This window comes from Cyanistes caeruleus, chromosome 16, assembly GCF_971803275.1.
Source record: "Cyanistes caeruleus chromosome 16, bCyaCae1.hap1.1, whole genome shotgun sequence".
Taxonomy (NCBI): domain Eukaryota; kingdom Metazoa; phylum Chordata; class Aves; order Passeriformes; family Paridae; genus Cyanistes; species Cyanistes caeruleus.
In genome coordinates this window covers 6,094,384-6,216,279 of record NC_141716.1, presented here as the reverse complement: position 1 = coordinate 6,216,279, position 121,896 = coordinate 6,094,384, and the positions used below count along the sequence as shown (strand labels likewise).

At 46.7% G+C, this 121,896-nt stretch overlaps 2 protein-coding genes across 12 annotated transcripts in view; both read left to right on the top strand.

Moving 5' to 3' along the window:
- The first annotated feature begins 611 nt into the window (after nucleotides 1–611).
- KCNQ2 (potassium voltage-gated channel subfamily Q member 2) lies at nucleotides 612–75,940 on the top strand. Of its 11 annotated transcripts, none has more exons than XM_086852605.1 (17): nucleotides 612–912; nucleotides 24,377–24,467; nucleotides 26,086–26,212; nucleotides 27,325–27,500; nucleotides 28,390–28,515; nucleotides 30,631–30,741; nucleotides 31,637–31,732; nucleotides 32,384–32,478; nucleotides 35,835–35,864; nucleotides 39,814–39,882; nucleotides 41,670–41,699; nucleotides 54,250–54,473; nucleotides 55,226–55,334; nucleotides 55,867–55,998; nucleotides 58,754–58,861; nucleotides 64,551–64,674; nucleotides 65,392–75,940. In XM_086852605.1, the coding sequence occupies exons 1-17, from the start codon at nucleotides 617–619 to the stop codon at nucleotides 66,094–66,096; spliced, it is 2,649 nt and encodes an 882-aa protein (XP_086708731.1). In that variant the 5' UTR covers nucleotides 612–616; the 3' UTR covers nucleotides 66,097–75,940. The 11 variants fall into 11 exon arrangements, with proteins under 11 accessions (XP_086708731.1, XP_086708724.1, XP_086708721.1 ...); XM_086852598.1 differs by lacking the exon at nucleotides 58,754–58,861 and adding an exon at nucleotides 47,139–47,192 and having other exon boundaries at nucleotides 54,286–54,473; XM_086852595.1 differs by lacking the exon at nucleotides 58,754–58,861 and adding an exon at nucleotides 47,139–47,192 and having other exon boundaries at nucleotides 55,229–55,334.
- A 38,853-nt stretch (nucleotides 75,941–114,793) lies between these two features.
- Nucleotides 114,794–121,896, top strand: part of CHRNA4 (cholinergic receptor nicotinic alpha 4 subunit) — a 19,724-nt gene continuing 12,621 nt past the window's right edge. The window contains exons 1-4 of the mRNA XM_023939674.2: nucleotides 114,794–115,480; nucleotides 116,664–116,815; nucleotides 120,118–120,162; nucleotides 120,253–120,362. Coding sequence (XP_023795442.2) covers nucleotides 115,420–115,480; nucleotides 116,664–116,815; nucleotides 120,118–120,162; nucleotides 120,253–120,362 — 368 coding nt within the window. The 5' untranslated portion in view covers nucleotides 114,794–115,419. The remainder of the gene's footprint in view (nucleotides 115,481–116,663; nucleotides 116,816–120,117; nucleotides 120,163–120,252; nucleotides 120,363–121,896) is intronic.

The following is a 121,896-nucleotide window of genomic DNA, read 5'->3' as shown; positions in this document are numbered from 1 at the left end:
AACGGAATGAGTTTGCACACTGGGATTTGTGGAGAGGTTGAGCAGGTCTGTGTCTGAGTGGGCTCATGGAGATGGGGCATGGATTGGGTCCCTCCTGTGAGTGTCTGCACCCATCCCTTGCTGCCAGAGGGATGACAGCGATGGGCATCCCATCGGAGGGTGCTGCCCAGCCCTTCCCGGGGCTCCGTGATGGTTTTGAGGGGGGAGCCAGAGCCTGGTTTGAGGAGCAGACACTGGGTTGGGGGCAGGGGGAAGATGTGTCTTGATCAGAGGGTGGGATGTCGGACCCTGCTTTAGCGGGGACCTACTCTCGGGGCAGCGATGCCAGACCCTGCTCCTCTTGCGGGGCGCGGTCGGAGCCGCTTCCTTTTCAATTTTGGTGGGGTGAGGAATGTCAAACCCGGATTTTTGGGAGTGGGGGGAGTGCGAGAGGCTGCTGCCGGCGGGGGATGCCAAGGGTTAAGGGGGCGGGCGGCGGCGGGGCGGCGCTGGCGGAGCCGATTGCAGCGGCTCCTGCGGCTCGGGCTGCGCCGGGCGCGGAGCAGCGGCGGGGAGCGCGGGCGGAGCCCCCGCCGGAGCCCCCGCCGCCCCCGGCCCCGCCGCCCCCGCCGCCACCATGGTGCAGAAATCCCGCAACGGAGGCGTCTACCCCGGGCCCGCCGCGGAGAAGAAGCTCAAGGTGGGCTTCGTGGGGCTGGACCCGGGAGCCCCGGACTCCAGCCGGGACGGAGCGCTCCTCATCGCCGGTTCCGAGAGCTCCAAGCGGGGCAGCATCCTCAGCAAGCCCCGCTCCGGGGTCTCGGGCAGCGGAAAGCCCCCCAAAAGGAATGCTTTTTACCGCAAGCTGCAGAATTTCCTCTACAATGTGCTGGAGAGACCGCGGGGATGGGCATTCATTTACCACGCATACGTGTGAGTAAAAGGGTGGGGGGCGAACCTGATGGCAGAGACCCCCCCCCGGTTCGGGGTGCCCTCCTCCACCCCCTCAGCCCCCCAGATGCGCCGGAGAGGAAGGATGCTCCAGCTGCAGAGCGTGTGCGGGAAGGGATGCCGGGTGCCAGGGCGGCTTGGGGAGCCCCGGGGGATGCTGCGGGGGGCGGAGGCTGAGCCGCTCCCCCCATCCTCTCCCAGAGCGGTCGGGCCGCCCGGCCGGGCCGCGCAGCATCCCGCATCCCGCATCCCGCATCCCGCATCCCGCATCCCGCATCCCTCGCCCCAGCCCAGGCGGTGCCCGGGGACGGGGCGGTGATGGCCATCCGGGGAAAGGGGCGGGGGGGAAGAAGCTGCCCCTGCAGAGCTGGGGGGTGGCTCCCAGGAGAGGTGCGATGCACCGAGCCCCTGTCTCCCCCTGCCCGCTGCTGCTTGCGGGGGAAGGGGCTGCTCATGCGGTCGGTGCAGGGGGCTGGAGCAGCGGGAGTGATGGGTAGCGACTGTTCCTCCGTCTTGCTTGAAATCACCATAGCAATGCTGTGAGCAGAGGAACAAAAAGCTCTGCTCAGGCACCGTCTCTCCTCCCCCCCACCCCCCAGCATCCTTCCCTCCCCGGCCCCATCTTTGCCTGCTGGGTGGCTGCAGTCGGTTTGGGGCCGGGGTTGGTTCTGGGGCTCTGCTCAGGGTTCTGGAGGTATTTCTTGCCCCCCGTGGGAAGCGTCTGAATGGGAGATGTGTCTAGAAAGAAATGGTAATCAGTGTCTGGGGCTCCCTGCCTGTACAGCCGAGCGGTAAACAAAGGAGCATCCCTGGGTGCACATCTTCCCCTGGGACCGGGTTTTGGGTAGAAATGGCCCAGCTGACCCGCGTTTGGCAGAAGGATTCCCTGAAGCTCTGAAGCATTGCTGCATAGGAGCGCAGATGACTTCCCGTTGTTCCCAGGATTGCAAAGGGAGGGTCAAGATAAATCTCGGTGTTACTGCAACTCCCTTCCCTCTGGGACTTTCCACAGTCCCACCGGGCTCTTCCGCAGGCCTGGGCTCAGGCTGAGGTGTTCCTACCCTTGGTGCCAATGGCTTTTTTTGTTTTGTTTTCGTGGTTTTCCTCATGGCCAGGGCCTCTGTCAACCACGGCAAAAGGATTTTCGGGGCCTTTTCTGATTTTTTTTTCCCCCTCTCCATCCTTTTGCTGTTGTGCTGCTGTAAGATAAGGAGTTGGGATGTGCTCTCTGCTCCTCAGCCATTTTGTACATTGAGGCCTTCCTTGGAGGTGCTGGTGGGACCAGTTGGAGAGGGGAGATGCTGGCTGGGTGGAAGGGGGAGATTTGCTGAGTGCTGCAGCGAGTTGGGGTCCTTGGGGGGGCTCATCTTACCAGGGAAATGAGAGAGGAGAAGGGAGAGCATCTGTGGAGCTCAGCTGAGGCGTGTGAAGTCCAGCACTGGGCATCCTGAGCGCCTTTCATGCTCCCGTCCATCCTCTGGAGTTGTGGGTGGTTTAAGTCACAAAATCTTCCAGAGGGGCCAGGTGTTCCTGTTGTGAGCTGGGCTATTGCCTGTGTGTGCACTGAGGGTGGGGATCTGTGTGCAATGTGCACTGTGTGCTGATAAACACAGGTGAGAGCACAGCTGGGGGACACGGGGGTGACAGTGACAGGGACGGAAGGGGCTGAAAGCCAAATGACAAACAGCAGGGCTAGCGCTGACTGCCAGGGCTCTACAAACATCTTTTGGCTTCCTTGGCTAACTTCTGTCTTAACTTCTGACCTGTTTGGCTCTCTGTGGTGGCATTTGCTTGGGCAGCCAGGAGAGCTCCCAGGGCAGGAGCAGGGTCACCCCAAACTGCCCCATTCCCAGTGCCCCTTGGCTCTCTGCACGTAGCTGCATCCCTCCCATCCCAAGCAGCTGCGTTTATTCTGGGCTTGTGACTCCACTTGTATCTGCTGTGGCACCACAGGGAGCCGTGTAAAACCAGCCTCTGCCCCCAGCCCTCAGGCACCTGCTGGGAAATGGAGGCTGAATTCAGGGCTGAGGTGGTAATTGCACCAATGTCTGTGAAGAGTTGGTGATATCATTATTTCATACGGTGTATTGGGAAGTTCTATGGGCTCCAGTTTTCTGTACTATGCACATGATAGGCTCAGCCTTGGCAGCTAGCTGTTAGAGTGTTTGAAGAGCTGAAGGATATGGGAACCTTCACACAAAGTTACCAGGATAAGCTCATGCATCAGTTATCCCCTCTTTCTGCCTGAGTGAGCCTGGCATGGCCTGTGCCAGGTCTGTGAGTGCTGGAATGGGTTTTGTAACTGGAAATCAGTAATGCAGACAGACAGGACTGATAAAAAGCTTATTCAAAGGTGTGGGAGGATGACAAGACTGTCTCAAGGTCACAAAGTTTGTATGTTAGAGCTGGAGCCATTCCCATGTCCCGAAGGCCAGGGCAGTGCTCCACCTGTGCTATTGGGGTCCCTCTGTCTCCTCGTGCCCCAAACCTCATTTTGTGCCAAAGCCTGGAGCACAAAAGCACCTTTATCCCTCATCCTGAAGGAACAGAAGACTGTGGATGAGGATGCCCTGCCCTGCCACTGTCCTGGGCTCAGTCAGCCCTCTCTACTGCCAGCACCCCAATTTCCCTGCTCCCACAGCTCACGGGGACTTCTTGCATGGAGATTTATTTCCAGTGTGAGTGAGTTTGTGATGCTGCAAGGCTGGGTTTTATCTCGTAGAGATGCTCACAGACCCAGCTGACTTTCCAGGCACAGAGAAGCTCTGGGGCTGCTCAAGCAGCTCTCTGCACCCAAATCCAAGACAAAAACTTGAGATTCTCCCAGCATGGAGATATTTTAATAAATATGAGAGTACTTACTTGGTAAGTACTTCTGCTAAATTCCTGCCTGCAGAGGCCCAGGCTGGTTCTGCACAGGGCCATTGATGCTCTGCCTTCAGATGCCTGTGCAGGTTGCATTTATTTCCAGTGCTGCATCCTAGATCCAATCCATCTGATTTAATTCCCCACCTCTTCCTGCTGTCGATCATTCCCTTTCGCACCATTTCATGCATATGAAATCAGGGAAATTCAAACCAGGGAATCTCTCACTCCCCCATCCCTGGTCTCATCTCTGTTGTTGCCTCTCTAAAAGCGCCGTTACCTCTGTGAGAAAAGCACGGTTTTATATTTCTGTGTTATGATTCATTTTTGTACTTAATAGCTCTTCCTACACTGACACAACTGGGTGACCTGCTCTTGGGAGCTGTGTGTATGATATATATGATATATAATATATATTTTGCACAACCCCATGGACAGCTGAGCCTGGTGGGCCCCATTTTTGGGTGTAGTTAGAAGGGGTCTCTGGCTCCCAGAAGTCTGAGCCTCCTTTATCTCCCACCTTCTCCCAGTATTTCCCTCAACATATTTTTCTATTTTTCTATTCCCCCAACATTTTTTTCTTTTTTTTTTTTGACAGATCCTTACCAATGCAGCACATGGTTTCATTCTGTTCAAGCTGAAACTTGAAAAGTTGAGCTGTGTCTAAATAGCAGGTCAGGCTTTCTGAGGGGTGCAGCAGCACTTTGATCTCAATTTAGTTCTTTGTGCAGCTGGGCATTTGGCATCCAAAATTTTTCCATTCTATTACTCTGGATTATTTTTCATTTCCCTTTTAGTCCTTTTGGCTTGGTTTCCATAACCTGTCCTGTGCTTAGGAAGGGCTGAAATTGCAATATTTGAAAGTGATTTTTTGTCCCTACCTGCCATCTTAATTCAGGAGGGATCACTGTGTTCTGTGCCAGCCTAATCAAGGTGCTCACCCTGGTCTGGGGTGTCTGGAGACACATTTGCTGATCCCTGGGTGAGCTGCTCAGGTTTGGTCCCTGAGCTGAAGAAGGGGCTGCATTTGGAACAGTAGCAAGAAAACAGCCTGGATTCAGGCACTTTTAAAGCTGTGTGCTCAGGAACCAACATAATTCTTGCATTTCCTACTTAGAATTTACAGCCCTAATGCACCTCTTTAACTGTGTTAAAAATAGTTTGGGTGCATTTTTCATCTGCATACTGTGCACCATGCATTTAGTTAATTAAGCAAGTGCATGAACTTAAATTATAATAAGGAGGAACATTTCCTTCCTGTCTAATTCTATTAAAATTTCCTCGTACCATCCCTATCCCATTTGTTCTTCCCTTCTCACCCAGACAAGCCACCTCTCTCTCCAGTGTCCTACCTGCACTGCCTGCATCCTGGCATGGCCATGGCTGGCACAGGGGGAGCAGAGGGAGTGGGTGAGGTGCTTCCCCGGAGTTCCAGGGTTTCTCTTTGCAGAAGTGACCTTTTTTGTGACTTTTTTCACTCCTCAGAAGTGATGAAAGCACAGTTATTTCACATAGATCCATTCTCAGATAATCTCTTACTCCAGAATTTGGGGTAAATGTGGTCTGACAGTCTCGACTGTCCATCCCCAAACCTTGTGGAGTGGTGATTCATGGCAAGCCCTCACCACCCTCAGCCAGGGTTGTCCTGGGCAGGTACGGTGCCACCAAACTCAGCCCATCCACCAGTGACATGCAGGGACCTCTCCTGGATCCTCCTTCACACCTCCAGGCTGAGTGGGATGAAGGGGCCAGTATGGATCTCCCTCCCATGGGTGCTGAGCTTAATGGACCTGCTGAGCTCTGACCTCCAGTGCTTCTGCCCTGAGCTGTGGGGTTGTGTCCACCCCAAGGACCAGGGACCTTCCTGGTGGGATACCTCACCAGCTCCTCTCCAGCTGCTTAGTCAGAGCTTGGTGGGAGCAACCTGATTTCAGTCTCTTTAATGTGTCACGTTCCAGCCATCACATTCACCCCACACTGACATTAAGGTAAGGAAAAACAAGCTGATCCCCTGGGTCACCTCCTTTTTGTGCTGCAACACACCTCAACCAGATGAGTCTCTCTACGGTTCAATGTATTAAAAAAGGAATAACCCAAAATGCAAGCCCCAAATCCTGTGCTAAAGGCAAGATGGGCACAGCTCAAAGAGATATAGTTATAAAAATCAGGTTTCTTGATTTTATATATATTTTTTTTTTGCATTGCAGCAGAAGGAAGGGATGACAGAGTGAGACACTGTCCCGGATGAGCAGGGCACAGGGTTTGCCTGCCTGGCATCAGTGGTGCTCACAAGGATAAAAAGCATGTAAATTTAGTGTTCAGCTTCTGGGAGCTAAGCAGCAAACACTTAGCCCTGCACAACCCTTTTTAAGGTAGCCCAAATGCTCACTGATTTCTTAGTTCCTGAGGAACAGATTGTTCTTCAAATCATGGTGACAGGGAGATGTGCCAGTCCCTTTTCCTGGGGAAAAATCTCATGTAATCATGTAATCTCTTGTGGAACAGATATGGTAGAGCTGAGAAAGGTGGAGAGTGGTTCCTACAAAGGATTAATGGCCTGTCCCTGTTGGTGGGATGTCCCTGTAGATCAAAGAGCGGAATCTCCAGCACTGAGATACACATTTCTCTAAAATAATGCAATGATTTTTATCCCCTGATAGCCCAAAGGGAACCACATTGCAAAACCAGATTGTTGTGGTGGTCTGGACTGTTTCATGAATCTATTTAGAATGCATTTAGAGTGTATTTAGATGTACTTGACTAGTGAACACATGATGGCAAAGCCAGGTAGTGCAGAAGGACAGTGCTGCAGGGTCCTCCACCACCATGTATTTAAATGGCTCCTAATGAGGCTGCAAGACAAAAAGATTTGGGCTATTCTGACAGCCACCTGTGATGAAAGATGATTCTACCAGGACTGCAAGAGTAGATATTTCAATGTAAATTTTGCTTTCCAGTAAGAGCAATCTGTGTGATGAGCAAGTTGTGTGAATTTGCTCAGCTCCCTGAAGCTGTGGTGGCCTCGGCTCCCCACATGGTTCTCGTGGCTCACCCTGGGTCAGCTGCAAACACAGCCTCCTGTGACACTGCCTGGGTGGCCTCGTGGGCATTTATTGTGAAGCACTGAAATAATTACTTGTAGTGTTTGGTGGGGAGTATCTCGCACAAGGCACTGGCTGGGATGGCAAGAGCTGCTTTGTTACAGCCTCGGGGCTGCTTGGCTCTACGACTGCCAATCAAGGAGGGAATGCAGAGAGTTCCTGCAGAGCTCTGGTCTCTCCTTGGCATCACTCCAGCCTTTTAATGTGCTTTTTAGATGTGTGGAAAAGTTTTGGTGTTGGTAAGCATCCATCCAGTGATTTTTTTTTGAGTGGATTGGATGTCAAAGAGCTGACTTTTCCAAGTGAGGAAGCAAGAAGACCTCTGGAACCTTCTCACCTCAGTCCTGCTGGTGATTTAAAGCTACATCAGAGTCACTGGGGTTGCTGGGTGAAAGCTTTTGTGACTGAGCAGTCACTGGACTTGGGACCTGTAATATCCAGATGTTTAAGGTGCAGTGAGCTTTCATTGTGAATTTGGTGATGCTCAGATACCTGCTGGATTCCCTGTGCAAATCCCACAGGAGCCTCAGTGCAGGCTTAGGAGGGCAGGATTGCCTTCTGGAGGTGCCCATTTCTCTCTGTTGATGGCAGAGGGAGCCTAACTTCCCTTGCACACCTCAGTGAGGGCTGGGTGGGATCAGTCCAGGCAAGAAGGGGAGAAGAAAGAGCCTGGCATGATTTCAAACTGAGACAGGAGTGACTGGAGGCATCTCCCATCTCCTGCCACAGCCTGTGGGAACTGGGGTGTTCAAAGCCAGAACTGCACTGTGGACACCCCAGCAGGTAAGGTGGAGAGATGAGGCTGATCCACATTGAAATGGGATGACCTGGATCTGAGACTCACCTTTGAGAAGTGGTTTGGAGAAAGGAATCTTTGTAGCAAACCCTGGTCAACTCTTGTGATCTGCAGCCCAAGACTGGAAAAAATCCGAAGCAATCAAGCCTCATTGATTCTGGTTGTAGCTCCTAAGCAGCTCCAGTTATGTTCCAGAGTGAGGTGCCCAGTTACCATCTTCATTCAGAGATCCTCCTTTTTTTACTGCCTCCCCTGGGAGGGTGGGACAGGGAGAAGAAACAAGAGGACAGGCAAAGGTAGAGGGAATGTCTGGGTTAGGAGGCAACCACTCTCTGTCTGAGCTTCCCGGCAGTCCATCGTGGCTGGTGCTTGGTCTCTTCAGGACAGATTTTGCCTTCCGGAGGGTCTTTCCCAGGCATTCACAAATTCCTCATTTGTAAACAAACCCTGATCTGCCTGGCAGTCCTGCTCTCTCGTTTAGAGCTCTGCCAGCCCTGGGGAGGTGACAGTGTGGGAGCAAATTAGGGCTGGGGTGGCAGCAGAGCTGCTGTCACGCACTGCAAGGGATGAGCACAGCAGGGCAGGCACTCCTAACGCAGCTTCCACAGCGAGACTGTCACTCTCCATGAAGTTATCATGGTGCTCAGGAAAAAAATAAGCTATCAAAAATCCTGACTGAAGAGTGACTTGTGTACACCTCGTGTGTCTCCTGTGTGAGGGAAGTAGGTTGTGCCTGGGTACTTGTCTGTTTCTTGAAGATTTGGCTGATGGTGGAAAAAACTAACATGGGGTGCAAAAGAAAAAGAAAAAACATCAGTCAAAGAGAAGTAAAAAATAATAGAAAGGGAGAAATATTATTCTGTTAATATTACAGCAGCTAATATTATTCTGTTAATATTATAGCATTAGCAGTGCAAGCACCACTAATGGGAGCAGAAATCTACAGGCTTCTGTTCTGCCCATCAAGTCAAAAAAAGCCAGTCCCTGCTGGAAGATTTGGTGTACTGAGCATTCAAGACACAGAAAAGACATAAAGTAGTTGTTGGGGCACTGCTGGTAAATGTTCTTTTTGCTCCACTTTTCTTTTTAACAGTGTTTCCTGTCACCTGATTTGCTTTTGGACTGGTGGTTTGGTTTCTGTCTGTGCTCTTAGGTTTGCAAAGGAAGGTGGGGTTGGCTTTGGCCAACCTATGGTCTGAGAACCTCAGCAGGGCTAAGGTTGGGCTGGGAGCATGAAGGTGGCATCTTCTCCATGACATGGATCACCCACAGAGGGACAATTTTCTGGGATCTCATTGTTCATTACAGATGCAGCATGTAGAGAGGGCTGTGAATGGGTCTTATTGACTTTCTCCTGTTGGAGTGTTTGTTACATGTGGCAGTGAAATGACAGCTCTGGGAGATGCTCTCTGAATGTTTATGGGTTTGTGCTCAACTCAGAGTCTCAAAGTGGCCATCAATTGAGTTTATGCTGGCTGGGAGGTTTGTTACCTTATGTGAAGAATGTAATAAGGGATGTAAGAGCACTCTGTCTTTCACTCAACAGGAGAGCAAAATAGGTAAATATAAATATCTGTATATTATAGCTGGACAGAGAGAGGCTCTGTTTCCTCCTGCCACTTCAAGACATATGGTGGGTAAGCCTGAGTGCTTCCAGGAGTGCCAGTGAAAAACAAAACCTTTTCCCAATAACAAGGACTACTCAATGCTCTTGAGGCAGGTAGACTGCAGGAAGGGCTTAGGCTGGTGTGACCATTGCCTCAATGCTGGACATTGTTATTTTTCACTGGTTACTCTTCCTTCCTCTTCCTTTTTGCCTGGCAAGGCTGGGAATGCCAAGTCTTGCCCAGCTGACCTATTGCTAGGCCTTCCTCCAAGCTTTCTGGAGTTTATTAGCAGTGATTTGTGCTTTAAGGACTAGTGAGATTCCTGAGTCATCCCCCTAGGCAGGGAGCTATTTATTTCAGTGTGTGTGTTACACTCCCTGGGAGTGGGTGTCTCTCTTCCGCTTTTGGATCCTGCCCTGACACTATATAAAGACTCCAGGCTTGAATGAGCAACAAAACCAACCCTCAAGCTGGCTCCATCCTTTGGAAGATCCGTGCTGCTGATCCCATCTCCCCTGGCTGCAGGAGCATGGCTGTTTGGAGCATGGGTAGGAGCTTGCATGGGATGTTTGTCCATCTCGGGGTGGGGAGCAGCTGGGACAGCTCGTGGGGACCTGAGCACACTCTATGTCCTTGAGCAGCAATTCTTGCTCTTCAGTGGCTCATGGCTGATGGGGAGGTGGGATTTGTACCCTCTTTTTTTCCCCAGAGGTTGCTCTGCTGATCCTGTTGGGTTTTTGATTAGTGTGGTTTTCATTATTTGGAAGAGGTGAGGTATTGAGGAGCTGTAAATCTCCACTGGTAACAGAGCAGGGACTGGAGGTGCCATGGGCAAACGTGGCTGGGCTCCTCTGAGACACTGCCAGTGCAGCAGTTTTGTGGTGTCCTTTTCCCCAGGATGGGCCTTTCCAGACACACCCCATGCCTGCAGAAAGCTGCCCTGCAGTGAACTGGGGGGAAAGGAGTAGCACCTCTCTGGGAGTTGCACAGAAGCCAGCGTGTTAATGGCAGTGTTCATCCAAAAGCTGACTTCACACCCAATTAAGCATCACCCTGAGCCAGAGGGACAAGTCCTCATGTCATTATGTCTTGAACTCAATTGCTGGCACTTCATGAGGGCTGTGTTTCTATAGCCTGAGGGAACGGAGCATTTAATCCATATCAGCTCTAAAGGAACTTGGTTAATGTGATCTCTGGTTTGGTTCTTGTGGGTAGGGGATGCACATCTCTGTCATAGTCTGTTCTTAGTTATGGATATTCCTGTAAGGAAGGGAAAAGACTTAGAGAGAAGGAGAATTTCCTGAGCTCTTTGTCTGTAACTTACTGGAATTTTGCATAGATTTTTATTTCTTCTCCACATTTTCTTCTTTTAACATCTAGATGTTTTTAATGCTATTCTTAATTAGCAGCTTCTCGCTTATCATGCCAGCTAATGAGGAATAGGAAGAATTTCTGCACTAACCTCTTGTAGCTGATGATGTTTTTATTTTCTGCAACATAAAACAGATATAATTTGAAACCTTCTCTGAGCTGCCCCTTCAGACCCAGAGCCTGCACCCTCCCCCTCGATGCAGTTGTGGGTGGTGGGAGCACCTCAAGTCATATTAAATGACACAGAGAGAGCTGCTGAGGCTTGGTATGAGGATCAGTAGATTAATGGGATAAATAGAATCATAGAATTGCATTAGAAGAGACCTTAAAACTTATTCCACACCCCTGCTATAAGCAGGAACAGCTTCCACTGTCCCAGGTTGCTCCAAGCTCTGTCCAACCTGGCTTTGAGCACTTCCAGGGATCCAGGGGCAGCCACAGTTTCTCTGGGAAACCTGTGCCAGGGCCTCACCACCCTCACAGGGAAGAATTTCTTCCTAACCTGATTCTGTCCTCTATCTAAACTTAGATAACACCATGTAGGTATGAAACTTGGTTTTAATTTGGCAATGATTTTAAACGATCTTAGTATGCGGAGAATTATTTGGGGTTGTAAATATAGGAAAAGGTAATGGAAGCATCTGAATATGGCAAATGAATAGGACTCTAAAGCTGTTTCTATCTTACTGTTTTTACCAGGAGGTGGAGATGTAAACATCTAAAAGTAGGTGGGGCATATCCCAACCTTGAGTCTCACCCAAACTTTGGAGACCTACTAATAGCTCAGGGCTTGATCTTGCCTGGACTTGGCCCATCCATCTGCAAGAACTTGGGCACCTGGGGAGCACCTCCATCAAACCTGCCATTTTTGCTTCCCCTCTTTGCAGACAGCCTTCTGTGGGTGTATGTTTGGCAGAGAGCACCTGCCCAAACCCCAGCCTGCTGTAGGTAAATGGGCTGAACCTCCAAAAGGACTCAGTCCTTTCTGGCCTTGCTCTTTTCCCCTTGGGAGCTGATGGCTACTGAAAATCACAGAGAAATGATTGAAGGTAATGAGATGTTTCCCCATCTGTTTCTGGGGAAGCCCCTCTACCCTGCATCCCCGTGGGATGTGTTGGGAAGAGTGGCTGGAGTCAGGCCTGACCCTGTGACGGCATTCCCTGCTGGCTGCAGTGGCCTGGTGGGATGTGCATCCCATCTGGGAAACACAAGGGCTGCCAGAGCCCAGGGAAGAAGCACAGGCCTGAGGGGCTTGCTCACTTATTTTCTATTTTCTAAAAGACAGCAGAAATGAAATGAAGATTAATTAAACTTTTTTTTTTTTTCTTTTTTTTTTTTTCCCTCCTTCCTGCTTCCTCTTGCTCTTTGCTGTTTCTAGGGAAGACTGAAAATATGTGCAGGAGAGGAAGCTCAGCTCTGAGCATCCTTTCACAGAGCATATGGCCCTCCTGGGACTGCAGGGAAAGGCCCTCTAATTATGGGGAAAGTCCTGCGAGGCCGGGTTACACAAGCAGGATGGAGCTGCTCCTTGGTTTAGCAGCAGGCTGAGGATGCTGTGACTGCAAATACTACCTGGCTGTTATCCATTCATGGCTCCGTGTGGCTGAGTGACCTGAGCGCGCAGCACAGAGCTCGCAGCGGCTCCGAGCCAAGCAGGGATAGCGGGGATGTGCGGGATCATGAAAGGGCCGCTGGGTATTTACAGTGCCCGCTGACATAATTCCCAGGCAGCCCGAGCAGGTCTCGGGGCCGGCTGACAGTCGCCAGGGAGATGTGGCTGCGATGGCAGCAGTGAAGGTGACTCCTGCCTGGCTCTGGCAGGAGCTGCTGTCCTGCTGGGGACTCGTGCTGCTCATGGGCTCCGGAGCCAAGCCAGCGCCCAGGAACAGGATTTAAGACTGTTGCAAACGCCTTGAGCTGTTACCTAGGGGTGGACTGAACCTTTGGCTGTGGTGCTGGGCATGGCCTGGGGTTGTGTGCTGGAGGACATTGCTCCTGTGAGCTCCCGGGTGGCTTTGTGCTGTGGTTTCAGATGCTGTGCTGGCTCGGGTCCACGTGAGCCCTGGTTGCTGGTGTGCTTTGCAGTTGTTTTGTGCCAGGCTTTGTGCTACTCCACAAGGATTTATCGCTTGCTGAGGGCCATGGACATGTCTTGAGCTAGACCTGGGCTTAGCCTCAGCTGTGCCCCTGTGTGCTGGGGGGAATCATCACCACGTTTTCCAGCTGGGAACTGAGGGATAGAGAAATTCAGTGACACGGGATGCCTGCAGCATAAAAATCCAGCATCCTTGCTCCCCAGGCTGTTTCTCTAGCCTCTCCATCCTCCAGCTGCAATAGCCATTTCCCATACAGACTGGGAGCCTTCAGGATTTGTCTTTGTCCCATCACGCCTTCCTAGGTTTTGCATTATTAAATATTGTCTCTGATCTCCATTATAAATGTTTTTAAGGCATTGTTGCTTATCAGAATAGAAAATGCTCTGGTTTTGGCTTCATCTGCTTATGGGATTTACAATAAATGAGAACAGTTTTTAAAAAGGGGGCTGGAGGTGTTCAAGGCCAGGTTGGATGGGGCATGAAGCAGAGGTCTAGTGAAAGGTGTCCCTGCACATGGCAGGAGGGTGGGGACAAGGTGATCTTTAAGGTCCCCTCCAACCCAAACCATTCCATGATTCCATGATTCTATAAAAAAAAAAATAAAAATAATAAAAAAAAAAATCATGAGGGGCTTCAGTGGCAGGTAAACAGAGCAGTGAAATCTTTCCCAGAGGATGTCCAGTTTTGTTCCAGTGGGCACTGATTTGTGTCTTCTGCTTAAAAGAAAAGCACATTCATCCGTGTTGATAGGCTGAAGAGTATTTGCTGTGACTTCCATGGTGCCAGGTTATAAACTGTGCTCTGGAAGTGCTCGTCCCACGTCCCCACCACCCCCTCCTGCAGCTGACAGTGGCCCCAGCAAACCAGCCTGGCCAGTGTTAGACCCAGGACTGCACCTCTGGCTTAGAGGGAGCAAGGAGAAGGTGCAGATGCAGAGCAGGAGACCCAGGGCCAGCTGCTGAGCTGAGTGCTGGTTTCCTGTGGCTCCTGCAGTCCTGGCTGCAGATTGCCGTGATTCCCAAGGTCAGATTGGTGCTCGCTGCCTGTAAGGAATGGGTGGTACCTGCAGCTCTGCAGGAGATGGCTTGAGCAGCACAAACCCAACCTTGGTCCTGCTGTTGGTCATTCCCTTGCTGCAGCAGGGTCTTGCCCCACAGCTGGGCACATCTGTGTGTGTGTGTGTGTGTACCAGGCACCTGCAGCATCCCCGAGTGCAGCTGCTGGATGTGACCCAGGCAGGTGATTCCCTGTTTTTCCAGAGGAATGAACTGTAGAAGCTGCCTTGGGAGTAAGATGGGAATTTGATGTGTGATCTCACTGCTGTCAGGCTGGCTCTGATTTCCTCTGGACCCCAGGGGAGAACGACCATCTCCTCCTCCTGTTCCCAGGCTAAGCTGCAGCGGCTCTCCCAGGCAACAGTACAGCGATGCTGCAGGGCTGGGGGAGCTGCTGGGGGACTTGGATCATGCCTGAGAAAAGGGGGTTAAAAGCAGGTTTTTGCAAGCCTTTGCCTGCCATTTTAAACGGGAAGGATGTTTCCCTGGCAACGAGATGGATGCTTCCCAGCAGAGCATATGGCTTCCATCGACTTTGATTTACCAGTGTGTTGAAATGGCAGCTAGATAATCTCTCTTCAGCTTTACTGTGTCCATGCCCTGTGTCCCTGTTCCTGAGGAGTTTTTAAAGGGTCCAACCCCTGCAGTGCTGCTCCTGCTCCTGTCCCAGGGCTGCTGGGGTCCCGTGCCAGGGCTGGGTCTGGGGACCTCTGCAAAGAGGGACCTGAACAGAAGACCTGAGCATCACCCAGAGCAAGGAGCTGGAGGGTGGGAAGGAAAACCTTCCCTGCCTTTGCTGCCTTTCCCCAGCCATGCAGCTCCTCCTCCTCCGAGATTATAATCCACTGCTCTCTCTTCCTATTCTCCTCCCTGCTTTAAATCATTTTTAGATGTTTTCCACCTTTCACCACACAATCATCTGCCTCCTGCAGCTTGCTATTTATTGTTGTGTTTACTGGCACAGGGAAATAAGTAAAGGGAACAAAACTGTCATTTGCTGTGCGGGGGAACATGGGGGAGCTGCTCTCTGGGAGCTCATGGCTTTCCCAGGCTGGTTGGTGTGTGCCAGCCCCATGGAGCTCACATGGCAGCCTCGTCTGAGGGGCAAAAACAGAGGGCAAGAGGTTCTTATCCTCACTGCTCCCCATCACTTTGGTGAACTTGATGAAAATTAGCCAACAGGTTCAAATTTTAGGTAGAGACAGGGTGGCAGCCAGACAGGGCAATCATGTGAGGCTCATCCATTGCCTTAGGAGTCAGGAGATGCACAGATCACCTGGTTGGTGCTGTCTGAGCCTGATTCCCTCCGGCCCATGTCTGGGTGCCTCACAGCAATGAGCAGCAGTGGGGGCAGGTGTGGGGTTTGGGAACTGGCTGGGTAATGTACCCTTAGGTGAAGTGTAGAGGTTGTGCTGACTTGGGAACTGCTGCATTGCAGGGACAGCTGGAGGGGGACAGGCATCATTCCTCCCCCTTCCACTGATGGATGTTTGGGGGGAGCTTTGGGTGAGGCAATGCCACCTTTTTTGCAAGTATCCAGGTGAGCACAAAGGCCCTGACCTGAACGTGCTTGCAGCAGGCCCCCAAAACTGCCCAGTTCAAACGAGACTTCCTCATTAACTGAGGTTTCCTTGGTTTCCTGTGCCAGGGCCATGGCTTTCCTCCACTTTCTGGAGGGTTCAGCTCTCTGGGCAGCCTCTCCCTCTGCAAAAGGTTCTCAATGTGTGAGCTGCTCCACACCTGGCCATCCACCTGCAGAATGTGGGTTATGCCAGGGAAGAAGTGAGAGGTGACAGAAGCGAATAATTGTCCTTTGATGCTGGGGATTGATTTATTAGGTGCAAAGAGAGGCTGTGTCCTGGCAGACCTGGCGCTGTCTGTGCAGGTGTCACGAGCCGTGAGCTGAGGAGGTGCCCGTGTGGATGGTGGCAGGATGATGTCCCCATCGCCCCTGGGGAGCACAGACCTGGCTACTGCCCTGGGAAACTTTGCTGATGGAGAGGAAAAGGTGCAAAAGGACTTTTGAATTCAGAGTTGCAGCTCCTGGGAGACTCAGAATAGTTCTGTTAGTGGTGAATTTAAGCAGGGATTGACTGGCAGCTGGTGTGATGTTCTCCCCTCCCTGCGGCATAACTGGGCTGGTTCAGCAATTTTTTAGGGCTAAAGAGCACTGTCTTCTAAATGCTGAGCTCTCCAGAGATCTAAGTTTGCTTTGCATCCTTCACCCTGGGCTGCTCCTCTGGGCTGCCTGTCTGCATGGCCCAGATGCTGCTCCTGGAAAAATGTTCCCATCCTGACAGGAGCAGCTTCACCGGCAGGGAAAGCACCAGGGCCGTGTTCTGCCACCTCTGCCAGGGGAGGATCATGATGTCCTACCAACGTGGGGAGGGGATGCAGAGCTCCAAAACTGACCACTGGCCTTTTATTTCTGGTGCTGCACCTAATCCTGCATTTTCTCTTGTGCCAAACTCGGGTGTCTCTCAGGCATTGTGGGGTTTGGACCCAGCTGAGCTGGAGCCTCTCCTGTGGCAGTGCAGCCCCTTGGCTTTCAGGGGATTCTTCCTGATTTGTGCTGGAGTGGGTGAGAGGGAACATCAATCCTGATTATTTTGGCATTCCTGTTATTCCTTGCGGGTTTCTTTTACCCAGTTTGGAGGTCATAATCTTTTGGGGACTGAAATCAAAAGGCTGTAAACCAATTCTTTTGCACCTTTGCTGTGAGCTCCTGCTCACTGCCTGGGACAAGAGAGGTAAAATTAAACAGATGTTGAAATTACCAACTCTCAGGCATATTATCTGGGCAGTTTGCAAATGCTTCCTTATTTTCCCCAAGACTCTGTTAATTAAACAAATTAATGAACAAATGATATTAGCAGGGCTTTGGTAATCCTTGCATTTTACACTATGGTGTTATCCATTAGCCTCTGGTTCTCAGAAACCACATCCTTGTCTTATAATTATCAAGGAATGAAGCTGGGATGGACCCTGGGAAGTGACTGGGGCATCTGAGTGCCTTCAAAATTGCCTTCAATTGTATCTCAGCTGTTCTCCTTCACTCTTAGCTGGGAGGGAGCCCAAGAGCAACAGCTCTGGGGTCCTGCTTTTACAGGAGCAAAGCCTAAACTCTCACCCGTGGGAAAACTGAGGTTTTTAAAGGCAGCACAAGGATTTTGAGCCATTTAGTTGCCTTCTGTGGGTCTGGGACAGTTCAGGTGGCTGCTGAGAGCTGCCGAGCCCCTGTTGCAGCAGCTCCCTAAGGATGCTCTCAGCAAGGATTTTTGTTACTGAGGTGCTGAAATTCCTGGTGCTGTAGAACTAGTGCAAAGTCAGAGATGGGGAAGTGAAGCTGAAGGAGCTCAGTGGGATGGAGCTCATCCTTCGTGGGCAGGAAACCTCAGGCTCCAGCTGAATCTCTGCTTCTGGGACAGACCTTTGAAAAAGCGGCTACTATTCCTGTCTGCCGCGGGAACCAGCCCGATTGGAGACAATCTTCCTATCTGCAATTAGACCAGAGCCTATTTTTGTATATCACATTCCCTCGAGGAATGTTTAGATGAGATGCAGCATTACATTTTATAGGGACAGCTTTCTTTTAACCCAGTTTTGGAGCTCACTTAAGTCAGATGGAGTGACTTGCCCAGGTCAGTCAGAGGAGTTTGACCTCAGCAAGAGGAATTTTAATTCCTGCATGCTCCAACCATGCAGCATTTCCTTGGCTTCTGAAATTTACTTTTCTTGAGGTGTTGTGGCTTAAGAAACAGAAATAACTTGATCTTCAAACAGGGATAAAGGTTGGATCAGGAAGGTTTGTATTCCTGGGCTCACTAGCATTGATTTCTCCAGGGTGGGGAGGAAGCAGAGGCTCTTTTGGGGGAATACCCTGTGGGATGAAAGAGAGGCAGTGCTCAGATTTCAATCTGAATAATATGGGTATTGCATGAGACAGCAACTTTCCCTCACATTAAAATCAATGAACATGATCTGAATAAATGCCTGCACAGACATTTTAAGAATTACTTAAATGTCCAATATTTTATACTCTTAATTTACCTCCCAATGCACTATAATTGCACCGTGGGCTTTAGGATTCTCTCCCATGAACCATTTCTGCAGCTGCATGAATATATTTCTCCCCACCAATTTTTTTGAAAGAAAGCCTGAGCCCAGCAGAGCTGGATCCCAGCAGGAACAGACTCTTCTGGCAGGTGCACGGGCTTGATTAATACTTTGGGTTTTCCTCCAGACATCTGGCTCCTCTGAGGCTGCGTGTGCAGGGCGAGGAGAATACGCAGACAAGCATTTCCAAGTGATTCATTCTGGGTGAGGACAAAGCGGAACATTGGAGCTAGAACTTTGCATGCAGTCATTATTATTAATAAGGCTTTTATTCAGCCTAAGTTAGATGATTAGAGCCAGCCTGTAAAAAACCCAAGCAATTCCTTACATTTAACTCCTTTTCCCACTGTAAGTGTTCAGATCTTGATCTCCATTCCCTGGCATTTCCAGACGGCTTTTGTTCTTTGAGGCTTCAATCCAGAAAATCTCTTAAGCTCACTCTTGCTCCTAAGTGTGAAGACACACAATCCTTTTCTGGACTAGGGACAAGTTATTTCAAGTCATTTAAATTTCAGCTCAGATTCCTGCAGTCCAAGGGTTTGGATCAGGATTCTGGCACTCCTGTTCCAAGCAAGGACAAAAGGCTGGAGGAGCTTTTGGAGTGGAAACTGATTTCAGAAGTGATGGATATTGAAGGGAAAATTTCTTAAATCCTGCTTTTATTTCTGAGAAATGTCCTAAATAGAAGGAAAGCAGGGCAAGAGGTTTTCCTGTGACTTGGTTGTGCCACTTTGCCATGCTCGTACCGGGGGGTTTCACAGATGTGTAGATGTGGCACTTGGGGACATGCTTTAGTGGTGGCCTTGGCAGTGCTGGGGAAGGGTTGGACTCAAAGATTCCAGAGGGTTTTTTCAACCTAAATCATTCTATGATTTTCCTTCCCATCCCAGGGCCAGTCCTTTAACGTGGATCTGTAAGAGCCATTTCTCTGTAGCCTGATGAATTCTCACCTCCCAGCACACCATCTAAAGCCTCACTGTGCACACCACAGCCTTCCCTGGAACACTGCTTTGGTCCTCTGGAGATGCTCCAGCTCACCTTTCAGACCACCTGCTCCAGTGGAAAGTGTTAGCCCCAAGGCAGGGGCTTGGAATTAGGTGGTTTTTAAGGACCTTTTCAACCCAAACCATTCCACAGTTCACACCACAGTCCTCAGTGCTCTTTATGGCTTTGTACAAGCAAGGAGGTTCTTACCAAGGCTGCTCAGGCATCACCTGAGTGCACTGAGAATGCACAGGAGCTGAAAATGTTGTCCCAGACAGGCCTTTGATAATGATTTATTAAAAAGTTTATAAACCATGACAATCCGTGCCTTGGAGCCAGCTGGTGTGTTCACCACAAACAATGTTTCCTACCCACGTGGATGCTCAGGGATCCTCCAGGCTCATCCAAGGAGCAAAATCTCAGGAAAGAGGATGGGGCTGGGCATGGCCAGACCTGAGGGGACTGAGATGCCATCAGGAGTTATTTTTGGGAAGGAGAGCACCAAAAGGCAGGACTCTCCACTTCTATTTCCAGCTCTTCTAGTGACAGGATTTGCTTTGGGAGATGATTTTGGCTGAGACCAAGGGATGTGGGAACCCAGAGTGAGGTATTTAGGCTTTTATTCAGCCTTGGAAATGAGCAGCCAGGTTGCAAGTCACAGCAGGATTGCTTACATGAATAAAGATGATGGATGCTCCTGGCTAAGGGTAGGTGCCATACAACAAAGTCTTTATTGCTGGAAAAGTCACGGCTTTCTCAGCGTTTTTCTTCTGACTCAATGGAGGTTTGAATTGAGCTGCAAATACTCCCATTCTGATTTCGAGGCTCTCTGAGCACTAAAAGGCATTTGCCAATCTCTGTTTTTCTTAGCTGTGGATGCTCTTTCACCTTCACTTATTGTCATTTCTGTATTTTTCTGGCCTTTGATTTACATCAAAGTTTTAAGTACTTGAACTGCAGCGTTTTACAGAGCCCACAGCAAATGGATTTACTGGGATTGCAGCTGGATTGCACATAAGCATGTCAGTTTTATTTTAGCACAATTATCAATGCCTTGTTTACATCCCCAAAGTAATTTTCAAGTGTTTTAAATGTTTTAAGTTGCTTTTCATTGTGCAGCTCTTGAATGCCTGTAGTGAAATACTCCTTCCTTTCCAGCTTTGCTCCTTCTAATTAAACAAATCATTAAAGTCCCTTCCCAATTCCAGGGAAAGCCATCAAAAGTGGGCAACAAGCACAGTGGCTTATTAAAAGCTTCTGTCACCTCCTTGTGTTGTATCCAGCTCCATCTCCAGGAATCCAGTTGCTAATTAGTGGTGCTCCATCAGAAGAACCCCAACATTTCTGAATGTCAGTGAATGCTATTTGAATATGAGTATTTCAGGAATAAATTTAGAGGCCTTTTAAAATTCTTATGTAAATGGGCATGTAGATTCCAAGGGGGTTTCTTTTGGAAGGCAAATTAGATGATTAACCTGAGCAGCTTTATGATGATTCTATCATGTGCTTTCACTGAGGAAGGAAAGAAAAAAAAAAAAAAAGGACAATCTTTCATGTTTCATGCCATTTTAAGTATTTTTATTTCCAAGGGGGAGTTCAGTCATTCCTTTTTCTGTTGCTAACCTGAAGCACGGTGGATATGAAATCTGGATATGCAGATTTTGGGCTGGGATTTAAAAACTGTAATAAGAAGCTTGCATGGGTGTTTTAAGTCAACATAACCTTTGGATGTAAAGTCAGACTTTGGAGGTCTTTGGATTTACTGGTATTAGCAGCAGTCAGATTTGCACAGCTGAGTCTTGGCTGAGCTTAAAGGTCTCAGCAACAGGTATGAGGGGTGTCAGAGCAGCAGAAGGGGCTGGGGGCCTGCAGGAATGAGGTAGGTGAGAAAATGCAACGAGGTGTCCTTCTCCAACAGGCAGATTTCTCCTTTCTGTCCCTCTAGAGAGGAGACAGTGGTCCCAAACCACCCTGAATCCTGCCCGGAGTTTTGGGGATGCTGGGTGCTGACTCCACAGCAGGACCTGTCTGCTCAGGAGGAGGATATTGTCTTCTCCAATGTTCCAAGCAGAATTGGCATCTTTAATGTAAAAATCATTAGATGGGACCTAATTAATGTTCCTTATTGCACATGAACATTTCCCAGAGTCAGGCTGCAGACGTAATTTGCTTTCATTAGATACGTAGTTTTAAAAATTAGATTCATCCTAACTGCTACACTATTTATTGGCTTGTTTCCCTTTCCTTAGCTATCCATTATTATCTGAAGCCCTTTCCTGATCTGTCTGGGTAGATTAGGTGGAATTAAAGCAGAGTCCAGCTTTCTGTTCCCCACTGCCCTCCCTCTGTGGCAGCTCAGAGGATTCATGCCCTGATGTGCACGTACCTCCCAGCTTCTCTCCTCCACTCTTCTGTCCAAAGGGGATCTGCAGATCCCTCAAAGCCTCCCAGGAGCCAGACAGACCTCAACCCCCCCAGAGCAGTTCCCTTGCAGAAAGGTGCCATTCTCTGAGTCTCCTTTCCCAGCCCCCAGAGGCTGGTGGGCCACAGGGCCGGGCAGAGGAGCTGTGCATCACCGTGGAGCTATTTTGGGATTCGTGTGCAGCTCATCCTGTGCTGATCCAGAGCCTGCATCCCTTGCTGGCAGGACTGCTCCTTACCTGGTGGCTGGGCCAGGGAGATTCCTTACCTGTTGGGACTGAGCCAGGGGGAGGTTTTTGTCCCTGTGGGATTTGGCTGTGGATCTCCCATGCTCTGCTGGAGAAGCTGGTGCATTCCCTGCTGCCTCCTGTGCTCGGCAGAGCTGTAATTAATGCTGGCCCTGCCAGCCTGATCTGCATCAGGTCTCCCTGGCAATGGAAGCTCTGGGGAGCCCAGAGTGGAAATTGCAGCAGCCCTGAGCTGGCCCTGGGGAGCTGAGGAGCATGGGGAGGCTGGGAATGAGGCTGCAGGGATGTGCTGGAAGGGGGAGAAGCAGCAGCCACGTGTCCAACTGCTCCAGCAGCGCCTGGAGCTGCCCCAGCTCTCCCCATAACCACGGCTTGCACAATCTGTCCTTGGGATTTGAAGTGATAAAGCAAATTCTATTCCTGCTTGTTCCCCCTGTCCTATCAATCAATATCTGTCTAGTGACAACTTACCATACAGGAATCCTCTTCTTTTTTTTGTGGTGTGTGTCCCTGCCAGGACTCATGAATTGATAGTGGCTTCATTCTGGATCCATCCAAGGTGATCAACTGAGCAAAAACAGTGTGCAAGCCTGCTCTGATATTGGCACTTTACAGTGATGCTTGGTCACAAAAACAAATACAACTCACAATCTACTTCTCTAATCAGAAAATGTAGAATTCTCTTTCCCTTGATCCCTTTTCATTATCTTATTTTTGTTCAGTTGGTTTTGTTTTGTTTTGTGTTTTTTTTTTGTTTGTTTGTTTTTTGTTTTTTCCCCCCCTCTTTCTTCTCTCATTGATTATTCATTTGTTTCTCACTTCAACATAGCAAAATTGCTATGTTTGTTGTTTGCAGCAAAATCTGGGCCATTCCAGGAGTGCTGCAACCTAGTTGCAGCTCCTTCCCTCCTGGAGTGTGGATTCTGCTCCCCCTGCCACGGTGTGGGCAGCAGTGGGGCCCCTTCTCCAACTCCCAAGGCATGGCCGCAGCAATCTGGAGGATGTTGGGAGGGATGGAGCCCATCTGACTGCAGGGCAGGTTCTGGTGGGATTATTTATGGCAAGTGTTTTAAAAAGACCAGCTTGGGGAGAAAAGAACAATTAAAGTGAGACCTGGATAAGGCATTGAGTGATGTCATGAATGGGATTGCAAGTGAGGTTTTCTTACTCTCCTGAGGTTGTTTCAAGTGTATGCACACTAAATCTGGTGTGAGAAGGAGAAATTTGCAGTGAGAAGTCAGGAAATTATCTGCCTGATACTGGATTCATCTTGTGGCTGATAAAGCTCAGCCTTGGCTGAGATGGCTCTGAAGGTCCCTTACTTCCAGCAGTCCCTACCTCACCACCACGTTTCAGCCTGTGGTTCGAATAAATACTGCAAATCTCCCTATTTTTACTTGTTACTGTGACATTAATGGTCACTGCAAAGCCACAAGCACGACCTGGTGGTGTGAAACTCCTTTCCTTTATTCACCAAAAAGCAGCAGCCCCCACCAGCAGAACCAAACCTTATAAATATTCACAATGCAGTTTGTAGGAATGCGAGACAAAGTCAGACAAATGAATTATTTAATGCTCTTAAAGAATGCAGCTTTTAGTTTCTCCTTGCGCTGGCCTACTTTATTGTATTAGTAAATCGATCCCAAGTAAATTAATTTCCCTGCTTTTGTTGGAGCAAGCAGTGGGCAGGGGTGGAAGCCTCCATCCTTGAGCAGATGCCAGGACACCTCAGCAGCTGCGGATTCAGGCGCTGAGTGTCAGAAGAGAGTCGAGCTCCTGTCACTCATTCGGTGCCCTTTGATTTGCATCAGAACATGCAGCACTGGGCAGCCTGGCTGGGGACAGGCAGTGAGTGACAGCCTGGGGTGGCACTGCCCAGGCTGCTTTTGGGAGGCTGCCCGTGGATGTAGATGTCAATGAGATCTGGGTGCATGCTGGGGTTGGAGCATCTCCCCAGTTCTGTGGTAAATTAGCGACTGAGAGAGCTGATATCAGAGTTGTATCCCCACAGCTTATGGCAGGATGAGGCTTCTTTTGTCCCCGAAGAGCTGGGACAGAGAGCAGCCCAGCTCCCTCCCCAGTGCCAACAGCACCAAAATCACATTCCCTTGGGCTGGATCAACCCCCATGTCTGGCCACAGAAGAGCAGAGTAACAGCCACCCACCACCAGTGATGCTCCAACAAACCCAAAAAGTTGCCAGCCTTTCCGGGCAGCAGGAAGTTAATGTGAAGTACCTGCCTGAGAAAGGAACATTAAATCCACCCAAAATGCCCTAATCTGGCAAGAATTGCAGCACCACTTCTGTGTGAGCTTTTGTAGATGTAAATGTATAAGTAGAGCAGGAGTGGAGCTCACGCTCAGCCTATGCTCCTGCTCCTCAGCCAGCTGCTCCCCTCTTGTCCCAGCTAGAAATTTCCCTGCTCATTTGGATGCTTTTGGATGCATCTGAACCTTGCTGAAAGAGCTGATGCTTCCTTGGGGAAAAAATGTCAGAAGTGACCAGAGCTGCCAGCTGGAAGGGGAACTGGATTGGCACTGGCCAAACTGGGGATAGTCCAGAGGGTCCATCCACACAGAAGCCTTCCAGCTAGCAAAACTGGGCACTTGACTTATCCTTTTTACGTGGTGGTGTAGCAGCTGTGCAGTAAATACTCAGAGAGAAATTTATCCAAAGTTGCTCTCTGAGTTTGTTGGATGAGTATGAAAATTTACTGCCATTAAGACTGACCTTCTCTCTCTCTCTCCCTCTCTCTCTCTCTCCCTCTCCCTTTTTGTGCCCTTTAGTTTTCTACTAGTGTTCTCCTGCCTGGTGCTGTCTGTCTTTTCGACCATTGATGAGTACCAGAACAGCTCAGAAGGGGCCCTTTATATCCTGGTAAGTGGGGGCTGACAGTGAGATATTAAAATCAAATCAAATCCACACAAACCCCTGAGACTGGGCGTGTTTGAGGCAAGAATTTAAGCTGTCCCTTGTGAGAAGGAGACCACTCAGGCCTGTGGGACAGAAATGGGAAAAAACTTTTTAAAAGTCTACAGCTGCTGGCTTCATCTGTCTCTTCTCCTTTTGTCTGATTTCCTCTTCCCCATTCCTGCCCTACATCAAATCAAAGAATGCTGCAGACTAATTGGGGCTTCACTGGGTTTGACACATGAGAAAGGTGTGACAAGATCTGAGAGGGAAGGGAGCATGCATGGGACATTCAGGTGGAAATGATGGAAAGAGCTGGAAAGAGCTGGAAAGAGATGGAAAGAGCTGGAAAGAGCTCACGAGGCTTCAAGGGATGGAGCATCTGCACCAGATCTCCCAGCACACACAGGCAAACTGAGCCAGTTTTATAGGGAAAATGCTGACATCCCTTTTTGTCATCCTCTAGGATTATTCCCATTCAGTGATTCCCATCTCTGCTCTTGCCTCAGCATTAACTGAGTTGAGTCCTGGAGGCTGGTGGCAGGGAGACAACGAGGTGTTCATCGTTCCTGTGCTGGGGGGAACAAGCACAATATGAGAAGGGTAGAACTCCAGTTCATGTCTACAACGTGCAGCACCTCTCACCACCCTGGGGAGGGGGAGGAAAGACACAGAAGCAGAGATCTGATGATCTTTCAAGCCTGGGCTCTCTGTTGAGTGGTGCAGACAGCTCAGTAATGACTTTTCTGAGGTGTATTTTTCTGAGGTTGTGGGTTTTTCCTGGATTTGGGAGCGTGGTCTCTGACTCGATCTTCTCGAGTGTGGCCCGGCTAGCTCAGTGATGAGGTTTCTCTTCACTCGAGTTTCGAGCCAGCATATGTTTGTGGGGTTCACTGATTTTCTTCAAGAATTCAAGTCTATAGAGCGAGTAAAGAAATCAGGGGGGGACTCTCTCTCTGGTTTGCATTCCACAGTTTATTTCTGTGAAGGGGAATCCAAAGGACGAGAGACAAAGGATTTGGGGTCTGGGGGGGGTCTCTTTTAACAGGGTTTCTCAGAGGGAGGGAACATCAGAGAAAGAACCAATTTTTTTTCTCAGTACATCTTACAAACTTTCTACAAATCAAGGTTACACACACCAAGATAAGAAATAACAGACACCAACTCCTTCAAATGCCCACAAAGGTGTAGGCATGTAAGGCCTACATGTAGGTCATGTAAGCATGGCCTCTCAGCTTCCATAGCTCAGAGGCATTCTGGGACAGGAAAAACAAAATTACAAACTTCCGTGTTGGAAAGAAGGGTCTCTCTTCTCCCAACACCATGCTTTCCTGGGCTAAAGAAACTTCAAGCAGCTGGAAATGCCAGCAGGGTCCTCTCTTTACTCTATCCGGCCTCTCGCTGTGGGGCTGAGGAGAGAAACTTCAGTAACCATGGTAACTTGACTCCAGGTAAACAATTAGGAGAAAGAGAAGCTGGGGGGGAAATCACAACTAAAAGAGGGGAAAAGATATGTTTCAAGCTATCAACTACAACAGTCTCCATCGTCCTTTTCTCCCCACTAATGGCACCGTCCTCCTCGCAGGAAATCGTCACCATCGTGGTGTTTGGGGTGGAATACTTTGTGCGGATCTGGGCCGCCGGCTGCTGCTGCCGATACCGGGGCTGGAGGGGACGCTTGAAATTTGCCCGCAAGCCTTTCTGTGTCATCGGTAAGAGCTGAGGCCCTGCATGGGATTTCCCAATCCAGGATGGCCATTCCAATCGCTTGCTTGCATGGTTCCCCAGTGTCTTGCATGTGTTTTGGGGGTTAATCTTCAGCTGCTTCATGGTCACCTTGAGAAGGGGAAAAAAACCCCAAAATGCAGAAGTCCTAATCCATGGCCATGCCTTTTGTTATTCATCACAGGGTTCTCCCTGTTTTCTGCTGACCTGGCAGCCTAACCCTAACCCTAACCCTAACCCTAACCCTACACACCTCAAGCATTACTGACAGCTCACAGAAATAGGGTTTAGCAGGGAGAGGCTGAGCAGAGGAACTGGAATCCTGCAATCCTACGTCCAACCTCCACACCAAATTGTTCTCAAGTCATCGAGACTCTGTGTGTCATCCTGGTGCTGATGAGCTGCCTCTCAAGGGAGTTGTGAGACTTAATTAATTATTGTTTGTAAAGCACTCAGAAAGTCTCCTGTGAGAGGGACCATCTGGGCACAGCAGTGATATTTTCTGGGATTAGAAATGGACAGAGTGGCCGTGCCCTTTGCTATGGAGACTGCCTGTGACTGTCTGGGAGCTGGCAATGGACATATGCAGGATTTCAGTTTATTCCACAGCAAAACACTCCTATAAATCAGGGATGAGGGAGGTTTATGGGATCTTTGATATGTATTGAGCAAGACTTTCTTTTTTTGGCCTATTTCTTGGACTTCCATTGTCCTTAAGCACTTTAGGATTATGGAGATGTATAGATTTTCATTCCCAGTTTAGATGGCGGAGTTCCTTGCTCTGTGTAATAGGCACCTATGACTGATAAAAGACAGGTCCTTTGGCAAGGATTTAATCCCATGTTAACCCTGAATCAGATCAAAATTCAGGCTGTGCAGCATTTGACCCATTTTCTATGGGAATGATGAGCATGGAGAACGAAAAGCTTTCCACAAGGGGTGCAGTGGCTCCTCTCATCCAGTTTCAGGTTAGTTCTGTGCCGTTCCAGCAGGGGACACAGGTGTAGGAGACCCCTGTCACGCACTGTGGCAATGCCATTCCCTTTTGGTGGTGACCTGGCAGCGCTCCCTCACCTTTCCCTGCCCCGTGTTCCCGCAGACATCATGGTGCTGATCGCATCCATCGCCGTGCTGGCGGCGGGGTCCCAAGGGAACGTCTTTGCCACCTCGGCACTCAGGAGTTTGAGGTTCCTGCAGATCCTGCGCATGATCCGCATGGACCGGCGCGGCGGCACGTGGAAGCTCCTGGGCTCTGTGGTCTACGCACACAGCAAGGTGAGCAAGGCCCAGGCAAGGACGTGGAGCTGCTCTTTGTGTTCTCCCCACCAGAGACACTGCTTTGGTTCAGCTCTCCATCCCAAAGGTTCTTCCAGGCCTGGAAGAGGAGATTGGAGGGACAACGTAGGTAATGCAGAGGAGCAACACGGTCGGAGACACAAGGTCTGATGGAGTGCTCCACCAGTCAAGAAGGGAAGGGAGAGAGAGATTCCAGTGATGAGACCAGTCCCTGATGTAGGGGGATCAGTTTGGGAAGAGGTTGTTGTTAAATTGCTGATTCCTGATGCTGTATTTATGATTTTAGCATTTCTTCTGTTTCCTTCACTTTTTTTCCCCCAGAGAAGCTTAGCCAGCTTCTCCAGCACTGTGTAAAAATCATAGGAAAATTTGTGCATCTCCTTTTTCCACCCTTGCACTAACCTAATCCAAAAATAATCACTCCTGTGAATTCTGAAATAAAACTTCCCTGCAACTGGGGGATAGTCCAACAAGACCCCAGCTTCACAGTTCCTCCTTGTTTAGTGGATTGGACTTGTCCTAAGGAGAATATCCAGAGATCTGGGGGTTCCTTTTCAGTTTCAACTCCACTTCCCTGTGTGAACTGGGGAAATATGAGAGTTTTAAAATCTCAGTTCCAGTTCTTGCAATAATGGAGCTCTTAACATCCCCTCCTCCATTTGCTGTGTGTGTTTGGATGATTTGGTCTTCAAACCTGGCAGAGCCACGGTCCCATCTCAGAAAGTGCCATCACTGATCTCCAGCCAAAGCCCCAAAACCTAAACAAGTGCAGGGAAAGTTCAGATCCAGCAGCAAGAGAGAAGCTCAGCGTTTGGAGATGCGCACCAGGACTGCAATTATTCTCCTCTTTCTTTTAATGTTCTCACAGGAGCTGATTACTGCCTGGTATATTGGCTTCCTGTGCCTCATCCTGGCCTCTTTCCTGGTGTACTTGGCCGAGAAGGGAGAAAATGAGCACTTTGATACATACGCAGATGCACTCTGGTGGGGTCTGGTAAGTAATTTCCATAGAGCAGCTGCTGGTTATTAAAATAAAATGTCCATTAACCCTCCATCTTCTATCACTTACGTGAGGTATTGACTTAGAGAGTGCTTAGTTAACATTTTTATTAAATGGCTTCAGGCTGTTCCATTTAGCTCTTTTTCTTACATAAACCTCATAGAAATTGTTGGGGGATCACATTTCTGAGTTAGCTGGAGCTGCAGGGGAACCAAGAACTCATGTGCTCCCAGTCGTGGGATTGAGCTCTGTCGTGACAGAGGTGGGTCAGAGAGAGATCCTGCACCACGGGGTGCTTTGATCATTGTTTTGACAAGTATTGCTGTTCTTTAATTATTCAAATTGCATTTGGGCAAGGCACTGGAATAAATTTCATAAAATTAATAGGGCCTAAGTAGCAGAGAGTCTCCAGCGGGGCGAGCACTCCCTGTCACATCTCTGCTGAAAGGGCAATACTTGTGGTTTGCTGTGCGTGTGCATGTGAATTATTGGATTACCCGATTAACAAAGAGAGAATTAATGACGTTCTAATCTTCTTGTGTTATTGTTCTTCTGCTCCATCACTAGTTTGGCCTTGATTACAAAGCATGTAATGAAAATCCCCGATCTGATCAAATCCCAATAACAGGCTTGGGGAGAAATCGGCTGATCAAGCAGCTCCTCCATTCCAACAAAGGGAAAGAGGCTGTGAATTGCTTTTCAAGCCCTTTAGTTAGGACAGAAAAATAAAAACAAAGCCCAATTTGACATAACAAGAAAATAAACAATGAGGGAAAAGTGACAGCTCAGATTAGAGCTCAGTCTGGGGAGAACCATGGGCAGATTTATCCCTTCTGCTTCTGAGACTGTTTTGCCACTGAGAAGTTCAGAAAATAAATTAAGCTTCATTAAAATGAACAGTTTTTGTCAGAGTCCAGCTCATGGATCCAATATGGGCAGATGTTGAGAGATGGGATAAATCAGATTTCAGGGTCAGAAGCTCATCCCTTGGTTGATCTTAGTGTATCCAACACTTACTGTTGTCTATAGAAATTACAAGAATACTGTAAACCAGATTTGCAGTGATTATGGAGCGAGCCTTGCTCTGACTCTGTTTCAGTAAGGATTAGCCATGTTGATGCATTTTTCAACCACTTGGTCAAAATAGCATCTAATTGATAAGGCTTTTAGTGGGACCAATTAAAAGGCACTTTGGGATCCTACTTCCATTTGTGTAAAAGTGATTTTTTATTCTAAATGGAATGCATGTTTCCAGTGCCACATCAGCATGGTGTCAGCTCCCTTCCCTGGGGCCAGCTCTGTCCATGGAGGCTGTGTGACAGGGACAGCCTTTGGGATCAGAAGTCTCAAAGATGTTTCTAATCAGACCATCCCTCTCTGCCTTGCCCTGCCAGTCCCAGGCTCTCCAAATCCTCTTGGAAGCCTTGGGGGAATAGTCAGCATTTCCCATGTGATGTCCATGGAGTGAAGTGGGAAAAAGTGTCTTCCACTGGAGTTTGAAATTCAGGTGACTGTTTCCAGCAAATCTCTCATGTCCTTCCCCAAAATACAGACAGCAGCTTTCCACCTCTCTCTTGGTGCATTGCAATAGCACAAAACCCATCCCTAGATGAGGTGGTGTGAAGGAGCCATAATTCATCCTCTCAGCCTAACAGGCTGTTTTTAAATAGGGGAGTGGAGACCAGCTGATAGGCGCTGCTGGGAAGATTTGGAATAAACAGCAGATTTTGTGCATGCAAATAGCTTTCCTGAGCTGCCGAAAGGGAGTTTGGGGGAACGGTGCTGGTTCTCTTCCCCTGCCGAAGGCACAGCCCCTCCTGGGGGAGGTTCCGAGCACCGCCAGCCTCTGCACCAGATGGCAGCTCTCTCTGACAGCAAAAGGCACTGAAACACTCCCAAGTGGTGTGAAACCCAGCACGTGAGCAGGGTTTTGGGTGTCTGTGCATCCTGTATCCATCCCTGCTGCTTCCCCAGCTCCTCGAGCTGCGCCTCGGACAGTGCAGGGCATGGTGACCCAGCTCTGTGCCGTGTGCTGTGGGAGCTCTGGATGTGTTGTTTCAGTTTTGAGGCTGTCTGACCAAGGGCTGGGCACTGATCTCCTCCCTGCAGATCACTCTCACCACCATTGGCTACGGGGACAAGTATCCACAGACCTGGAATGGGCGGCTGCTGGCGGCGACCTTCACACTCATCGGCGTCTCCTTCTTCGCCCTTCCTGCCGTAAGTGGGGGGAGCTGAGCTCACCTGGGCCTTGTCCCCAGCCCCTGGAGCTGCTGGCACTCTAACACCTACAACATGATGCACTCAGAGGCCTCCTGACTGTGATGTTCTGTGGCTTGTGAATCAAAAAATGAGGGAGAAAAGGGAAAAGCCTGTTTGAATATCCACAGCTTGGGCATCGCCTGCATGAGCGAATGGGATGGGAGCTTTCAATTTGGCTCTGCACAAATATTTATGGAAAAAATAAAAAGCACTTTTTCCTCCAGAAGGCTGTTCCTTGGGGTAATTAATGGCTTTAAGATGAAAGAGAGTAGATTTAGAGTGGATATTAAGAACAAATCAGTCCCTGTGAGAGTAGTGAGGCCTGGCACGGGCTGTCCAGAGAAGCTGTGACTGCCCCATCCCTGGAGGTGTTCAAGGCCAGGGACTTGGAGCAGCCTGGGATACTGCAAGGTGTCCCTGCCCATGGCAGAGGGTTGGAATGAGATGAGCTTTAAGGTCCCTTACAACCCAATGCAATCTGTTATTCTGCAATTACACCATTTCAGCAAATTCCCCCTGTCCCTCTGGCAGTGCATTTCAGTGTGTTGCAGGATCTGGATTCCTATGGGGATAATCTGCTGAATGCCATCACGCCGGGGTTCTTTTGTATTTTATCAGTTGGCTGGAGGTAGTTTGGGAAAATTTGCAATTCCAGTGAGTGCCAGAAAAGTCTGCTGCCCCTTGGATAGTGTCTGCCATGGCTGCTGGGATGGAGGCTCCTTCCTTCCTCTATGTTTGAATCAGAAAATGAGCCAGGAAAAAAACCTTTGGAGTTTTGGAAAGCTGGCCACAGATTTTAAGAGGAAGGTTAACTAAACCCATCCTAGCAACAAATTGCTGTTCTCTTCCCCAGGGCATCTTGGGTTCGGGATTTGCTTTGAAGGTGCAAGAGCAGCATCGACAAAAACACTTTGAGAAGAGGCGAAACCCAGCAGCGGGCCTGATCCAGGTGAGGGTCACATCCAAGGAACCTTGTGGTTACATCATCCTGGTTTTGGGGAGCTTCATAGACTTTTGGAAGATGGGGAGGAGACAAATGGTGCCGTGTGTGTAAGATGTGAGACAGCAGCTGGTGACTGGTTTTGTCTGGGAATAAATGCCAGGAAATCAACCATGGGAAAACAGCATATGTGGTGGGGAATCTAGAGAGAAAAGGGATGGAATTCAGCAAGCAGCCAGCTCAGCAAGACAAATACATTGGGACAATCTGTTTTCACCCTTTTTTTTCTCCCCAAAGAGAATATTTATCCTGATATAAAGGTACAGTTGGGAGCATTTTCTTCATGAGAGCAGATGTCCTTGCAGAAGGCTGGCCTTGCTGTACATCTTGGAGAATTTAAATGAGTCATTTTACATTTCCCTGCTCCTCTCTCTCCACATTTTTCACTTCTTAATGGGCGACAGCACCCATCCTGACCTCAGCCTGGCAGTGAATGGTCAGGAGGATCATGGTACCACCCCAAGTTTGTCACCTACCAAATCAAGAAGGCAGAATGCTGGATCCATCCCATAGGACTTGGTGTTGGTTGAGGTTTATAAACCCAGGGGTGGTTCTGGTTGTGCCTGGGTGCACAGTCTCACTGAGTTTTCTCCTGCACAGGCGGCTTGGAGATTTTATGCCACCAACCTGTCCCGGACAGACCTGCACTCCACCTGGCAGTACTACGAACGCACCGTCACCGTCCCCATGTACAGGTACCTCCTCCTCCAGCTTCCTCCTCCACTGCCTTCCTCGTAATGCCACTGTCTCCATAGTTACCTGGATATATAATTTTGCTTATTTATTTTTTTTTTTTGGTTGAAAAAGTTGATTTTGAGCTCCTAAGAGCTGGTATATGCTTTTCTTTTGGAGTTTTGTTTGTTTTTTTTTTTGCTTTGTATTTTTTCATTGTTTTTCTTTTTGACTTGATTTTAATTTCTCTGTTGCTTTGTGTTTTTTGTTGTTTTTTTTTTTTCTGCCCATGTCTTTCTGTGTGTACATGCTCTTCTTTTCACCTTTATTTCTCCACGCCTGCTGGTAGTTGCATTGTGTTGTGACAGTTGCCGTGCCCAGGTGTGAAGACCTCCCTCCAAGCTGCCCTGGATCATAGGTAAACACCACCCTCACCCTACCTGCAGCTCCTCGTGCCCTCTCAGGCTCTCCTTGCTGGTCCAACAGATCTCTAATGGTCCTTCTGCCTTTCAGCAAACTTCTCTCCCACCCCTGACCAGCCTGGCACTCTCCCAGGTGCATTTTCCCTGGGTCCTCCTTTCCTTTCTTTTCCATTTTTGTCTCTAAGAGGAGGAAAACTAACTCGGGATTCAGGGAGTGTTTTCCCATTTCTTGTATCTCACTTATCCATCCCAGGGTGTTGACACAAGCAGGGAATGACGTTGGAACCATGATGGATGAGGCTGCTGAACACCAGAGTGTTTTAGCAGCAGCCACCTGCCTTGCCCTGCCTGCAGTAAAACCAGGCAGGTTTTTAAGGTGAAACCACATAGGTTAGGGCAGTACTGTGGAAATTAACAGCCTTCTGGGCTGTGGAGCTTCATGGAGTTGGGGACAGAGTCCTCTGACATGCCTCCAAGCCCTTCAGGACATGGGGAAGCACTGCATCCTTCATGTCTCCCTTTGGCTTTGTGGCTTCCTTAGAAGCTAAAATGCACAACGTTCTATTCATTTTCACCCCACACCTCATCCCTGCATCCTGGGCAGAGCCAGGCACCCCTTCCTGGTGGATTTTTAGAGGTGATCCATGACTCTCTGGGTCTGTAGAATGGTTGGATATGTTTGCTGGATATTCCTGTAGCACCATGTGGTTTTGTTGGGTGTGATGGGGCTCCCTGTGCCCCATCTCCCTGCTCCCATGCAGGGCTGTGCCCAGCACTGGGCTGTGCCACTGCAGGAATAATCCCTTCCTGTTTTCCATATTACTGGTGCCTTCGAGCCCTCAGGCAGACAGCCTGGATGTATTTCCTGGGGTAAGCTTTAGCCTGTATTTCAAACACAGCAGCCAGCCTCTTAACCCATCCTAAAAACCTGTTGGAAGTCCCATTGTTGTGGTCAGTAAGTTCTCATTGGATTCATTCTCAGTGTGTGTCTGATTGGTTGCTTTTCCCCTAGAAATTTAGGAACCAACTTGAAGGTTTTGTCTAAAAAAACAAAACAACAACAGCAACCCAACAGAACAGAACATAGCTGTTTTCCAATAGCATTAAACTCACCCATTAAAACTCTCCCTCCCAGTACCTGACCTTCTGGCTGTAACTTTGCAGCACTGCCTGGGATCAGCTACTGGGGAGGATGAGGACAGAGCTTGGCCCAAAATCCACTGCAAAATGCAGGCACTCAGGGCTTGTTTTCAGTGGACTTTGGCAGATTTTACTGCTCTTTGAAATACTGAACTTACCATGCAGCCAGACATGCAGTGACACCCTTTTGATTACCTGTTACACAACCTCCTTGTTAAAACCTGTATTTCCACAGAGCTAATATGCAGGAAGAAATCTGAGCTAAAGATCTCCAGAAAAGGCTAAATAGAAACTCTGGAGAGGAGAAAGAGAAGAAAAAAAAATTGTTTGGAGAGCCTGCTTATCTTGAGTAAAAGCCAGGACTAATTTATAGCAGGGTTGTAGCAGTTTTGCTGGCTGCTGCTGTGGGTGCTGCTCTGCCCCACACAGAAGTGTCACTCTGGACTTCCTTAGAAATGGATTCTCTGGGCTCTCAGCTTCTCCCTTAAATCCCAGCTCCTGTTTATGCTCAGATCAAGTGAACATCACCCTGGCGAGTGAGCCGTGGGTGCACCAATGGATTCAGCCCTCAGTTAAATTGTTTGGTTTTTTTACCAAAAAAGCAGTGAACCCCTTCTGACTGTATTTTGAATGCTATCAAATAAATTAGGTGGATTATTTATTTTTTTTTTAAAAAAAGGGAGTAACTGTATGTTCTGGCTGCAGCTTGCATCACTCACACTGACCATCTCTCCTTGCCTCCCCACTTTCCCAAGCCAGCTAGCAGGCACTGGCAGCCCTGTGCTGCTGCTGGTGCTGCTGCAGCTGTAGCAGCACGTCAAGCCCAGCAGCCCCTTAAGGCCAAGGCTGCAGTGCACAGCGTGGTTTGGAGGTGGGCTAGAGGAACACAAGATCCCCCTCTCTGGTGCCCGGGGATGATCTGCAGTCACCACTCGGCATCCTTTCTGCTCAACACTGAGCTGCTTATTCCTCACAGCAGGAGCCTGTGCCTTTAGCTCATCTCTCTTCCCAAGGCATCTCTGGAAAGGCTTGGCTGCTTGATATGATAAAAATTGTTACACCTGCCTTGGAGGAGCTCACATGGCTCCAGAGCATCACTCCAAGCAGTGCAGTAGAGCTACTCTGATTTGTTTCAGGGAAAACATGGTGGCCTCTGAGAGAATCCCAGATTTCATCTTTAAATCCAAAATGTGGCAGAACCAAATTCGAAAATATTCACAAGGCCTCTGTGTGTGCAGGTGTGGTTGGAGCTGTAATGCACGAGTTGGCTTGGTGCACCCAGACATCATAAATAACCTGTTCTGCATCAGCCACTGCATTTATTAGAAAAAAGTCTGCTCTTATTGTCACTCATGAGAGCAGGGCCTTGATCTGAACTGCTGTTATATATTGGTTTTCACAAAAAAAGCCAAACCCATGGACACATCCTGCCCATTCAGCAGCCCAGCCCAGGGAGTTCCTGGCTGGTGGGGCCGAGGGCTGTGGATGTCCCATGGAGGGACTCTGGGAGGCCCCCACACTTTCCCTGCCCCGTGGTGCCCATTTGCTCTCGGAGCAAGGTGCCAGCTGCCTGTCCCCAAGGGTGACACGGGCGTGCCGTGGCTCCTGAGCCAGCCACAGCGGGAGCCAGCTCAGTCCATGCTCCTGTGCTCACCTCTGAGCCTGGCCACAGCATCTGCTCCTGGGGACACACTTCGTTCATATGCTAATTTTCTTTATTCTGTTTCTTTCCCCCTCTCCTCCACCCCAACTTCCCCCCCTCCCTGTTTTTCTTTCTCTTACCCCTTTGGTTTTCTTTGGTGAAAACACTTGAAAAGCACGCAAACGCAAACGTATGGTGCCTCCAGGTATGAAGTGCATGTGACTCTGAAAGTGTGTGTCATGTCACTCCTTGTTCTTCATTTGGGACTGTAACATGCAAAGCCTTGAATTAAAAAAAAAAAAAAAACAACAAAACAAACAAACAAAAAACCCAGAAACCTTTGAAGATGAGTTTTTTTCCAAGGAATGAGTGAAAGCCCAAAGCAGACGCGCCCTCCTGCTGCTACAGATTAACCCCCTGCACCCCCATGTACATTTTAGCTATTGGTACACACAAGTGTTGGGAAACTGCCAAAATGATGATGTAAGGAAGGAGAATGGGAGCGTGCTTGATAAGCTTGCTTTGTTAAGGATGATTTCTTGATGGTCTTTCCAACCTCCCCCCACCCCCAATCCATGCAACGCTTAACAAGAAAACATCCCCATTCATCTTCCATTTCCCTCTGCCCTCACTCCTGTGTGTTCCCTCTCTCCAGCCCTCTTCTCCCATCCTTCATTGTGCCATTTATCTGGCTCTGAGCTGCAGGAGTTGTGCCCACCTGGTAATGCTGGCTTTGAGTTTGCTGGTGGGGTGGCACCACAGGGCACATCAGTGGTAGCACAAAATAAAAACTCCAGAGCAGCTGTGCCTGCTTTTGAGGGGAAAACCTGGAGAAGAGAAAGATCTGTGAGGCTAAACTGATACGATCATTCATTTATTTGAGTAATCCAATTTGATTTTTTGGTGAAAGAATGCTTCATCTCAGCAGGACTTTTCCATTTCAGTTTTTAGTTCCAAGACCCACCTAGAGCTAAGCAGTTATTAGGCACAGTTATTCAATCTTGGACTTAACCTTTTGGGATCAATCCAAATGCAAAGTCCTGGATATGGCTGTGTAAGATTTATGATAAATAGTATTATCTCAGGTTCTGCAGAAAGGAATAGATGTGCAAATCACAGGTGTATTTTATATGAGATGGGTATCTGAAGGTGTATTCAAGTTAATATTTTAAGATGAGGAATAAATGACTTGCATTTCAAGACTGCAAGCCAAGCTCTGTTCTTAGAGCAGTTTAAATCCTCACTAGATGCAGTAATTCCACTAGAGCTGATATGATTTAATGTCTGATTTCGAAACCCGGTTCCAGTTTTCACAGATGCAAGTTTTACAGCCTTAGTAAATCACACTTACTGCTCTGTGTGCTTAATTTATAGCAAATTGCATCAATGAACTGCAAGTATAATATTAAGAATATATTTTCCTCTTGTGCTAAACAACAGCCTGTTTTGAGAATTAAGACATTTTTCTACTACTGGGAGAGGAATAAGAATGTGCCACTTCCGTTCCATTTGTTGTAATGAAGTATTTTATAAGCTTCATAAATGTTCTCAGTCATGAAAAATAGCTTCAGCTGGAGACATAAAGTCATGGTTAGGGAGAAAATTGGCTGCCCATAGGAACTCCAGCACTGCATGGAGGCTCATTTAGGTTCTCATTCCATTCCAGCACCCATCTCCCTGTCACCGTCTCCTTAATTGTTCATCCTGGGACTGTTCAAAAAAATCATCGTGGCGTCCGTGTGCGTGTCGTGGTGTGTCCCTGTAGCTCCCACCGTGCCGTGTGCTGCTGCCCTCCTCGTGTTGTGGGGTTCTGGTGGTGTCCTGGCCCGAGGCATGACCTCCCTCCTGTCCCCTAATGCTTGAACAGTTATCTGTGCTCCCAGGAACAGCGGATCCGCCTTTCCCTGCGGATGTGGGAGCCGGCGCCCGGAGTTAGCGTGGCCTTTCTCTGTGCTGTACTGGGAGGGGTGGTGGAGGCAGCTGGGGGGACCTGCAGCAGCTCAGAAGCGTTGCTGTGGTGGGTGGCATGAGCTGTGTGTGTCCCGTGGTGTGCAGATTCCTCAGCCAGCTCCCCCTTAACCGGAACGCGCTTCCCTCGCTAACCAGTGACACACGGACCAGGAGGAGAGAGAGAAAACGTGAGGAGCCCCAGACACAGGTTCCTCCTGCACCTGGCATGGTGGCACCTGTGTCCCCTGTGCCCTGGGCACACACCAGGGCAGGGGGCTGTGCATCCAGCATTCTGCAGCAAAGCTCAGTTCAAGAGCTGTGTGCAGTTCTGCCTTTTTTGGTTTTTAAGGGTTTGGAGAAATGGTGTGGTGCAGTAGCTGTTCCCCAAGCTGCTCTTGCAGTGACAGGTTAGGCTGAGCATTTAGCTGAGATTAAATTTCAGGTCCTGAAATATGTGTAAGTTTTCACCCATTTTCAATAATAATTATTTCAGTAAGATACTGGTGATTTCCACCTCATGCAGCAGGCCCATGAACCAACCACAGAAATGGTGAATTTCTGTGTTTGTTGTGTGTCTGTGCTTCCTCATGGAAGCATCTGTGGTGGCCCAAGAGGTGGCCACCTTCAGCACGCTGCAGACCATGGGCTGATGCAAAAGAAATAGTTCATTTTGGAATCCTGAATCCTCCAGTCTTTTGAGCTAATGAACTCCTCATCTAAGACATGCACCAGTGAGAGCCCAGGATTTGCAATCCCAGCTGGAGAGAGTGGGGCAATTTTCCTGTGCTCTGCTGGGTATGGACCTCCCTGAGGAGTTAATTTACCAAAGAAGAGTTGAGCACCCTTCATTACCTGCTGAGTACACCCTGTGCTGGATTTTATGCACCACCTCTCCCAGCCTGGGATGCATCTCCAAACCCTACGGTGTGTTTGAAGGGAGGTGACAGCCCAGCACTCATGCACAGCTCCACTGCATCAAGGTCAGCTTCTTCCTGGTGTCTGGAATGAAGAGGATCATTAATTCAGCAGATCAGGATGTGCTTTTCTCTGGATGGAAGCGACTGGGGAGCCGAGCCAAAATTTTTCAGGCCTATTTTTATTCTTTTCTCCATACTTAGAATTGGAAAATTTTCTGATTGCCTCAATCTTGTGAACACAAAATCTCTGCTAAACCACTGTGGTTTTGAGGATAAGTTTTTTGCTTGCAGAGAAGAGGCTTTTCCAGTTGAGTTGGTTTTATTTTTTTAGTTAAAGTGTGAAACTGTTGGTCTCATCATGGCTGAAGAAATGTGGGCATGAATATCTCTCCCTTTATTTTCTTAGAAGCCTCATTTCTTACAGTCTCCACCTGACACCTCCAGCCTATCTTTCTCTTGGTTGAAAACCTGGCTGGGAATATCAATATTAAATATTGATGGAACAAGCCCTGGACTTCCAGGGTCTCAAGGAAGAACACAAAAATGGATGTGGAGCTAATTTCATGGCTTTGAAGTACAAAAGCAGGCCACAGGATTTTTGTTCACTGGGCTTTTAATTCTTACCAGAATTCCTGTTGTCAGATTTTTATATTTTTTTTTTATTATTTTTATTTTATTTTTTTTAACTGAGAAGGGAAGGAAGCCCTGTGGTTTTCTGGAAGGCACTGACACAAGATTTTGTCTCATTTTGGGACAAAACCTGACAAGGAGAATAGAGAATTGATTAAACTTGACCCTGGAGCACACTGCTCTTTCTCCTGGGATGCTCTCATCCCCAGGTCCTTATTTTCTCTGCCCCATCCCATGCCCTCCCACATCCTCAAGAGCAGCAGGGTTGAGTTTTCATATTTTCCCCCAAAGCTGGAGTTTCTCTCCATTTAGCAATGCCAACCTGCCAGACTACAGCTCTGCCAAAACACCACCGGGCTGCCCAGGAACCCTGGCAGCTGCTTGGTTTTGGGGAGGTTCAAAATCCAGTGGTGCAGACAAGTTTCTCTCTCTCTCTTGCTGTCACTTTCTCTCTCTTACCCCACTGCTCTGCCTTAGGACACTGTTGGAAGTAGCAGCCAACCCCTCTCCATCCCTCCTGAGCTGTTCCCCAGCTGCAGTTGGTGGCACAAAGCTGGCTCTGGTTGAAAGGATGGGGCAGCAGGGGAAGTTGCCGAGACAGGAGGCTCTGCAATCAGCTCTGTCTGGATATTAATGCTCTTTGTTTTGTCCCTCTAGACTCATCCCTCCTCTGAACCAGCTGGAGCTCCTGAGGAACCTGAAGAGCAAGTCAGGACTGACATTCAGGTTAGCAGCAGAGTTAAGAGAGTTTGGAACTCACACAATTTGCAATTTTTTCTTTTTTTTCTTTTTTTTCTTTTTTTCCTTTTTCCCCTCCTGCACATGGACATCCTTGAAGATGAAAGAGGTTTGACAGCTGGTCCCACATGGGTCACTCAGTGACCTCCTCCCTGCCCCTCTCCTGTGCTCTATATGAATTCCTTCAGCCTAACTTGGCTCTGGAGCAATGTCACGGTGCTTGACTGACAACTCAAAGTCATATTCCCAAAGGGGCTGATGGAGGTAATGATCCCAGTTTTCCTCTGACCTTTCTGCTCCTCCCCACACTCAGAGAACACTCAGGCCTGTGATGTGTTAATTCATTCTCTGTTCCCTCCAGTGACAGCAGGCAAGGTTGCAGCAGTGAGACATTTTTGCTGAATTGGTTGTGGCAAGGTTTACATGAATCCCCTGCACCTTCAGCCTCTGCTTGGGAGGGGTAATTCTTGGGGTTTTTGAGCAGTCAAGGCTGCCCTGTTGGTGAATGGGGAGTGTGCAGACCCTGGGAGGGATGGAGAGGGGCCAGTGGGCATTGGGGCCAGCTGGGAGGTGTGTGATGGGGCCTGCCCTGAGCTGTGTGCCTCCATAAAGAATACACCCCTGGGTCAGCCTGAACATTTTAAAATGTGAGTATTTGAGCTAGTGACTGAGGCTGGGCTTCCAAGCTTTTCTGAGCAAGAAGCAGAGTGGGGGGAAAGAGATTTTTACTAGTCTCTCCATTAGCTGAGGGCTCTGTGCAGGTCTCAGTGGTCGCTGCTGAGCAGTGGCAGGGCCAGGGCTGGTGCAGCATCACACTCAGAGGGCACCTGTGTTAGGGGAGGCAGAGCTGTATCTGCTGAGAAACATGGTCTGCTCCCTCTCTGGGGGGCTGCAGGGGCAGGGCTGGTGGAGGCCCCAGCTAAACACCATTCCCCAGTGGAGTTGTGAATCGGAGCAGCTGAAGGCAGAGCAGGTTTTCCTCATTGCTGGAGGGAAATACCACCCCAATGCCTGGTCAGTGAAGGTGAGGGGTGTTTTTCAGTGTGGCCTTAGCATGGCTTGCAGTGTCCTGGCTGCCCTTTTGAAGGCATCCAGCTCACTTTGTCCCCAGTGATTTTTTGGGGCAATGCAGTTTCAGATCTCAATACGAAACTGCAGACACAGATTGTGGTGCCTTTGCCAGCTGCTTTGGTAAAGTAGCTGCCAAAGGCTCTGGAGGCATAAACCCCACCTGGGGTGCCAGGATGCCAGGGCAGGGGTCCATGCTCCTTCCCACCCATGTCCAACCCCAGCACCTGGCATTAATCCGTGCATTTGGAGATCTGACGTGAGCTCTGTCCCAGTGGCCAGGGAGGAAAAGCGAATGCACCAAGGTCATGGGAGCCATTCAAACCCTTCCCCATGTGCAGAAACATGAGGGCAGTGCATTTCCAAAGGAAGGGGGCCGCTCTCTGAGCCCACAGAAGTCCTCCTGTGCTCACACAAATCACACAACCCTCAGGTGTCTCAGTGGTGCCCAGGCACAAGGATGGGTTGGGGTGAAACCTTCAGCCCTGTGCGTTGTGTGTGTCTTCTCTGAGGTTGTGTGAGTCTCCAGTGATCTTCTGTCCGGGCCAGAAACTTCAGGAATTAAGCACTCCTTTCCCTTCCTTCTGTCCACAACTTCCACTTAGTTGTATTGTTTGGTATTGTCGTTTCGTTATGTTTTAACAGTGAAGCAGCAACATCTTTTGCCACCTGACACCATGCTAATGTACTATTGCTTCTGTTTAAAGGAAAGAGCAGCAGCCAGAACCATCGCCAAGGTCTGTATCACTGCCAACACGCCATCCCCATGCATTCCCTGTAGATTTCTGTGTGTGTGCGTGTGTGTACCATGTCGTGGCACCATCGAGGGAAGCATTCCTAGGTATTACCGTGCTTTTCCTGTGCTGTGCAGTCCAATGTATCTACGTGTGTGCTGGACCTTAAATCATATCTCCCTTCCAGCCTGCCTCGGGCTGGAGCAGCAGGCTAGTGAGGCTGGGGGTGTTCAGAGAGCGGTGGCAGCACAGGCAGAGCTGGCAGGCACTCACGGGGGTGACTGCAGGGCTTTGGTTCACGCTTCTTTGTTTTATTTCGTTGCTGGGGTCGTAGCTGAGTAACTCGGTGTCACACCCAGGGGCAGGTGGCGCTTTGCCCGTGTCTCTGTCACCCTGTGACTGTCTGTGCTGGACAGAGGCGACACGGGGAGCACGAAGCCATCGCCACCTCACCGCGTTAACAACTTCTCCTGAGCTCCTCTGGCTGCAGGGCACGGCGTGGACCGGCTGCTCCGTGGGACACAGGAGGGCTCTCTGGCACGGCACGAGGTGGCATGGCAGAGACACCCTCTGTGCACCCCGTTCCCTGGGGAGGAAGCACCTTCCCTGCTCCATCTTCCCTCCACGCCTCGAGCCCACGGTGCAGAGCGTGCTCTGGATCGTGGCGAGCACCTTCCAAGGGCAGCCGTAAATCTCACTTGTGGTAGAGCTTTTCTCCGTTCACAACTCCCAGGGAAAGCAGCAGGGCTGGTGCTTGGGATACTTTTAGGACACTCTTCATCCACTAAGAAGTATTTAATTCTGGGATTTTTTTGTCCTATATTTTCTAGTTCTTTTTAAAAAAATAATTCTGGAACTGAATCACTTTTTTTTCTTGGCTGATGAGACACAAACTCACTGATGATCAGTGGAGATCATCTGCTCAGCTTTCAGATCTCCCATCTCATTCCTCAAAACACAACTTACAGCCTGAATTTTGTAAACAATGCATACGTTTTTCAGAAGTACAGCTAGAGCCTGGCATTCTGCAGATGTACCTCTCTGCCATGCCTCTTAGCTTATAAGAGGCCAGAAAGTAATTTTTCCTTGGCATAAAAGCCAACCAAAGATATCTGGCTAGATACACTGCTGAAGAAAGGGTGGAAAATTTCATCTTTCCTTCCTTCTCCCTCTCCCCCCCAACCCCTTTCTTTTCCCCTGTCATTCATTTGAGCTTTTCTTTGCAAGCAGAACCTTTGTAGCACTCCATCTACTTTCCTGCCAAATAACCTAAATCTCCAAGATCATGTTTCAACTATCCAGATTTCTTTTTATTTCTTTTATTTTTTATTTTTTGATTAAGGTCTTAAATGTAGCTGGAGTGAAGTCAGCCTCCATCCAGCATTATTAGAGCAGGGAGCATTATTTGGGAACAGCTCTCTGGGAGCAGACCAAGGCTGAAATCTTGTTCACCTGCCTGTGGCATCAGGAGGGTCAGAATTTCATCCCAGGGTCTGGCTGCTCTGCTGTCCTGCCTCATTCAGTGATAAACTTTGGTTGCATCAAAGGGTAAATCCACATTTCTTACAGTGCAATGAGAAGAAATCCCTGTTCAGCCCCATCAGCTCCATAACCAAGGAAATTTGGCATCTGACAGACCCTTATAGGGTTACACCACACATCAACCCTGCAATCTGCTAAGACTAAATAGTCTTATTTCTGATTTTTGAATCTCAATCCTGTCTTACAGGGTTCATATTTATTTTCTTGAAACCTGAAGTTGTGTACAATATTTCTTCATAGAGGTTGCAGGTTTTCCCCTGATCACTTTCTATTTTCTCAACCTTATGTCACAGAAAGAAGTAAAAATAGTCCTTCCCTGTCCTTTTTCAGAGTATTTTTCACTATATATAGATCCTTCATCAGAGTAATTTCCAAGTGCTGTTTCCTGCTCCTGTGGTGCACCTGTCTCTTGTGACACCGATGGGTTTTCTTGCTAAACCCCAGCCCAAGGAGGGCTTAGCTGAGGGTCTGCAGCTGCTGTGCAGAGCTTTGGAGTTTATTTCATATCATTCAGTTCTGCTGCCATGGCAGCACCAAAGCTCCTTCCTTCTTCCTTGTGTGTTAGGACAATAACAAGTCTACCTGTTCCCACTGTCATTTTCCTTCTATCTGATAATATCCCCAGACCTCAGGAAGGAATTTTGTGTTCAGAGGAGCCCAAATTGCCTGTTTTCCCCAATAAAATTTTCTGTGTCTTTTACATTCACATCCCAAATCTTCCACCCACTCGAATTTCCAGCAGCTTCCCAGTGATGCTCAGTGTGTCATCCTGCCCTTAGAAAAGAGAACTCATCCTGTTTCTCTGCCCACCTGACATTTAATCACCCACTTGCTGGTGATGCTTCACTCAGGAAGCTCCTGGGGATGAATGGTCTCTCTCAGCAGACCCCAGCTCCACACTTGCAGTGCTTCAGCTGGAAAAGGATTTTCCACTTTGCATTTCCATCGCTGTAAGGAAACAGTCTTACACCTGGAGGCAGCTGGATCTTCCTCCTGTTTTAGTAATGTGTAGGGAGTGGCTGATTTCCTATCTCCTTCTCTCTGTAACCTATACACCACAAACCCCCTGCAGCAAATGGAACAGAAAGAGCTTTTCCACAATTTTTCACCTTATTTTATTTCAATTTAGAGAAGGCATGCTGGCATGGCACGTGGGATTATGCTGTGCAGGATAAAGTGTCTTGTGAGGTCAGGGAGCATCCCAAGCATTCTGCCAGTGCGCAGGGTGGCTGTTGGGGTCCTGCCCTCTGACCCCAGTGCTGATCTCTGCCCACACAACACTGGGAGAGCTGCTGCCCAGGCTGGGAGGACGTGAGGAGGTGATGGAGTCAGTGTGGCAGAGGCACAGGGTCACCTGGAATTTCTCTTGTGTGGTTCTCTTGGTTCTCTTTTGATTTAGTCTTGGTGTAAAATGGGACAGCTGATCTGAGGGACAGGTTACGTCCTTTCTCTATGGTTTCTGCTTTGTTTTTCCACCATGAGCTTGTCTGCATCCACATCCAAGTGCTGGGAACGCTCTGTGCTGATTTGCCTGGGGGCCAGGAGCCCACCTCTCCCAGAGGTGGAGCTCAGGCTGCGATGAGCAGAAGAGATGCTGGCCTTTTTCTACACGCTATGTACCCCTTCTCCCCTTTTTATTCTCCTCCCTTTAAAAAACAAATGCTTTTCAGAGCCTCCTGGTGCCCATCATTTGGGTGTTGTGTCCACCCTGCCCCTGCCCCTCCCCAGGCTGGCTGGGCTGCCCTGGGACCCATCCCACCTCCAGGACAACACTGCTGCCACGCAGGCTCCAAATGCAAATCCACTCTCCCTCATAGCCCAGGAAAGGGGGCCTGCTCTCTGCTAGGGCTTTTCTCACCCCTCCTGCTGCAGAAAGCCAGTAGATCAGAGTGGTAATGGGGGGTGGTTACTCTTCTGTTTATCAGGCTGAAAATTAGCTGTGGCATCTCATTTCTGTTTGTTTTGCTTTGATTGTAATGTCAAAAAGACAGCACATGGCTCGCCAGGGCTATGGAGGCTCCTGTATGAAATGTGGGCTTCAGATGCTCTTTAACAGATGGCTTGAGAAACATCTGAAGGCATCCACAACCACATTTCTTCCTCTTGCATTTTCCAAAGTACAATTGGGTGAAAAGCTAAAAACTAATGAACCAAACGAACATAATAACAGATTAATATCAGAGAAAAAGAAACAGAAGGATTCCAGGGAAGTGGGAAGCTAAAACTCAGATTACTTTGTCCAGCATGAGTTCAGCGCTGTAGGTAATGAGAGGAACCTCTTTGGAAGGTTGTTCTCAGCTGTGGCTTGTCCTTGACCCCAGTGAGCTCAGCAGGACCTTGGCTGTGCACTGGGTGAATGCTGGGCTGGGTCCCTTGTACCGTGTGTGTATATCTGTGTGTTAATCTCTCAGTGTGTGTATATGTCTGTCTGAGATACACACAACCCCAAGATCTCTCTTCAGGGGTGTGATTAAGGCTTCTGTACGCACTGGAGGATGCCTTTGGTTGACTCAGTGGGCCCCTGCTCATCCAGCCAAGGATGTCCGAGGTGTCCCGAACCTCTGCTGCCCGTCAATCCAGGCTCAATCATAGAAACCCCATGGGCCACATGAGCCTGGGCTGCTGTTTGGCCTTCTAACCAATTTAACTGGTGTCAGAGACTCATGCTGGGACTGACAGTAATCTGGAAATAATCAGTTGCCTTTAGGGGAGCGGATTATTTGCACAGAAGGAACTGCATCTTTCTGGAGGGACTGCAGAGGAGACTGAGAGGAGAGAAACCCACGCATCTCCCTGAGGCTCTGCATGCTCAATATCCCACTCCCACGCCAGCTCCAGGACAGCCCTGGTAGCACCACCAGCCCCTGGGGCTACCTGGGGATGCAGGGTCCCGTTGTGGACGCCTGAGGAGTCCCCAGGATGCCGAGGGTGGTGTCGGCTGAGCTTGCATGGGATGCTGTGCCCGTGAGCTCCTCTGATTACCCAACTCAAGTGTAAAATAAGAGTGGGATTTGATGCCCTTCAGCCTTTCCAATCTGCCCATGAATCTGGCAAGAGCTGCGTGCTGGTGGTTGGTGGCCTGGTGGGGTGATGGGGCCACGTCATTCCCCTTCCACAGGTAGAGGGCTGCTCCATGGCGTGGAGGACCCTGGTCCTGGTGGGGATCTCCTGGCAGGGCAGTGCCTGAGCAGCCGTTTGGGATGGAGCTGTGGTGGTGCCTCCTCAAAGTGAGCAACTCCCCAGAAGTGGTAGGGCCTGTCTGAAAATCTTTACAAAATCCAGATGTGTGAACACAGATGTTCAATTCCCTTCCCATAAAGGGACTGCACCACACCCTGTTTTTATCTATTTTTGGTTTTTTTTAATGCCAGGCTTAATATAATTGTATTTCCCATATGAAAAGTGCAAATAATTCACATATTAACTAACTCTCTTTGTGAGTGTTTTTGTTTGGTTTTTTGGGAAAAAAAATAATTTTGAGCTTTTTGGATAGTATTTGACAAAATAAGTTACAGCTTTCGCTTTCCATGGTCTACACAATTTGAAAAAACCTATGTTTTTTTATATATTTAGAAGAAGAACAGAGTATTTTTTTTGTTTCTAAATCATATGAAAAATCTTCTTGCAGTTAATTGTAGATAAACTGACGCCACCAACTCAATGAGCAGAATGCCTCATGTCTAATAATTAAATTTACTGACCACAGTAAAACAAATTTCAGAAACCCTCTTGATTTTTGATTGACTTTTTTTTTTTTCCTCACTGAACACTCAAGCAGAACAATCCTGTCATGAACCCGGCCCTCAAAACACCTGTCTTTTAAACCTAGAGTCAGTAATCAAAAGTTTCCTGTCTGGCATTTGCTTCCAGGTCTAATTTTTACTCTCCCCTCATTTCCAGTAAGAGCAAACCGTGCAGAGAGTCACTATGCGGATGCTGCTCAGGAAACTCTAGGTACCACGGGAAATGCGTCGCACGAAACTAATCAAAAGCTGCACGGCTCATTCTCCCTCTACCCTGCTACCACCCGTTCTGATCACTTCTCTGCTTAATAGAGGTACTAGATGAGTAAAAAAAGAGGTGGAAGAACCTCCCCAGTGCCCGCCCCGAAATTAGAGCCTTCCCTGGCTGCCAGTTGTGCAGAGCACACGAAGCAAAGGGATGAGGATGGGGAATTTGGGCTGGGCCAAGCCAAAGCCAGTGTTTGCTCAGCAAGGGAGGAGGCCAGGAAATGAAGTTTAACAAATAATGGAAAACTTTAAAAAAAAAAAAAAAAGAAAAAAAAGAGAAAGAAAAATGAAAAATTTTAATTTTTTTAAAAAGACCTTGTCCTCCCTTTCACTCCATCTCTCCTCAATGTCCAGGGAATCCTTGCAAATTGACTTGCACTGTACAGCAATGTCCAGTTAGTAGCATGAGAAATACCAGCTTCCTGCCTCTGCTCAGTCACCATTCCTTTGGCTCTCTGACCATGACAAATTGACCTTTCCTAGCCTGGTGGCCTTTGGAAGCCACAGCTTGCCTATCTAGCACCTCTACTACGCAGCTAGAGAAGGACTAATCTCAGCCTGTCCCACCAGACATAGGGGACACGGGCTCCCCTGAGCGTTGACATTGGCCTTGTGAATGGTTCTGTTTCTAGACCCTGAGGGGGACAGACAGCTTTAGCTCAGGGCTTTGTACCAGCAGGGTTTGCATCTTTTTCATCCAGCTGACAACTGCTAGGTGTTTTCAGGGACTTCCCAAGGAGCATCCCTTAGTGCACCCATGGCCATATACACAGACACATAGATCTTATCTTGTGCCTAAATACTTCCACACCTGCACTGGAAGAGTCTCTGCCCCCACCCCTGCTCCTCAGCAGCAAACATGCACCTTCTTGATCTCCCACTGCCCAGAGTTTGCATGCTGTGAATGCTGGCAGGGGACCCCCCGAGCTCCTCGCCCCGCAGCCAGGCAGGTGGACAGCCCAGGAGTGGCAGGGCACTGAGTGATGCCGCATGTTTGTGAACTCGGATTTTTGTGCATGCTCTTTTTTGGAGTCCGTTTTAATTCTCAAAATCACCAGTCTCTGTATCCCTCAGAAAGCCAACAAACTACAGCTTTGAAAGTATAAAACTGCAGCTCTAACAGTATATGTATCTCTGATTTTCTTCATTAATTGTTTCAACCTGTATCTTTTCTTTTCTTGCTATTTTTTGACCTGCTGGCTCTTTTTATTCTCTGTCAGTCTAGAGGGTAGACTCACATGCCTGAGGTTTGCGTGTACCAGGTGCTCAGAAGTAGAGTGGTAAATCCCATCTCTGAATGGGTAACAAAGAGGAATGGTGCATGATCTAGGGTTCATGAAAAGCAGTTTCTCCACAGTAGGAAATCCTTTACATCTGGATAAATAGCCTGAACCTCTGAGTCAGCCTCCTGCTACATATTTGGTGGTGCTGTGGCCTTCCTTGAAGGTTAGCCTTGAAAAGTGTGGGTAAATATTGGGTGATCATCAGTTGCACAGGCAGCATTTCAAGACAAATGGCAAAGATTTGGTCAATAGTCTAGCTGGAAAAAATGATCCTGACTTCTGTGGTGTTCCCATTTGCCAGGTGAGGCTGTTTTATGTGTGGAGGTGTAGTGTGAGCAGGGACTCCTCCCCAGAGAAAGCCTCCTCTCAGTTGCTTAACACTGAGGTTGTTTTTGGCAGAGATGAAAATGAGCAGTGCTATTCGTAATCTGTCCTCTCATCTGTTCATGTCTAGTTCTGTTTTCTGGAAAATCAGCCACTCTGATCTCAGTGTCTTCCTTGCATGTCTTCCCAGGCATGGATTTTTAATTGCCAAAGCCAGTGTAATTTTTTTCTGTTTTCTACTGAATTCTGTCCCACTGTCGTCCTCATTTCATCTCCCCTGTCTTGAGTTCTGCAAGGGAAAGGGAGGATGAAACAAAGTGTTACTTCAATATCTTCTTAATCTATTGGAGAGTCTGAAAAGGAGGGTAGCAGACTGTTTTTCTTCCAGTCAAAAAGGACCCTTGAACCTTTGGGGTTCAACAAGAGCATCTTTGTAACCTGCATCTATCCTGAATGTAGTGTTATGCACCCTGTGCTTTAGCAAAACCGTGGGTTAACTGTGAAGTGATGTAAAAATAATTCAGATGTCTTGTTTCTCTGGACCCTTGGGTGTCTGCCAACAATCCCCACCGCACAAACTCTTGGGGCAGATGCCAGCACTTTGATGCAGCTCAGGCTGAGTGCTAAAAGCCTTCATCTAGGATGCACATAACGAAATAACAGCACACCATGAGGCAATCATGGAAAACTCAATGTAGGTAAATTAATAGGAAACTCCTTAGAAGCTGTGGTTTCTTAATGTACTAAACCAGTGATCTTTAGTCAATAAATGCAATATCACATTCATTTTTAGACAGTAATGTAACTACACCAAGCCAGATTATCAGCTCCATTGTATTCTGCTTGTAAGAGACTTTCCCGGCACACTCAGAGGTGAGGGCACCTCACAGTGGGATGGGGGCACAAGGGCAGTGAAGGAAAGGTATTTGCAGAGCCCTTGAGTGGCCTGTGGCTCTGGGTTTGAGAGGCTGGTTTGGGAATGATCAGCCAGCTCAGAGGTGCAACCCTTTGCTCTGCTCCCGAAATGCAAAGAGCTGGGAGAAGATGCAGGATGCGGCTGATGTGGTGTCTGACAGCACTCAACATCAGTCTGGGAGGAGAGGGCTGGGAATTAGGATGAGATGGGTGATTGTAACAGGATGCTGCAGGACAGCAAAGGTTACAGACATGAGTCTGGCTCTGGTGTCCCTTCACTCATCCGGGGCCCTGTGCTTTCCCGTGCCTGTGTGGTGGCTGCAGGGATGGTGCAACTCCAGTCTTTGCCATCACAGCCTCGGTGGCTCCCAGCCAAGTCTAGCACCGTGGTTGTGGATGAGGAAAAGGAGAGGGATTACTCACCATGACACAATCACTGGCTGATGTTTTGTTTCCCTTACGCCCAGGTTTCTCTGCTTCTAGAAACTGCTTTCTCTAAGCTGAATTCACCTTTTAGCAATGTTTTTTCTGGAATTGCTGGAGGCAAATCAGGCTTGAGCTGGGCCCTCTCTTGGTTTCTGTTTTAGTCACACCAAATTTTGCATACACTGTTTTATTTTCCTTTCTTCATGTCCCCAGTAATTGGTTTCTGCCTCTTACCCACACCAGCAAGCAGACTGGAGTCCAGTGATAATCACAAAGGCCATCATTCACTCCTGGCACTCCTGCCTGGTTTGAATGAGTTGTTCTCATATGCCACATGCTCAGCACAAATTCTTGATTTTAGAAAAGCCCCCTCAATTACTGACAGGAGACAACCTTTTTCTCCTGGCCACAGCTTCTCAGAAGAATGAGCACTGATACTGGTTGAGTTTGGATGCAGAAATGGATCTGAGTCTGTGCTAATCCAACTCACCCTGGCTAGCTGAGAAGAAAATGAAGTAATGGCTCAAGTATAGTTTAAAATCAATGAGAAGACCTTACAACTGATACTTTCTATTGATCTAAAATTACTGCTAATGTAATGAGTCCACATTTTTTTTTAAAGTGCTGATTTAATACTATAGAGAACTGGAATGAACCCCAAACCAGAGCATTTCAAACAGGAGCTTAAACCCCTGGCATCCTAAGGAGGCTGATGGCAGCTCATTTTGAAGGTCAGTACTTGTGCATTTCTCTGCTGAGTGCTGGGCAGCTGGACTTAAACAAAATGCAAAGCCCACTAAAGCCATGAACATCATCCAGTTTCTCCAGCATGGACTCTCATTTTTTGACTGGCAACAGAGAAAAATTAGCTCATTTTCTATGTTAAATTCAAGTCAAAACCTGATTTTTTATAAAACTTTCCCACAGTCAGCCTGGAAAGGTAATTTTTGCTGTCAAATCTGCGTTCATAGGTGCCACTTGGAGTGGTTATGAGGACCTAGAATTAAACCACACCCTGTAAGGCTGTTGTGGCTTCCCCCAATCTCTGCCTCTGGTTGCAAAGCCACAGTTCCCTTTCCCTTCCTTCCCCTGGCACGAGCAGAGCTCCTGCCCTGTGCTCGTGCCACTGTCACGACTGTGAGCGTCCATCTGTCCCTGCTGTCCTTGCCTTCATGTCACCAACACTCCCCACTCAACTGAGGCTCATTTACCATCCTGGAGTGACATCCAAACACCTCTCTGAGACACTCTGCGTCCTTCTGCATGACTTTCTGGTTGAGTGAGAACATGATCTTGGATTAGCTGACAACATATATTCCTATGTATGTCTGTATTCCTTTGGGATTTCTTTTCCTACCAGCTCCTGCAGACCCCAACAGCATCCTCCTCTGCAGGGATTGTACTTGCATGTGATTCCAGGTGTCATTTCTAATGAGGGAATTGCATGGCAGAAGAAAAATTCAATTGTCCATGGTGTCTCATGTCGTCTGTGTTAAAACAAGGAACTTACATCAAGTGTTGGGTTTTTTTCCTCAGTGAACACTTGGGAACAAAACCCACCCAGATCCCAATTGTTCATCAGATTTCTATGAGATTTTTTAATGTGTTTCTCCTCATGCTCTCAGGCTTGAAACTCTTTGCTCGTATCCCTCACCAAGTGCAACCCTTCCTTTTTTGCTTTTTGTGATTCCTGCAAACATTTGTAGCACATTTGTTGTGGGAATGGAAAAGAGGCTCCAAGGAAAAGACCCTGCCACACTCAGTGGAAGGCAACTGGTTTTATGCTGGGATTGGTGATGGGAGAAACTCAGCAGAGGACAGGGCACAAAGAGATCACTTTGAATCCTGAATATTGCTGTGTTGCTAAAGCAGTTTTATTGAACTTACTTTTTAAAGAGGTAATTCAAAGTAACAGTACTACTGAAACACAGTGGATTCAAGAAATGTTACTCTGTCAAATCAACAAAAATAAAGAAAAAATATCCAGTTGGCCTATTTAGAATCAAATGATGAAATTTCAATCTGGTTTCTAATCCAAGAAACTCAGAGTGAGAATTTCATTTAAACCTTTGGCTCATTATGTACAATGGTTTTGTTAGTATTAGTAATGAAGGCTTACTTCCAAAAAGGTGTTTAGGCATGTGGTTGTTCCCAGATACCTGTGTGGATTTGTACCTCTGACCTGGATTTCAGCTCTGCTGATCCCATGTCTTTCAGACAGCCCCTGCAGGCGGGCACCACACTGGAAATTCAATCCCCAGCACTTACCTGAATTAAAATTCATCTTTAATTGGAATAGTTCTGCCTTTTTTAGTTTGGTCATGAGCAAATTTTATTTTCTCTCCAATCCATCTTTCAGTGTGAAATTGCTGCTGAGCTTGTGGCCACAGCCAACCCTTCCCTGCAGCCCAGGGGATGCCCTCCCCACACTACTCTGTAAAACGCTGCCTAAGCACCTTTCTCTCCCTGTAAATGTTTGTTGTCTCGCAATGTAAAGTGACTTTGTAAAAATAGCACCTTCTTACTCGACAAATCTGCTCCCTGAGCGTCCTCGAGTCACATCTTCTTCCTTCGCTGGCTGGAGCTGTTGTCTGCTCCTGTCAGCAGGGAACAGCCGGCGGCTGGGAAAAGGGAGCAGCGTTTTGCTTTGCTTCAAAACCAGCAGCCAAGTTCTGATTGAAGAACCTCGTGCCAGTTTTGAAGGCAAAGAAGGGCTGTGTGGCTCTGACTTTTAAGTTGGTGCTGCTGAAAGACACGCCGAAAAAAAAAAAAGCAAAAAAAAAAGCAGGTCTTTGGTTGGTGATGTGGAAGTTAAAATTTCTGAAATGTTCTTCCCGCAAATTGCGGCAGAGAGTTGGCAGCAGAATGAATGATAAGTGGCTGCTGCAATGGTACAGAGTGTTGGGAATTAAATCCCTGTCTTCACTCAGTTTTGATATATCTATATATAAAATATTGGCTATTTGTGCAAGTATCTTGCATTGGTTGTCCAACCTCTAATCACTGGAGTTTAATCATCGATTGCTATTAAGAAAATATGAAATGGTCCAAAACTATTTGCAGTCTGCTTTCCCCAGTGCTGTCTCTATAAAGTTTGTGGTTTCATAAAGATTCACAAAATCTCAAATTTTCACATGAAAATTCAGCATCTTAATTTGGGTGAAAGGCTTTAAATGCAAATTGCAAAATTTGGAAACTAATTAGAGTTGGGTGGTCACTATTTCCCAGTGAGATCATTTCTGTTTCTGGAGAGACCTTATTTTCCAACCATAATTGCAAGGAGTCCAGTAGGAAAAAAGGCATTAAAGTGCCATATTCTGGAGTTTTAAAATTTTACTTTCCATGTTTATGACACCCATAGCAGACTTCCAGGGAGATGGCAGATAGCTTTGAGATGGGATTTTTATAGGATACAAAGGAGTTGCACAGTGTTTGTATTTATGTGTTTCAGTATGTAACTAGATAAAGAGAACCTCTTTGGAATGTACAAAGAGGGCAGATCATGCTTGAAGAGGGAGGAAATACAGGAGCTGAAGAAAGGGAAAGGACAGATCTGAGCACCAGAAGTGAAGTATTTGAACAGAAGTTTTAAGATGATGGTTTGGGGTTTTTTTAATTGGTATTTTCTTATTAGCCATAGTGTTTTGGAAGGCAGTTGTGAAAGAAAAGCTTCCTAACTCGTGATCGGAGTCGATCAGTGATTTAAGGAATCATAACCTCATTGTTAATGTCATTCTGTCCCGCCAGCCCTGGCATCCCATGAGGGGCTTCTGTTTAAGTCCTCATTATTTTCTCTCTCTTATGAACCATTCCCATTTCACTCATGATGACGGAAACATTTCTACAATGCTTTCTTTGAAACAAAAATAAAAAATATATATTGGAAAGAGAAAAAAAAAAAAAAAAGAAAAGCCAACAGCAAAGCTACATGTCACTGCTGCTTGGAAGTGCTCTTGGTTTCTAATGGCTGGTGGGGAAGGACTGCGTGGTTTCCAGAATGACTCCTCCTGCTGTCTCCTTTTTGTCTTTGTTTCAACGTGTTTCTCTGAACAGTCAGAAGGTCAGTTTGAAAGATCGTGTCTTCTCCAGTCCCCGCGGTGCTGGCACCAAAGGGAAAGGCTCTCCACAGGCTCAGGGCATCAGGAGGTCCCCCAGCGCTGACCAGAGCATCGAGGACAGCCCGAGCAAAGTGCCCAAGAGCTGGAGCTTCGGAGACCGCAGCCGAGCCCGGCAAGCCTTCCGCATCAAGGGAGCGGCGTCGCGGCAGAACTCGGAAGGTGAGGGCTTGGGGTGTCCTGCTGGACCCCAAATTCCCAGCTGGACCCAACATCCTCTCCCTCCCCACCTAAGAAGGGCAGAGCTGCAAGTCAAGGTGTTGGGACTCCTTCCCCTCCCAGTCTTTTAGCCTGATCAAGTTGAAGATGTCCCTGCCCATTGCAGAGGTTGGGCTAGAGAGCCTTTAAAAGGTCCCTTCCAACCCAAACTTGTCAATAATGATTGGAAGAAGCAAGAAAATCCCTTCTGATAACCGTGATAATGTTTATATTTCTGTATATCAGGATGAGGAAAGGAGGAACAGTCAGGCATTGAGACAAGAGGAAAATACCTCAAGGTGTGCTAGGGAAAGTTAAGTTGGATAATAGGAAAAATTTCTTCACTGAGAGGGTGTTCAAGCCCTGGAACAGGCTGCACAGGGCAGTGGTGGTGTCACCTTCTTGGAGGGATTTAAAACACATCTGGGACATGGTTTAGTGCTGGGGGAATGGTTGGACTCAATGATCTTAGAGGGCTTTTCTGACCCAAATGACATTGGGATTCACTGATACAGGGATGGGTAAGAGCTGCAGTTGGCACTGCTGAATGTCACCTAAGCACATCCTGGGAAGTGCTCTCATCTGGATGCTCAGCAAAGGCTCCTCCACTGCTTCCCCTGGGATTGCTGTTTGTGATCTGCCTCATCTTCCCTTGTGCAGCACTGGCACAGGAAACAGTAACGTGTTGTGTTTCTCCTTCCCTGTCCCAAACCCAGAAGCAAGCCTCCCTGGAGAAGACATTCCTGATGAGAACAAAAGCTGCAACTGCGAGTTTGTGACAGAAGATTTGACACCAGGGCTGAAAGTCAGCATCAGGGCAGTGTGGTAAGAAAGGGAGAGGGGGGAGTCAGCCCAGAAGAATAAATTATAGAGAAAAATGAGAAGTGTAAAGCCCAAGAAGTGCTGGCAAATGCTGACATGTGTGTGCTGCAGGCTGTTTTTCCCCTGGGTGGCCTGCCCTGCTTTACAGACAATTTTGCCAGGAAGGGCAATTTTTTGCTTAGGGAAGGAATAAATGGAGAAACAGGAAAATCCCCTGCAGGGATGCATCCAAATGACGGTTCTCACCAGCTCTGAGATTTAATGCTGACATTTATAAAACTGGTGCAGAGAGCACATGCACAGATGACAGTCCAAGGGGCATCAGGGACCCCCTGGCGCAGACAGGGCTTCAGCCACCAGCCCCCGCAATCCCCTTCCTCTCTCCCATTGCTGCATCCTCTCCCAAACCCACAGGGTTGGGATTTATTCCATTTTCCTTCCAAAACAGCTCCCTGCAGTGTTTTTTTATCTGCCATTAAGCAGGTCAGGCTGCACCCAGGGACTGTGTTATGATTTTGCTCTCTGTCTCCTGCAGCATTATGAGGTTTCTCGTCTCCAAGCGCAAGTTTAAGGAGAGCCTTCGTCCCTACGACGTGATGGACGTCATCGAGCAGTACTCAGCTGGGCACCTGGACATGCTCTCCCGGATTAAAAACCTTCAGGCCAGGCAAGAGACCCCTCTCTTTGCTTCATTTTCCACTGCTTTTTGTTCACTGTGGAGGTATTGCCAGGAGAGAGACACTTTCCTTTGCAGCTACAGCTTATTCTTTTCCTTTTTAAGATAAATCCCCAAAGAGGACATCAGTGCTTATGGCTGGTACACACAGGGATAAGCAGGACAGGGACTGCCCTAAAACTCTATTTTCAGGACATACAAGAATCATGGCTCATCCTCCTGCTGTATTTTGGGAGCTTTTGGCATGATGGTATATCCCATAGCAAACACAGATAGGTCTCCATGGTCTTCCTGGCAGGGTACAAAGGTTTGGTGCCCCAGTGTTAAGGCTCATGTGGGTCATTTGGTGCCTTTCTGGGAGTGAAATATGAGAAAATTTGGTGTCCTGGCTGTGGCCCTGCTGCCACAGAGCAGTGAGGAGGCAGCAGCTCCCTTCCCCTGTTGGGATGCTGAGCCCCTTGAGGAGGAATCCGTCCTTGAGTGGCACAGTCTGCTGAGAATTCATGCAGATGGGAATTTCTCATCCAAGCCCACCAGCGTAGGTGGGGTTTAGAAGAGCTGCATTTCAGCTTCTGTGCTGGGATTTTAGGGCAAGATGTGTTCATTTTAAGAGGAGAAGGAATGTGGAAAAGGGACAAGTGGAACTGAGAAGGTTCCATGTTTTTCGTGTTTCTCCTGGAAGAAAAAAAAAAACCGAAACACATAAGTTTGATTCCTTGAACAGAGGGTCAGAGTTTAATCTCCCTCAGCCCTGATGGGAAATGTAGACCCCAAGCCTCCAACACCCCTGGTTGTGTTGGCTCAGCAGAAGTAGCTCCAGTTCTGCAGAGCTTGAAGGACACCCAGAACTGTGGCAGGGCTTGGCCATGGGCAATCTCCAGTCAAAAAAATTCACCATTTGCTTTTACACTTGGAGGATGAAATTGCTTCCCTTGATGGCTGTGGCAGCCCAGCTTCCCCTAGAAGCCATTGAGGAAGTTTTCCATTAATTTCAGACCCATCTAAGTCCCTGTGCCTTTTCTAACTGTCAGAGTTAGAAAATGTGAAGAAATAAGAAATGGTTTTGTATGCAAACAGCTGACACAAACCTCAGGAATTAAGTAGGAAAGTTGTACTGGGAAAAAGAGGAATCTCTGTTCTGCCATGAATCTCTCGGAGACCATTTTAACTCTGCTATTTTTGATGTTCAAGTCAGAGGTAACTTTCTCAGCCCTGCTGCACACTGTGCTTTTCCCAGAAGGAACATTCTCCCTTGCAATGGAGACTAAAATATCCTGGAGAATTTCCTCTGTGTGAGCCTCTCACTCCTGTTCAGTTCAAATTCAGTGATCATAGATCCAAGATGCGTAGCTGAATATAGAGGGTGAAGAGGAGAGGGAGGGGATTGAGATTTCCTAACTTTGGTAACCTGAAACAAGAGGCCTTGAGGCCACCTCTGCAGTGGGCACTGGGCATCAGGGTTATCATCTCCACTGGCTCCAGGTGGGATTCCTGAGTCTCCAGCACCCTGAGGGCTGTGCCAGATTGCCTCACCACCCATCCAGGACTCCCAGGCCTTCAGGGCCATGCTACAAAGACAAAGCATTTTGGTTGTCCGCATTTTTAGGGAGGTTGGGGTACGGAATTGCAGCTTTCCAAGACCAGACTGGATTCTCCTCTTAGCTCTAGCTCTGGGACTGTGAGGATGAGGGTCTGGGGCTGTCATCCTCTCACAGGGAAGCCAGGAGGACCAGGAGCTGCTTCAAAAGCATGAAGCACCTAGATTTGGGATCCAAGACTACCAGGCAGCTTCACAGGTTTCATTGTCCCCAGTGAGCAGGAGATCAGTGATGGTGATGGGAGCAGACCCCTTTGAGGCCATCCTTTGGGCACCAGCAGGTCCCGTGGCTGGGCACCTGCCCAGGACCACTGGAAGGGTCCCCTGTAGACAAAGCCAGGGCCAATGTTGGAGCCTGCACCCTATGGGCACCCCAGGGAGGAAGTCACCTTGGAGAACAGATATTTTAATGTCCCTTTCCTTCATCAGTCAAAGCCCCATGTTCTGCCTGCCAGCTCAGCTCAGCAGGGCTGGCTCTCCCCTCCCCTAGCCAGGGCTTTGGTGCATTAAAGCTGCATCCAAGCACATTTCTGGGGTGTTTACATGCACTTTCCTCTTTAATCAGTAAAGCCTCTGTCACTGTGTCTGCAATGTGCTCTTTTCAGTGTTGTGTTCACATTGTCTCGTGTTCCATCCTGACACCTTGCCAACCATGGATGTCTCCCATTCATTGAGTTATCCAGTCCTGCAGCGTTCCTCGCCGACTCCCAGCAGCTCATGCTTCCCTGAACTAGCTGAGGATGTGTTCTCTAGCACTGGAACTGAAAGGAGGATGAATATATGTTGTTTCATACCCAGCCACCTCAATGGGATATTGCCACACATATGCAAATATATTCCAGAGGGTAAAGCATGGTGCCTGTTATATCTGGGGTGGGGGGAACTCCTAATGATGTTGCAGTGGTGCCTAAATCTCCAAATCTTACCCTGAGGTGGGTAAGAATGGTTTTTCACCAACAACCAGGTGGTAGGAGAGAGCCTTCTGTTTCCAGAGGAATATATTTTCAAATTCTCTCTTTCTCTCTCTCTCTCCCTGTCGTTCTGTTTTTCAGTTGTTTCTTTCTGCGACTTTTCTCTGACCAACTTTTCTCTATGTGTTGCTTCATTATGCATTTTGCTGGTCTCTTTTTTTCTTATTTACTTTGCCAGGATAGATATGATTGTGGGTCCCCCACCCCCTTCAACTCCCCGGCATAAGAAGTATCCAACCAAAGGACCCATGTATTCTTCCAAAGAGTCTCCCCAGTACTCGCCTAGGTTAGGATTCACCAAAATGCCGCTTTCTCCGGAATTTTGTTCATTTGCTTAATGTCAAACCCCTTTCATGCCAGTTATATGACGGCATTTCTCACTTAGCAGTGCAGCCTGCTAAATCATGACTCACAAGGGTTTGCTGCTCTGGGTGTGCTCTGACTTGCCTTCAAGCCAGAGGGGAACAAAAAAGGGGATGCTCATTCACTCATCAATAACCATCAGTTCCTTCGGCGAGCCTATTTCCTATTTTCATTCTTCTTTGAGGCGCTAGCAAGCTAAATTATATCTTTTTTAAAAGATCTCATACTTTATCAGGCTGTCTTCAAACGTAAAAGGTGGAATATTTACCCACAACACCAATATAAAGTGAACAATCCACTTCCTAAAGGATGACACCGTCCTCACACAAGCAAAGGAGCCTCTGCAGCTCTTTGGACAATGAAATGAGTTTATTTCAGTGGGCAAAGTAAGAATGAAGTGTTTTGTAGCTGGTGAAGGCAGTGGTCTCTGTTTCTTCCTGGTGCCACTCTAGTGACCACAGAGGGAAAAATTGTGTTAAAATACTGAAACCATGGGATTCATATTCTGAAAAATAATAAATCAATCCTGATTTTTCCAAGCAAAAGGAGCAGGAGTCAAACCCAGCCCTCAGCCACACAGCAAGATAGTTCTCATTAAGTTCTCTCCCTAAGTAAAACCATATCTGAAGCTCAAGCAGTAAGGAATATATTCTCACAAAAATTCCCATTTTAGGGCATTCAGAGGTCTGGGCAGCAAGGCCATGAGCTGGGCTGTATTTTCTCCTTGCACTGAGTCCACTAAAGCGCACGGCAAGTATAAATATTTGCCAGAAAGTCATTTTCCCTGCAGAAATAATAGGTGATTTTTAAATGCAGTAAGCTTAGCCTCAAATATTTTTTTTTCCTAAATATATTTGCCTCCCTAAGAGCTTATATGTGACAAATCTCTTGATTTTTATTTAAGCTGCTCTGAGTAATCTTCACTCAAGAAATGTAAGTAAAAGGAATATTGAAAGCTTACCTTTTCCCACTCAGCTAACTCAAACATTAAAAAATAGAATTTTCTAGAAGCCCAAAGCTTTATGCTTGAAAAAAGTGCTTTCAGAAAAGTATTTTTCCCATTCCTTCTCCCTGCCAAAAGAAGCCTTTGAAAATGAAATAACCTTGTTATCTGCAGAAACATTTATATTTAAAAACAAAAATACATATTCAACAGGATTTTGTTGTATTTAACCTTTAAGATGATAAGTCCAACAAGCCTTCACTAAAAACAAGATTTTTATGTGAAAACTTGTGCCTCATAAACAGCAAAGGTGATTGATGGATCTGAGGGGAGGACGCTTGAAACTGGAATATTTATTTTATTCAGTCCAAGACTTTGCTGTATCAGCTTCACACTAATGACTTTCCCCCCACTGTTTATAAAGTTTCTAATACTAGTCAAATAATCTTTGCACATGCCCACAAGGCTCCTGGGATGTTTAGACTTTTTTTTTCATAATTTCTCCCTTTTTCAGTGATTTTTTTTATTTCCCCTGGTATCAAGCTGTGGCTGCAGAAAGCAGCAGGGTACAGAAGGCTGCTGAAATCTCTGTTCCCACCCATGAAAAGGCTTATACTGCACTTAATTTTTGGCAGTTTTATCCTCCCACAGACACCAGTGGCACTTGTGAGGTGCTCAAGGGGCTGATGGATGGGAGCCAGAGCTCTGAGCAGCCCCAAGCCCAGATCCAAAAACCCTGCCGTGATCTTCATCACCCCAACACCACGTGGGTTTGTGCCGTGGGGATGTGTCCTGTGAGGTCCCCATGGATGGCTCCAGCCCCTCCTTCTCAGCCTGCACCCCCTGTTTGAGCCAAATTCTGCCCAGAGAAACATCATGGCAGGGATGTCCCATGAGCTGTCTCGACCCTATGGATTGATCAGTTCAGCCAAAATCCTTCTGCACTCAGCTCCCACCAAAGTCAGGGGGATCCTGGTGAATGCTCACAGCTGTGGTTTGGCTGATGGTGTTTGCTCCATGCTCTACACACAGACAATTTGGATAAAATTCCCTTGATCAGCTGATTTAGCCTACAATAGGGGCAATCTCAGCTGTAAGTTTTAGACAACAGTTGTAGATCAAAATTTTTCCAGAGGAAGTTTTATTGCCAAATGAAGGGGTAAGTAGCCAGTCCTGTGACATGGATGAAGGGGGTTTGGCTTCAATGCCTGGATTGTTTACAAAAAATTTATAAGAGATAAAGAAAAAAAAAGAAAATACTTGACTATCAATTCCCAAACACTTCATTTTTATCTCATTTGAGCCGTTTGACCCTTTGATGTCTGCTTCTGGCCCGAGGGTGACATATTACACCTCTTTGCATGCACTGTTAGCATGAAGCATAATGAAGCATGAGAAAACCTGCACTGTGGCTGATGCAAGAATTTACATTTTTTTTGTATCATTAGAAAGAAGGAAAGACAGTAAAGTCCACTTTAAAGAGCAATCCCCTCTTCTCTCTCCCTCCCAAACTGAGGCCCAGCAGAGCCGACCAAGGACAGCAGATGGCACAGTTTGTCGTGCATCCTTAGGAATCTCTGAATCCTCTTCTGCCAGGAAAGGAAGAAAAAGGGGCTGCCTCTCCCAGAGCTTCAGCTGAATTCTTCCCTCTGCACATGTGTATTTGGCACAGCAAAAATAAGTATTGGGAAGTCACAAGTCTCCCCATGGGCTGTAGTGTAGAAGTGGGATGGGCACCTCAAAAAATTCTTGGTCCTTCGTCATGCAGTAAGAACATAAATTATCCCCTTCTGCTTGGTAAAGTGAAATATGTTCTTTCTTCTTCATCTTTTGGGCTTTGTTTCCCATTTGGACAAAATCTCAAAATCTTGTGGTGGCTAAAAGGACCTCTTGCTTTTGGTGGTCTTCAGCTAGGTGCAGGTGGGTTGGGAGCTCACAAGGAATTTCCTCTTTTCTCTTGTATCGGACAAGGTATTCAAAAACAAAAGGCAAAACTGACAAGACAAACAAAATCTCTGCGCTTTGCTGAGGGCAGCAGCACTCTCCTGTGGTCCAGCTTGTGCCATGGGAAGCAAAGGGGTGGGAGACCTTGAGACTATAAAGACAGAAGGACTTGGTTCAACCTCTTCTCCCCTCTCTGCACTGAAGCCAGAGGCCCAGAGCTGCCCCCCTGCACCATCCTTGGTGCTGCCTTGCCTCCTAGGAGAGATCTAGCTCTGCTTCCTCAGAGCTGTGGAAGACAAGCACCCCAGGAGTCAGGACTGTGCCCAGGTACAGACACAAAGGGAATGAATCAAGTGGGAATTCTGGGCTCTGCTGTCAACTGTATAATAGGAAAGAGCTTCTGGATGCTTTATGGGCGAGCTCTGTGAAGGGCTTCAGCCCTGCTCCTAAATCCTAGCAGGTCTAAAGGCAAGTTTTGTCCTTGAAGGTGAGCAACAACTTAGTGCTCTTCTTAGTGATCACTCCATCACTCCATCTGTGAAGTGCCAGCTGGCCCCTGAAGCGGGCCATGTGAGGTTCACTCACTGGATAGCTCTTCTCTTCAGGTATGAAAGACAACAGAAGTCCTGCCTTGATTTCTGCAAGGTTAAAATTAGGGCACACAAGACTCTCTCTGTTATTACAATGCTATGTTGGGTTCTCCTCTCTGTGTCACAGTCTGTCCTGCCTCCCTGCTCTACTCCACAGCTGCTGAGGGACATCTCATTCCATTAGTGGACACATTTCAGTGTCAGTGTGGTGCTGGATGGGACAGCAGGACAGAGCACCCTGATTGTTCTTGGCCTTCTGCAATATTCAGTAACATTTAGACTTTGGGCCTCTTTAAACTCGTGTTCATTGTTTTACCAGTCTACTTGCTTGTGCATACAGGAGAGGAGTTCATACAGTGGCTGTACCACGCCTTGACTTGTGATTCCCCACCAAGGTAGCCCGAGGTATCCAATTTAACAGCTCTTTGCTTACATGGTAACGACATTGTCCTAGGATTTCTTGTGCTGTATGTCCTGTCAGTAATTTGCATCCCTCGTGGGAAGTTCCTGTAAATGTCAGTGATTTCCTTCTCCCATTACAAGAGAGAAATAAGGCATGCATATTCCTCACACTTGTAATTCCAGCACTCGGTGCTCCTTGTACTCCTGTGCTTATATTGCTAAGCAAAGGATCAAACATGGCTTTTTAAGCAGAACAGAATTCTGTCACATCCCTGCCCAAATCAAGTAGCTTCTGGGATCAAAGCTAAACTCTGAAACGATTGCTGGCTTATATTTTCTGTCTTTGGTGTGATGTGCTCATCCACTTCATCTCTTTGAGCCAGATCTGGTGCTGTAAAGTGCTGTTGCTCTAATATAAGCTAAGGGAGCCACGCTGGTCCATTCCCACTGGTACCTGTCCCTCAGTGTCAACAGCCAACATCCGTACGAAGTCCCTGTCCAGTGTGAAGAAAACAGATGGCTCTTGTGTTGGAAATAGCCTCACGTCTCATTCCTTTCCTTGGTTTTTGTTTGTTCATTTTCCCCTGTCTGTCTGTGTTCAGCTCCTTCCTTTTCCTCCTCCTGGTGCATGGACCCATGGCCCACACTGCAGAACTGCGTAAGAAGCATTTTGAGTTTTCGCTCAAGATACCTCAACTTGGTTTCAGTCAGATTAATTAACCCTTCTTTCCCCCTGCCACCCTTACGTTTGGTGCATTATGCAAGAGTAAAGTTTGCCCAGCACAGAATTAGTCTCTAAACCTGGCTGCCATTAAGAAGTTATTCCAAAAATTAGTTGTTCCCCAGACTTTGGAGGGATCGAGAAGCTCCAGTGTTTACTCTCCAGAAATTTATATTTGATGCCTCTAATGAAATTGAGTTCCAGCTTCCAAACTGGTTCTGTTCTCCTCCTTCCTCTGCATATGGAGCTGTTAATCAACCCAGGTGTTTCCATAGTGGGCATAAGGATGTGCAAATGTGATGTGTGTAAAGAAGTCAGTACCAAATTATGTGCCTGGTAACCTTTCTCAGCCGATTTGGCAGGAGCCTCCTCTGCTGCTCCCAGCTGGGTGCCCTGCTAATAAAAAACATACAGCAGTACAAGTGAGAACTGCATTGAGATGAAAAGAAGTTTGGCAATGTTTGGTGAGTTCTGGCCAAATTCAGCCTTGATGTAATTCCACTAAAAAAGTTATCACTGCATCTGTTTGTCTGGATCTTAGGACAAGCAGCTCGTTTTCATGGACATGAGAATTACACATGGGCATTTGCACTGAGGAGAGGAAACTGCTGCAAAGACTGAAAAACATCCCATTGATATTTGCTAGACAGAAAACTTGATCTTCCCCCAAAATAATAATTTCTCAGTGCAAATAAGAAGTTAATCGATTTGGAAGAAGGCCAGTAAAAGAAATTCTTTGCAGTGGGTAAATTTACTGTGCATAATGTGCCAGGTTTTATCTGTATAAACAGAAATGGATAATTTCAAACTCTGCTAATACTGCTCTGAATTTTGCATCTGAATTAACACTTCAGTGGCACTGCGTGTCTGTGAGTAATTTGGAGTGTTAGTTGGGGAGAGAGGCTGTTGCTTTGTCCCATGGAGGCACAACAAGCGGTGCCCTCCTCACCTGCTGCCCCCAACTGACTCCAGGTCCTTTTCCGGGGGCGGGGGGATTTTCTGATCCCGGTAGAGTTGACCAGATCGTTGGGAGAGGATCCTCCATGACTGACAAGGATCGGACCAAAGGGCCAGCAGAAGGGGAGCTGCCTGAAGACCCCAGCATGATGGGCAGGCTTGGAAAAGTTGAAAAACAGGTATCTGGGGTCAGGAAGGGGTTCTTTCAGAGGGTGTTGCATGCATTGTGTTGGTTTTTCCTTGCCTTTTTCCCTCAGTAGGACATTACCTTTTAGTTAAAAAAAAGTGAAAGCCCAGAATACTTTGAAAAATTAGCAAGTGGATGTTATAAAAAGGAACTAAAAGCCTTGGAAGCCTAAGTGCTACTTTCAAACTGGGCACTTTGAGTCTACTTCAGTGAGTTTGTCAAAAGCCTGCATTACTTTTTGAAAACAGCACATTGGTTTCTTTTCCACAGTGCTGGACACATTTCAAATGAGTCCCTGAGACTGGCTGCTGGAGCTGCTGGCCTTGCTGAAGATTTAAAATCTTCCTAGAGCTTAAGGCTCAGAAATTCCAATGGCCTTCTGAGCCCAGACAAGCAGAAAGTTCAGGAAGGAGCTAGAAGAAGCAAGTGTGCTTCAGCTTTTCTAGGACCTGGTGCCTGACATAAAGATTAGATAGAGATTAGATAAGGAAAGTCCTGTAACAAGGGAAGCCTTGTAAAAAGGTGGAGAATTAAACCCTCCAGAACAGAGCAATTAAATATTCGCTACAAGTTTGAGACGCTGTGGGTCACTGTATGTGGAGGTGATCTACAAAGCCCAGCCCCACACTTGGGAATGGAAGTTGCTCTTAATCAGGATGTTAACGTGCTTCAGCCTGCATGAATTGCTGGAACTGTGGTGCTTTTGCAGGTTCAGTCCATGGAGAAGAAGCTGGACTTCCTGGTGAACATTTACATGCAGCGGATGGGCATCCCACCAACGGAGACGGAGGCTTACTTTGGGTCCAAAGAACCAGACCCAGCCCCTCCCTACCACAGCCCCGAAGACAGCAGGGAGCACATCGACAAGAACGGCTGCATCATCAAGATCATCAGGTCCACCAGCTCCATGGGTCAGAAGAACTTCTCCGCTCCACCAGCCCCAAGCAACGCGTGCCCGCCCTCCACGTCGTGCCAGCGGCAGAGCCACGGCTCCTCTCCCATCGGAGACCCCGGCTCGCTGGTCCGGATCCCACCTCCGCCCTCCCACGAGCGCTCCCTGTCCGCCTACAGCGGCGGGCACCGGGCGAGCGCCGAGTACCTGAGGAACGAAGACATTACAACCAAACACCACGAGAGTGCCATGAGAGACAGCGACACGTCCATCTCCATCCCCTCGGTGGACCACGAGGAACTGGAGCGCTCTTTCAGCGGCTTTAGCATCTCCCAGTCCAAAGAGAATTTGGACATCCTTAACAACGGTTGCTATGCAGCCGTAGCCAAAATCAGACCCTACATTGCAGAAGGGGAGTCAGACACCGACTCTGACCTCTGCACACCCTGTGGTCCCCCCCCGAGGTCAGCCACGGGCGAGGGACCCTTCAGTGACATGGGCTGGTCAGCCCCCCGGCAGTGAAGCCTCCCTGCAGCCGCCGAGCCACGTCCAAGCGCTGGCAGCTGCCCGCTCCAGCTGTCCACGTGCCGAACTTCTCCAGGAGACCGACAGCTAAGGCTTTCCTCTTTCTAGGGCACCCTTAGCTGGCAGATACTTTCTTGCAGCTTACTCTGGGGGGGAATGAGCAGGTCCAAGCCTGCATTTTTGGAAGAGGTCACGGTGATGAGCGAACTGGAGCCGTGAAGTCCAGATTTCTTTCATACTCTCTTTCTAAGATCATTAGGTGAAATTTCCATGGCGCAGAGTAAGCAATTTGCATTTCTTGGGAATCTTCAGAAGCGCAGGGCAGGAATAAATCACCCAGCCAGGGCTTTTGTTGATCACATTAACTGGTGGCTGACAAGTGTTAGGTGGGAATTGCTATGTCATGGCAGAAGCTGATCACACTTTTAGGTGTTTTGGAGTCACAGACAGAATACATGTCTGTTTCTGGCCTGGGTTTCAGGGCACGTGCAATAATGAGGGATTGTTACTCTGTGGTTCCTCATCAGCTGCGAGGAAGGTGACATAATTCCAATATAATACATGGAAATGTTGTGTGGGCCCCTGGAGGAGAGGGATGGTGGCTGGGATATTTGCATGAGAAGAAGACATGGCCTTAAGTGGGACTTGCTGGGGTACTGCTCAGAACCAGAGAATTTGGAAATTATCCCATCTTAGGAAAAACTCAGAAATATGAGCTTGAGAGCAAGAAGAGGGACAATCCAGAGAAATGAGACAGAGAAGGAGGACGAGAGACTAAGGGGATGGAATTTTATATTTTAAACCATGTATTGTATTTAATTATCTCTCCTTCTGCTGACAAGGGACCTGGGGGTGCTTTGAAAGCAAAGAGAAACCAAAGGCATCCCCTCTGGAGGGCTGCCATGATCCCAAGCCATTCTCATGGCCAGCAGCGCTGTTGGGGAGGCACAGCCACCAGTCAAAGGGAGAGGGTGGACGTGCAGGATGCTGTGGTCCCTGCCTTGCTGCGAGTTAAGTGCTGAGTTCCATCCTCTGGAAGCCCTGTTGGTCAGAGTGGGCACTTTTCTTACAGTTTGCATTGTGCCTGAACACTTTTGCACATACTATGCCCGTGAAAATCTTTCCTTCCTTCTTCTGCCCTGCCAAGAATCTCACCCCCACGTTCTCGGGACATCCTTTGGTTTGTTTGGATCCCTCAAGCTGAGTCAAGAGGCCCTGCTTTTTTTCTTCATGGTCTCTCAGAAGCCTCTTGCCCGTGCTTGCCCGCGAGTTGTGCCAATCCCCGTCTGCCCCGTTCCGTTGTTGTGGAAGCACTTCCTCTTGGAAAGGTCATTGTGTCATTGCCAGGAACCTCAGCAGCTCCTTCAGCTGGGGGAAAGCGAGGGGAAAAGTGATGCTCAAAGTTTCTTTTGGGACCAAAACAAAGCCACAAAGTGATCCTTTACGTGGATAAGTTGTTAGGGGTTTTATTTGCAAGGGGGTGGATCAGGAGAGGTTTGGTTTGGGATCTGTTTCCAGGGCTGGGACACCAGGGCTGGCATTGTGCCTCTGAACCTTGCTGTGCATCCACAGCCCAAATCCCACATGTGTTTTCTGCTGTGACTTCAAACCCCCATCTGTCCACATTTTCCCTGTGTCATATCAAGAGCCTGTTAAGGATATTTAGGTGACAACTTCATTTCTGTGTGGCCTTTGAGAGGCTGAACATTGATTTGCTTGGGGTGAAGGGAGACTCACAGCCTTTTCCTCTCCTCCTGTTTGCTTGACCAGACACAGCAACCAGGGGAGACCCAGGATAATTTTGGCCTTAGGGAAGATGTGAGTGCAGTCTGACAACTTGCAGACAGGAAATAAAACCATTCTTTTGCTAATGCCCAGGTTCAGCACACAGGTCTTATCATGGAGTGAGGAAGAGGGAAGTATCTTCACAATTTTCCCTGCCATTTTTCAGCATTCAGGAGGGGAAAACCTTGTTATTAGGGAGAAACTGGGCTTCTAGCCACGCTAGTTCTTTTCTTTCCCCTCTTGAGCCTTGTTTTTGTTAACTTCTGCAGTTTTCCCCTCTCTCTTTGTGCTCCAGATCTCCTTCTGGCTCCAGATTTCTTTGTGCAGAATTAACGCAGTGATGCCCTTGACTTCCACACAGAGACAAGTTTAAATGCCTAATGGTTGTAAATCATGCAGATTTGCCTCTGGTGTGCTCCAAAATGAGATCCTTTCTGCTAGAACTAATGTCAGCAGGTCCTAAATCAAATGTGGTGGCCTGGGCTTTCTACCAACCACAAGAATGGAAATGATACTTGATGAGGCAAAAATCAACATTGCTCCAGCCAGTTGCTCACTCCAAATTTTGTCCAAGTCAGAGATAACAAAGATTTATTCTCTTATTTGTTTGCAATTACTTTTCAAGGCCTGCTGGAAATTTGGCACCAAGGGTATGATACAGAGGCAGGAATGCCAGATGAGGATGAGGATAAGGATGATGTCATGCACTCCTATTCCAGCACAGGTACATTCCTGGTCTTTAGTAACAGAACCACAGAACCATCAATTCACAGAACCACAGAATGGTTTGGGTGGAAAAGGACCTTAAAGCTGATTTTCAGGTGTTGCATAGGAAAAATTGAGTTTTTCCTCTTCAATTTCCTGCACTGGAATCTATAAATATATTTTGACTTGCATATTGAAAAGATTTGTCCCATAATCAGTGATTGCAGAAAACTGGTTTTATATACATTTCTCATGGAATTCACATAGAATTCAGATATAATTTTTTTTGAAGGTATGAGATATATTTTTCTGTGGTGTCATACCAAAGAATTTCTGACACACCCCCATGCACAACCATACCATAACTCATCATTTCTCATTCATCCAGGCAAAACCTCATGGATTTTGGGGTTAACTTACACTAGAATTAGCTTCAAATAATGCTCATCACTTCCATGAAATTATTTAAGCCTGCATAAACAATGACAGGTCCTGCTTGTTGCTTATTGACATAAATAATTCCATTATTTTCCTAAATCATAGTCCAATACTCTCTGAAAAGTCTTCCCTTCTGATGGCTCAGCTCCCCCATGTCTGTACCACACATTCCTGGTGGCAATCTCCCATGAGAAGTCTTAACCACTGGACTACAAGAGAATAAATCAGTTTTGGGTTGCTGATAAGGCAGTCCTGATAACGAAGACTTTTAAAAGGGTGGACAGGCAAACTTTGTCCCTCTGCTGAGCCTCTCTTGGGCTACTCTTTGCTCCCCTCTTCCTCCCAGATCTTATTCCATATTTTTTGGAGGACAGAAACAAGTTCTAGGCAATGCTAAGTGTGGACAGAGGAGTCCAGTGAGAGAGCTGAAGATGTGAAAGCCAAATTTCCAGCAGACCATCTTGAACTGCTCCAGGGCTGCCCATGCCCACACTCGGCTCCGTGCCCAGAGCCTGGTTCCAGGAGTGTCTGTGCTGAATGTGAAGCCGTGACCTTGGACCAAGGCCTGAGCTCTGGTCTCCAAGAAACCTCTGGGCTTTTTTTTCCCATAATCTGGGTCTAGGTCTGGAAAGAAATCCTGCAATTTGCCCACCTACATGATGGAGCAATGCCTGGGCTGGGACATGAAGCCACAGTAAGTTTTTGGGTCCTTCAGGTCCGAGTTCAGGTGGTCTGAGGAGTTCTCTGTACGGGGGATGTGGCTGGAGATGTTGCAAGGTGGCCTTTCATAATGTGACCCCAAGACAGAAAAACAGCCATAAGTCAAATTTCCCAATATTTGGGAAGGGACTTTAATGTTACTCAAGTGCAGATTTTGTATGTGAATTTCCTTGTTGACCCATTTTCTTAATAACAATTTTTAAAGCAAAAAAGGTCAAGGAGCTTACCAAAACCAAACCTCTCATTCAGCTCAGAAAGCCATTCTATTTCTTTAGACAGACTATGTGATAGATCAGATTTTCTAAAAATGCATTTTGTTTCAAATGCTGCTGAATAGGTCCAAATGAATTTTGCAAGGTCACTGCTATTTACGGATAAATAGGTATATTTTTACATTTTTAATTGATTTTTAAAACTTTAAATTATGTGAATTTTTAGAAAAAGTTTGTATAATCTACCTGAGAAGCCAGAGCATCACCTCAGATACAAATGCTCCCCTTCTAGATAATTGCCCAAGAGAAAAGAAAAACACCTTCACTCATACTTTTCCCAAGAGGGATCTACTGGAAACCTCATTTTCCTGATATCTTCAGACCAATGTGATCACAGCAGTGTTATTGCTAAGACTAAAATGTAAGTATTAAAAGAGAAACTGAAATTCCTAAGGAATTTACCCAAAGTTGTGCCATGCAAAGACCCTTAGCAGTGAGTATTTTATTGGGCATGTCAAAAAGCCCAGGAGCAGGGTGAGGATTTCTGTTTCTCCATCATGTGAATGCTCAGGCTGAGCAAGCCCTGAGCCTCCAACCCTTTCTTCCCAACACAGCTGCACATCCACATCCTCTCCATCCTCTCTCCATCAAGGGTCAGCCTCTTCTGTTCTCATCAGCTTCCTTTTCCTGAGCCAGAAACAAGGAAATCAGATACAAAAGCTCCTTCAGCTGCAGGTAGCATTGAGGAGAAGGCTGTGGGGAGGGCTGAGGGCAGCAGCCCCTCCGAGCCCCACGGGGTCACTGCTGCTCAAAGGTGTAAAAGCAAACCCTTGCTTTTAGCACACAAACACCCCAACTCTTCTGCCTCACAGAGCAAAACCTGCTCAGAGCAGGGGTGGGGGTTCACTGGTTTTTTTAACAATAACAACAGGGTGGGTTTTTAATAATAAGGATAATAATACTGCATAGGAATCTTCTTTAGTATATCTTAGTGTTTGATGCCCCAGTGACACAATACTGCTTGCCTTACCTTAGTGTCTAGAGGGAGAGGGATCACACACCTTTTGATACACTATTACTCACGCTTTGAATTTAGGTAGCAGCGGGGTCCTTTTTAACTTATGAATGTGCTTTCTGGACTATCTCACTGACTGTACTCTCAATTTTGCCTGCTACTGCATGCAGCCTGAGATGAGTAGACAGCAATATGCTCCAGCTGTATCTGCACTCCCAGATTGCTGTAGTACCTGACAAGGTAACATTGCCAAAAGCATCACTCTGGGGAGAGGCTGTCCTCCCAGTGAGCCACCTCGCAGGGTGCTGCGGTGCTTCTGTAGGTTACACTGATATACCAAGTGTCTTTCATGCTGCAACAATGGTCATCACCCATCCCTCTGATACAGCATGCACAGACTCCATTTCTACTGCTTGTGACTACGGGGTAAAAAAACCTGTTTGTACCTGTGGTTCCTTCAAACGTGTAAATGGGGAGGAAAACATATGAATTGTGTTGGCTGTGTGTCACAACCTCCTTTCCATCAGGATGCCTCTGAAAAAAAGCATCCCAGATAGCCCTTCTGTGGGTTTGGAGGAGCAGGCAGTGCCAAGGATGGAGGCCTGGTCTTCATTTCAAAGATGCCATTTGAACCCACAAGTGTGGGACCTGCCATATGTCTGGTTTAATTCCCACAGGATTCCCTCACCTGCATCCAGCCCTGGGGTGCCAGGTGCTTTTGTGCCTGCAGCACAGCCCGAGGCACAGGGGAGAGTGTGACTTCCAAACCTTGGAAACCACTCTTTGGTAATTCCACCCACCCTTCTCTACAGCCTTGGGGGTCTCGGGCACCCTGCAGCTGTGCCATAACCATTCCTCAAGGAAGCATCTCTCACTCTCCTTATGAAGTGGCATTTTCATCTCCATAAATATTTTGCCAGTGTTCTCCCCACTGCAATACCAGGCTGTCAGGAGGCCTTCAGGGTTTGTCCATCTCACTGGTTTTTGCAGTCTCTCATCTCTTGGCACGTCTGCCATGACTTAGTTTGACCCTGGCCCCATATCCTCCCCTTCCTTTCCCAGACCATTTACCAGGGAAGCTGTAATGCCAAAACTCTGCTCTTAGACTCGGCCTGGCATCACCAGATGCACCAGAGAGCCTTTGTGTTTTGTTACCATGACAGTTTTGCATTTTATTGGCTATTTGCTTCTTCATTGAGCCACCACGGCCTCAACACATCCCTGGTTTGTTCTGCTGGAGCTTTTCCATATGGGGATGGGGTCTGTGCTGTCTCTGTGCCCTGTGAGGGTTTGTCCCCATGGCTTTAGATGATTAAAATGAAACAGGGATCAGGGTCTGGCTCAGGTTTTCTTGTCCAGGTGAACATCTCTGAGGAGAGCTCACAGGCTCTACCAGTGTAGATGTTTTTGCTCCCTGAAGCAAGAGCTGTTTTCAAGACCCTTGTCCCTTTTGGCAACCCACAGATGTGGCTGTGCATGCCAGGCTCCAGCTCGGTAATGGGGAGAACTGGAAAGCAGCTGGTCCAATCTGTGCTGTTTCCAAAGCTGCCAGTGAACCTGGAAGCATTTTGCCCTCTCCTAATTCCTGTAAATACAGCTGCAGGTGAATTGTTCAAGCAGCATCTGTTTGCCTGGATCTGAGAAACCTGAGCTCACAAGGCTTTCCAAAGCTCAGTGCCAAGCTCAGGCTGGATTTCACCTGTAGCTATGCCTATAATTTTAGGGCAGGTTAATGATTTCAGGTAGAAGCCATGCCAGAACCTCCAGTTTGGATGGTTCTGACCCCAAAACAAGGCTGAATGTCACGCTGCCAGCAAAGCCTCTGCTGGAATTTCAGCTCCATTTGACAGTGATGACTGTGGACATGGGGAGATTCTCTCTCCTTCCCACTCCACACAGGAAAAGGTCAGCACAACCTTTGCAAGCCACAATGGGAAAATACCTCCTTGTTTTAACATGCCATGGGCACCTCCCTTTAAAGCAGAAGCAGCATTTTGCAGTAATTCATTAAACTTGACCAACACAGTGGCCATGACCCAGTGTTTTCCATATGCAGTGATGCTCATGGAAAGGATTGATCACAGATGGGGGTGTGGAGGTCTTGGTTCTTTAGCATCTCCACAAACACCATGCTCAGCCTTGCTGAGAACCTGAGGACATGTCATCAAGGCTGGTGACAGGTCTTTTCTGTCCTGTCTGGTTATTCACACTGCTCCAGCTTCTTCCCTGGAGCAGGAGTTACTCCACACCCCTGTCATCAGGAAGGATGGAGACCTTTTTTTGTTGGTTACTCTTCCCTCCCCTCAAGCCCTTAAAATTTGAAGTTTCTTCACTTTTTCTCAAAAAATTCACGCACAGTGTAGAGTACCTGAGACTTTCAGGAACACCGAGGCAAAACAAGATATAGCTGATAAATGGCAGAGATTTTGTTATTTTAAATCAAGAGCAGATTTTAAACATAGTTGCAGTTGCTGCGTGGTGTATCAAATGCTTTAGGAGATTCAATAAATTATTCTTATAAATGTTTTATTCTTTTATCAGTAATTCATATAGGTGGGTGCCACTGTTACACAGCAACAACGCTCCACACACTAAAACTATATTCCTGTTTCTCCAGTATAGACACTGTATTTATGAAATTTATCTTGCTTGGTGTCACTTTGGCACATTATCCACATGTACTGCACACAGATTGCACATTACATGCCACGTGCTGATAGGTATCTCTACATGCAATCAACATATGTGCATTGAACAGACACCAGAGTGTCACCTGCCTGGTTTGTGATGTGACTCAACGTAGCTGGGAAAAGGAAAAAAAATGAACATCCTGTTCTGTTAAGAAATTCACTGCATTTGAATGCTTCTTTAAACAGATTTTTTCAGGAAGCTAAAATACGAGGTTGCCTCTGTGATGCTAATTAAAAAATACCTGAACAAAACGAACACACACAGCCCATAAATACTTAACAGCTACTGTATTCCTATGTATTCTTCATTGCTATTCATCTGAACTGTAAATTCTGTACAGATTGAATGAAGCTCACAGTTTATCTTTGTCATAACCTGCAAGATAAAAGGACAACACAACTTTGGCTGCAGAAGCGTGTGCATGTGGCTGGAGTACACGCACCCACGTGGGGCTGTACGTGCATGTGGGTATCAACACGTGTGCACACGTGTTCTTTATCAAAACAGATAAAGCTGCATCTGAGATGCACAGGGGGAAGAAAAATTCTGTTTTGGAGGTGAGACAGTGGGTAAAATAAAACCAAGTTACTTTTTCAATAGTTTGTTTTGTTCAAAAAAAGGAAGATTTGCAGAGGGGATTGGTGTGTGACTGCCATCCCAAGGAGAAATCCCACTTCTGAAGGCAGCACAGGCCATGCAGCAGAGTGAGGCAGTTCTTTGACTGATAATTTGTTTGGCTTCCTTTCAAACAAACAAGTATAATAGAGTGGCCAGTGCCAACTTCAAGTCCAAAAAGCCTGTTCCTAAAATGTGTGGCCAAACAGTTGTCCTGTGCTTTTGGAGATCCAAGGGCAAAGTCTTGATGCGCTGTGCCAGGTTGTCCCATGGCAGCAGTGGGAGTGCCAGGGTCTCCCACAAACCTTCTGCCCAAGCAGAGGATCCCGTGGGTCTTACCTTTGCCTATATTTAAAAAAAAAGCCCTAGGTAAGAGATGTTTAAGAACATAAATATTAAAAGCCCATCTTTGATCTTAGAGTTATGGAAGAAAGGACTGGTAAATCTGATTTTCCAAGCAGGTCAGCCCAGAGACTCCAATAGCCCCTATTCAGAGATTTCACCAGCCTCACCAAATAAATCATCCTCTAGGACTGAATTTTGCCAGTATTTTCACAGATACAAGATTTATATTGGGTAGAGCTTACCCTTCAGTGTTTAATCTAAATAAACAAAGGCATGAACAGCTAATTTTCTGGTTTAATACTGCTGGATGCCTTGAGTAAATAGTAATCAAATTTTTGTATTGGCCTGAAATTCATCTCTGGGTCCAAAGTTCTCAGCTGTAAGAGCTGCTTCAGCCCTAAACAGGTTACTGAGCAAAGGGTACATCCATTGCCGGAGTGTGTTGCCGCTTCCTTGAGATACCTTGACACTACCATGGATAATAACAGCATCTGGCTCATTTGGCCTTACTTGAGCTGGAAATGGTTGATGTTTTTGTCCTGACAGTGAGAGCTGAGAGGTGAATTTCCCACCGGGAGGAGCGTGGGGCCGCACGCCCGCGCCTCCCGCGTGTGAAGCTCCGGGGCTCGGCTGAGCCGGGAAGTTTGGTTGTCCTTTAGAAAGCAAAGACAGCTGCTGCTTTGCTTCCTTTCATTTGCTCTGTTGCCTTGGCTTTCTTGCACTTTCGTTTCATCTCCAAAGAATCTCTCATAATGCCTTTGGTACTTATGTACAATTTGAAAACATTTTGTATGTGTGGAATGAGACACACTTTTCTCTTGTAAAATAGCAATCGGATTTTCCTTTCTCTCTTTTTTTTTTTTTTATGGTTTTGTTTTTCTTTTTATTTCTGTTGGTGAATGTGTAATTTCCTCTGTACATTTCAATCATGACTTTGTGCAATGTACATTTTATAGGGACAGGTGCCAAGGGAATGACCTGTATTTTTCCTAAGGGACTGGCTGGAAGCTGACAGACACAGTCATACATGGTTTTACATGAGCACCGTGGAAAAGCAACGTAGCCCAGACTTTTACACTGAAGCACTGAGCGTGGGTCAGCTTGTACCTTCACAGGAATGACTGTGGCAGCTGCAAAACTCTTTATGTGTGGTGTGAAAACCAACAGGTTGCAACTGGAAGGGAAATGGAGGAAAATTAAATAATCACAATCATTAATTTAAGCCTCGAAGCATCAGAATGGAAAATTTGCATTCAGTAAAAATACCAGAGATTTAACCTTCATGAGATGAAATACACATTTATTTTTCTTTGCACTTCTTCTGTTCTCTTTGTTTCTTTATTTATGGGGATTTCTTGGTACTTTGGGGATGTATTTAATGGCTGATGGAGAGAAGAGAAAAAGGGACCTGATTTCCTGACTTAAACCTCATTTAAACACATTTTTATTTCCAATGTTAGAGTACATATTTTCTTTCTGAGCATAAAATCAAGCTCATAAAACTCAAATGCCCTTAGTTACAAGGACACTGCCTCTTCAGAGTCCTAAAACAATATTGACTCAAGGTTCACCATCAACCACATCCTGACAAATAAAAAATTGTTACAGAGGCCTTTCACTCCCTGTGCCAGCTCCTTATCACCCTGCTAGAAATGGAGGTTGGTGTCATCAAGGTGGGCTCAGAGCCAAGAAATGGCACTGGGAACAGAGTTACCCATGAGTTATTTTGCTTACCAGGCATCAGCCCTAAATCAAAAAAGCTGGATTTTGGAGCAGTGTTGAGGAGCAAAGTGGATTGATTGGCAGTATTTCCTGTAGAGATCTTGGTTGATGGAACAGCAGTTCCACTTTGTAAGAGAAAAGGAAAAAGCAAAATCCCTTCCTCCATGCTGGTGCTTTTTTCCACAAAGATGTAGCATGGGAATGTGGACGATCCAGAGGCTGGGTTTTAGACAGCCTGCCAGTCATTTGGGCAAGGCAGTGCCAGAGGCTTGGCAGAATGAACAGTGTGCCCAGGCACAGCAGCCCCTGCTTGTGCCAGAGGCCTTGGCTCGAAGCCTTCAGCAGCTCCATCCTCCCCAGAGCTGTTAGAGAAGTCCAGGTGTGAGCATTTCCCAATGGATACAGCACACTGAGTGGGCTTCAATAACATCACTACACTTTATCTCATTAGGTTTCACACCAGTGAGATAAGCAGGAAAATTCTCACTTTGCTGAGGCACATTCCCCAGTCTGCACAGGATTATGAACAGCATCCAAACACTGTCCTGCTGCATCCCACAGGGATGCTGGTGCAGCCAGACGTGGCACCTGCTGTGCCAGAGCAGAGCTGCCAAGCAGACCTGCAGCCTTCTCTCACACATTTGCCAAGCCAAGAGAGGAGACCAGCAGAAGGAGACATTGCTTTTCCTTGGGTATTGGCCTCCTGATAGTCTGGGAAAATCAGAAAGGCCCTTTCCCTGCAGCAGAAGTAAATATTGGAGTCTTAGAAAAAAAATTATATGAATACAAACTACTTATATCCCTTAGGAGAGCAGTTGCTATCATGGGAACAGATCTACCTGGTCTTCTCACAGGTACAGCTCCTCAAGGGAAACTGATTTTTATTTGAACAATTTGCCCTCAGTGCTGCTCTTGGCCCTTCAGGATGCCAGTTACCTTCAGTAACTCAGTGATGATCCCATGCACAGCCTCCTGACTCTACCTAAATTTCAGAATTTAAGTAAAAGTGATTTTTTTTCAAATTAGTGCAGTTATTTGGAATTGTATATGCAGTGAGAGAGTCTGAAGTTCTGCAGGAGGAACTCATTGCCAAAAACTCTGTTCCTAAGCAGAAATCCCAGTCTGGGTATTTTTTTTTTTCCTTTTTTGCTGACTAATTAAACCATTTACTCTCCTTGAAAATTAATGGAACATTTCTTCCTCATTCACTGGAAGGGTAAGCAGGTGTTGCAAGATTAAGGTGCAGTCTGTAAAATCTCAGTCCTGCTTTTGGGCACTGTGTTTAACACACCCAACGCTGATGCTTCTCAGTCCAAGGTGAAAAATAAGCCAACCCCAGCTTTAAATCCTGATAACACCTGATTCCAGCATTTTGATTTTAAGCTCAGGGTGGGCAGAAACCTTTTTCCTTTAAGAAGCTGTGCAATAACTCAGTGGCAGAACAGTGAATGAAATCTCTCTGATCCATTAAATGCTACTCCATCTCTGCTCTGGGGTATAATTTACCCTTATTACTTTCTTGGCAGCTGTTTCCTGTTTCCTGATGAAAACCTGTTTCCATCAATAGTAACTTAATGGTGGTTTGGGGCATAAAGTGTCTTTCTGGAAAGAGAAACCATTTTCAGCAAGGTGGTCACTCTCTTTATATAAGGAAGTTAATAATACATAATTAAAGAGAAAGGCAGACAGAAATTGCAGTGGAAGGAAGAGGGCACGGGACACACTTTAAAGGATTATGTAATTTGGTATGAATAAAGGATTCAGTGAATAATGGAACATGAGATTTTCATACAAAACTCATGAGCAAGTTTTTTTATCTCCTTGCCCTCAAAGGACTGTTAGCATGAGACAAGTCAGAGGTGGAGAGAGGAGGTTTCGGACACACCTAAAAAGATGATAAGATTATTCTTTACACCATGGTTGTTAAATAAAACAAACAAGTGTCCCAGAGCTCCTCTTTCCACTTTGGATTAAGAGATTTCTTAGCTTCAGTTGAGCCAGTCCTAGATATTCCCCCATCACCAGACCTATAAATTACACATTTCCCAATGATTTATTGAACAAATGTTTTAAGATGCACTGACACACTTTATCTCTCCAAATTTCTACTACCAAAAATGAGTAGAAATCCTTGCTGTTTCTTTTTCTCCCTCTGTCACTGGTCAGCATTGGTGACTGGTGTGAGGGTTTTGTTATACTGCCATAACTTTAATTTTTGTAGCTTTCTGCTCAATTCCTTTTTGAGTACAAAAGCAGCACATGAATTTGGGACTGGTTCTCCAAACTAAATAAAAAACACAGTTGCTGTGTCCTTTCAGGTCCTGATTTCTTCTTAAAGAGTAAATGCTAAAATGTTATTTTATAGTTGGCTTTTTCCTGACTCAGCTGAAGCTTTTACTGCAGTCAGATGATGAATACAAACCAATGAATACACTTTTAATTGAGTGGTTAAAGCAAACATCAGCAAGGCACAACAGATGAACTGGGAGAACTGGTGCACCACATAACCCCATCTGCTGTTCAGCAGTGCAGCATCATTAGGGCAGCTTTTGGAGCTGCTCAAAGCCGAAATTTCCTCTCCAGCCCATCCTGCAGAAAAGCTGGAGCTGCTCTCCGTGGGGAGGGAGGTGAGCAGCCCTCCTCGGAGCTGGACCCTAGAGGGCAGAACGAACCTGCTGCTGGGCTGGAAACCCAGGGCTGCTCAGCATCACCTCGCTGGAGCCCCCTCATTCCCTCCCTCCCTCCCTCCCTTTGCCAGCTGAGATCCTGCAGAGCTCACATTCCTGCTGGGGATTATAACTAAACACCAAGTTACACAGTGAGGACTTCCAGGAAAGCCAACTCCATCACCTTGGAGATGTTTTCTCCAGGGAGAGGCAGGAGATTTCTCCCAGAATTGATCATACACACAGGCTGTGCCCCAACCCACCTTGGTAGCCCAAAGCATCTGCATTTCATTTCTCCTAAATAAGAAAGCAGACAAATTTGGGGTCTTCCCTGGTTTAACAAGCCTCCCGTAGGATGCCTCACCCTTGCTTTTTGCAGAGTGGAAGCAGCACTGTTGGTAAAAATAAAGGCATCCAGTGAAACTGGGTTCCTAAATGGGGCAAAACATGTTTTTTTACAAGGAATGGGGTGTTCTGTGAAGTGGGAAAAGCTACTGTGTGGGAAGAACCAGAGACAGGAATATTAATGTTCCCTGGCCTCTTACCCTTCAAGCTGAGGATGGGAGGAGAAGAAACATTATTTCGGTTTTATTACATGATTTATTGATAGCATTGAATATATTATTCAAGGCTTCCTTCTCATCTGAGGTCTGCAGGCTTTTTGTTCGGTATGGCAGGAAGGGCTGGGATGGGTGGAGATCCTGTCTTGTTTTCCCCATCTCAGCCACATCCCTGCGAGTATTTCCATGGTAAAATAAGGGATTTTAGATTAAAGTCCTGTGAAATTGGTGTGCCAGGCTGTGCAGCCACGAGCCTCTCCCCAGCAGAGGGTGCAGGAGCTTTATTTCCAGAGTCGATGGCTCCTCACAGGTTTAATTTGGGATATTTGTTCATGCAGTGCTGGTAAGCTGACCCTGAGTTCTTTCACCTGCATTGTGTCCTGCAGATCACAGAGACTGTGCTCACCCCATCCATATCCACAGGTTTGTCCTGTGAGAAAGGAGGGAGCTCCCACACAGGTTGGGGTGTACTTCAGCTGGAGGGATAACTGCACAATCTCTCCCATCTTGTACAACTGCAGGCTGTCCTGTGAGGGGCAGAGCTATTTAGCTAATGGACACACGGTTCTGGGAAGATGTATGGCCCTTTGTAAAGCCCTGCTATGGCTACTCTGCATTACTCATAAAAGGCAATGGTGCAATTCATCTTCCATCGCAGCCTGGAAGCCTCTGGGAGCTGCTGAAGAGCTGATTTACTTCATCCTTTCCTAATGAAGAGAGGGTTGGGAGGCTGAAGCTGGCCTTTGAAGGAGATGCTGTGTGATGGATATTGATAGGGAGGGTGTTCGATAGAGAAATGGGGTGGCTGGGAGAGGAATAAATTGCAGATTGTTTGCAAATCAAATTTCTGCAGCTTTCAAGCGGGTGAGGTGGTGTTACACAAAATGCAAAAAAAAAAAGCTGTTTTCATGGGCTGGAGTTCAGCAAATGTGGGATAAGCACAGCTGGTTCTGCAGAAATATGAGCTCTTGAGGAATCCCATTTCCCCACAGCATCCCAAACTGCTTGACAGGGCAACCTGTGCTCTCACATGGAGGTTTTGGGACACACAGGGACAGGGTGAAGGCTCCTGCTGCTGTTCAGTGGCTGAGGCTTAGCTCAGAGGAGGCACAAAAAAACCCCAATATCACCAACACAAAGTTCAGCAGCATTTGAGAATATTATCTGCCACATTATGGGGTTGTGTAGGAGTAAATCTTAAATGGGCTTTTCACCACATTGCCTGCAAAATGGGAATTTTGATCAAAGTGATTGAATGTCAGTGCTGCACCTCTATCAACCCAGGTGAATAAGGACCTGGAAAAACAAAATAGAAAGCAAGGAACTTTTCAATTTCTTTAATTTCCAAGATTTCCAGTACCAACAGATGGGATGAAAGCTCAGTCCTGTGCTGTGAAAAGAGACAATTCCTTTAAACTGTCAGAGGATGGATGTGCCAGGTGCTGATCTTTATTCAGCATTCACTCTCTTGCTGTACAAGGAAGAAATGAGAGTCACTGAAAGGAAGGATCCAGCTGAAGAATGAAAGAGAAGCCAACCTTGGCTTGCAATGATAAATCCTGCTCCTTAATACAGCACTGCTGCAGAGCCTCTTGTTCTTGCCCTGCTTCCAAGAAGAAAAGGTTTGACTCCCAAAGCCTGTTTTCTCCTTCAGTCTTCACAGATATTGATCTGTGTGAAAACAGATTTTAGAAGAAGGAGGGAGAAAACAGCCCCATGACCTCCACATTTATTCAGCAGTCAGAGTCACTTGAAAAATATCTTGATTATAGCTTGGCAATTTTTTCAGGCTGGGCAGCTGATGTAGGCAGAAGAGAAACACAGGCAGCAGAATTTGCCTCTGTACTCTGAATAAAGACTTATTCTAGTGGGGGTTCTGTCCAATTCAGCCCTTTTGAAGCAGAGTCCAGGTAAGGGGCTGTTTGTTCTCCGTTGGCTGCTGCTCAATGGGTGCAGCTCCACTGGAGCTGTCTGCTGTTATGAGAGAGCTGGTGAGAGCCTCGTCACCCCCACATCCTGTGGGATTCCCAGCATCCCTCCCAGGAGCCACTCATCTGGGCTCCAGTGTCACCTGTGACTTGTGGGACAGCAACAAGGGTGTCCCCAAACACTGCTGACATCCACTAATAAACCAGGTTTATTCTTAGGCTCTGGGGCATGGAGGGAATCCCAGGACAAGTGAGGGACTGGAATTTTGGTGGCTGTGACTGAGCATAAACAGAGTTTTGGATTCCTGATTCTGATAAAGCCAGACCCTACTGAAGGCAACACACAGAGCTTTGCTCACATGGTTTTGGAAAAAGTCTTGAAACTTTTCTGTTTATGGATGTTGTGTTAGAGTGAGGTCAGAGAAACTTCCAGGCATCTCATAGATGTGGGGGCAGATGGGATTGGGGCCTGATTTCTGGAAATCCTTGCTCTTGTGGGTCCTTGCACTGTAGTTATCATTTTTATGCAAGGTTTGATTTATGCTAAGAGAAAGAAAAATAAAAAAGAGCAACTTCTACACAGGAAAAGAGAGGTTCTGTTCTCTTGCCTTTGGCTAAAGTATCTGCAGTAATGTTGGCAAAATAAAAGGAAAAACCAAGTTTTGTTTTTCATGGACATGCGGGCAGAGAGCCAGAGGGATTGTGAAGAAAGCTCCAAACTAACCCTGACCTCTCCCTCCTGGGCAGAGATTTCCCCTTGCCTGGGGTTGTTATGAAGATCTGATCTCTTCTCAAGGATTTTTAAAAGCATTTAATGAGTTCCCTGTTTGGAAATCAAAAGCCAACATAACAGCACCACAGTCTGCTCTTCAGCCTCTCAGGGAAATCATCTCCAGTGTTCTCTCCCTCTCTGGAGCAGTGAAGGCAGGCATAGAAAATTAATAAATACCTTAAATATCTGTTAGTCCTAACACTTCCAGCCACCAGCTCTATGCAGTCAAGGCAGTTTCCTTGAGGTCTACACAGGGACAAGCACTGAAAGAAACGCTCTGCTGGAGACACTCATTAATCCCCCACGGAGAGAGGACACAGAGGAGCTCTGAACACTGCTTCAGATGTTGAGAGCTCCTGGTTTTTGCCTTCTGTAGAGCTGCAGATGCAGAGTCCCGGCCAATTCCTGTCATGCCACTATTTGCTGAGTGAATTAAAAGTCTGTGCTTATCACGGGCACACAAAACAAGCGTTATCTCTGTAATTAGACTGTTAAAACCACAGCACAAGCTACAATTTCTCATGATAATAAAATAGTTCATTAGCATAAGTCCATCAAGAACAGATTTTAAAAATAATTGGTTTAGATTTTGAGCTAACATCTGCTTTGATTATTAGCTCTTGGCCACTTTGGTTTTAATTGGACAATTTAAAGAAAATGTTATCCAGTGCCTCCAATCTTCCTTCAATAGAAAACTTATTTTTAAAGAAGAGTTCTGTGAAAGTTTGCCTGTCTGTAAAGAAGTGTGTGTGGGTAAAACAGTCTGTAATAACAGCAGTTACAGCTATTCTTAACTGTAATGGTGGCCAGGGCACAAAATTAAAAGAAAGTGAAACTGGGTAGTATTTTCGAAAGGATTAATTCCCATCCTCTAGATCTGAGCACAATGCCCTGGAGGAACCAAACATCTTGCAAATCACAGTTTCTTCAGTTGCTGGAGATGCTGTTCCACCTGGAGTTGTGTATTTTGAAGTGACTCAGGGACGTTTTTGGGGGTCCCAGCCCTGGAGTTGTACAGCTGCCTGCCCTGATGGGCTGTGCTGGCAGAGAACCCGTGACAGTCTGCAGAGCCAGGGACAGAGAGACAGTGAGCTGCTAGAAATGGCCCATGAAGTTTTCTGTTACAGAGAATGGATCACATGGACAGAACACCAATTTAGAGAGCTAGAAATACACAGCAGATGGAAGGGACCTGTTTGTGCCAGAGCAGAGCTTGGCAAGGGGTGGCTGAAGCTGTTGAGGTAACATCAGTTTCTGTTTCCTTGGAAAGCTCTGTGAATTTTTTATTTTTTTTTAACCTGAAATCCTATTGCAAAAAAAAAAATTGTGAGCAAAACAAATTTTACAGCACATGAGGGAGAAGTATCAGGTCACAGTGACACAAGACCCTTGAATATTCCTCTTCCAAAACAATGTCAATCCTGGCCCACCCCTGGTGCTTCTCCTCCTGTTTTTCAAACTCCAGCCTTCGGCATTGCCAGACATCTCCTGTTCTGCTACCACTGCTCAGCAAGTTTGTATCATATTCTCAAATCATCCTCTCGCTGTCTCCAGAAGCTGGGACCATCTTCTCCCCAGTTCTGCTGTTGCAATCCCACTTTGCACAGCCCATCCTCCCGGGCTTCCCACAAAGGTCTCTCACAGGAGGTCAGAGCTCTCCCAGGTCACTGCTCCCACGGAAATGATTAAAGAACCCGTCCAAACAACTTTTCCCTTCCCAGCCCAGATTTCTGGAAATAGCAGCCTGCCCACATTTGGACAACTTGCCTGAGATGAGGCAGACGAAGCCTCTAAAACTCTTTCCCTGACATTCAGAGCTGCTATTTTTTAATGCAAACTGTTGCCTTGGTATTTGCATTCGAAATGGGTTTGCATTTCCTTAACTCTGGTGCCACCCCCTCGGCAGCAGGGGAGACTCTGTAGTTTTACAGGAGTATTTGAGGCACCAGGCTGTCCCTGAGACCTTTGCTCGTGTCCCCAAGACGTGCAGTCCTTGAAACACCTCACTCACAGGATGCTGCTGCCCTTGGCACTGCCAGGAGCCATCCCAACAGGAAAATCCCAGTCCTCAGAAAGCAGTGGGAAAAGGACCAGTTCTGGCACATTCTGCATTCCAATTCTCTCCTTTTTTTCTTCATGATTTCATGACTTAGAAGCTGTAATCAAACCACTTTGTTTTCTCAAAGGCATTTTAGAACAGCTAGTCATTCAGCATGGATCAGCTTCTATGGAGCATTATATCCTACAGGAAGAAAAAGACATAGTGTGGATGATCAAACAGTTAAAATCTCCTTTGCCTGGGAGCAGAACACCTGAATATGAAAGGTGATACACTGGGTCTTATTCATACCAAGTTTTTCTGGAATTTTTTAAAATTTTAAATTCAAATTATTGACAGGTAAGAGAGGGTAGGTGCTACTGCCAGGTAAAAATATATTTATGCTGAAAACTCTCATAGCTTTTGGCAGTTGAGGTTAAGATTAGTTAAACTCCAGCTAGAAAAATAAGGAGCTCAGTGTGGGAATGTCCTGAGCTGTGAAATTTTCAAAAGGAACAGAATATCTCTGGAATTTTGTACACCAATTGCTTGAAAGCAGAATACTGCTTAAATGTGGAAGGATTTGATTGCACAGAGCCTACCATGCCTGCTCTAATATGATGACAGATTAGAAAGATGGAAAGTTAAAAGGATATTTCATCACTCTCTTTTTAAGGGCTGCTTACTGCAATCACTCATTCCAGCCATGGGATCTACAAACCTGCACAGAACCTCACAAAATAAAAACTGCTGGGATAAACCCCAAGTTTTCAATGTGGGTGTTCAGTGCAGATTGAAAGGGAAGTGAACGGATTGAGTGCCAAACACGAGCACATTCCTCAGGAGAATAAATCAATTCCAATACACTCAGGGTGAAGGAGGAATTTCATGCTTTGGTAACTTTTCCTGACACTGTAATTCATATGGGCCCTGCCTGTGTAAGTGCTGACCTGAGTGATTTTCCTGAGGAAAACTCAGCTCATTTTCCCCCTGTGACACCATGAAGGGCTGTAAACTGGAAGAACCCCTGGGAGCCTCCTGCTCCATCCCCCTTCCCAAGCAGAGAGAACATCGGTGTTAGACCCAGATTTGAAGTTAGACCTAGTTTTGAAGTCAGACCAGTCTGCTCAGGCCATTTTGCAACCCATTTTTGAATGTCTGCAGGGATGGACATTTCACAGGAAAGCTGCAGGGGAAGCCTGAAGCTGAACAGCAGAGGGGTTGACACGATTTTCTCTCTCTGCTGATGACCCAGTGATGGGCTGCTCTTACCAAAACAGAGACAGCACTCAGTCATCTCAACTCAACAGACCCATAGACAAGTGCTACACTTGTGCAGTTTCTCTGCCAAATCATGTAAGCACATAATCAAATGAAATCAAGTCATGGCATGACAAGTTTCAGCTCAGCAGAAGAGACAAGAAAATCTTTTCTGTGTTTTCATCCCCTCGGATGGTGAAATGTATTTGCTTAAGATTCCTCATTAAATCAGTGTAACTTGGCCATATTACCTGGCACCCTGGGCCAGTCCATGCTGATGTGGGTTATGGAAACAAACTGGGGAGCTCCCCTCTGTCCTTCCCTTTTCCTCACTGCACAACCAAGTTGCCTTACTGGAGATTAAACACCAAGGATATTTCTTCCAATGCAAATGAGGCATGAACCTCAGGGGACCAAAGTTTATTCACCCAACTTGTCTGTTTTAGAGCTGGTGAAATTCAGCATGTGCTGAAGTGCAGACTTTATGCATGATCTCCAGATCACAGCAGTTTTGGCTGGAGAGTGCTCCTGGAAACCTCTAATCCAACCTCCAGCTTGAAGCAGGACTAATGCCAGCACTTGGTCAGGCCAGACATGGCCAGAAATTCCTGACCTTGTGGATTTTATCCCTGCCCTTCACACTGTCCTATTTTCCCCTATATTTCTCACTCAGTATTTCTATTATTCTGTCTCCAAGAGCCCCCAGCTGCCATCATGCACCACTGTGCACAAAGATGCACAGAGACAAAATGGATGTGATTTGCCTGAAAAGTGTTGAACTAAGCAAGAAACAGCAGCGTCTTTATGTTGCAATTGGAGACACATGGAGGTGCAGATCTGCCTTAGGGCACGTGAAGGGCAGAAGGGACACAAAAAGAGGGAATATTGTGGCAAGGGAGGCCTGAGCTTGTGTCTCAGGGTGCAGCCACAGACAGGCTGGTGGGTGTGATGGATGGGGAGTGAGAACAGCAAAGTGTCAAGAACTCAGTAACCTGATGCCTGGAACGAACTGGCTTTTTGGAGTTCAGAACCACAGGATCACAGAATGGCTTGGGTTTGAAGGGATCTTACAGCTCATGTCATTCCACCCCCTTGCCATGAGCAGGGACCTTCCAGTATCCCAGGTTTCTTCAAGCCCCATCCAACCTGACCCTGGACAGTTCCAGGGATGGGGCATTCCAAGACTGATTTCTTGCTGGTTTTTATTTTCTAGACCCCAACTCAAATTTTATCCAAAACAAGAAAATCCCATTTGTCTTCTAATCATTTCCCACCACAAGAGCATCCTCAGGAGGGGCAGTTCTTGCTGATCTTCAGAGTTCTGTCATCTTGCAGCAGCTCATGATTTACTCCCCAAGAACACCTCACAATCAGAGGTTGCAGGACCTGGGCCTGCAATCTATTCTGGGAGAAGAATCCATCTTCATTAACTCTGGAATCACTCATGTGCATCCAAAGTCCTACGTTAATAATAACCAGTCCCATACTTGATTAAAATGGGGGCACGAGTCCAACTCTCATTAAAAGCAAGGGCCCAAATCCCATAAACATTCCTGGAGCTTTAATTACAACAGAACAGAGAAAAGACAGCAGTTAGTCATGTACTTTCTGACAGGCCATTGAGTTGCTCTGTATTACAAGGGCATAGGGAATAGAGATCTTATTGGAATGCACCGAGAAACAGCAGCCCTCAAAAGAGCCCGAAGAAAATGTCTACCATATTTTAATGATTTTTTTCCATCTAATTTTCCACTTAAACAAGGCAGCAGTATCAGTTTGCAATCAGCTGAGACTCTGGCACTAGCTCCCAGTGCTTCCTTATCACATTTACAACAGCTCTTCCATACAGCGTGGCAGGAATTAGCATTCAGGACCAGCAGCAGGGCAGGCTCTCCAGCCAAGCACCTGTAGATGATAGAAATTAAAATCAGGAGCCAGAGCTGAAAGCCAGATCTCACATACAAGCAACCCAAGTCTCCAGAGATGTAGTAAAGAGTGGGGGATTTCACACTGCATTGAGCATGAATGGAGCCTGATTTCTAGGACCAAATCTGTTCTTATTAAAGGCATACAGAGCAAGGCTAACACACGAAGTAGGATTTGGGATGGGGGGCTCTGCTTTGCCACAGATTAATCTTGATCAATCACTTTGTTTTTCCATTCCTCAGTTCCCTGTAAAATGAAAATGGCAGTTTCCTCCATCCACCCTTCAGGCTGTGAGATGCTGAAACCTTCTGGGCAGGAGGGGCTGCAGTGGCAGAGTTGCTTGAATAAAATGTTCAAATACCAAATGTTTATTTGACTGGGAAAAATAATCCCATCAAGAAAAAAGTTAAAAAGCACAGACACCCTTTCCCACTCATTAAAATTCACCTGAGAAAGAGAAAAACCTGCCTGCATTGAGGAACTGGGGACAGTCCCTGGCTGAGGTGACCCTGCTCTGTTCCTGACTGTGCACTGAGTTACCTGAACACAAAACCTCTGTGCTTATCCCCTCAGCCTTGTCTGCTCACGCAGCCCAGTCCAGCAGAACCCTTATCTGGTGCGGGCAGGCAGCTCTGCACGGCTCCAGGGCTTTGTGCCTTCCCTCTCTGCCTTTGGAGGAGTGATGCTGACCTCCCTCATCGAGCCTCTGGTCACTGACAGCTCCTCTACCAGGGGCTCCAGCTGGAGTTGGTGCCTCTCCATCCCACAGTGCCCCACCCCGAGCGTTTTCTTTAAACACACACTGGGGAAAAACAAAACCAAAGCAAGATTTTCTTTAATTACAGCCATTTTTACAGTGCCATAGACCACGGAAAGGTGAAGCTCACCATCACATCATTTCATCAGGTGAAAGCCTGGCTGCACTGTGTCCTGACCCAGAGCAGCTCCCTTGCTCTTAGAGGCAGGAGCTGCCTGCTCACAGTGTTTTAGCTGGGCACAGCTGGAGGGAGGATACAGCTTTACCCCCGGATAACTGAGCTGTGATTTGCCCTGTGCCCTCTGAAAGGAGCTCAGAGGACTCTATCTGGACAATGCCTTTTGTTTTCTTTGCCTGCTCTCTTTCCAACCTGAGGTCACACACCATAAGGGAGGTTTTCTGTTGACCCCCAGGTTGTGGGCAGCAGAGCCTGGCTGTGCAGATGTTCCTTTGTGGATTTGGGCTGTATATCCCAGATGCCTGTTATCATTTCAGGCACAGGGAGGGAGGATGGGGTGTGCACCTCACGTTCAAGTCATGGCACTCAGGTCCTGACCACTCAAACTGACCCAAAGGAAGCTTCTCCTGAGCTTCTGGAGTCTGACTTTCAGATATTCACAGGTTCCAGGCACTCACTGAGGTGAGAAGTGTTTGTAGCACAAAGACCCAGACTCTGACTGGGAAAAGTGAGACAGAATCCATCTTTGGGGTCAAAGACAGACATATTAATCTTCTTCTCACACCTTCCCAAGCAGGACTGAAGCGTTTGCCAACCCTTAGCTGATATGAGGTAGATGACAGTCTGGAAAAACAAGATTATATTCCCTGAGCACTTCAAAGAGAAGTGGCAACAGTTCCATGCAGCAAAGCCAGCTCTGCCTTTCCTGAGCACCCAGCCAGGGGAGGGGACAGGAGATTTGCCTGTACCAAAAGCAGCAAAGGGACTGTCCCCATCCCTGTCCCCGGGACAGAGGGCCTGGCCACCCCTGCCATCTCCCCCTTGGCCACTCCACAGGCACACTGCAAGCACTGCAGCAGCTCTCTCCTTCAGCAACACTAAATCTGTGTTCTGCTTCTCCCTGGAGTCGTCTTTTCATTCCAGATGGCACGTGATTAGAGTCCTAATCGGCTATTAGCTTATCAGCAGCATCCCTAAGCACTGACCAACCCGTAATAACAGAAAGCAAAAGGGAATTAAAGAGCACTGGATTGGCTTGTTTAGCTTATAAGGGTTTGCAGGAAGCAATTAACTGGAATCCTCTTGACTGGTATTTTGTAGAGAAGGATGCTCCTATTGACACCTTGGAGGAAAAACTATTATGGGAAGGAGAATTAGAATGTGAATGGAAAATATATTGAAAATTAATTAAGCTTATCCTTTTACCTTCAGCAGAGAAAACAACAAAAAAAACCAAAAAAAGGTAAAATGTTGTTTTTGCCCAGGCGCTATTGCCACCTCCACAGGCTCTGAGTCACTCTGACATGCACAATCCAGGGTGTATCAAAACCTCATCTGGCTCTTGCAAGATCTGTCAGTCACATCCAGAGGTTGCAAAAAAGCAGCTGAATTCCATGATTTTCACTGGAATTATGCAGATTTGTATCCCCCCTGAAAATCTGGCCCTTCCTATGCCATGCATGACACAGAAAGGGGATGGAACAGTTGAGCTGATCAAAATAATACCTCAAGAAAGCTGGAAACCAGGTAAGAGACCAAAATAAAATGAGAAAGTGATGACACATTTAAGGAGGCAGAGAAGAGGGAGAGCTTTCCATCCTGAAAGGCCACGGAGGAAGAAGCTGAATTACAGAGCCAAATATAAACCTGGTTTGGATGTGATTCATCCAACAGGGGAAAACCCATTACCTTAAAATAAAATGTAGAAACTTGCTTAATGCTTGGAGCAAGGGGAACCACTGCCACACTGTGTCTGACACCTTTGTGATGAGCAGGAGCTCTTCCCCCAAATGTGCCATTGAAATTAAATTCAGAGTGAGCTCTAAAGTAATGGCTTTGTGCTATATTCATCTTGGGAAGTGAAATAAAAAAAAATATTCCTCTTTTTTTTCCTCATTGGTTTGTCTTTTCTTCTCTACCCCACTGTTACTTTGGGATAGTTCATGTTCCAGAAGTCACCAAATGTGTCCTCAGGTCCTGTGGATTTATCCCAGGCTCCACTGCTCCACTGCTTGTTCCATGTTGTGTGTGGGAACAGACAAACTCTTCCTGGGGCACCACTGCAAGGATAAACACTTCCCCTTACCAATTACTTCCTTCTCATTACAACTTGGAAATCTATTTATTGCCCATTTGTCCATCTTCAGCCAGGCTGCATTTCAAATCACTCCTATCTGCCTTTTTCTAAATATAAAATCACTCCTGCTAAAGCTTGAAATTTGCTTGATTTTCCCATATTACAGGAACTAATCTAAAATTTGACACCATCTGAGGAGTCTCCCTCTCTGTCCCCTTGTTGGGTCTTGTTAAAATAAATAAATTTTAAAAATGAATGTAGTTCCAATTTAAGCTGCTTTTGAAAGACACAATTGATTGGTGTAAGCAGGTCCTTTGAAGCACCAAAGGAAGCTCTTTATTAAACAGAGCTGGCTGGATTCTCAGTGTGTCAGACAAGCTCTCCAGGTGTGATGAATGTATTCATGTGATATTTTATTCATACCTGGCTGTGCTGAGGCAGAACTGATAACACAGCACTGCTCAGAGGGTGGGAGCTGCCACAGCTCAGTTTGGGCTCAGACTTTTGCTCAGCCCCTCCTGGGCAGGCTCTGCCCTCAGCCCTGGCCAGGCAGGTTCACCTTTCATTTGTCACCAGAACAGTCTATAAATAGGATGCTTGGCTAACCCTTAGATGGCAGATCCTGGCCTCTTTCCCAGCCTCTGTATCTGACAAAACATCTCTCGCTCAGGAATTGGTAATGCCCTGTCCCTGAAGGACGCTGTCGGGTCAGTTTTGAGAGGATAAAAAATTTAAGGTTGGTGTTATAAGATCTTCCACATTTTGGACAACCTGGGAAGCAGGTCTCCTCATTCTAATCTGTTTTTTAGATATGATTATATTTTTAATGCTCTATTATTTGTATTTTAAAAGGGCAGAAGGTTGCAAAGTGAGTTCCTTTCCACTGCCCAGTTTCCCATGGTCCTTTCAAGGAACAATCTGACAAATCTTGCCACTGTGGCTTGGGTTATTTACCCCCAAAAAAACAGTCTTTTAGCATATGAAAAGAGGAGGAATCTGTGTCCTGTGAAAAGTGGAAGGCAGCTGAGAGACTGAGAAATTTGTCTCACTGTTTTTCCTTGCTGGAGACAGCGTGAAGACTCACACACAGGCTGAGTCTCCCTGAGTCTTCCTCTATTGAAATCAAGAGGAATTGTGAGCACTGAATGGGAGCTTCTGGGGGAAAGGATTGCCTGATTTTGAAAATCACATACACTTTTTTAGGAATTCTTTTTTATTATTATTATTATTTTAAATAAAGGTGGTGGGAAATGCCAGTGAGAAACTGTCTCGGCTGCTCAACAAGAAGGCCACGAGAAGGGTGGGTGTGTTCTGTGGGGAGTGGTTCTTGTTTATTTTACTTATTAAACCTCAAATGAAGCTCCATGTTTCACACACTAGCAAAAGCTGGATTTTCCATCTTGCAGCAGGTATTTGACTGTGACTAAGTGAACCAAAACTTCACCAAGCCCTTTTTCCAACACTAACTTTGTGGTGAAATTCCACCCTGAGCCAACCCCCGGCTCAGAGTGTGCTTTGTATTGACATCTCCTGCTAGCAAAAGAAAGGAGGAAGAAAGGAGTAATCTGAACTGGAGCACTCTGTATGAGTCTATTAATGTTTGATTTCTGGTGCCCAGGAAGAGGACGTTAATAATGCATTATTGCTGAAGGCTCTGCACAGCCTGGGGAGGGGGACAGCAGGGTGACAACTAAAGCAGTGAGGCACAAGTGTGAGCTCCAGAACCAGAGACATCTCCCAGGACATTTCCATTGTGCCATTTGCTCTTCAAACCACAATCATGGCAGAGCCTGGGAAGGTCTGTGGTACAATTTAGTTTTGGTGCAATTACTCCTTCTATTATGTGCACTTCCCTTACAGAATGTGCCATCTCTGGGGGTACCCAGCAACACATTGCCAACCTCATGACTAAATTTAAGTGTTTAATGCAAGTATCACCTTCCTGAAGAGATGGCAAAAAAACCCCAACCCTCTCCAAAAACCCTCAGAAGCTGGTTGTGTTTGTGATATTTGTTAAGCAAATATTAGTGAGCAGGATGTCACAATCTCAGCCCAGTTTGTAAATAATTTCTCTCAATGTCTCAATGCTACACCAGGAGGGAGGAAAGTTGAATTTAGAGTTCCTACTCCTTTTTGAGAGTAAAGCCCATGAAGTTTCTTAAAAATATTGAGTGTATTTAAGTGTGTTTAATAACTGCCTGTGAAACCTAAGTACGAGACAAAGAATCGCTTTCTCTCCCTGGGTAAAGCTAACCAAAATGTAAGATGCATCTGCATTATAGACTCTTAACTGAGAATCACCCAGGGAAAAGAATATGACCTTAAATTTAGAAATTTGTCTAATGAAAGCTGGTTTCTAAGAAGGGCATTATTACACTCTGTGAGAAACTGCGATATCAGTGCATTCTTCTCTTCTCCAGCAAGACTGACAGTGCCTCTGGTCAATGCCATTAGACTGAGGCTCCTGGAAGTCTTTGAAATGTTTTTCTTCCAGAATGAAAGGGAATGAGTCAGATCAAAGTTGAATAATGCAGGCTAAAAAGCCTCTCTTTTCCTCTTCCACTTCCTAATTAAGATGAGTGTGTAATCTCCATGAAGACAGAGGTTCAGCAAAACCAGGGAATGGAAGTATTGCAAATACAGAGCCAGAACCTTTCTTCACTAATTGAACCTTTTCAAGTAGGCTCCACAAGCCATGAAGAGACAAATTACCCTCCAGGACTGGGTGAGTAGGGAGAGGGGTTTGCTAAAGACAAAAGCAGGAGGAAGAGAAAGGGAAAAATGTGTGTTCTGAATCATATTTTTGAGTGAATTTCCAGTTCCCTTTATCAGCCTGTACACGGTGTCCAGATCCATGTGGCCTGAGATTGGTGACATTCTCCCTAATTTTCATATTGAAGACCAAACCCAGCCATTCCCAAAGTGTGTCTTTAGAGCAGCCTTTGAAGGAAATAACAGACTCATTTTGGGAGAATTTAGGGGTCCTGAACATGAATCTGATCATTTCTTCCAGAGCAAACTCAGTGCTGTTTACACTGAGCAGCTGAACAGGCAGAAGCTCTTAGCTGCTGCCTTTTTCTGCTGGCAAAACAGAGACAGTGCTGGGTGCTGGGGACCTGCCTGGCCCTGCCTGAAGGGTTTCCCTCTTTGCTCTCTCTTTTCTCAGCAGAACAACTTGCCACAGCAAAGCAGAGCATCCCAGGGACTGCTCAAACCAGGCCTGGCCTCTGCCTGGCTCAGGGCACAGACAAACAACAAAACTATTGTTTGTGGTAGTTTACTTAAGTATGGATTTAGTCCTTTTGTGCTGCTGGCTCGAATCACTGACACCGTGCTACATCACATCCCCTGCACAAAAACTCACCCTGTCTCCCCTGCTCCAGGCATCTGGCCAGCATTAAACAGTGGCCAGTGGGAGAGAGGTGAGCCAAGAGGATAAATAATTATCCCTCGGTGTGGAGAGATGCTCTGGGGGAAGGGAGAAAGAGATTAAAATAATCTTTTTCGAAAATGGATCAAAAATCTCTAAGCAGAGATTATCCACAACCCAGGCCAGGCCCAATGCCGTATCTTCCATAAATAAAAAAAAACCAACACCCCAGTAAAATGAAAAGTCAGAAGATTGACATAAACCCCACGGAAATGCGTGGCTATGTCCCTGCCTGGCTTTTTGGACCTAACAGCAGCAGCAGAATGACAACAGACAGATTAGAGGCAGCAGGGTGCCTGTGGAATCTGTTCCACTAATCGCCTCCTCCCACGGGGTTTTTATTATCTCGTGGGGGTTAAAGTCAGCTTGGTCCCACTATATCCCTACAGAGGCAACCAAGAAGCTCTAGTGGGGCCTTTCCCCTTTTCCCACTGGTGATAGATGAGGGCAAGCCATCTCTGAAGGGTGCCAAGAGCACAGAAAGTACACAAAGATAACCAGTAGATTGTTTTGTGGTTTTCAAATTTGCGGTAACAGTGGGTTCTGCTGCTTCCTTCAGGATAAAAGAAGGAATCCACAGAGAAAGTGTGCAGTTACCTATCTCCAGCAGTGATGCTGGAAACCCCCAGCAGAGCCAGGAAGGCAGGTTTGGACACACAGGGTGAATTTGTGGGGACAGGCAGAAGGTGAAAGGGGTTTTGTGTTACTGAGAGTCCCACAAAGAAATCCCAATATCTGTAAAGTGAGGCTGGTGCTCACTCCTGAGTTCTCTCATCCCAGAGAAAGTGAATGGAGCAGTTCAGAGACACGGAGGAGGAAGAGAAAAAGCAAAAATGTTACATTTTTCCTCCAGTTTCAAGTTTCCCAAAGAAAAAAGATAAATATTTCATGATTTCTTTTGCTTAAAATAAAATGCTGTGAGTCAGAGAGAAACTGGCAGCCAGATCAAGTGGGCAATGTTGAAAGATGCAGCTGGTTGTCTTCAAGCTGAAATGCCATGGCATAAAGTGACTGATAAAGGATGCTGGAGTCGAACTGACAAGTGACCGTTCAAGAACACTTAGCTGAAAGCTCCAAATGCTGCGATTTCTGTTTGTAATGTGATTATGTTTCAAGTTACACAAAGGGAGTGGGTAAACCCTTGGGAAATCTTTGCATCCACGTGGTAGGCAAGAGAGGAGATGCTTTTTGTCCGGCCTCTGGTCCATCCAGGCAGCGGGAAACAAAGTTAAGTTAATTTCACGTTGTTGGATAATTTCTCCTTCTCATCTCGCTGCTCGACTGCTGTTTTCACCTGGGGGCATCTCCGAGGCACAGATTCAGCCCAAAGCCCGGGCAGCTCATCTGCATCCCCCTTGCTCCAGAGGCAGCGCTGAGTCATTTGTTTGGCACAAGGGACGGGATGCTCTGCAAAAGGAAAACGGGTCTGAGAGGGGCTCCTCTCCATCCTTTATCACACACGGGGTTTGGGTGGGCATGCCTGCAAACACGGACAGCGCAGGTCCCGGCAGGGCCAGCAGGGAGAGGAACAAAAGCTCGGGCGTCAGAAAGGATTTAGAGTGATCGGGAATGAAAGGAAGGACAATGCGAGGTGGGGAGAGGGAAGAGGAGGCGGACGGAGGAGGGGAAATGTCGGGAAAGGTGGAAATAAAAGAGAGGGGAGGGAAGGGGGAGGGCAGCCAGGCGAGGGAAGAAGAGATTGCGAAGTGATTAAGACAAGCGGGCAGAGGGCTGTGGCAGGACACGGAGTTTGAGCAGGCAGAGCCCAGCAAGCCCAGCTGGCCATGTCCGAGCTGGGGGAGGCTCTGCAGGCAGCTCCAGGGCTTGGTGATGTGCTGGGATCCTGAGCTGCTGCTCCAGGGCTCTGCTCAGGAAACCCAGAGCTCACATCCCTTCTCTTTCCAAAGCAGGGATACAGCAGGGATCCCTCCCTGTCCAGGCTCCCAGCCGGGATGGAAGGACACCCTTGGGATGGTTGAGCCTCCTCAGAAGTGTCAGGAGGCTCATTTTACCTTTCCCCACCAAGTTTCCACATGCCCTGGGACAGCAGAGCCCTGTCTTTCAGCTTCTGAGGCATGACTAAATAGTAGAGGTGTTTCTCCCTTCTCCATGCCTCTCCATGCATGTACTCAAGTCCCTGCAATAGGCTCAGCCCATGTTACATTATGCAGTAGCATAAAACTCTTATTTTGTACCGAAATCAAATGAGATTCCTGGATTATGCACGGAGAAATAACTTACAAGGTAAGAGCCTGGATGAAGAGCAGGGACAGGCTGTGTGCTGCTCACAGGGCGAGGTGTTGGGCTCAAGGTCAGTAAATCAATCACCATCCAGGAGACAGAAAAGAAATTGGACAGTGCAGAATCTCTCTGACATGCAGATCCTAAACACAGCCTTCTGGCATGGCTCCAGTGACAGAAATAAAGGTTTCATTCCCTGTGGCACCATTGCTGCAGCTTCTTTCAGCACCTGGGCAATTCTTCTTCCCAGAGTGAGGACAGCTTTCATAATCCATTATTGCACTTGCTTGAACTTCTTGCCCATCCATCACATATGCCAGCACTCACAGCAATGTGGACCTCACACTTCACATCTCTCAGATGTGTCCTTCCCCTCGCAGGGCTGGCTTGCCCTCAGGTTTCTGTCCCCAGAATGTCAGCTCCATAAATTATTATTTCCAAGTGAGAGCTTGGGGCTGCTGAGAGCCCAGCAGCTCTCTCTTCCACTCTCCTCCACCTTCTTCCTTCAGCACTGTGTAAATCTAACTTGCACCTGACAACTGGAAAAATAATAACCCACCACTGCCTTTTGGTTTACACCAAGATGAGAGTTGAAATATTTTATCAACATGAATTCTAACATCTGTATTTATTTTAAATCCCAGCCTGCCTGCCCTCTCCTAAGAATTGCTGCTGTCAATCTTGATAATTGTATGTGCAAATGGATCCAAAAATTCCCCCCAAATATATAAAAATCAGCATGTACAGTGTTTGTGGGGAACCGTGGAGCCATCCAGGTAAAGTACGTGGGAGATTTATCACCCAAATGCATATTGTTACACAAAACTGTGCAGCTCCTTTCTGCCCTGTGGGAACATGATTCATAAAACTGTATCACTGCAGTGAGGCTCCGACGTGTCACACACCTAGAGGTGATTAACCATCCTCCCTGAGCCAGTTCGATCATTTCCACACATCTCTGCTGTTTTTCAGTGTGAGAGCTGAAAAAAACCCCAACTTGTTTTAAGGAATGGCTGTCCATGGGGGAAGAGGGGAGAACATCTTCATTTGCTGTCAGAACAGATCAGCTGGGCACCGCTGCTGACACCTGCAGAGGGACACAGCCATCTCCCCAGCTGCTGGGACCAAGGGGGCTCTTCTGGCCATGGGGAGCCACAGAAGGCAATGCCAGACTATGGTGAGCAGGTGGAACAAAGCCAAGGGGGTCCTGTTCAGGCTCTTTCAGGTTTTGGTTGAGTTTTACCCACATCTCTCCTTATATTGGTTTCTTTCTGTCCAAAGGAAGAGTGATGTTTGTTATCCTACTTACTAATGGGAAGTGCAAAGCTTTTGCCAGCCCAGGTGCCATGGGAAGAGTGCTGCTCCAGCAAAGCCCATGCTGGTTTGTGGCCTCAGGGTGAGATCCCAAAAAATGAAACCTCAACTGCATTTCCAGCTCAAACAGCACGTTGCTCTCCTTCCCTATTTTGTTTGCCCTTGATCAAAGTCAAGCTGATATGAGTGTCTGAGAGCTACCACATCTTTTGTTTTCCACAGTGAATAATGGTAAGCAATTAATATCTGACATGGGGACAACTTGCTTCACAATCTGCAGTTTTTTTAAGCTGTCAGTCAAAAAGTGTATTTGTAATGGGCTTAACACTTCCTTCCTCTGCAATTTCAGGAGGGAAACCCTGGATGAATGTGCACTGTTACATCTAAAAATGGACACAAGAGCGATATGAAAATAAGGATCCAGCCTTTCTCTGGGTGTGTGAAAAATCCAAAGTGTTGCTGTGCAGAAAATGGGTTCCCTTCCCACCAGGAGATGTTGCCTGTTCACTGACACCTGCAAATGCTCAGGGGAGCGTGTGGGAACATCAGGGATCCACACATTGTGATCAGGAGCAGATCTGGGGTTGCTTCCCCATCCACTCCCTTCTCTTCTCCATGCCTCACCCAAGCGACCCCTTCAGCTGGCAGGATTTTGTTTTCCCCTGTAAGAAAGGTTTGGAAATAGATAACCCTTTGCACTCCCTCCTCCCCTCGTCCCCTCCCGCACATCTTGAAAGACAAATTTTGACAAATTGCCAGAAAAAGTAGCTGGAGAGCAGGCAAGCCACATCTAATGACACCACTCAGCCCCTAAATGGTTGTCAGTCCCATTATGGAATTAGTCCTGACAAGGAGGAGTCATTCTCTCAGCAGTAAATACAGGCAGGGAGTGCAGCAGGCTGCTCCCAACTTTATTCCTTTGCTGGTGCTGCTGAAGCTGATGTTTGGCACTTCCATGAGGTGCAGAAAAAGGGATGGAAATTTTCCATATGTGTTAACAGCCCCCCAGTATTCACTCCCTGCTGAGCCACAAACAGGGGTTCAGACTGCTCTTTCCTGCTACAGGAAGGATGAAATTCACCCATTTCCTTGAAGTAAACACCAAAAGGATAATTATTTATCACCTTGGCTCACCTATCTTGTTTTCATGAATTCCTGGAAACCTAAGTTCCTTCTCCTGTCCCTCCTGTGAGGCTTCAGACTGTACTGACCCACCAGAACAGAGGCACCTGCATCTCTGTGAATCAGCTTCCTCTTGTTTCATTTGTAACAAACAAAAACATTTGGAAAGACAGTTTTTAACGGGGAAAAAAAGCTTGCAGAAAAGAAAAGAGAGAAGCCTCTGACTAGGTACCATCAGTGAAGAACCTGGAATATGGAAGATCCACAGTTGTTAAGCTTTGTCTTTGCAGCTTTTTCCTGTCTTGGCTTCATGACCTTAAAGCTGTTGCTCCCCACGGAATTTCCACTCTCCAGTCCTTTCCTTTCTCTCTTTTTCTGTTTTGTTTTTCAACTGAGAAGTGAAGAGAAAGAGAATAGGGCTAGGTTTATCAGGAAGCTTAGCTTGATCTTCTGCCTGACTCCTAGGATGCTGAGGAGGAAAGGGTGGGAGCAGCTCATTGCTATGCTGTTGTTGCATGCCAGGGAATGGCTGATGAATACAGAAAATGGCCCATCCCTGCAGGGCAAGGTTATCTCCCTGCTGCTCGACCCTCAGCGAATTCCTCTGCTGAAGACATCCAACTGCTCCACTGAGCAGGAGGAGGAATTAGGAATCCTCTCCTGCTCATCCTGAGCGAACAGCTCCAATCCGAGGGTGGTCCTCTCTCTGAAACGCCCCAGGCCTTGCAAACAAATGCATCATACAGAAATCACATTTCTCTGCTGCATGGTAATCCCAGCCAACAAGGTATGAGAGTTAATAACCCTAAAAACTCCCCTCCGTGTGCATCTCTCTGTGCTAACAAAGCTTTGTTAACCCTATTAACACAGACCTCGAGATTTGCATAGACTCAGTGAATTCCTTCTTGTTAAAGCCTTTGTCTCCTGTTTGCTCTTTTCAGAGGTGGAGAGTTACCCTTTGTTCTGCAGCAGATCCTGTGCAGAGGTGATCCTCTTGTGGGGAAGGTCCCACACTCCTCAAGACTTTAAATCCACTCCAGACTAAGTGTGGATGTGGGTTTATCCAGGCAAGGGCTGTCGAGTAGCTCTGCTAATTGTTTCCATTGCTTTTTAAGTGTTAGGTTTTGAATTTGTATCGTGCTGCAAAATTTGTGGGTTGGTCATAGGGCTGGGAAGTGAGGAACCACCCATGGCTGAGTCCTTGTGCACATCCCACCATCCCTGTCCTGTCTGAGCACTTCTGGCTCCCAGCACATCCTATTTAAAAGTACCTAGATAAAAGATGTTTTTTCTCTACTATGTGGAGAGAGCTGATGGTCTCTTCTGAAAGCTGAAAAATGCTCTTTTTGGAGCCTTTTCCTGGTCATTTGCAATTTTAAATGTCATGAAGAAGGGAGTAGTTGAACCAGTTTCCATCCATCATTTGCCAGGAATGTGTAACCAGCACCAAAGAGGAATCATTCATCTGATGTGCAAGAACCAAATCAAACACAGCTCTGGGAGACCTCATGGCATTGATTTCCTCTGGTCTGGGATGCTCCAAATCTGTTATAGACAGGCTGGGCTTTGCAAAGCTGATCCACACAAACAAAACAAGGGATTGTATTGGCTTCTTGAGCTCCTGAGAAACCTCTGGAAGCATTGGACATGACTTTGAAGTTTAGTTCCACTTTGTTTGTCCCTGATCCCATTTAATACCTTTTGAAGTTTTCTCTCATTTTTCCTCATTGATCAGTGACTGACAATAAAAAAGCAATATGTAAAAATAAAAAATTTTACATGGGGGATTTATATTTACTTATCTATGTATTTTTCTATATATTTGTATATAAAAATATCTTTGTGTATATATAAACATGTATGTGTATATATGAATATATATGTGTATATATTAATATATGGCTGTTTTAAGTGAGGCTTTAAAGAGTTCCTACTGCCTGCCTAAAAATAAAAAGATGTTTAGGGAAAATGCAAAATTAAAATTTCTTGTGACAGTAAAGTTATGTTTATTTAACCTATTTCTTGTGCTGGCTTTCAAGTCTTATCCTGAAGAAAATGTTTTGCCAATGCTTTATCATATTTTCACAACTTGGACTTTAAAAAAAATGATCATCCCTGAGCTATTTTTTTTTTCAGACCTTCAGAAACTTTAAATAGCATTTTCTGCCTTCATCACAAAACCAGTTAAGCACTATCCGAATAAATGTGTGAGCAGAAATATCTCATTTCGTTCAAGCTTTTAAACTCTCCTTGTCAACAAATGATTTCAGCATCTCTGCAGTGTACTGTCACTTCTCTGCCATCTGTCATCCGTCACTTTTCGTCTCTTTTTCCCCAAGGAGAAATGTCAATCGCTGATTTATATTTCATGTTTCACTTTACAAAAGAAAATCCTGTTAGGATACAAATGAATTTTGCAGCCCTTACTCAACTTCTCAGAGGCTATTAATTGTTCTTTTCCAGGCACTTTGTAATTCTTTCTTACTGACATATTCTGGTTTACTCCATTTTTTTATAATTTTATTTTAGTAAGCCCTGCCTTCTGTTCATTTGAAAGTAAGGAAAGCATAAACAAGTTTCAGCAGAAGTACTAATTGTTTGTTGATATTGCTAGGAAGATGTGGAATCAAAGGTCTGTGGATACTCTAAATTAGAGGAGACAAACATTATTATAATTCCTCATGTCTAGGACAGCCTCAGACTCACAAGGTTTGCTTTTGGAAAAAATATTTTAAATGGCAAACCATTTCCAATCAGCTCTCACACACTCTGGGATAAGAGATGGCACATGGGCAGACCAGAACAGCTGATGTGTTCAGACAGAGACAGAATTAATATTCCTTTTTGATTTTCAGTCTAAGAAAGAAGGGAGGGAGGAGTTGGTTTGGCTGCTGTATATTTAAATTGATCCATTTACACCCATAAAAATCCACTGTGTGTCCAGTCTCTTCATATTAGAATAAGTACGAAAATGCTCATTTTCTACACATGGAAAACCACTGTTAATTTTGAACCAGAGGACCTCCAGTTTAGCAGGTTTTGGCTCAAAAAATGTGGTGATGGTGTTTGACCTTCCCTTCTCCTTGGATGCTCCTGATGAGCTTCCCCTTAGCTGGCTGGGAGCCTTGTGGGACAAGCAGTGACAAAGGAAAAGGTGTCAGAGGGAAGCACCACAGGGGAGAGGCAGAGAGAGCCCACATGCAGAGGAAGGGTTGGAAACCTCTCTGAAACTCTCCACGCTTTTAGTGCCTTGGAATTGTGTGCAGGAATCTCAGATGCAGGCAGTGCTTTTCCAGCAAGGACACCCCACTGCAGTGACCATGGAGAAAAAGCCAGGCTGATGGTGGCCTGTGGTGGACTTTTCCCTTTTAGGGGTGTAGGGCAGAGTTTGGAAGCTCCCAGAAATTTTGGTTCCAGTTCATGCTACACTCTCAAAGGAAGATTTACACTTCTGGGGGAAGAAAGTTTTGGACACAGCTGGTAAAGAACCCAATCTGAAAATTGTAATAGTTGCCATGTGCTTATTTCTTCTCCATCTGCTTTTGATCACTTCTCTCCAGCTCTGGAGAGTCTTCAGCTAATGGGTAGGATTTTCACTTTAGCTTAGAAAAGCTGATGGTTTCAAGACTTAATTAAAAGTAGCACTTGTAATGATTTATGAATTGCTCAGGGAGGTACCCACACCAAACTACGGCTGTAGGGGAAATGGTGCTGCTCCAGCTTTGGGAAGAGCCCTGACTTGTATCAGCAGCTCTGGTTGTGGCCACAAGCTGAAATGGACACTCAAGAGTGATTATTTACAGCCCCTCTCCCATGCCTCACATTTCCACCTTTCTTGAAAAACACTGATTTGTCTTCTGTTTAAATGCCATAAGGAGAAGCTCAGTCCCTGGGGAAGCAAACCAGGAGCTCAGGTAACCTCCAGCTGGGTACCTGTGGTGGGATTTACTGGGAAAGGGTCACTCAAGGCCCCGTGCCCCTTACAGCCCTTCCATGAGCGTTTTCCCATTAAACCAGGATTACTGTGGTGAATTGTGCAATTGGATTTTCGAGCCAAGCATCCTCAGTAGAAAAAGGCACGATGCAAAGCTAAATAACAGATGAATGATTTCAACAGAAAAATGTAACACATTGCCCAGAGGAGCCTGGTGATGTCATTTACCTCATTTTCCCTATGCCTGAGATGATGTGCTGCTTCCAGCTAAAGGTGAAAGTCTGCTCACCCCTCCACATCCCTGTGCACTACAAATGAGATCCAGATGAGGCTGACTTTGATTTAAACACCCTTGCAGGAGGAACATCGGCGAGCTAATTAAACTTGCAGCAGTTCACCTTTGTGAGAGCTTAATTAGCTGATATACTGCCTTCTCTATATTTATCTTGTGTTTCTTGCAGAGATGTGTGTGGAGAGGGGGGTTGATTTGTGGGTTGTGTAACCACGAGTGTGCATAAGCTCTTCAGTTCATCTCCCTGGAACGCTGGGGTGGTGTTGGATCAATGGTTAATTCTTTTTTTTTTTACATAAAGCCTGAATATCGAAGGTCCCTGAGTGTTTTCAGAGGCACAAACCATAATTTTAAACTGAGTTGCACCATGAGATGTGTCAATCACTCCCAGTGCTTGAATTGCTGGTGCATGGCCAGAGCCTTGTGCATCACCCCTGCTGGTGTTTGGATCGGGAGCACAAACTCCCACTTTGATGAATGGTCTTTGCTTCCAAAGCACGTCCTCTGTACTTAAAATAAAGTACAAAAGCCACTGAAATCCCACCTCAGCCCTCTGCACAGCACATGCCTTGCAGCAACTTTCCTTCTTGACTGGATTTCTCGGGCTGTTAAACTTCTTCTCTCCTTCTCTCCCTCCCCTCTGTTCTTTCTCACGTGGGGATGCGGTTGTTGGTTTTCAGTGCAGATGGGGCAGGTGCTACCAATGCACCAGTTCAATTAAAATCTCAAGAAAAAGCATAAATTCATGAGGTTTTAAAGAGGATTTATTTTCATGTTTGATTTGTTTGTGAATTACCAATTTCCTTTTTTACATCAGCTGAAAGTACAAGGTTTACAAATTCACGTCCAAAATAATATAAAATATAGGATGTTTCATGGCTCCACAATTTGTAGTTTTAAAGGAAAGGCATTCACAAGCCAGCTTTGTGAAGGTTGGGTTTAGTGGCATTTCTTCATGTTTAAAATTTTTTAGGCAGGAATCACTAAAATCCTACAAAATCCCGCCTTGGTAGCCCAGGCTAAACCCAGCAACTCAGCCTTACCTTCTCTCTTTGGATGGTTTGAGAGCTCACATCCCAAACAACTGAATATCATTAAATCTGCAGCTGCTGTCACTGCTGGACTTTTACTCTCTGCACCCAGAAACTTTCCCCTCCTCCTGAGAGCCTGGTGTGACCAGTGGCTCCATTGACAACAGCTCACACAGCCCAGGGTGCAAACAATATCTCAGTTCATCAGTGTAACTCCAAATAGTGTAGAAATAACAGATATCTATTAAGGTCAGGTCACCTTTCATACATATCCTGAGAAAACTCACTGTGCTCCCCTGTAATATTTTAAAAAGTATGTAAAAGTCATGTAAGTTGCACAGAGAACTGCACTCCTGGAAAAGAACTGCTTTAAAAGTACTTATTATCACTGCCTTCCCCCAAAAACTACCAGGGCTCTTGGAGAATACCTGGGAGCAGTCCATAATAGGGCAATAAATTTTCATCAGAGCTTTGGTAGATGGCTTTGGAGGACTTCTAATTACCTCTAATTAGGCTTACAAAGCGTCCCTGGCGCACATTTAACTAGTTCAGACTTTTCTGCTTGTCAGTTCTTTCCTCCCCTGAAGGGCAGCTCTGGGCTCTGCTCACACCTGGCATTGGCACACACAGCCAGGAGGAGGATCCAGGGGAAGGAGGTGGGAATTTAAAAAGGGAAACTTCGAGGACTGTCCTGCCCGAGGTGCCAAACCTGGGAAATGCAGGGAAATCCAGCTTCTTCCCAGAACTGGGGGGAGCGAGGCTGGCACCTTCAGGGTGCAGAGCACAGCCTGAAAATATGGATCCTTGTGGAAATCTTTGCCCTGCTTGGGACAACATCGTATTTTCCCAGGAACTAAGTGTGCCAGGAGTGGTGGTGGCCACTATTTGATGTGTGGGTGGTGATTTGGTGGCAGCAGCAGCCCAGCTCTCCAGGAGGTGCTGTCAGCCCAACTTTCCCAAGGGCCCTACGCTCATCCACCCTACGAGGGATGCCCATAGCCAGTCAAGGGCCATCTCTAACCTTGGCTGCCTTAAACACTCAGCATCTTCATGGGAGATGGAGTATAAATTTACATTTAAATTTTTGGTGCTCTTTTTCCCTAAATGTGGCATCTGAGGGTTGAGGCCAGCCTTGGCAGGGCTGGATCGTGTGATGTGGATAAAGGAAAAGGATGTGCAGAGCTCTGAGCTCCCACTTTGGGACCAGCACTGCTGGCCCCCTTGAATTCCACCTACACAGACATCTTTGCAGGGACCATTTTGCAGGAATCCACTTTCCCATTTAATCGATTTTCATGGCTGACAGCTGCATTATTTGGGTAAAGATGTTTACATCTTGGATAATCACCAAGAAATTGAAGTGCTGACTAGAGTGAACCATCTCCTCAAACATTTGGGGAATTGCTCGTAATCAGTTGTTGCTATGACTCTGGACACATTTCCCTGTATCCTAGCAATGATTGTCTCTGACTGAAGCTTTGGCTGCTACATTTGGGATCCTGATGGGAATATTCCGACTGTCAGCCCCCTGCCTGCCCTCGTGCCGTCTCTTTCACGTCTGATCTCCTGCCCTGCTCCACAAAGCTGGTAACTCGCCTCAGGCAACGTCATTCCTTTCGACACAGCAATTTACACCTTGCTGAAATGAATGGGGTATTAGAATAACATCACTTCTGCGAGGGACCTGACTGGATTTTTAATAAACCGTGGTGTGATGGGAGCTTAGGAGTCACCGGCCACAACAGAGAGGAGCCACTCGCTGCCTTCCAAACCACTGTCAGTGAATTCCCCCTCAAAAGCCTCATTGACTTCTGACTGCATAATTTATACATTTGTGTTTTTCTTCTGAGAACAGAGGACCAAACAATGGCAGTGTGTTGAAGCGAGTATCCCTCAATGAAACACTTCCATGAATTCCAAAGCACCTTCACTCGCAGGAGGGAAAAAATAACCAAATCTCTGCAATAAAAAAATATTGCTGTTGTGTGGGTCGTCAAATCTAGAAAGTTTTTCACACTTCCAGAAAACAGCATATTCCAGAGGAGAGGAGGCCATGATGAGATGGGACCAGAGGTTTGGATTTCTCAGCTCGTTTCCCCCCTGGAATTCTGCAGCAGAATCACTGGCAGAGGCTGAATGCTGATGCCAGCAGAAGGGCTGAGGTTCAGGGCTGCCAGGTCTTGGGGTTACACCACAGAGCTTGTGATGTCTCACCAACAGCCTCAGACACTGAAGGGAAATAAATATCTGACAAACTCTGTTTTTTTCCCTTCTTATAGCCATAAAAAATCTTAGTGAGGAAGTGAAGTGTATGATCTCTGTAGGATGGGGGTAGGAAGGATTGCAAAGAACCTCATACCCATGTTTAGTCCTATGGTTTTAAAGAAAAACTCCTGCTCTTTGGACTATGACTAATGTTTGTGGGCGCTTTTTTATGTTAAGTGGTCAGCACTTTCTTCCTCACACAAAGCAAGGCTCAGCTCAATGATTTGAGTGTTCATTAAGGATTGAGATGAGAAATGTCTCTCCATCAGAAGAGAGATGCCTCACAGGAGCCTCTTCTGCTGCAGGTGTTTGAATACATGGAGCAAAATGGCTCTTCAGCCCTGCAGCACAGCCTTTGTATTTGCTATTATAGTTGATTGATTTTTCACTCTGTGCTGTGTGGAGCTGTCTGATTTCCATTTACAATCTCCATTGTTCAAGGAATTTATGGGTTATAGGAGATATGTTGCATGTAATATGATATATATCCTAAGCCACAGGATCAAACTCAACTGCTGCTACATAGGAACAGCTCTTTATCCAACAAAATTTTCATCCCACAAAATGGACATAACCAGTGATTTCAATGTTGTCCTGTTCCAAGAACCTGGCTTGATTCCCCTGCCATTAACAGGATCATGACTGAGAATATTTGAGAATTGCAGATATTCTATTATAAGCACTTTCTGGATAGACAGAGGGAATGATTTTTTTCCATGCCCATCTTTTCTTCCTTTACACAAATTTAACTTCTTACTGCAACCCACAAATTAGTCAGCTCCTGTCTGACTGCAGTAAAATGCTTTCAGCAGGTGTACAAGAAAAATAATGTTACCACCGGCCTTGCTACTAACAGGGAGTTTTGTTATTTCCTGCTCATTTATCCACACTTGTTTTCGTGTGAAATAGTCTGGGGAGTCCTTTTTAATTTCTCTCCTAGTTTATAATGCCAAAATTTGAAAGAATAGATAACTTTTACTCCTGATGGTGTGGATAGCCCTGAGGACTCCCAGGAAAGTAAGTTATGTTGTGGTTTTGGAGATGGGTTACAAAAAGAAATATTCCAGTGTCCATGTTTCCAAACTTCTATCCCCAGCTCATTCTGTGCAATTTGGTTGCATTTCCATCCTCACAGATGAAAGGAGCTGGTTGATCTTGTTCTTTGGGTGTGGGTAATCCCACACAAGAGTTTTGAACCCGTGGAGCAGGAGATTGCTCAGACCAAGAGTTGTGTTCCCCAAGGGAAGGAGCCATTTGATTTCTAAACCCAGAGGCCAGAGCTGGAAATGGGTTTTTATTCCTCCAAATTCCATTCAGAGCTGAATGTGTGATCTGAAACCAGTTTCCAGTTGGAAACATGCTACAGGAGATCAAAAGAGGAATATTTCATCCCCTCAGAGAATAAATTTTTATGTGTATTGCTCAGTGTATAAAATATCTTCTTCCTGTTGAACAGTGAAATAAAAATGACATGACTGTTTCCATTTGCCAAGAGCATTTGCAGCCTGAGCCAGCCCAAAGGCCCAACTTGGTATTTTCAAGTGTCAATCAAAGATGCTTTTCCTTCAGCTGGTGCAGGGTCCAACAATGGGACATATGGGATACCAGTCTGTGCCAAAAGAAGAAGAATAGAATCAGGAATAAAATATGTCAAAGTATCTTCATGCTAATTCCAAGCTCTACAGTCATCGTGATGGGAGTTGCTGTAGCCATGCCAGCCCAATCATCTTGCTTGGAAAAATTAGAAGCAGTCCAGGTATAAATATCCCTGAACTTTTGGATGTTTAGAGTGGCAGGATGAAGCCTAAAGGCATCATGATAAATTGTTTTTGTAGAAAAGTGCAAAAAATAACTGAGTTCCTGAATAGCATGAGACTGCTGTGGTTTTCTGACAATACTTTGGTGGGCATGGTCCAGATTTCCAAAGATATCCAGGCACTTGAAATCAAGTGTTTGTGTTCCTCTACTCTGACTGAGCAGTGAGTAGTGCTGTAAATAACTGCTATGCAAATACAGGTTTGTACATGAATCTGAAGTAAAGGCCAGTGTGTTGTCAACATGCAGGACAAGAAGCTGTAATTTTAGATGAAGACGCTATATTTTTGGGGAAATCAGTGGGAAATGGGTGCCTTTTGGAAAAACTTCCTCCTTAATCAACAACACTCTTGTGATCCAGAAAACTGTGGGAGGAACAGATGGCTGATGTTTCTTTTTGTGTGGGCCAGGCAGCAGCAAAAGAATAGAAGCCAGTGTCTTAATGAGCAGAGAGATGTGAGCCTGAAGGTACCAGAAATGTGGGAGGAGGATGCAGACACATCAGGCTCAACCTTCCTGGTTATCCAAACTCTTTCTCATCTGTTGCACAAAAAGAGATGTGAAGGGAAAAAAAGATCTTTGGTCTGAATCCAGACTTAGGGCACCTTTTTCTGGAGCTCTTGGATTGTCTCCTCTCCACCTTCCCAGGTGCACACTGGGGAGAGCATGTACCAGTATGGTGAGTGTGGCCACAGCTTGTCACAGCCATAACAGATGATGTTCTGAATCCTCTTTATCATTTATTTTTTAACTTTGAACATAAACTTTATAGTAGGTATGAAAGGTATCTCAACTGGCTTGATCATAGCTAAATTACCAGACAGCATCTCAGCAACATCCAATTCCAAAAAATTCAACAAAAAACACCACTTTTCCTTTCCTGTTTGTGCAGCACTTCTGAAGAATCACATCCTAAGATTGTCTGTGAGCTATATATGAATGAATCCAGTAAATAAAGAAATTGATGGAAAAATAAAAAGCTGGAAAAGAAATGCCACTACAACATCTACTGCAGAAAGATTTTGGACAGTGTTTAAGGAAGTCTAAACATGAGAGTTGTTCCATCCCAGCTCTTTCTAAATTAAGAAAGAAAACAAATGCTGTTGAACTCTGGAAATCAGAAATCAGAGTTTCAGGGTTGCTTCCAAAGCTGTGGGAAAGCTGCCCTTATTATTTGCCACACAGGCAAGGCAGGACCCTGGTGCCAATGAGTGTGAGCCAGTTACTACTCAACTATAATTGAGATTTAAGAGCTATCATTTCCTATTGGTTAACCAAGGAAATATTTATGGCCAAAGCTTTGTGCCAAGCACAATATTTATGACCAAGTTTTTACCACTGGCTGCATTTTTTTTAATGCTGATTTTTGCACAGAGGACACAGATCACATTCACACTGATGTGGGCAAGAAAATGAAGGCTGAAGTCATCAAGACAGAGCCTGGAGCAGGGTCTACCTCTGGCAAAGTTCATCTCTGTCTTCACAGCAGCCTTGGTGAGGGCACTTGTGGTAGTTCAGGCTCAGATCCCTCTTCTCTCCATGCCTGGCTAAAATATCCTGTGTTCAGGGAGCTGAGGCCTGGTGTGGGAGTTGTTCTAGGTCATGTCTGTGCAGTGGCATCAAGAGCTTCAAATCAGGAACTTCATGAGCTGCAGTGATACAAGCAGGGGTGGCTGGAGAAGCTCCCAGCTCCTGCTGTCCAGATGGACGGGCAGGTTCTGCACCTGACCTGCAGAGCCCCGGCTGCTCAGCAGGGTTATGACACTTCCCATCACCAGGCCAGGAGCTCAGGGGAGGTTGTAACTTACTCACTCACCTCATCCAGCTAATTCCACCCTGTTCTCATGAGGCCTGGCTTTGCCTGTAGCCTGCAGCACCCTTGGACAGGTTTGCACTGGCTGGGAAGTTGTGATCTGTTGCTGGGGTTGACAGGGGAGAGGAAAGGATTTGTCAGTCACTCAACTTCAGATTTCCTCAGTGAGTAAATTGGGCAGTGTTTGCCCTCTGGTGAGGAAGGACAAGAGCCTAATTTAGATCCACAAAGCTGAGCAGTGAAACCAAAGCTATCCTTGGAGAACAAACTTGTCTGGAGAAACATGCTTCAGTTCTCTAATTTAAAAATCCATCTTCATAGATCTTAAGTGAAAGCTGCCTCCCTGCTCTTTATGGGCTCTTTACAATGCAGTCTGGCATTTACAAATAAGATGTAGAGGTTCATCTGATCTGTAACACAAGCCCTTTAGTAGCTGTAGAGCTGGAAATCTTAATGAGGCCATGACTTTCTTCTTTGCTTCATTTCCTCTTTCAGTGTTTGGCTCACTTTGTTGCTTTGTTTAAGCACAGCCAGAACTGTAAATCCTCCTGTTGCTTCATTAATAAAGAGCCTTATTCAGAAATTCCCAGGATATGCCTGAGTGAGCAACAGGAAGAAGAGAAATCCAGAGAGGAAGAAACGTGTGGATTACTGCGTTTTGTTGGCATGATGAATCATGGGTCGGAGAAGAAGAGAATAAATGTGTTGCTGTGGAGGACAGAGGTGGGAACGAGTCTGGAGAGAGAAGGAATGAGAGAATTCCCCCTGCTCTCCATCAGCACAGGCTGTTCAGAGGTAAATACAACTGGGTTCTCCCCAGAGCTTCGTTATAGAGTTAATCCTGCAAGGTTCTGAGCTCTCTTAGCTCCCAGCCCAGCAATGCGTGACAACTCCAAGGCAACACAAAAGGTTAATGCATCAGGGCTCTTGTGCTGGGATTGAAATCCTAATGAGCACACAGAGAGAAGGGGGAGATGCTGCATCAGCCACACTGCCCTGTGGTGGGGTGTGCCCATCTCTGCTCCAAGCCCCACCAAGCATCTCCTCATGGCTGGAGCCGTGGGGCTGCCCTGGCTCAGCACTGGGGGGGCCTTGATGCCTTGGAGTGGCCACCTGGAACAGAGGCTGGACAAGATTAAGAGAGTAAAAGCACATATTTATTAAAGGCCTTCAATAGGTACACCTTGGGCAGCCAAAAGCCTCCAAGAGGGGCTACACCCAACACAAACAATGGTCACGAGTTTTTCAGACAATTGTAAGTTTGGTCCATTTACATATTACAATCCTCCAATTACAGCTTCAGCTAATGAAGTAATATACTCCCAGTTTGCTCCCCCCCAATTTACTTTTTGTTTACACTTTTCAGGGCCTAAGACAGTAGGGTGTCCTTGAGTTTCAGGCCCAGAGAGTTGTTTTGTATTCTGAATAAAACGGGAAGGCAGTAACTAACAGTGTGTGGAGCTTTAGAGTTCTACGCTAAAGAAGTACAGGCTCAGAAAAATATAAAAGCTAAAATCCTAAGGCATCAGCCTGACTGGACAATGTGTGCCTGTGGTGTACCCAGGGCTGGGCTGCCAGGTGTTTACTCACTGTGTGCACCTAGAGAGGGTCTGGAGGGGAATCACGGGGGAGATGCAGCTTTGGAGCATCTCAGATGTGTTGGCACACCTGGGCTCTCACTGAGAGTGAGATTTAGCAAAGCCATGGCACTGCAGGGCCTGGTCAGTGCCCTGAGGGTGCTCCAGGAAATAATAAGGGGATCTGGTAGAATTCTGTGGCTGAAATCCATTCCATAGCCAACTTCCAAGAAGGCAAGAAGACTTGGAAAAGCCTGGGCTCCGTAATTGTAGTTACTGCTTTGGAAATAATCATTCCTACATTTACAGGCAACATCTCTCCCTCTTCTCCCTGTGCTCATTACTATTTGAATTCTTTTACATTCCTACACTGTTATTTTACCATTGTTCTTAGTCCCATGCAGGTGTCTCAGCTCCCCTGCATGGCCAGAAGTCTCTTGCAGAGTAAAAAATCTTTGATTTAGTTAAAAATGTCTTTCAAAGCCTTCTTTCACTTCAGAAACAAATTGAAATGAATATGAATGAATCAGAGTCACTCTTGAGAAGCCAGCAGTACCTCACAGGTTTCCCCAGAGGCAGCCAGAGCCTGCTCTGCTCAGAAACAGCCCTGCACGTCCCTCTGCTCTGCTCATTCCAGTGCACATCTCACTGAAAGGAGATCTTTCCCCTTTCACTGTTGGTTTTCTTCCTTCTGCTTTTGCTCCACCTGAAGCCTCCTAAAGCCATTAGGAACAGGAGAGGGAAATCTTTATCACAGGGACGGACAGACAAGGAAAAAAATCCTGATCCCCTTTGAATGCAAAGATGGTGTTTCTCAAGCATTCCATTAACCCGGCTGTCCCCTGTGCCAAGCCCAAATGGGCAACAGGTAAGGAGATATTATCATTATAATGTCTCACTCTGCTAGATTTAAACATCCAGATGACATTTTACAAAACAAGCAGAGGTCAAGGGCTGGCTCTGGAGGGCTGGCTATGACATCCAAGACAAGATCATGGAGAGAAAGCAAATTCAAAGGAAATGTGCAGTCCTAGGATTCCCTGGCAGTGCAGCTGCTTCTGCCTCCTCGAGCAGCTGATTTTTTTCAATATTGAATAAGTGATGGCAGGAGAGGTGGCTTAGGCACAATTTATGTGCAGGCACCCACCTCTCAGGGACCTTCCATCTGTTTCTGCCAGTGTCTTTTATAGAACAACAATTACTTGAGAAAGGGTTAAAGTAGACAAGAGATTTCCAGGAGTGCAGAATGCAAGAAGGCACAGTCAACACTTACCAGATCCTTGCAGAATCATGGAATTCCACTAAATGGCCCAAAACTGAGCCTGTTATTGGCTTGACCTTTTTCCAAGGACAAGTCTGAGATTTCAGTGGAGACCTTGGAGAGATGCTGCCTTGTTTCTGTTTTGTTCAGTCTAAAATCTTCAGTAGCTGGGATGTTTGAATCAGCTTTTGTGAACATCTGGATCACCCAAACTACCCACATCTTTTTCAGACAAAGGAAGATAATAATAATAATGAGGAGACTCAGAGTGGGGTCCCTGGAAATCAGGCTGGGTTTGCAGCTCTCTACCACAATAAAAAAAATCATTAAAACCTTTAAATGTCATCTTTTGTTCCAGTCAGAGACCTTTGCACATGTACCAGTGGAAATCATCGCCTTCCAAATACACACAGGAGCTGATGGAAATTTTGTTATGGCCCAATGATGCAGAAAGAAACTGGCAGTGAGATTTAACAAGGTCACTTCAAGGCACAGAAACCACTGTAAAATATGCTCATTTCCCACATGGCCAGCGAGGTGAGGGATAAATGTTTCACTCATAGGTAATAGTGATTTACAATTAATTTCCAAAGGAAGGAAATCCTTTTTTAATCAAAATAATTTATAGGGTTAATCTAAAGGCAGTGTTTGCTCGCCAGCATGGAAAGCCAGGCAAGGTGAAGATGGATGGGGTTTGTCCATGGGATTTGAATCAGCTCTGCACAGGAGGGCCTGTAGTCAAGGATACCTGTATTATTTATGGCCAAGATTTTCAAAAGGGAATAGTTGATCTTGCATCCCTTGGGTTTGGCTGCTCAGTGTGTGACCTGTGCAGAGCACCAGCCTCACTGAAAAATGGCCTTTAGAAAATCTATTCCTCACTATTTGTTTGTTGTGTTTGGTGCTCGTGGCTGGATGGAGGTGGGAAGAAACCCAGGATTCCCCCATTTAATGCTGCTGGGTCAGAACTGGGCTGGACATAACAAGGAGTACAAGAACCTGCAGACTTCAGGTTCCACTGAGAAAAGGTGATTAAAGAAATGCTAGGGGGTTTTTGGTGGTTGTTCTTGGGAATGTGTAGCTGCAGCAGGTGACAGTGATGCTGTTTTAACCCTGGTGAGGAGTGATTGCCCCTCTGCTCCCCTATTGCTGGAGGTGCTCAGAGCTGCACAGGACCTGGCTCTCAGGATGTATCCCACGCTTCAGCTCCGAGTTAATTTGATCTCACATCTGCTGCTTATTAAATTAATGCTGGATGGTTCCCTGGAATGAGCACTACAGATTTTTATAGCATATACAGGTGCTCAGGTGCTGCGGTGAGGATCAGGACTCCGAGAGCAAAGCAGGCAACTGTACAGGAATCCATGAAGTGGGAAAATACCGTGTGGTTTGTCTCTGGAAAGGCTGACAATTGTTGAGGAAGAGATGAGATAAGAAAAACAAGACAAGTTGAGTTTGGTACTACACTGATGTTATTTATAATCTCACTACAGACCTAATTTCTCTTGTGACTTTAATCCTCCCCATTTGCAGTGAGCAATCTATTATATTGGAGGATATTTGAGATGCTTTGGGAGTAGGGAAATTATTATACATAAAATATGTAGCTAATATTATTAGAACGGACTCTGATTAATTTTGCAGCTGGCAACATTACCCCTGCCTGAAAATTAAATCCATTTGCTATCCGTGTGGAAGTAATTGTGTTAATATCAAAGCTAGTTTTGAAATAAAATGGGAAGAGCTCCACTCCACGTCTCCCATGCAAGGAATCAGGGATGTGAGATGAAGGGCTGGAGTGATAATTCCTTCCTAGCACAAGGAGTTATCCTTTCCTCCACCAAATTTGCAAGACTTCAGCAGAGTTTTTTGTGATGTATTTAAGGTACATTTAAGCATATAGATAAATTCAAGTGACCTCGTCTCGGTCTCACTCCTGGTTTGCAATATTGCAGACTCTAATATTTGTATTTATACTATGTGTTTGTACAGCACCAAGCACAGCAGAGCCCTGTTCTCCTGGGCAGGTTCATCACCCCAGTAATTATTGACAGCAAAGATACGTGCCCAAGCCAGAAATATCTCAGTCTAATTACACTGGAGTGATTTTGAAAAGCAGTTGGACGAGATTAAAGAGACAGCTTTCGTTAATTAAGAACTGTTTGGGCTTCCGGTGCTATAAAGATCCCAGCTGGCCCCACATCCACCTCTGGCTGCAGCTGGACTCCGGATCTCCCCCTTTATTTCTCCTGCAAAAGTTTTCCCCCCTGCAGCCTGTTTGCTGGAGCAGGGATTCTCTCCTCCTCCTCCTCGTCCTCCTCCTCCTCCTCCTAAGCGGGTGGTGGGCAGGTCTGACTACATTAAATATACAAACACGCTGTGCTCACTCTGCTCCAGAGGCATCATCGCTGGCCCATCAGCAGCGAAACCCGAGCAAAGGCTGCCCCAAGGGCTGGGGGAAGGCTGGAACAGCAGCAGTAAATAAAGCAGCAGCCAAGGAGAGGGGAGAGGAGCAGCAGGAGAGCCCAGGGCTGCTGGGCACCCCAGCCCTTACACCAGCCCTTGCACATCACCTGCGAGTCAGCGAGCAGCAGCATCCCGGGAAAGAGCATCCTTCGAGGAGGAAGAGCGGGAGATCACTCAAAGAGACAAGAGAAAGGAAAAAAACAAAACAAAACAAAGCACCAGCTGCTATCCCTTCCCAGAGGGAGAGAGAGCCAAAGGAGTTTAGGGTAATGAACCTGGAGGATCCAGAGACTCAGAGCGGAAAAGTTGCGCTGACGGGAGACTCTGCACACTAAAGCTCTGCTCCACCATGGGATTTCTCGTGCCTAAGGGAAACCTCCTCCTCCTGCTGTGTGCCAGCATTTTCCCTGGTAAGTTTGAGAAAGCTCTTCTCCCCCTGCTCTGCTCTTCAGCTCTTTCCTCCCTTTTCTATCTCAAAGACACGCTGCAAAGACCAGCCCCTGTCAACAGGGAATTTCCGTGTTGGAAATTTTCTCCTCCACCCTTCTGCCCCATCATTTCTGCTCCCCTGAGCACCAGCCGCTTTGCCTTTATTTTCTGCTCCTAGTCTGATTAGATGGAGAAAGGGTTAAAGCCACGGTGGGAAGGGGACAGGAGGGAGAATCCAGAGGGGGGCTCAGCATCCTGCTTCTTCCCTGGGCTTTTTTTCCCTGGGTAAAGTGTGTTAATGTGTCTCGGGGCTACAGCTCCGGCTGGGGAGAGCACAGCCAGCGCTCAGCTAATGCTTCCCTTTGTATAATCCAGGGCAGCTAAAGCCTGAGTAGAAGCCATATTCCACGAGGGACGTGGGGAGAGCCCCCGGCTCCCTCTCCCCTCTCTCTGGTACCGCCGGCTCAGGAGTGCAGCTCCTCCGACAGCCCCTGGATGAAACGTGGCTTTAATTTTTAATAACCACAGGCACCTCTGGCAGCTCCTGGAGCCTGCATGAGGGGTCAGGGCTGCTCCTTGCATGGCATAACTTGAAAAGTTATGCCTGAGCAAAACTGGGATCTTGTTATCCAACTTGTGCTCTCCACTATCCTCTTCCCATTGTTTTTGTGAAATATCCACCAAGCAGGTTAAAGAGCTGAATTTCAAGCTGCCTTTTTTCTTCTGATGTGTGTAATGTCAATTTTTTATGGGTAAATCTGATCCAAAATTCCTATCTCCCAGCAGGAAGCTGCTTTTTCCTTTTTGGCTTGTCCTTCTAGCATCCCTCTTCCCTGCCTGCAGACTCCAGTGCTAAAAACTTGTCACAAAGTGGCCATAAAAATTAGACCAGATTCAGGGAAAAATGGCTCATGTAGTATTTTCTAAATGGTATTTCTGGTGCCCCCATTTTCTTCAGACCAATCCTGCTCTGTAATTGTGGGTGAATAGAGTGAGGAATACTTATCCATGTCAGGGAGAGAGGGGTGAAAAATCACCTGAGTAACATCACCCTCCTGCGTGTCCCCAAATGCCCATCACTGTGGTTTGTTGGAGTTTTCCTCTGGAGAAGGCTCCAGCTATGCCAGCCCTTGGACCTGCAGGTGTTTCATTCCTTGTCCACAGCCTTTGGCCACGTGGAGACCCGAGCCCACGCAGAGGAGCGGCTCCTGAAGAAACTCTTCTCTGGTTATAACAAATGGTCCCGTCCCGTGGCCAACATCTCGGACGTGGTCCTGGTGCGCTTCGGCCTGTCCATCGCCCAGCTCATCGATGTCGTAAGTGCAACCTCTTTGTGCAACAAAGGCTGAGATTAGCCAGGCTGGGGCCCAGGGAGAGGCTCCTGGTGCATGTGGGCTCGACTGGCTGATCCAGGGTTGGGGTGGGAAGGCTCTGCCCTCTGCAGAGAGGAGCGATCAAGCAGACAGAGCTGGTGGAACATGGGCAACTCATGTGAGTAGCTGGTCATCAAAGTGGATCCTTTACTCTTCATTTGCTACAGGCAAAATCCCAAATTCCCTATTAAAATCCACAGGACTGATCACAGCAGGGCAGTTGGGCCCCTGGCATAAATGCCAGAGAATTCTGGCAAAAGAATAAATCAAATACCTAATTTGGAATTTGAGCCATGTTCATTAACACTAATTTACACAAGCTAATAGGGACAGCACTTTGCACACCTTGGGAAGAGAGATTGCCTGAAGAGGTTTCTGCAAATGAAAGTTTTGAGCATTTTTAGCTAATCTGGCAGATATTAACAAGAAAATTCTTGGAGCGTTTGCTCAGACAGAAGTCACACATGTGCAAACTGTATATGCCTGGTACAAAACACAGAGGTCTGCATGCAGACTGATGTGCACTGAAACAGCATTTATGGGATTACTCTGGCACAGTGTGTTGGGGTCAAGTGTTACAAAGGAGGTCCCTGCAGGGCTGCAGATGCCAGACACACTCACAGGCTTTAGAGCTTTTGCACCTCTTGCTCCTGTATTTTTCTCCTTGGTGTCCCTATTTGCACGTGGCATTTCCCAGGAGAGTGTCCGTACAGCTGCACAGTCCTTGAGCAGGTATTGGGCTGGCTTTCACAGGATAGTTTGGGTTGGAAGGGACCTTTAAAGGCCATCTTGTCCAACCCCCTTATTTTTCAGAAGATGGGACTCCCTGTCACTTTTTACTGTAGTCATGTGGCAGAATGAGAGGGGTGATAATGCCCCAGCCCTGGAAATGTTCATGGCCAGGATGGATGAGGCTTTGATCAGCCTGGTCTAGTGGAAGGTGTTGGAGAGGGTTGGAACTGGATGAGCTTTAAAGCCTCTTCCAATACAAACCATTCTGTGATTTCTATGACAATGGAAAGAATAATGCAACCTAAAGACATTATTGGTGTGGGACAATCATAACAGATGACTCTCCATACAGTTTTATGTTATGAAATCATATTTTGGAGATGAAAAGGAAACAGCTGAGATGGTTCAGGAGGTGGGGAGTCGAAGACACCAGTTGCTGGAGAGTCTCATCTCATGCAGAAGCCATCCACATCCAGCTTTGCAGCACAGCACTGGTCTCCATTCCCCTCCTCACTCTTGCGTCAGCCTGAGGGATCCAGGGCTGTTTGCAGTTGCTAATGTTGAAGTTGCATGGTTCTCATCTGAATAATTGATAAGACTAAAGATGAGACATTAGTGACTGTGGAGGCATGAGAGAGATTTTCCATTATGCAGCTGCTGAATCGTGGAAGGGGGGGATCGATACACCTGCTCCACAGTGCTCTCCCAGTTTACTTAAGAAAAATTAATCTTCTTAAAACCATGTCAGTGGTTAGAAGTGCAACTCGCAGGCAGAGCTGTGCTGGGACCTGTGGACATGGCTGGAGGAGAGCTCTCACCCCTCCTGCCCCAGTCTGTGACTGGTGACACTCCTGCCACCACCGTGGCTCTTCAGCTCCTCTCCCCCTTCCCAACAGTGACAGTTTTGGTGCAAACCCCGCTGCAATTGTTAGACACAATGCTCAGCTCCCAATGACAAGGAGTCTGAAAGGGAAATCAGAGCTGTATTCAAACCCCAGCTCCTGCTGACAAAAGCTGGGGGCAGGGGAAGAGAAATCAATGGGGAGCTCTACAATCCTGCATGTCCTCACCTCACTCTGGATTGCCGAGGGTTTTCTGGGACCAGAAATACGGGGGAAGAGATCAAATGTGTGTCCAGGAGCAGCCACCAAGAGACACACTTGAACTCCTTGGTTTGTCTGCAGGACCTCACGTGCTGTGTTCACCTTGAGAGAAGAGGCCAGGTAGTGCAACAGCCCCATGGTTGGGGAGTCACTGCTGTCCTCTGGGCTGGCTCCATGAGGAGCAGCCAGCTGTGCCAGCTGAGGAGGAGCTTGGTCATTGGCACATTGCAAACCCCTCTCAGATAATCCCGTGGGACTGGAGCTGTGCTTCCCTCGGGCCAGGAGGATGATGTGGTGATGGGCAGGAGCTTCCACAAAGGGTGGTTCCAGGGAGAATTCCAGTAAAAGCCAGCACCTGCTACACCAGGATGCTCAGTGCAGGGGCTGTGGCGGAGACCCTCAGATGCTTGAATTGCAAAGTGGTAAGGGAAGCAGGTACTCAAGGCTTGGTGGCTCAGGGAGGAGGAGGCAGAGCTACCCCCAAACTTCTGGGTTTTAATGTTCACAATCAATCCTGAACTGCTACAAGAGCAAGGTTAATGATGAACAGTTTGCTGTCAGCTGAGCCCTGCCAGCTCAGCTGGGTTTGATGCCAGCCAAGGCAAGAGATAAAAAAAACCCATGCAAATAAACCCTGAGCTGTGGTGAGACACTTCAGTCAGACCAGCACTAGGCTCTGCCCCACATAATTCATCTGAGTTACTTACAGAGAGCACAAAAGGCAAGCAGCAAACAGTAATTAACCCTACTGCAGTGCTGCTGGCATTATAAATGCCTGACATTATTTAAATATGTACATACACTCTTAACTTTTTTGTGCACAGAGTTGAGAAAAACCAGGCTGCCCAAGAATGTCAGCAGAGCAGCTGGGGTTTATTCAGAAAATCCAATCCACAGTGCCACAAGTTGTGTGCATTTGGTAGAAGGAGAAATGCTGCTGAGCTTCTTGTTTCCAGAAGTGTGTCCATGGATAATGTTTCACAGGAGAACACCCTTGCAGGTGAAGCTGAGCACTGGAACCCACCACACGTGTGTGAGTAAGGGTTTATATATCCATCACTTCCTTCCTTCAGTGCTCAGGTCAAAGGCAGGCTGGGGAGCTTTTTCCTCTACCTGGTATCATCATCCCAGGCTGAATCCATCAGCACTGAGTAAAATCCCAATAAATTCCATTCCATCTGCTCACAGGATTGCTTAGGTGCAGGCTCAGCTGTTCAGTGGTATCAGACAGCTGTGCCCTGTCCCATGTCAAATGACAGAAACATCTGCTTTTTATTTCCAAGACTGAACTTATATTTATTGCAGAGGTGATTTTCAATTACGTAAATGAAATACAATAAAGGGAAATGAAGAGGGTTCTTTGGGCGTCTTAATCTGCTCCTGTAACCAATATCTGATCTTGCATTTCAGGATGAGAAAAATCAAATGATGACCACAAATGTGTGGGTGAAGCAGGTGGGTGCCCCCAAATATGTGTTTTTACATGCCTCTTTTCAATTTTTTTGTTGAACTCTCCCCGCTTTGTAACCACCTCATTTTTGGCAGGAGTGGCACGACTACAAACTGCGCTGGGACCCCCAGGAATACGAAAATGTCACATCCATCCGAATCCCCTCGGAGCTCATCTGGAGGCCAGACATTGTCCTTTATAACAAGTGAGTGTGAGCACTGTGACCAGAAGGAGAATCCATCCTTGCAAATTTTCTCTGTTCATGAGGTTAAAATGTTTCCTGCAATTATTCCACTTCATTGTGTTCTCTGTGCTTGGAGTTCATGTAGATTCTATAACATGCCGTAAATGACATGAGTGACATTCATCACAAGGGCTTTGCTCCCCTGATGATCCTTCCTCTGGGCAGCCAGTTTTGTTGGGGGATGCCAGGTATTGTTTTCTCTTCACATGTCAGATGCACAATTAAGCTGGATTTGAGCTTTCAGTCCTCTTCAATTTCATTTCACCCAGGAGCTCTCCCCTAATTCATCACCATCAACTGGAAAAGCCAATTACTGAGGATGGGCTTAAATAAGGAAAATATGCTGAAACATGTCAGGCTTGTGCAGCTACAGGGGTTTCAGGTCAGCTAAATACCATTCTGGAATGATTTCTAAATAGGTATTTGTTCCTCATCGAAGATGCTTGGAATCTGTCCCTCGTGAGAGGGAGCAGGTTGTGGTTCTCTTTCTTTCTTTTGGAGCCTGTTGATATTCTTAGAAATGCTGCCCAAGTGCCAAGGCTGTTTTCTCCCTGGAGGCCCCAGCACAGTTCTCCAGTCCCCCAGGATGTAAGATATCCCAGTCCTCCACCCCAGCACAGGCTCCAGAGAAAACACTTGCTGCAGGCATCAAAGAAAAGCATTTTTACATGTGGCTGACACTCAGAAAACCCTCACAGCAGCAGCCAGGCTCGGTTTTAATAAACAGTCATCTGGTTCTAGCTTGATATGATTTTGCTTCTGTTTAAAAACCAAAATAAATGGCTGAAGCTGGAATCTGCCCAGGGGATTGTGAGCTTTGGAGACTACAGGGGCTGTTATCTTTCCCATTAGCTCATTCCTGATCCTCAGTGGTGTGAAGTGATTGCAAACCTCTTGGAAATCACTGCATCCTCACTGAGCACCTTTCGGAGATTAGCCCCATGGAAATGACTCATTCAGAGGCACTTGGACCTTCCTGCCCTCCAGGGACACACTCTGAGCATGAGTATAGCCTTGCAAGTGCCTCACTTGGCAGCCAAGAAAGGTGTTCACAGCTTCCACTAGGAAAAAAACAATAATGACCTTGTCATTCTTGTTGTTAAATTAATGACAATGGCAAGGATTATTATTTTTGGTGCTTCTGGTGGTGTGGTGGACCACGGTGCCAAAGAAAATGATGTGGCACAAATCCCTGCATGACCTTTGTGCATCAAAGCATCCTTTGGTTCTACTGGCACAGAAGAACCTGATGTGTCACCTCTGCTTCCTCTGCCTTGGCTCAGCACGGTTGATGAGGATGGTCCATGCAGGAAGGAGGGGCCTGGAAATAGGGAATCACAGAATGACAGAATGGTTTGGGATGAAAATATCTTTAAAAATATCTTAAACAGGATCTCACCCCACCCCCAATCAAGGTATCCTTCAAGCCTCTGGGCATTTTGGGGTTTCATGCTGAAGACATCCCCCAGATGTCCAGGACACCCAGACCTTGAGC

Bases quoted from the DNA above. Each gene is read 5' to 3' on its own strand.
- KCNQ2 (XM_086852605.1), top strand. From the start codon at position 617: ATGGTGCAGAAATCCCGCAACGGAGGCGTCTACCCCGGGCCCGCCGCG. The intron at 39,883-41,669 runs GTTAGCAGCAGA...TTCTGTTTAAAG, and splicing joins AAGTCAGGACTGACATTCAG to GAAAGAGCAGCAGCCAGAAC. The intron at 58,862-64,550 runs GTTAGGATTCAC...TGATCCCGGTAG, and splicing joins TCTCCCCAGTACTCGCCTAG to AGTTGACCAGATCGTTGGGA.